The following is a 141,031-nucleotide window of genomic DNA, read 5'->3' on the forward strand; positions in this document are numbered from 1 at the left end:
CTCAGGACCCCTCGGGGTTCCCTAATGGGCTCCGGCCTCTGTGAACAGCCCCCTTTGCCGCGCTCCTCAAATGTGCCTGATTTCTGTGAGCCAGCAGGCTGGGGCCGGGACCCGTACACTCCCCTGGAATTTCTCTACCTGGAGCTGGTGGAAAAGCCTGGTTTTCCTGTGACTCAGAGCTGTTTGTGTGTTTGCCTGGGGAGCAGGCAGCCAGGTCACTTCTCCCAAAGAAAGAAGCCACTTAAGAGACACAGAGGGTCCCAACCATCCCAGGCTTGCTCCACCCCTGCCATCCCCATTTTGTGAACCAACCCGCCCCACCTCTTTTTCCGACTTAAACTAATTTGAATTGGATTTTTGTCATCCCCTGGGTTATACAGTGGACAGACGTGGAGCACCATTCTAGTGCTGCGTTGGAAGTCTGATATGAGAGGGCGGGACAAAGGACAGAGCAGAATGCTGAGCCCCACCACAGTCCAGGAGGGCTTCCTGGAGGAGAAGGTGTTGAGTTGAGTCCTGAAGGATGAGTAGACCTTGGCCAGAAGAGGAGCAGGGTTGGCGCGGGGGGGGGCACACCCAGTCCTTGTCTGCTGGGAGGACAGTCCAAGTGTCAGAGAGGTGACAGAGATGACAGAGGCTAGACCTTAGGGCCTTGAAGTCCAGCCAAGGAGTGTCAGTGCTATCTGGGATCTTCCCAGTGTCTCAAACATCTCAAAACCTTCATGCAGAGTTGGGGGCTTGAAGCCACAGGACAAAGGAAGCACCATCTCCTAGGGCAAAATCTGTGAGTATTATTTTTATGCTAAAATGAACCTGGAGCAGAAAGCAAAATTCCATCCCTTTCCAATATGAAACATAAGACGCCAAAGCTATTCCCACCTGAGGTGGGTTAGGGTGGTTTGGGGGCAAAGCTTGAGCATCACTTCCTGGGATGGTGGGTCATTGAAGGGGTTGCTACCAGGGAGGGGTCCATCCAGGTCTGGCTGTGGTGTGAGGACTCAGCAAGACAGGGAGCAGCCAAACTGCCCACTGCTGGAGTCATCCACCCATCCGTCCATCCATCCACCCGCCCACCCATCCACCCATCCATCTGTCCATCCAACCACCCATCCACCCACCCATCCATCCATCCACACATCCATCCATCCATCCATCCATCCATCCATCCATCCCTCCATCCCTCCATCCATCCATCCCTCCATCCCTCCATCCATCCATCCATCCATCCATCCATTCACCCGTCCATCCATCCATCCCTTCATTCGCTCACTCCACTTGTCACTAAGGCGAGTGCTGGGGACAGAGCTGTGAACCAGGCAGACAGAGTCCCTTCTCCCATATCAACCTGTGGTTTTCTGATGATGTACCCTCCCCATTAGCCCAGCAAAGTCCAGCAACTCATCTCTATGGCCCCGCTGCCTGGTACACAGTGCTTGTTGACTGAGTCAGCAGTTGCCCGAATCCAGGCTGTCAGGTTGTGTTGCCATGTGTTTTGGATCAGCGGGGAGGCCAGTGCTGGCTCCACGAAGTCCCTCCGGCTCTGCCCACACGGCGGCTCCCACTCCGGAGGGGCTCCTGCCAAGAGCGATTTCCTTTCAGGCCTGAGGCCTGTCCAGACAGCCAGGGTGTGCGATGTAGCCTGGGCAGAGTTTCCACCCCCAGGTAGGACGTTGGGAGCGAGGATGCAGGTCCTGCGGGCCTTGACTTCCAGGATACCTGGGAGGTTGTGGAGTTAAGAGGTAGGCCCTAGAGTAAGAAACACTGGGTCCAAATCCCGGCCCTGCAGCTTAGCGGTAGAGCGACGGCCCCCTCTTACCACTATGAACTTCCGTCTCCTCCTCTACCGGTTGGGAGGATGAACCCGGCTTGGCAACGGGAGGCACAGAGCCAGGTGTCAGCGCGGCCCTCGTTAAGAGAGACCCGTGGCCCAGAGGCACTGGGTCTGCACCATGGAGAGCAGGTACCGGTACCCCCACCTTGCCTGCTCATCAGACAATTGGAGTCTCTGGGGTGCCCGGGCTGCCATCTTGCACAAAGCGGGCTCTCAGGTGCAGCCCACATCCTGAGAAAACCTGGGAAAGATGGCAGTTCTGGGGTTCTTGGGGAGTGGGCAAGGGAGTCAGGATACAGATCCACAAGTTGGGGCTACAAGTGTGCAGTGTTCAGGAAACACTGCCAGCAGGTGTCACAGTCGCCCACGAGGTATTTATGGAGTGCTCGCTGGATGCTAGGCACGGTGCATGCAGTTGGGTAAACGGAGCACAGGGCGAGGCGGAGAAACTGCCTGCTGGGGGGAGAAACAGGCCGGGCAGCCTGGCTGGGAGCCCGGGGAGACCACCCCCCCGCCCTGGGGGCGGGGAGCAGCACGGGCCCTCACCCCGCAGGGGGGCTTCCACTGGGAGCCGCCAACCAGGGCAAAGGCCCACAGGACACCGGTCAGCCCCCTTCCCGGCTCTGGGCCTCGGTCTCATCATCCATAGGCCAAGGGCCTGGAGCTGCCAGAACCCACGAGAATGGTCTCTGTCTTGGGCTCTGGCAGCCCTGATGGGATCAATTCCTGAGGCCGCTCCAGGGTCCTGAGGACCTGCTTCCACTTATGACCTGGAAGCCCTTGGAAAGCGCAAGGGCTCCTCGGAGTGTGGCTGCAGAGGCTGGTTTACCAGCAAGGCTCTCCGTCTAGCAGCCCAGCCATCCAGCAGCCCAGCTGCAGCGGGGAGCTGTCACCTCTGCACGCACCTTGCCCAAGCCCGCAGGCCTCAGCTCCACTGCCCCAGCGGCCCCAGAGCCTGGAGGCCCCTAATGGGAGGCTGCTCTTCTCTCTTGGGCCTTGGCTGTGGTCCCTGTGTCCTTCTCAGCTGCTCCAGGCGACAGAGGGGAACTTCAACATGCACAAGCTGCAGGGTCACTGGAGAACCTTCTTGAAAATGGCCCCGCAGGACGCAGAGAAGCACAGGTTGACAGTCCAGCACGTGGCCTCAGCTTCAGGCATCCGCTGCAGAGGAGCCTCCCAGATGTGGCTTCCAGACACAGCTCAGACCACCCCTGGTACGTGCCAGCTGCCTGGGTGGTCTGGTATCAGAATGAAATCCGGAGGCCAGAAGGAGCCCAGGTTCAAATTGCCATCAATTTCCTGAACGTTCTTTCTGGAGCTCCAGATGAGCCCACTGGCTGAGTGGCCGGTGCGGGGTGGGGGCAGACCCTTCACCGAAAACCAGATGTCAGCATCTGTCCTGAACCAGCCCAGGCAGCTGGAGACACCCCGCAGCCCCTTTTCCTCCTCTTCTCCCTGTCCTAACTCTGCCAGCTGGGTCAGCCTCCACCCCACCGCACAGCAGACAGAGACCCTGTTCAGAGGAAGCGACTTCTTAGCTGGCACCTAAAAATACTGACTTGGGTTCTTTTCTTTAAATAGAAAGGAAATTCACCTCACCCCACCCCAGTCTTCCTCCTTCTGGGTTGTGAGTGGGCATGCAGGGGACCTCACCCAGACTCAGCTTCCCGGACACTGAGCCTGGCAGCTCTCTCGCGGGATGGAACGAAGACAGGGTGGGGTGACAGGGAGGGGCTCGCCCACTCCTGAGGGCAGATTCCTGGGGCAGGGAGGGAGGGCCTGGTTGGCATTTGATGGACCCAATATCCCAGAGCACCGTCAGTCCAGAGAGATATTAGGTGTCTCGGTGGCACCTTGAAGTCAGGGACAAAGGCAACCAGACCACTCATAAAATGCGAAGGGAGCTCCGATGCCCCGGGGCCACCTGGCTTACAGACCTCGCCTTCCCCAGATCCTCCTCGGGTCTATGCCAGCCATGGGCGGTGGCAGGCAGGAGCCCTCCCTCTGGGGCAGACATAGGGTCTCTGAGCTCTGGGTGCATGTGACCGCCCCACTCCCATGTCTCAGTGGCATGGTCCTTGGGCACAGGGGGTGGCAGCGAGACCAGAGCTCCTGCAGCTTGGACATCTGTTCTGAAGCAGAGCCGCAGTGGAACACTCAAGAGAGGCCCCGGTGCCCGGATTGGACCATGATGCAAAGGGAGAGCCGAGTTCGATGGTCTGGGGGCCACACAGACACAGGGACTGGTCTGGGGGCCACACAGGAAGCTGGCCTGAGGGTTACCTTGACGGAGGAGACTGGGCATCCCTTTTGTCCTGTTTGAAGCTCCTTGGAGGGATTCGATTTAATCAAAATCAAAAGAACGCGTGCAAGTAGTTTTTGAAATTTCAGAATGCTGCAAGTAAAACAAAAACCCCCAGCAGTTTCCTGTCCCACCCCTCCCCACACCAGTGGCCAGCCACGCCCTAGAGGCGGCTCCTTGCAATTCTTTTTTGGCTGTTTCTTCTGATACTTACTGCCGTATTTCTCAATAGCTTGCTATACTACTGTTTCATATGTTTTTTCACTTATGACATTATCCAAATATCTAAAATCTAAGACAAGACAGAATAATAGATAAGGTGCTGACTCCTGAGACAAATTACCTGGGTTCAAATTCAGGTTCTGCCACTCACTGGCGGAACTACCCTGACCAAGTGATCTATGTCTTCATGCCTCAGTTTCCTCATCTCTGATGTGGGAGACTATTCCCTGCCCCGGGGCTCATGTGAGGAGTAAATGGATTAACACGTGTACTTTGGGCCTGGCACAAAATAATCTTTTTTTCAACAATCGTTCAATAAGCCGTTGGCTATTCTCATCATTATTATCACTATGCTTGTTATTTTTCATCTACGAGAGATGGGAATCCACACTCTTCTCTTCTCCTTCCACTTGCATGATATAATTATATCATCATTTTGATTCAATAAATATTTGTTGTATCTGTTATAATCGAAACTGAAAACCCCTCTAACTCCAACCCAGCCTAAAGCCAGACTGGGACTTGAACTCATGTTTGTTTGTTTGTTTCTTTTTAGGGCTGCACCTGCAGCTTATGGAAGTTCCCAGGCTAGGGGTTGAATCAGAGCTGCAGCTGCCGCCCACAGCAACTCCAGATCTGAGCTGCATCTGCAACCTACAGTTCACAGCAACGCCGGATCCTTAACCCACTGAGTGAGGCCAGGGAAGCAACCCGCATCTTCATGGATACTAATTGGGTTCTTAAGCTGCTGAGCCACAATGGGAGCTCCTGAACCTGTGTTTTTTGTTTTTGTTTTTGTTTTTGTTTTTTAATTAGAATCTGGTGTCTGGACTTACCGAGGCTCAGGTTTTGTGTCTCATCGCAGAAGGAATTCAGCGAAAGACTAAGTGATGGGCAATAAATAGATTTATTAGGATAGGACGCTTGAGAGAGATGCGGGCAGGCGGGCGGGTGAGGAGGCGCTGCCCCAGGATCAGGTGGGCTGCAGTTTTATCAGCTAGGAAAGTGGGGAGGGGGAGAGGCCCCCTTCTTCCTCGTTCTTCAAGGAGACGTCAGGCTCACATCACTAGCTCCCCCTTCGTTATTGGGTAAGAGAGTATTTGACCCTATGAGGCCAAACTAGGTCTGTCCTGTGCTCATTCAGATCAGCAGAAGGGCGGTGACATCTGCTAAATATGTTGACTCATCTCAGCTTTAATCAGGGTCCCCCAGTGTGGAAGGTCCTCTTTCCCTTAAATTCCTGTCCTGGGTCCCAAGGATCATTATCTTGTTAAACCTGAATATGGGCCTCATTTTATCTTTTGCTTAATGACCTGAGGCTTATATCATGTTTTTATTGGTAAGCAAGCCTGCTTTTTTTTTTTTCTTTTTTCTTTTTTCTTTTCTTTTTGCCTTTTCTAGGGCCGCTCCTGTGGCATATGGAGGTTCCCTGGGCCAGGGTTGAATTGGAGCTGCAGCTGCAGCCTACACCACAGCCACAGCAACAATGGACCTGAGTTGTATCTACAACCTATGCCACAATTTATGGCGTGGATCCTTAATCCCTTGAGCCAGGCCAGGGATCGAACCTGAATCCTCACAGAGACAACGTTAGGTCCTTAACCCATTGAGCCACAACGGGAACTCTACGTGTCAGCCATTTTTTTTTTTTTTTTTTTTTTTTTTTTGTCTTTTTAGGGCTGCACCTGTGGCATATGGACCAGTAACAGTTCTCTCCAGGATTTGGAGAAAAGAATTAGGAGATTTAAGGACGAGGCCAGGGACTGAACCTGCATCTTCATGGTTACTAGTCAGGTTCATTACCACTGAGCCACAGTGGGAACTCTGTGGATTAGCCTTTTTTTTTTTTTTTTATCTTTTTAGGTCTGCATCTGTGGCATATGGAAGTTCCCAGGCTAGGGGTCAAATTGGGGCTGCAGCTGCTGGCCTACGCCACAGCCGCAGCAACGCCAGATCGGAGCCTCGTCGGTGACCTACACCGCAGCTCACAGCAGCACCAGATCCTTAATCCACTGAGCAAGGCCAGGGATCAAACCTGCGTCCTCATGGTTACTAGTCAGTTTCATTACCACTGAGCCACAGTGGGAACTCTGTGGGTCAGCCATGTTTAATCAGAAGTCCCCTTCTTTGGTCTGCTCTGATAAGAATAACAATTACATCAGGAACAATAGGAGTTCCCACTATGGCACATGGGATCGATGGGGTCTCTGCAGTTGCAGGGACGTGGGTTCAATCCCCGGCTTAGTTCAGTGGGGTAAGGATCCAGTGTTGCTATAGCTGTGGGATATGTCACAGCCCTGGCTCAGATTTGATCCCTGGCCCAGAAACTTCCACGGGGTGGCCAAGAAAGAAAAAATAAAAATAAATACATCAGGGAGTTCCCACTGTGGCTCAGAGCTAATGAGCCTGATTAGTATCCACGAGGATACAGGTTTGATCCTTGGCCTCACTCAGGGGGTTAAAGATCCAGTGTTGCTATGGGCTGTGATGTAGGTCGAAGACACAGTTCAGATCCTGAGTGGCTGTGGCTGTGGCGGAGGCCGGCAGCTGTCACTCCGAATCAGCCCCAAGCCTGGGAACATCCATATGCCATAGGTGCACTGTAAAAAGGGAAAAGAGAAAAAAAAAGAAAAGAATGGAGTCCTATAAGGGCCTGGGGGCTGAGCTTGGGGCTCCCTCTGGGGGGAGGAAGGGGCTCCCCAACGTGACTTCTGTGTTGGCTTTGGGGGGGTAGTACCAAGGGAGACTTTACAAACTTTCTGCTCCGTTTGGGGGGGTTAATCATGAGCTAGTTTTGGGGACTTAGGTGAGCCTCCTGGCTGGTCCCTCAGTGTCCCCACCAGTCATGGTGCTCAAGGACTTCCCTCTCGGCCCACTGTTGAACTTGGAGTTTTCTGCAAGTGCAAGGCTGCCCAGCCGATGTTCCAGGTGGAGCAGGGAAGCACCGTCCTGCCTGCCTCTGGGAGGGGGTCTGGGAGGTTACATGGAAACAGGCCGTCTGTCACCACGGCTAGAACAGGGGCAGAGCAGGGCTCTGCTGGCTGTGTGCTGGGAGGCATAAACAGGTCCAGTGTCATGAGGGTGGGGAGAGACCCCTGGAGTGGTGGGGAAAGAGAGAGGCCACTCCCGGGGGCTCCCTCTGTGGCCAGCTTTAGTGGCTCCTAGCATCCTTGGCATTCTTAATTTTTTTCTTTTTTGGCCACACCGAGGCATATAGAGTTCTAGACCAGGGATCACGTCCGAGCTGTAGCTGTGACCTACACTGTAGCTGTGGCAACACTGGATCCTTAACCCGGTGTGCCAGGCCAGGTATGGAACCTACCTCCCGGTGTTCCAGAGATGCTGCCGATCCCATTGCGCCCCAGCGGGAACTCCATCCTTGGTATTCTTTCTTTTTTTTTTTTGGTCTTTTTTTTTTGCCTTTTCTAGGGCCGCTCCCACGGCATATGGAGGTTCCCAGGCTAGGGGTCTAAGCAGAGCTGTAGCTGCCGGCCTACGCCACAGCCACAGCAACTCGGGATCCGAGCTGCGTCTGCAACCTACACCACAGTTCATGGCAACGCCGGATCCTTAACCGACTGAGCAAGGCCAGGGATCGAACCCACAACCTTATGGTTCCTAGTCGGATTCGTTAACCACTGCGCCATAACAGGAACTCGGGTCCCTGGCATTCTTTGAATGTGTCTCTCTGTTCTCTGCCTGTGTCACCACGTGATGTTCTCCTCTGTGTCCAAGAGGAGTTAGAGACACCTGCCATTGGATTAGGACCCACCCCTACCCAGGATGACCTCACCTTGATGACACCTGTAAGGACCTATTTCCAGGTTAAGGTCACGAGCACAGGTTCTGGGTGGGCCAACATTTGGAGGACACACTGGCACAGGGTGAGGGTAGAGGCGGTGACGGGGTGGGCAGGGCTGGGAGTGAGTGAGGGGCACGTGACCCGCGGAGGGCCGCCCGGTGCCCCCCTCTCCACCTGACTGCAGGGCCACTCCTTAGAGGTGGTGCCCACACGCATCCTCATCAGCTGGCCTCTGACTCGCCCAGGTCTCCTGTTTGGCTGTGGTCCTGTCTTTGACCCCTTCCAGAGGCTCAGAAGCACTTCTTTCTGCCACGTGCTGCTCCTGGTGCCCCGAGGCCATCAGCGTCAACGTGACCTGGGCCCACACAGAGCTGGGACTTCTGAGTCACTCTGGGTTCACATCTTGGCTCTGCCACTTAGTGGCTGAGTAACGCTGGGTGATGAACTTCCCACTTGATGTCTCAGCTTCCCCATCGTGCAACGTAGCCAGCCCTGGTGCCCACCTCCGAGGAGGCTTGCGTGAGTGATGCATGTAACACTTGGAGCACCCTGCCTGGCACATACAGTAAGCGTTCTATATGTGTGAACTTTTTAAAAAATACCTCTGTTGGAGATCCCATTGTGGCTCAGAGGTTATGAGCCCGACTAGTACCCATGAGGATGAGGGTTCCATTCCTGGCCTCGCTCAGTGGGTGAAGGATCCTGCGTTGCCGTGAGCTGTGGTGTAGGCCAGCAGGTGCAGCTCCGATTTGATCCCTGGTGTGGGCACTTCCACATGCTGCAGGTGTGGCCCTGAAAAAAGCAAAAAACAAACAAACAAATACATATATATGTGTGTGTGTGATAGGTGTGTACATACACACACACACCCCCCCCATCAACAATCATCCTATAACTCTTTCTTCTTCTAACATGATCTCTCCTAGAGAGAAATACTCAAGACATCCCCAGAGAGGAAGAAGCCCACCCAGAACCAGCATCACCACTTCCCAGCCAGGACTTCCCGTCGTGGCACAGTGGAAACAAATCCGACTAGGAACCATGAGGTTACGGGTTCGATCCCTGGTCTTGCTCAGTGGGTTAAGGATCCGGCGTTACCATGAGCTGTGGTGTAGGTCGAATTTGCAGCTCGGATCCTGTGTTGCTGTGGCTGTGGCGTAGGCAGGCAGCAACAGCTCCAATTAGACCCCTAGCCTGGGAACTTCCATATGACGCAGGTGCAGCCCTAAAAAGACAAAAGACAACAACAACAAAAAAACCCAAAATAATTCCCAGCCAGAAAGTGCCAGGTTTTGTACAGAGGGTGGAGGGACTGATACTCTAAGGTCTCGGAGGCATTTTTCCAAGAGTGAGACAGAATGAGGACAGATTCATCTCACTCTCCAAATAGCTCCCCTGTGGGATCAGAGCTAACCTTAGAAGCTCCCCGCACAACATGGGGCGTACAGCTCACTCCCAAGAAATACATACCTAATGAATGCGGCAGCTGGAGTTCCCACTGTGGTGCTGTGGTTTAAGGATCCGACTGCAGGAGTTCCTGTCGTGGCGCAGTGGTTAACAAATCCCACTAGGAACTATGAGGTTGTGGGTTCGATCCCTGGCCTTGCTCAGTCGGTTAAGGATCTGGCGTTGCCGTGAACTGTGGTATAGGTCGTAGACGTGGCTTGGATCCCATGTTGCTGTGGCTCTGGTGTAGGCCGGCGGCTACAGCTCCGATTAGACCCCTAGCCTGGGAATGTCCATATGCCGTGGGAGCGGCCCAAAAAAAGGCAAAAAGACGAAAAAAAAAAAAAATTAATCTGACTGCAGTGGCTCGGGTTCGCTGCTGAGGTGTGAGTTTGATCCCTGGCCTGGTGCAGTGGGTTAAAGGATCCAGGATTGCTGCAGCTGTGGCTTGGATTCAGTCCCTGACCTGGAAACTTCCATATGCTGTGGGTGCAGCCAAAAAAGGAACATGGCAGTTGATCCCCTGGCTGGTGTACCCTGAGATGAGGACAAAGTGTAGAGGCCAGCCCTAGGAATTTGGGCTGATTTTCCAGGTGTCTCCAAAACACCTGTAAGGACAGGAAGAATATGTGAGTCTCTGACTTTTGGAGGTCTCTGATTTCTCATTTGGGGCAGAAGGGTGAGCTTTCTAGACTCTTTATAGTCTTTATTTATTTATTTATTTATTTATTTATTTATTTATTTTTATTTTGTCCTTTTAGGGCCGCACCTGTGGCATATGGAGGTTCCCAGGCTAGGGGGTCTAACCAGAGCTGTTGCTGCCGGCCTATGCCACAGTCACAGCAATGCCAGATCCGAGCCATGTCTGCGACCTATACCACAGCTTACAGCAACACCAGATCCTTAACCCACTGAGCGAGGCCAGGGATCGAACCCACAACCTCATGGTTCCTAGTTGAATTTGTTTCTGCTGCACCACTATGGGAATTCCCTATAGAGAGTCTTAATGTTGAACTGAGTCCACATGAATCCATGTTTCTTTCTGAAGAAAAAATAGACCACAGAGCAGACTTCTATCCAATGATTCTTTATCCTCCACCTGTTACTACCTGAGATGATCTCATTTACTATTTATTATCTGTCTCTTCCACTTAAATGGAAATTCTCGAAGGCCAGGAGCCTGGTCCCTCTTGTTTACTCTCTCTCTCCAGCATGCAGAACAGTGCTGTTCAATATTTATTCTTTCTTGATATTTAGTAAAGAAAATATAAATACTTGGAGGGGTGCTTCGCTTGTGCAGGAGTTTTACTATAATATTGAAGATGTTCCATGGGGAGGAAATACACTGAAGGACTGTTGAAAATGTCTGGTTAAGAGTCAAGACAGGCATCGAGATCACTTTTATTTCACCGAAGGTGCTTTTGACACTTAAAATTATTTTCATAAGTCCAAGGTCATCGCTTTATTAATTTCTTCTCAAGATTATAGGAGCTCTCATCAAGCCTGGTTGCCCCTCAATGTCTCATTTATTTCTTATTTTTTGTCTTTTAGGGCTGCACCCGTGGCATATGGAGGTTCCCAGCATAGGGGTCCAATGAGAGCTACAGCTCCCAGCCTACACCACAGCCACAGCAACACCAGATCTGAGCCGCATCTGCAACCTACACCACAGCTCACAGCAATGCCGGATCCTTAACCCACTGGGAAAGGCCAGGGATTGAACCTGCATCCCTATGGATGCTAGTCAGATTCGTTTCCACGGAGCCAGGACGGGAACTCCCAACAGCCCCTTTAAAGCCACTGAAACTTTGTGTCATCCCTTTATTCTGATGATTAACAATGTCTGATAGAGCTACTCTGCAATATCATATTATGCCAGCAGGTGTCGCTGTCTAATAATTCTGTGATACAGAGTGAAAACCACAGACATTTAAGGCCGGAGTCTAAGAATCTGCCTACTCACTTAGGACGGCTTAAAGATAAAAGTTCTGTAAGGTAAGGCCTACTCTACTTTAGTTTCAGTTCATGAACTAAATATATCTTGTGTTAGAGATGCAGAATGGGCCTAAATTTTATTAACATGCTTCAGTGTTTTAGGTTCTGGTGGATCTTTCCAGAACTTGTGTTATGGATCCCATGGTTTTCCAGGAAACCTCTTTTTGTTTGTATGTATGTATGTGTTTATTTATTTATTGTCTCCCTCTCACTTTTTAAAAGGGCCGCACCCATGGCATATGGAAGTTCCCAGACTAGGGGTCAAATCAGAGCTGCAGCTGCTGGCCACAGCCACAACCACAGCAACACCTGGTCTGAGTCGCGTCTGCCACCTACACCACAGCTCACAGAAACATTGGACCCTTAACCCACTGAGTGAAGCCAGGGATCAAACCTGCTTCTTCATGGATACTAGTTGGGTTCCTTACTGCTGAACCACAGTGGGAACTCCGGAACTCTTTTATTATTGTCCATAGTGACATCTAAAATGCGTCAAATGGGAGTTCCCTGTCGTGGCTCAGTGGTTAACGAACAGGAACCATGAAGTTTTGGGTTCGATCCCTGGCCTCGCTCAGTGGGTTAAGGATCCGGTGTTGCCGTGAGCTGTGGTGTAGGTCACAGATGCGGCTCGGATCCTGTGTTGCCGTGGCTATGGTATAGGCTGGCGGCTATAGCTCCAATTAGACCCCTAGCCTAGGAACCTCCATATGCCGCAGGTGAGGCCCTAGAAGAGACCAAAAAAAAAAGCTAAAATGTATCTATTATCTTGATATTCTCCAAACCCTTCTGGATTTCATTTTAACACAATACTTTGCCCATGTGGTGCTCAATCAATATTAGCTGAGTGATTGCTGCCCTTCCCTCCCCCACCAAATCCTGGGAAAGAGGTAGAGCTATTCTCTGGATGAGGAACCTGAGTCCCAGAAAGAGTAGGCAACTTGCTCAAGGTCACAGGGCCAGTGAATGGCAGAGGCGGGGTTTGCAGTAGGCTTGTCTACTTCACAGCTCTTTCCCATTCACTCCGAGCAGCAAAAGGGACTCAGAGACAGTGGGAACCCCTAGGAGAAGGGAGCTTGTCAGGGCAGCAGGATTCTGCTCTAAAGGCTCAAAAAGTGTCCAAGACATCTCTGGACAGACTTTTCATCATCAGAAAAAAAGCAGCTGATAGTGAATTTGCGAATCATTTCTCCCCATCAGGTTCCCGAGACAGATTAAAGAAGTGGACAAACGGTACTTAATGCAAGTGATGCAGTGTGAATGTGGGCGGAGGTGACACCACCAGGGGCCCAGAGCCATCTCCGTCCCCACTCACCCGCTGTGGGACACAGACACCCAGTTTAAGACTTGAGTCAGTCTTCACATTCCCGGCTGATGTTTTTCGGCTGATGTCACAAGTTTATGTATCTTCTGAAACAAACAACAGTATCGGTGCTGATAAGATAAGGGTCCACCCCTTTCAGACAATCTGGTCTCTGCAATGGCTCAACACTGCTCCAGGTCACTGCTGGAGGACTAGCTCCCCGCATCCTTTCGCCTACCTGCTCACGTCCCCGAGGAGAGGAAGGCTCACTCCCAGGGATTCCTCTGGGAAATTTAGGTCAGCAGCATCTAATTACCCAACTGGATGAGAGCTGCCATGTCACCATTAATGCTGAGGGAGGGGCAGGGTGCTCAGAACTTCTCACTGGGAACGGTCTGTTTCAGGCCCCTCACTTTCAAGTTGGGGTCTCTGGTCCCAAACAAATGGACTCTGCCAGTTGAATTATGCTTGGTCGGCCCCATGTGCCCCCAAAGGTCCTCCAGGCTAAGGGCAGAGGCCGGGAGGCGCTCTCCTTAGGAAAGCTGATAGCATCAAAGTCCCAAGCCCCAACCTCCAGCATTCCACCACTTCTGGTGAAGGGCCCACACTTCCTGCGTAACACACCAGCTCTGGTTATTCTTTGGAGGGAAAGCGATGAAGCACAGAGGCCAGAGAGTCAGCTGTGCTTTCCAGGAATTAGGCTACTCACCCCTCCTGCCATCTTGGATATTTTCAGTTTCTCCCAAGCCCCCTTTCCCTCTGAGACAACTAGCAGTTCTCAAACTGCCAAGGAGCTAAAGGGAGTCTAGTGCTCTTTTTAAATGCAAAGCCCCCTCCCCCGCCCCAGCGCCGGGGGGAGGTGCTGGTGTTAGCGCAAGATCCTGTGCCCCAGGCACACTGAGGCCAAAAGCAGCGAAATGTCAGAGTTTGAGGCAGAGAAAGGTTTGTTGCAGAGCCGTGAAAGGAGATAGGGACTCGTGCCCCAAACTCCCCAATTAACAAAACCGTAAAACATTTTGTGTGTGTGTGGCTTTTCTAGGGCCACACCTGCAGCATATGGAGGTTCCCTGGCTAGGGGTCTAATCAGAACTGTAGCCGCCAGCCTACGCCAGGCAGAAATGTCGTATCCGAGCTGTGTCTGCGACCTACACCAGAGCTCACAGCAACGCCGGATCCTTAACCCACTGTGTGAGGCCAGGGATTGAACCGGCCACCTCATGGTTCCTAGTCAGATTCGTTAACCACTGCGCCACGACGGGAACTCCCCGTAAAGCATTTTTAAAAGCCAAGAGAGGGAGGAGTTCCCATCGTGGCGCAGTGGTTAATGAATCCAACTAGAAACCTTGAGGTTTCGGGTTCGATCCCTGGCCTCGCTCAGTGGGTTAAGGAGCCGGCGTTGCCGTGAGCTGTGGTGTAGGCCGGTGGCTACAGCTCTGATTAGACCTCTATCCTGGGAACCTCCATGTGTGGCCCTAGAATAGACAAAACAAGGACAACCACAACAAAGCCAAGCCAGGGAGAGGCAGGTGGCAGGGGGTAAGTGATGGGCTCATGCAGGGACCTCTGATTGGCTGATGGTAAGGTAACAGGGCGGAGTCACAGAGAGGAATGTGATCAACCCTCAGGCTCCAGGAGGCTTGGGGACCTTTGTGCTCACAATCACCTCCTCCCTCTGCTGAGGGCGATTTTCACCTCTCAAGAACTCTGCATCAGATACTGTTATCTAGGTACTTCAGAGAGGAGCCAAAGCAGAGTCTCTGGGGGAAGGAGCTGTCCCAGGAAGGCCCGGCAGGGGCTCAGCAGCGGCCCCCCTGCCGGGCTGGGGTTCAATATCCTAGACAACTCAAACCGGGGGAGTTCACCTGAGTCCAGAACGCAGACCCATCTTGCCCGTGAGCCTCAGTAATTTTTAAATCCAAAACAAAAGTGATTTTCAGCCCAGTGAGGTAAGAAGACCAAAACAAACGTTGGGATTTCAGAGTCTAGCTGGGCTCCACGCTCTGCTACAGCGGGACCTTTGGCCAGTAACTGCTGCCTCACCTTTACAACTGCCCTTAGAGAGTGATGGTAAGGATGAAATAACTTCTCCACTAATGTTTTCATTTGTTTGTTTTTGTTTTTTGTCTTTTTATGGCCACCCATGCTGCCTATGGAAGTTCCCAGGTTAGGGATCAGATGGGAGCCGTAGACGCTGGCCTAAGCCACAGCCACAGCAATGCGGGATCTGAGCTGCACCCCCTACCTATGGCACAGCTTGCAGCACCGCTGGATCCTTAACCCAATGAGAGAGGCCAGGGATCGAACCTGCATCCTCATGGATGCTAGCTGGGTTCTTAACCTGCTGAACCACAGTGGGAACTCCCTCCAATAATGTTAATTCCCCATTCCCTGCAGTGGACAGGACACACAAGGGGTGGAAGAATGTAAAGAGGTTTTTATCTTTAAAACGTTTTTTCTTTAAAATCGTCCCAGTTCTAGGGTGCAAGTGACTGTTCTGTTGGGGGCGGGGGAGGAAAAGCCCTTTGATGAGCTAGAGCCACAGGACACTTATCTGGAGACGTCTTGGTGGAGGGGGGTGGGGGATGGATACCTTCCCCTTAATCGCTCATTCATTCATTCATTCTCTCATTCAACAAACATTCCTGGAGCAGACCGCCTCCAGCTTCGTGCCCAGAGCCGAGGACGAGCTGCGGGTGTAGAGGTGCCAGGATCCCAAGGGTCTGGGCGTCCCAAGCCCAGTGTCCCTGTGGGTACCAAGACGGAAATGCATGGTGGGGGCAGGGGGTGGCTCGGACAGGGCGGGGAGTCCTTGGATTCTCTGCCGGCCCACGAACTCCTCTCCTGTGTCCTAAAATTACGGAACTCCAAACTGCTGGGAATTTCAGATGAGGCAAGCAAGGCCTTGCTCCAGAGGTTACCGAAACAACCCCGACCCTCCCAAGAGAATTGAAAAATTATTATTAGTAAGCCCCCCGCCTCCACTCGGGGCGGCACGGCCGCGGCCCTCCTGGTGTTGCAACTCGGGCTCTTGCCCAGCGGGGGCTGCCCAGCGTTTCCCAAAGACGTCTGCGGAGGGACCACAGCTCCGGCGCTGCCTGGCGCGGCCGCTCAGCTTCGGCCCCGAGCGCGCGGATGGCCTGGGGGTAGGGAGGCTGCCCGGGCGGAGGAGGGGCGGGAGCGGGGGCGGTGGAGCCATCGCCGGGCACGTGACCCGCAGTCCGCCCGGCGCCCCGCTGCCGCCCCTGCCAAGCACAGAGCCCGGAGCTGCCGCTGGAGCCCGAGCAGGGGGCGGGGCGGCCCGGAGCAGGGGGCGGGGCGGGGGCGGGGCGGCCCCGCCCCGGCGCTTTTTTTTTTTTTTTTTCCACTTTAAAGGCTTCGGTTGCTTTTTCTTTTTTGCACAGAAGTCGCGCTCGGGCAGCCTGCGCGCGCTCGCAGCAGGAACCAGGTTCCAAGCGCTGGCGCCCGGGCCGCGGGAAGGAGGCGACTTCCCTCCCGGCGGCGGGAGCCTCCTCGGCCCCGGAGAGCTGGCGGCGGCGGCGGCCTCCTCGGAGCGGTAGGCAGGCCCGGGCACGGGGACTGGGTGGGTCGGGGTTCGGCCGAATGCGCGCGGGATCTGCAAGCGGACTTGGGGATCGAGCGGGCACTGGAGACAGGGTAGGGTCCCGGCTGGGGACCAGGTGGGGTGCGCGGGGAGCCCTTCTTTCGCCGTGGGTGCCGGGAGGGGGGTCGAGGCGCCGCCCAGCACCGCTCCCGCCGCTGCAGGCACGGACAGGTCGCACGGCCCCCAGTCCCACCTGCGGGGGCGAGACGGGGCGCGAGTCCCGGCGGCCCCGGCGACCGTCGCCCCCGGGGTTGAGTTTCGGAGGTTGCAGACTCAGAAAGGGGGCCCGGGACGCGCGGCGGCCCCCTCCGACCTCTGGGTGCGGGGACGCCCTGGGGCCTCCGGTCCCGCGACCATCCTTGCGGCCGAGGCGGGGGCGCCGACTGGCCCTTCCGCACGGGGGCAGCGCGACCCCGCGCCACGAAGTTACTTTCGTTTTTCCCGCCCGCCCGGACCCGGGTCTGCAGCGCGGCCCGAAGGGCCCCCTCGGGGCTCCCCAGCTCTGCCCGCGGCGCCTCCCCCGGGAAGCCCGCCGGGCAACACCCCGGGCGGCGCCGCCCTCCCCGCCGCCCCGGAGCCGCCGCGGCTTCTCCCGGCAACCCAGGGGGAGCCGAGTGCGCTGTCAGGAAATAAGATTAAAACAGAAAAAGCAGAGCAGCCTGGGTCTGTCGGCGGTAACTGTCCTGTTCAAGTTCAAGGCAAAAGCTCCTGGGAACGTTAAGGGTGGTCCGGGGGCCTTGGTCTGTAGGGAGAGACTGCAGTTGGTGTGGGTTGAGTGTGGGGTGTGCTGGTGCCTGTACGTGAGGGGGCTGTGTGTGTCTGCGAGTCCATCTCTGTGTGTGTGCGTGAATACGTGTGACAGTGTATGTGAATATGTCTGAGGGCTTCCGTGTGTCTGTGCAATTGTCTGTGTGTCTCTGAGTGCACGTGTGTGTCTTTGTGTGAGTTAGTGTGCATTTCTGAATGCATCTGTGTGTGAGTCTCCGTGAGAGGAGAGAGAGAGTGAGTGTGTGTGTGTGTGTGTGTGTGTACGGTCCATGGTAACCTGGCACGGGGGCCGCTGGCTCCTGAGATCTGCTTAACTTGGCTCCTGAGCTGCTTAACTGGACTTGCCTCCCTTGGTTCTGAAAAGAGGGCTGCGCTGGCCCCCGAGACAGGGGACCAGGGAAGCTCTGCTGGTACCAGCTGAGGAGGGCGCAGGCTCCTCCCTCCCTCTCTTTTTCTCTGAAAATGAACTGTTCGGTTTGGGGGTGAGTTGGCAGGGGCTGCTTCCTGAGTGAGTAATATTTAATTAAATGCTCCAGCCAGTAGCATCAGAAACTGGTCATGAGTTGAGTTTTAACAGGTGTTGCTGGTCAGAATGCCATCTCTGGTGACTAAAGCTTGGTGTCCTTGGAAGAATTCTCTCTCCCCCCCCCCCCCCGCCCCGTGGAACAGTTGCGGGGAGAGGCGGACCCCCTAACCCTGGTTTGGGAGTGAGGAGGGCAGGCAAGGAAGGGGGCGGGGCTGGCGGGGCTGCCCCTCCCTTCTCTGCTGCACCCCTTCCTGACACCTCCCCCCCCAAATGCTGTGGTGGAAAGTGCTAGATGAAGCGTTAGGGGCGGAGGCAGGCTTCTCCCTCACTGAGGAATCACAGAACCAGGGATGCCCTATCTTACTTACATGCAGGGTATCCATCTGGGCCAAGTTTTGCTTTCCCAGCAGAGGCCCAGAGAGCGTGGCGGGCTTACCCAGACTGTACAGCCAGGGGCTGTGGACCGTCTCCAGGGCCCTAGCTGTTGCCATTGGTTACTGTCGCCAGTGCTGAGGTCATGGGCCAGGCACTTCGCACCTCCCCAGCTGTATAGTGATGGGCTGGCTTAGATCATTTTAAACACTCTTCTAGTTCTCTGACGGCCTTGTCTTCTGCAGGAAGCACTTTACCCAGTAGATGGAGAGAGAGACAGAGACGTGGAGGTGGGGATTAGCCTCAGGCAGTAACTTTGCACCCTTCCTTTCCCCAGTCTGCCCCCCTCCCCCCCCCCCCCCCCCCCCCCGCAGCAGAGAAAATAAAAGCAGTGGCACGTTGACCACCGTGGCTCTGACCAGCAGGGCAGGCCTGGCTTCAGGGGACTGGGGGCTCTGGGGAGAGTCAGTGGGTTCTGGGGGTTCTAGGCCTCTTGAGGAGAAGTGGTCCTGCCTGGGGCCCCCGGTGATGTCACTTTGGAGCTGGGCAAGGCTCCACTCCTTGGGCTGCCCCAGCAAGGCTGAAATCATCCTGGAGCCGGCTCCCTGGGGCCGCCTGATAAAACTCGAACACCACGCCCCGCCCCATGGGAGGGGGGGAAACTGGCTTCCTATGGGGTGGGGTGGGCATCCAGCTGGTAGAGGCCAGTGCTGCCCACTGCTCGCTGAGGACCGTGGGCCCTGTGCTGCCCTGTGCTGTGCCTGGTCCCTTTTCAAACCACCCCCCTCCCTGCCAGCCCAGGTATTTTCACGTTTAGCGAAATCTCTGATTCTTACGGTGTTTTCGCGTTTAGCCTGGGAATTTTGCAATGATTCTTCCCAGAAAATAGGTTGTGGCCGGTGTTCGTTATCCATGTTTCTTTTAGTTCCTGAAAAGTTTGAGAATGAGCACGTTAATGAGCCAGAAGCCCAGGGACAGGTGTAGGTGGGCCTTGTCACCTAGGGCTGCATCGTCTTGACTGTCCCCCACAAGCCCGACTGGTGAAATCCAGACGCAAAAGAACCTTTATTTTGGACTCTCAGCCTAGTGCTCGCCCCCTTCCTGGTTGTCTGTTGGCATCCCTCCCAATCCGAGAGTCCGATGCCTGCTTTAGCAGGTGCCAGGCCCTGGCCTGCTAAGTGCGTTATGCACATGCCCTTGTTTTAACGATGGCAATAACAACAGCAGTAATAGTAACAACAGAGGGAAACAGCGTTCATCGCTTGCACTGGTACCCAGCTCTGACCTGAGTCCTTGACACCTTAACCTTTGTCCTCTTCCTAAGACCCCAGGGCAGCTGGTGGGTTCTCCCGTGTCTGCCTTCTCTTGAGGCTGCCATGGCCACATGACTTGGCCAGGGTTAGAGTTTTGCTCCTGTTTGATGGAGCAGAACTCTAATTCTGATGTTATACCCAAGCCCTTAACCAGCATCACCTCCCACCTCCGTTGCCTTAGTCATTTCTTCAGGAAGCATGTGTTAATTTTTTTTCCTTTTGTATGGCCACACTCGCGGAACATGGAAGTTCTCGGGCCAGGGATTGAATCCAAGCCGCATCTGCCACCTACACCGAAGCTACAGCAATGCCGAATCCTTTAACCCACTGCACCAGGCTAGGGATCACATCCGCACCTCCACAGGGACCTGAGCCACTGTAGTCTCATTCTTTTTTTTTCTTTCTTTCTTTCCTTCTTTTTTTTTTTTTTTGGCCACCCTTTGGCATATGGAGTTCCAGGGACCTATGGTGCGCCAAAGCTGGGTCCTTAACCCTCTGTGTTGGGCTGGGGGTCGAATCCGCTTCTCAGGGCTTTCAGAGACACCAGTGACTCTACTGCTCCACAGCAGGAATGCCTGCATGTGTTCAAATGTTTAGCAAAAAGTGATTATGGAAAATTTTCAAACATGCACCAGAGTTGAAAGACACATCACGTTTCCTCACCAGCTTCAAGTGTCGGCATGCACACACGTGCACGGATATGCGTGCACACGTGCCCACGCCCACACACAGACACACAGGCACACACTCATCCCGGATTATTTTGAAGCAAATGTCAGATGTGGTATCAGGTCACCTGTAAATACCTCTTAGGAAGTATTTGGAGGAAGCTTTAAGTCTCCAAGATATGGACGAGGAGGACAAGTCGGGCTGAGGGTTCTCTTCCGGAGCTGAAGTTGAAGGTCCTTCCTGGTTGTCACTGGGGGAGAATGGTTCATGGGGCGGGGTGCAGATCTGTCTTGTTGTCACCCCTGGCCCCCCAAAGCCTTTGGGAAGCTGCCTGCTGTTTGGTTTTAAAAGTTCTGTTCATCACCCAGCATTACAAATAAATGAGCCTGCTGGTCAGGAAACAGACCGTGCAGAAGAGAAGCCACCAAGGCACAACCCGGCGGTGCCCCCATCCAGGCCGGGCCAGTGCGAGGCAGGCGTGGGCTTCAAGGCAGGACCAAGCGGCAGGGCTGTAGAAATGACTCGTCCACAAGCGCTGCCCCCGCCCTAAACCCAAGCTTAACCATCTTGAATTCCCCCTGTGGTTGATTGGGGGGGGCATGTGGGAGCATCCGCCACCCTCTGGGGGGCCTCTGGGGAAATGAAGGAGGCGGTGGGTGATGTGGGCCCGAGGCTGAGCTCGTGTGGGACGTAAACAGCACACTGAGTAGGAATCCAGGGCCTGCCTGGTGGCAAGGTCTCCACTGCTGCCCCAGCTGCAAACAGCCCTCGCCGGACAGGCTGCTTGCGGCCAGACACGCTGCTTGTGGCCACACACGGCTGCCAGCTCTGATTGTTAAAAATGTTTCCTTGTGTGACATCGCATCTGTTTCCTGCCAGGCAGGATGGAGGTGGCCGCATTTTCAAGGTGGCATCAGCAGGTTTGGTAACTAGTTGGATGTGGCATGTGGAGCAGGGGGAGGAATTGCAGGTGCCTGTTTTGGGGTCAGAGTGGATGGTCACCCTGTAGGGAGGGCTGGGAGCTAAGGACGTAGATGTGCCTTGAACTTGTCCCAGGTGGAAATGGTTCTATTTGGTGCGTCCAGGTGGCAGTTAGGCCTGGGGCTCAAAAGAGAGGCCTGCCTGGGCTGGCGATGGAAGCTTTGGAACATTCTCTCAAAGGACATTGATACCATCAGCCAGAAAGTGTTTGGCATGAGATGAGGTGTGGCCAAAGCGTTTTCATTTTCATTTCATTCCTCAAAATGCTCCTTCCTGGCAGTTTCACCTTGAACCAGGGAAGAGATCCTTGCGCCACTGCCCTCGGCCTCGTGTCCTGGGAGTGTCCACCTCTGACAAGGACGGTGTGTGCTGGGTCTCCGGGGGGGGGGGGCGCCAGGGGGACCAGGAGCCATCTGGGAAGGCTTCTCTTCTTCTTTCTCTCTTTTCTTAATGGTGGTTAAAAAAAAAAAAAAGAAGAAAAACCCACATGAGATGGAAATGACATCCTGACCATTTTCGAGTGTCCAGTTCAGTGGCATCAAGTTCATCCAGGGTGCGGGGCAGCCACCGCTACCTCCATCGCCAGGACTCTTCTCATTGCGCAAAACTAAACCTCGTCCCCATTAAACACGGACTCGCCGTTCTTCCGTCTCTCGCAGCCCCTGGTGGTAACCATATCCCACTTTCTGTCCCTGTGAATTTGACTCCATACGTGACAGACGTAGGACAGGACAGGCCTCCTGTGACTGGCTTACTTCGCTTCGCAGGAGGTTCCTCCCTGCTGCAGCCCGTGTCAGAATTCCCTTCCGTTTGGAGGCTGAACGCCGTGGTAGGGGTGGGTTGCATCTTGCTGCCCCCGTCATCCGTGCCTGGACACATGGTCTCCAGTTTTTCTTTCTTCGTGCTCCCTGAGGGTTACAGGCTCCAGAGAGGGGCTCCTCGCGGGCCTTTGGGGTGCTTCTGGGGATGTGGGGGAAGGGGGCTCTGATGGTAGACATTGGGGCTCCTGCCCCATCCTGGGATGACTGGTCCAGCCTCACAGCCTGTGCCCCCTCCCGCTGGTCAAAGGTAAGGTGAGGCCACTTGTGGGGACTTGCAGGGGCCGGGGAGCCAGGGTCGCAGGGGGGAGGAGCCCCGGGGCTCAGGCTTCACTTGGCCGCGAGCCCCCAGAGCTGCCATCATGGCTGGAGAAGCGGCCACTCCAGCTGCCGTCCAGCCTCTTGTTCTCGGGGCAACACACACCTGGTTTCCACTCCGTCACTTCCCCGGCATTTCTGGGTCTTTCCAACAGGTCCTGGGGGTCTCCGTCCTAAGTGCCCACACTCTCGAGCACTTTTGAGGGTTCACATCCACTCACCATCTCTGCTGCCTTGGTCCCCTTGCCCGTCTTTGCTGCTTAGAGCTCTCGCTCCACCGCGCTGTCCCCACGGCTGTGCCGCCTCCTGTTTCCGCTGCCGCCTCCTGGCCCTTCTTCCTGCCTTGTCTCCCCACGGATCCCACCCACCCTCACCCAATCCCTCTGCTCACCTCTCGGGCCACCCACCTCCTCAAGCAGGGCCCCCTTGCCCCCTCGAAGCTTCAATCCCACATCTGTATGCTGCTGACCCCCAGCTCTGTCTGGGGCACAGGTGCTGTCGCCTGGAGTGTTACGTGCTGACCAGGCCAGCTCGTTTCTGACAGGATGTCCTGCAAGCCCTTCTCACTTAGCCTGGAGAACCCAACTCCCCCGGTCCCCCATCTTCCTGACCCCCTCGCTCCCGTGGTGCTCCCACTGGCCCCACCTCCCACCCAGTAACCCGTCAAGGCCCTGTGGGCAGCTAGATGTGGGACGGTGGGACTGGGCCACATGAATCCTGGTTGTCACTGTGTCTCCAGGTAGCACACACTGTGGGTTCCCACTGGACAAATGGGTGTAGGCGAGGCCAGAAGCCCAATGGTTCTGAGCAAAGCTTGGAGGGACACAGACCTGGGCTCAGAGACCTGTCTGTCTTGCGGGACATTGGGGTTGTTCCCATGCGGGGTGGACACTGGGGCTGCTCCTAGGGGGAGAGGGAGGCGAAGCTCAGGGGATGTATCTGGTGGGTGTGTTCTGACTGGGACTCCTCAAGGTCATGGCTCTGAGGGCCTTGGGGCCATGAGTCCTCCCTATCGACCTCACCTTCTTGGCCCTGGGTCCCCGCAGTGGCATGGCTGGGTCCCTGGGCCTCCCTCGTGATGGGTGCTGCTACCTGACACTTTGCTTATTATGTCTTCCCATAAGTTGCCAGGCTTTGACCACGCAGGGCATTCTGGGCACAGCAGGGTTGGTCTGTGTGGCGGGAGAGAACCCGTTTTCCTGGAGGACACCTCTTAGGCTCCAGTCCAGGTGGGAGAGGCACAGGGGGGATGGAGTGTGGGGGATGCTGGGGTAGGTGCCTGGGCTGGATGGGCTTGAGGGGCACTTGAACACCAGGCTGGACCATTTGGCCGTGATGGAGTCACCATTGTAGGAAGAAGAGCCACACACACAAGATCAAGTGGAGAAGAGGCAGCGTCATTCAGGCACAGCGCTAGGCTAGACAGCATCCACCTAACAGGCTGGCTTGTCCGCAGGCACTTCCCAGGACTGTGTGTCTCTGGTGGCTCAGTCTTCCTCATGTCAGTGAGGTCTCTGGGGGCAGGTAGGGGCTGCCTCATTTCTCAGAAGAGGAATCTGAAAGCAGTTCAGGGCCACCCAGGAGCCGGGAGCCGAGCCCTGCAGCCTGGCTCCTGGGTCTACACTCCTAATCAGCAGGCTCTGGCACCAGAGGAGGAAAGCGGCAGAGACGAGTGAGCTGAGAAACAAGCCAGAGCCTCAGAGGGCATCAGATGAGACTCAGAAGTGGCCCCAGGTTTGAGAGGAAACGGTGGCAGAAATGGGACAGCAGAGAGTCATAACACCGGTCTCAGTGTGTTGATGTCCTCTGTGACACTGGCTCATTATGGTTTTTGACAAAAATTGAGGTGAATTCCACATAACATAAAGTTAACCTTGTTGGTTTTTGAGCTGCACCTACAGCACATGGAGGTTCCCGGGCTAGGGGTCAAATGGGAGCTGCAGCTGCCAGCCTACACCACAGCCACAGCAACTCAGGATCCAAGCCATATCTGCGACCTACACCATAGGTCACGGCAACGCCGGATCCTTAACCCACTGAGCAAGGCCTGCATCCTCATGGATACTAGTCGGATCCATTACTGCTGAGCCACAACAGGAACTCCAACATTAACCGTTTCAAAGGGAGGGATGCAGTGGCGTTTAGTAGATCACGCTGTTGCACAACCACCTCCGTCTAGTTCACAACATTTTCTCCATCCAAAAAGAAACCTCGAACCCTCTGAGCAGTCGTGCCCCACAGCCCCTCCTCCAGTCCCTGCCAAACACCTGTCTATGTGCTGTCTCTAAAAATTTGCCAATTCTGGACATTGTGTCTGGCTCCTGGCTAATTATAGTAATAGGGCACAGCAAGCAGGTTGAAGAATTTCCTAGAAGGAAGCTGGATTCCCCCTCCTGGCCCACTTGGGGGCCACTTGAAAGTGCAAAGAAGAGCTTATCTGAAACATTCACCTGGTGGAGCTCCCTGGTGGCTTAGTGGGTTAAGGACCTCATGTTGTCACTGCTGTGGCTCAGGTTGTTGCTGTGGCGGAGATTCGATTTCTGCCCTGGGAACTTCTGCATGCCGCAGACATTCACCTGGAACTGCAGACACCTGCCTTTCCCTCCATAGCCTTCGCCACCAATGACCCAGCTACTGTCCTCTTGCAGCCAGTGAACTTTTTCATAGTTCTTAATTTTTCCAGTGGTTTTTTTTTTTTTTTGGCTGCCCTGAGCTGCAGTTGCAACCTACACCACAGCCTCAGCAGTGCTGGATCCTTTAACCTACTCTGTCAGGCTGGGGGTGGAACTTGGGTCCTGGTACTGCAGAGATGCCACAGTACTACAGTGGGAGCTCTGCCAGCGATATTTCAAAAGTGAACACCTGACGAAATCAACCCTCTTCTTTTTTTTTTTTTTTTTTTTTGGTCTTTTTAGGGCCGTACCCGAGGCATATGGAGGTTCCCGGGCTAGGGGTTGAATTGGAGCTGTAGCTGCCAGCCTACACCACAGCCACAGCAACACCAGGTCCGAGCTGCATCTGCGACCTACATCACAGCTCACGGCAACACCAGATCCTTATCCCACTGAGCAAGGCCAGGGGTTGAACCTGTGTCCTCATGGATATGAGTCAGATTTGCTACCACCGAGCCATAGCGGGAACTTCTCCACCCCCTTCTTGAAACCCCCTGACAGCAGCCATTGCTCTTAGGGTGAATTCCCAAACCCTGGTCTCAATCTCACTTTGTGCAGGTGTCCCCTCATCTCCAGCAGTGATGTCACATGTGTCTTTGGCACCAACCGGGAGCCTGAGGATCAGTACCTCATGGGGCTGCTTCTCCCCCAGCCGCCCGGGGTGGGAGCTGTTTCTAGGACTCATCTTGGACAGCGTGGCAGTTGGGTGCCACTTTCAAATCCTGTTGGCTCGTCTGGAAGCAGAGCATCGGCTTTAGCCAGTCACTTTCTCTTCCCCATTCCTCCCAGTTTTCTGAGACCTGACTGTCTCTGTGTCATCTGAGGTGTGACCAAGAGCTTCCTGCCCGGCTCTGGTTAGCTCTGCCCTAACCAGAGCCATTGGGCCATTTGCTCTGTATCCACCCTTGACTGGGTCATGGGCATTCCAGCAGTGGGTCCTGGCACACAAGCCCCCAGAGCCACGGTATCATGACTGTGGGTTGGGGGGACAGTTTGTGTACAGGCATGGGGGGCGGGAAGTCGGGGCAGGGGTACCTGAGCTGTCACCGCCAAGGGCACACTGGCCGCGTCGTCTCAGGGAGCCCTCTGATAGCATCTTGCTGCCTTTTCCTTCCATTGTTGGGCCAGCATCTAGTTGAGGCTATCTTGACTTCTGTCTGCTATGGCCTTAAATAGCCTTATCCTATAGCCGATGCCTCCTGTGTGCCGGCGCTATGCTTGCTGCTCTGGATGGATTTCTCATCCTTCAAACAGCCCAGGAGTCACGTGTTCCCTCCCTATTTACGGATGAAAAAAGTCAGCATCAGAGATGTTGTCTGTGCTGCCGGAGGTGACATGGCTCCGTGGACCATGGAAGGTTGGCCTGATCCGTGGCTGGGTTCTTTCTGCTGTGATGACTGAACACACTACGGCATTTATCGGGCGCTCGCTCTTTGCCAGAAATAAGGCTGGCCTGTGGGGAGCAGCCCTCAGCCCGCGAGGATCTGGGGTTGAGCAGGTGGAGACGACAGGTGTGCTCAGGAACCATTAGCTAGCGGCCAGGTGTGCTCCGTGGGCACAGAGGGCCTCCTGCGACTGTCTAGGAGGGTTTGTTCTAGGCTGGGGGGGTTCGTGGTGGGGGACAGGGAGGGAGGGAGAGCCGGAGGTTGGGGGGAAGGCCATCACAAAGAGGATGACAGGAAGGTTGCTGTGTGGCCGGGAGGCCTTGAATGCCGGGCTCAGGGGTTTGTCATGGGGCACGGGGTGACCTTGCAGCCCTCCCCAACCCCGTTCGCCCCAAACGTTGCTCCTAGGATGCAGCATAAACTAGACACTTGGTCTCCGTTTGCCGGTGCCTCTGTGCTTTCAGCATTCTTAGAAGCTCCTGGTCCTTTGCCTGGATGCGCTGGGCGCTCCCTGGGCAGATCAGTAACTGTCTGTTGGGCAGTATGGCTGCAGGTCTGACCAAGGCTGGGGGTCCTGGTAGGTGGATGCTGCACTGCAGTCCTGCACCTTCCCTCGGGCGTGGGGGCTGCTGGGGAGGCCCCGGGAGCCCCCTACACTGGCCGTGGGATGGCCACACAGGAAACGGGTTGCGTTGGTGGCTCTGCCTGTTGCGTTGATCCCAGGGAGCCTCATGCAACCCTGAGATTAAACATGGGATTCAGAAGGTGGTGGCGTTTTGTGGAGGGCCAGGGGCTGAGTGCTGGGGCACTTCTGTGGGTTTCCAGGGGAGGAGACGGGGGAGGGAGGAGGATGGTCTGCCAGCGGTTTTGCTTGTCTGAGCGGCTCTGTTTGGAGATTTGAAAAAGCTCTAATGAGAACCGTCACCCTGCCTTTGCGAAGCTCGACAGGCTTATCCTAAGGGGTAGCACTGATATGAAATATGTTCTAATTTCATATAAATTATATATAAATGTCAAGGTCCCTTTCAAAGATCTTCCTCATCTTTGGAGAAGTGTCAAGTTCAAAAGATAAGGCTTTCCCCCTTTCCTTCCAGTTCCAGCCTAAAAGGTCAAGGTGAGCTGCTTTGTATATTTCACGGGTTTTTGTCTCCTTGCTCCCCTCCCCCACCCCGTGTCCTGCAGGGTCCCAGAAAGCCCATCTTTCTTACCCTTGTGTCACCTTCAGGGGTGTCTAGACAGCTCGGGGTAAAGGGTTTTTTTTTTTTTTAATTCGCTCATCACTCAGCCAGGGTTTCCTGAATGCCCGCTCTGTCTCAGCCGCCACGGTGCCTGCACCGAGAGGTGCCCAGACAGCGCCAACCCAGGGGGCCATGTCTGAACTGAATCCTGAGCCATGCCTGGGGTTTCTCCCCCCGCTCCCCCCCCCACCGCTGCCCCACCCCAGGGTGTCTCACCCCACTGAGGTTTTGCTTTGCAGTGTTTACATGTATCATTTTTAATGGAAAAATTTGAACACATGGCAAGAGTGGAGGTTGGTGTCGGGAGCCGCGTGTCTGCATCATGCTGGCAGCGGCCACCAACTCCATCACTCGACTGCTCGCAGCGGACAATCTCTTCTCTGAACGGATTGGGCTTACAGATAGCAACGAAGTTCCAAAAAGCATCTGACAGGGCTCTTGTGCTTTGGGGGTTTACAACTGGGCTCTTGTTTGTGAGGCGGCTCTGCCAAGGGGCCGCTGGGCATCCTGGGACTACCTGCGGGGAAGGCTGGGTGCAGCTCCGTCTCATGAGTGTGTGGGCACCACAACCCTGGCCCCGGTTTATCGCAGAGCCTTAGCGGTGCCCACACGGGGTGGGAAGACAGGCCATGTAAACTGTTTTCTTCTCCTTTTTCTTGAGGGGGGTGGGGTTTTGTTCAAAGGCTTAGCTTTGGAGGAGAATCTCTTAAACTGCTGAAAATAAACTTGGGGGCCTCTCTTCTAGAAACAGATTGGGAGTGGTCTTCTCCTGCCCTGTCCCATCCTGCCCGCTCCCCAGCACCCTTCAGTAAACCTGTAGGAATAGATAAAGGTTACTACCAGGTGAGCTGCAGCACCCGAGACTGTTCTGTCTGAGTTGCTGGGTATTGGGTGGAAATTGTGGGGTGTTGGTTTGTCTGCTTTTTATGGCCGCACCCACAGCATATGGAAGTTCCCAGGCCAGGGGCTCAATCCTATGCCGCAGCCGTGGCATTGCCAGATCCTTTAACCCACTGCACCAGGCCGGGGGTGGAACCCATACCTCCACAGTGACCCGAGCTGCTGCGGTCCAATTCTTAACCCACTGCACCACAGCGGGAACTCCTGCAAGATGCGGTTTTATCCGACATGTTATGGGTTTGAGAGTGTGATTTCTGTTTTCTTCCTGGGAAGGTGGGTTTCAAGCACCCATGGGGAATTTTCCTTCTCTTTGGATTGAACCATGCTTCAATCCCAGCCAGATAAAACCCTGTGTTTAGACAAAGTAGAAAAGGGGGGGGGGGGGCTGGATATCCCGCCTGCTGTCACAGGGGGCCCCGTGGTGACCACGTTGTCTGGTGTAACCGTTTCCCCTGAATTTTTTGTAAGACAAAGCAGGTGGTACCCAACCTTTGCTGGATATTCTAGCAGCGGGAGGCTGGCTTTTCGAAGCTTGGTGTGTATACAGCAGGAGCTAATGCAAGATTCGTTTCTCTGCTGATGGGAACCGGGATAGGAGGACTATAGTTTTGCCAAGTCCCGTAGCGACATGCTAGTCGTGACGTCGGTAGGTATGATCTCGGAGGTCATGAGCTGACTTTTGAGGATCAGTTGATCTCACATCTTATCTCATGGAAGCAGTGCATTTGGGGAAAGAAAGCACCTATTGAAGGCTGCCCAGGTAGAGTTTGGGGCTGTGTGCAGGACGCAGAGGTGAGGTGACCAGCGACAGTGAGTGCCGTTGTTCAGACCAGGCTGCAGCTGTGTGTTTCCCCAGAGGACCTGCACACCTGGACTATGTTTTTCTCCTTCTCTGGTTTAGACCCGTCTGCTTACTGTTTAGCGAGCACCCACTATGTGCCAGGCCCCATCTTGGCACTTTCCATGCATTAACTTACACTGCTCCCAAGAACCCTGTTGAATGGGGGTTATTATGCCCATTTTACAGTTGGGAAAACTGAAACACACACACACACACACACACACAAATCAAATCATTTGCCTGGGATCACACACAGCCAAAGAAGTCAAGCTGGAGGCAGCCCCGGTCTGCGACTGTGTGCTGAATCACTGCCCCATGTGGCCTCTGAGCCTGAGGAGGCCCGAGATCTGGAAGGGTCAGGGTGTGGAAGTTCGGGGGTTTTGTTTGTTTTTCCTTTTTAGGGCCACATCCGTGGCACCTGGAAGTTCCCAGTCTAGGGGTCCAATCGGAGCTGCAGCTGCCAGCCTACACCACAGCCACAGCCACAGCCGCAGCAGCAGCAGCAGCGCAGGATATCTGAGCTTCATCGTCGACCTCTGCCACAGCTTGGAGCAATGCCAGATCCTTAACCCATGGAGCAAGGCCGGGGATTGAACCCGCAACCTCATGAATGTCACATTCTTAATCCGCTGAGCCACGTCGGGAACTCTAAGGGAGTGGAGGTTTTGCATTGTGGGTATTCCTTGGGTGCTACGGGGGGTGCGGGGTCAGGGAGAAAGCTTTCTGGAGGAGAGGTGCCTTAACCAGGCAAAGGAGAGGGCCCAGGAGGGGTGCCCCAGCTGGAGGAGGCGTGAGGGCCAAGACGAAGAGGGGAGAACAGGTTCATGTGATGTGGGGCTTGAGGCAGGTCCAGCCTGGCCCTGCTGTGTTGTGGCGGCCGGCCCTTAGCCGTGGAGGTTGAATGGGCGAAGCGTCATTGGCAAGGCAAAGCCATTGGAAATCCTGAGTCTTGATTTTTTTTTCCCCTTCAGGAGGGTCCAAGGCAACTTGAAAATGTCCTCAAACACTGGACAGTTTCAACATCTCTGTTGAGCTGGAAGTAGGCTCAGCCGTGTCTGCCGAATCCTGTCCCCCCTGCCCCCTTAAATAAACAAGACAGCCAGCCAGCTTGGAAAGCTGGGGGCTCCCCGTTCTGTAAGCAGCCGTCCTGGAACCTTCCTGAAGGCCCTGCTTGTCAGCGTCTTGACCCATTGCCCACCTTCTGCATGTCCAGAGGGATGAGGGCCAAAGAATGAGGCCCTCTTTGGGTTCCGAAGCCATAGGAGAGGGAGGGACCTTCAGGCAGCGAAGGGCAGGGCCCCGGACCTTTGCTTCTGCTCTTTGTCCAGGAAATCATGTAAAACATTTCAGAAAACTACAGCCTCCTCCCTGGGTTGCTCTCTGCCAGAGCGGGGCATACATCGTACATGGCTGTGTTTCTCTCCGAGAAAAATAAGCACCAGACTTTAATTACCTTCCCGAGGGACACTTCCTGTGGATATTTCAAGGGACGAGTGGTTGCGGTCATGCTCCTAAGTAAAATGAGGGTTTTAAACTGGGTTGCAAACTCAGATGCCCCCAGGGACCAAGAAGGAGGCACCGATGAAGCAGCCAGTGGAAGGCTCTAGGGCGAGGGGAGGACTGTGGCAAAAAGCCTGCCTTTGTCCTGTAGAAAAGGGTGGCCTCTCTTACCCAGAGATGTGGGGTCCGGGACACTATTGTGTCCGCTTCTTTTTCCCCTAAAAGAAGCCAGGAATCCGGATTTATGGTTGGTTGGTTTGTTTTTGTTTTTGATTTTTCGTTTTTGTTTTTTTGGCGCTCGAACGGGGGTGTGAACGGATCTTTTTTTTTTTTTAAGGAAGCAAATAACAGGGGGTGTTTGTTCTTCAAGAAACGACAGCAAATAGACTGTGCCTTCTCAGTACAGATGAGAAAGGAGAGGCCAAGGGGCCCAGCAGAGGCTCACCGCTTGGGGCTTAGGACGCTGGCCCTAGACCTGTACCTGCAGGCACCTGGCCTGGCCCACTTCCCACCTGGTGGTGCCACATCCAGCCGAGCTGGGAACCAACTCTGCACATCCCACTGCACTAAGAGGGCCAGAGGTCTGGGGGACAGAGCCCCGAGGCAGTCGCATTGGCTGTCCCTCGCTCCCCTACCAAAGCCACCTTCTTCAGAGTCAGCGTGTATGGCCTCCTGTAGGCGCCAGGCACAAAGAGCTCCCCCTGGGCTGTCTCTGGTGATCTGACAATGCACCTGGCAGGTGCCAGTCTCCTCATTTTACAGATGAGACAACTGAGACCTGGAGGTTCAGTTACCTGGAGGGAGTGGGATTTGAACACCAGCCTGATCCCTGTTGGGCTCGTAGCTATCCCCCATGTACGGGAGCAAAAGTGCATTTCACCCTGGACCTGGTGCCAGGGGGCTCGCCCGCAGATGGCCATGCGTTCTCCTGCTGACCCTCCCCGACCCAGGGCATCACCTGCACTTTGGCGAACCTGGCATGGGGGCCGGTGCCGCCCGCTCCCTCCTGGACGGGAACCTCGAGTGCACAGGCAGCTCCACCCACGGAGGGACTGCGCCTCTGCTCACAAGGTTGCTGACTAATTCTCTTTGCAAACGGTTCAGTTTCACATGCTTGAGTTTCCAGTAACTATGTGGGTGGATTTGTTTCATTTAAGGGGAAAACAAAACAAAACAAAACATGGAGGGGGTTTTCTTTCCCAAGAAGAGGACTCGCCAATTATGGGTTTTACTGCATGTGGCTCTGGGCATCTTGGTGCCTTTCTGCAGCCAGCGGGGCCTCTTGGCAGGCGGGCTCCGAGGTGGAAATCGCTTAGTCATTTCCCAGCGAGGACCAGGTGCGGGAGCTCAGGGAGGTACAGTGGCCACATGGGTCCTGCAGAGGGAACAAGGACCCCCTCCCCATCCCCCTGCTCATCCCTGCTCATCCCTGCTTGTGGGGGGAGGGGGACCTGGGCAAGCGGGGCAGGTGCCAGGTGAGATAGCCAGCCTCACCTGCCCTGGGGCTCGCCATACCTCCCAAGGAACTGGGAAGGAAGGGGACACTGCCCAGCTGGCCAGGGCACCTGTCTCAGGTGGGTTAGAGATGCCGGTGTGCCCAGGCATGGCAGATGCTGCTGGAGAAGGGGTATGAGGAAGCCCCTAGGGGCAAGGGAGTGGGAGTGGGGTTGTGTGTGTGTGTGTGTGCGTGCGCGCCTGCACAGCCCCACCGGATAGTGTCTGTGTGCCGGCTGGTGTCGGTACTGGCCAAGAAGAGCAGACTTGGCATTGCACTGCTCCCAGATCCTCTGCATGCCAGGCACGATCCCTTGAGTTGCCAGACAGTGAGGGAGGCAAGCCCTTGTGGCAAAGGGGCTGATGGATGGAGGGGGCACCGAGGGGCTCAGGGAAGTCGTTACGTACCCACCAATGTGGGAGTATTTGGGGATCTCAGAGCCCACGTGTCCCAGGTGCTCTGCTGGGTGGCGGCTCTGGTCCCCGGTTTCTTCTCTGGAGGAGGCCGGCCCAGGAGCTGTGTCTGGTCTGGGTGTGGGGGCTGGAGTAGTTATGAACCTGGCTTGGGAGTCAGATGGAGGTGGCCAGAGGCCTGTTCTGGTACTTCCTGCCTCTGTGACAGGAGCCTTGGTATCCCATCCATGACATGAGGGTGTAAGACGGCACCCCCCGGGGGCGGGGGGAATGAATTGATGTGGCTGAGCTGCCAGATGCTGTCCTTCCCATAGCTGGGCTCCAGGCCCGAGGGGGACCTTCCTGCTCTGAGGAGGGAGTGTGCTCTGAACTTTACATCCCTAATCCTGGCTTGGGAGAGCTTGCTCCGCGTGCCTTCTGGAAGGGAGGAAGGGCAAATATACCACCTTGCACACAATCTCATGTCAGGCAGAGGGTAATAACAGCAATGAGAGGCAAGTGGAGTTTGGGAGGGTTTTGATGAAGTTCAGGAGGGCTTCCTGGAGGAGGTGACGCTGAAGCTGGACCTTAGGATGTGTAAGAACTTGGAGAGGGAGGAGGGAGGGAAGAGATAGATCTTTCACTCGGAGAAAGGGGTGGACTTAGATGGGGCCCAGTGTGCAGTAAACACTTCATGAATATACCGTTGTCACAATCAACGTGACCCCATGCTTTTCAGTTTAGGTATCTGGGAACCTATTTTTATAGATGTGGAAACTGAGGCTCAAAGAGGAATTTGTCCGGGATCCAGGTTGCACGTTAAAGTCAAAACTCATTGCCTTCCCAAGTTGAGCACAGGGTAGAGACTTCCAGGCCACCAGGAGGGAAGAGACGGTTTCAAAGCCGTGCAGCTGATTTCCTGTGGTGAGTGGACCAATTTGTTTGAGCCCCCGCAGTTCCGCGGGCTTCTCGGGTGGGTGCTTTTTATTTTCTGTTGACCTTCCGTTCATCCCACACACTCACTCAGGGCCTCCGGGTACCAGGCTCTGTCCTGCCTGGGTCACACAGACAGGAAACGGGGACACAGGCAAAAGCCGGAGGGGAGTCCCGGCTGTTTCGGGCTTTTGGCCCCGGGCTCTGCTGGAACTTCCCTGCACCCCGGGCCTGCCCTGGAGCCCCCGGGCGGGTGTGAGGGTCTGACTGAACGTCCCCCGGAAGCCAGGGGGAGGAGTGGACCTCGTGCCCCTGACACCAGGTGGGGGCCCCAGGAAGCCGCTGTCCCTGCTGCCCCTTCCTGGGCACGTCCTTCTGGAAAAAGCCGCTGTGTAGGGAGGCTGATGCTCCCTGTGGGCTGTGAGGGAGGGGCCGGGGGGTCAGGGCTGATGCTGGGAGGGGCGAAGATCCGTGTGATGCCCTGGGTCCTTGGCCAGGGAGGTGGCTCCCCATTGTGCGTTCCTGCTGTCCATTGTCTCTGGCCTCTGCCTTCTCTTTGCATGTCCTCCCTGCAGTATGGGCCCTGCCTGAGGCTCCTACAGGAGGCAGGACACCAGGCCCTCTGGCCACGGCCTTCTTTGTCCCTAGGGCCACCCCCACCTTCACTCTCAGGCTTCCGGCATCCTGGGAAGACCGTGAGTTTTGATTCTCACTTGCAACCTGGATCCTGGATCTCACCTGCACTCTCTCTGAGCCTCCGTTTCCACATCTATAAGATGGGCGCAAGGGAGTTCCCATCGTGGCTCAGCGGTTAGCAAACCCAACTAGCATCCATGAGGACTTAGGTCCGATCCCTGGCCTTGCTCAGTGGGTTAAGGATCCAGTGTTGCTGTGAGCTGTGGTGTAGGTCGTAGACATGGCTCAGACTCTGCGTTGCTGTGGCTCTGGCATAGGCTGGTGGCTGTAGCTCCACTTGGGCCCCTAGCCTGGGAATTTCCATATGCCGCGAGTGCGGCCCTAAAAAGACAAAAAATAAAATAAAACCAAGTGGGTGTGAGGATCAGAGCAGGGACCAAATGAAGGAGTCATGAAGTGTGGCTGGTGCCTCTGGGGAGTTGTTTCCTCCTTGTCCTTGGTCATGTCGCAGTCCTGGCGGCTCCCCCGGGTCCGTGCCTCTCCTGGGCTCTGGACACAGCGGGGACCTCTGAGGACTCTGTCTGTGGTGGGAACAGTCTTGTGAGCTGGTGCAGGGGAAAACTCTAAGGAGGGCCCCCGACCCCAGGAACCCAGCCTCGGGGGGGTGTTCCTGGGGAGCAGGTGGGGCCCAGGAGCTGAGGGCTCAGTGCAGTGAGGGCACCAAGTAGCAGCACCGTGAGGGGTGCGGGGCCCTGTGTGGAGACAGACAGAGGCCAAGCCCGGGAGCCACCAGGGCCACTGGGTGTTGCTGACCTTGCCCGTGGGACATAGCCCACCCCCTCGGGTCAGGGCTTCACCCCCAGTGGCTGCTCCTCATCCAGCACCTTGAAATGCAGGACAGGAGAGGAGGCCAGCTGGAGGGACAGTGCTGGGGGCCCACCCGCTCCTTGGGACCCCAAGCTGATGCTGTCCCCTCCAAAGTTGAGTTGAGGGGGAGATGGGCACTCTCTTGGGTTGGGGGCTTGGCGACATCCTGAGGCTGATGGTGAGTAGGGAGCAGACCCAGTGTCTGCCCAGATCAGAGAGGGGGTTGCAGGGGCTGGGAAGGGGCAGAGCAAAATTGGATTGCAGTGGCAGGAGGGTAACGGATTTTTATGTGGCTTTGAAGTACAGTAGCCTCCCCGGTTCCGACCCCAGCCCCAGATGTGTCCAGTGTGGCTTGGGTGGGTGGGTGGGGATGGGCTTCAAAGCACTGCCCAGCGTGGTAGGTGGAGGCAGGACAGCCCAGTTGGAGTGAGCTTCCCTGTCTGCACCCGCAGTCCAAGCACCCAGCCCCAGGCCTCCTGGAAGGACCCTGGCTGGGCCTGGCCCTGGACCGGCCACCTGCCCGCCTGGTCCTGGGGTCAGAGATAGGACTCTCCTCAGGAGGGTGGGAGGGAATCCATACTTCAAGCCCCTTGGGCCAAATGACTTCTGTCGTGGTGGCCAGACTCACCTGCCCAGGACAGGGCCGGGGTTGCCTGCCAAGGACTCCAGCTGTCCAGGTTGGTGTCTGCTTCTCACTGTTTCTGGGCACCCTCCCCCCAAACTTTGGTCTCTCTTTATCTCCCTTTAAAATTTTCATAGCAGAAAGCTTCTTCTATAAATGTTTACCGAGCACCCACTATGTCTGGGCCATTGTTCTAGGCAGGGGGTTACAGCAGGAACAAGATGGATGGGAAGGTGATCATTAACCATTCTTGTCACTCTCGGGCCACCCGCTGGGTGCTGGGTGCCTTTCTATCTTTAGGGTTAGGCCGCAATACTTCCTCCCTCCCTCCCTTCCCCAGCCAGGTGGATTCACCCCGCCTCACAGAGGACCCTGGAGATTCGGAGCCAGGGCTGGTCCTGTGCTCCGTACCTGGCCTGCCTGCTTGTAGAGAATCCAGGAGGCGCCACAGGGATGTGAAAGGGATGTGGGGGAGTCGCTGAAACATCCTCCAGGGCAAGATCTCGTTTGTCACGGCTGAGTCCTGTGTCTGCCTGCCTAGCACACTGGCTGGGACCTGGTGGTGGGGGGCGCTTGTGGGAACTTGTCACAGGAGTGAATGAAGGACTACGCCAGCCAGCCTCTTTATTGACCATGGAAACATTAGCAGCTTTGATCTAATCAGCTCCTAGGCTGGGGTTGTCTCTCTGTCTCCACGAGGGCCAGAACTCCATGTACTTAGTTCAGCATCCCCGGGTGCCCGAGATGGTCCCTGGAATACAGTGGGGCTGAATCCGCCGAGTCTTCTGCAGCCATCACTTGATCACCCCTGCATGGCTGTCCCCTACTCATGCTGATCCTGACCTTGCGTGTTTTTTTTTTTTTTAATGTATTTTATTGCAGTGTAGTTGATTTACAATGTTAATTTCTGCTGTATAACAAAGTAACTCAGTTATGCACATATAGACATTCTTTTTCCTATTCCATTCCATCATGTTTATCACAGGATATGGAATATAATTCCCTGTGCTGTACCATAGGGTCTCGTTCTTTATCCCTTCCGTGTATAATAGTTGGCATCTGCTCATCCCAAACTCCCTGTCCATCCCCCCCCACCCCCGCCCCCTTGGCAAGCACAAGTCTGTTCTCTGTGTCTGCGAGTCTGTTTTGTAGATAAGCTCGTTTGTGTCACATCAGCCTTCCTTTTGAAGGTTCCCTGGAGGGTGGGCCCCGTGTCTCTGGTTTCCTCGTGGGGACTTTTCGCTTACGTCACTGGTGTTTTTGAAGCCACGCCTCCCATGGCGGTTGGTTTTCGTGGAACGGAATTACAGGAAGTTCTGTTCCTGAAATGTGGGGATGACGGGGAGGGGTCCCCCGCCCCCCGAGCTCCAGTGGAAGACCCTCCCCCGCTCTCAAATTAGGTATCTTGCAGAGTTCCCAGGTGGCACAGCAGGTTAGGGACCCAGCGTTCCACTGCCATGGCGTGGGTTCGATCCCTGGCTCCAGGACATTTGCATGCCACCAGTGTAGCCGAAAAAAAAAAAAATGAGGCTTTTCTCTGCTCTGTTCACAGCTCAATTCCTGAGTCTCTGACCCACTCCCCAGGCCAGGGCAGTGGGACTGACTGGCTGAAAAAGGCAGCAGGATAGTTACAGGTACTGGAGATAGTCCTATTTTCCTTTGAAAACACACACACGCACACACACACACACACACACACAGCTGAAAAAAAGCTCTTAAACCTCCTCAGTTTAGTCTGCAGAGGCATCACAGGCGGTGGGCCTTAAACATTTGCATTCCTTGGGCTTAGCTGATCTTTTGCAGTGTCGGGTTTCTGGGTTAGTGGTACATGGAGGGGGAAGCCAGACCGTCTTTACAAAGAAAGCACGTGTGTGCAGAGGAATTCCAAATATCCGGGGTGGCACGGAGGGGCCTCCCAGTACCAGGGCCTTTTCTTGGGGGGAGAGCAGGCCCTGGACTTGCTCTAAACTCGCCCCGACCTGTGGGTCATCATCTTGGTACCCGCCAGGAGGCGATACAGCAGCCAGGTTCTCAGACCTTTCGTGAACCCTCACTATTGGGCCAGGAATGGGTAACACAGACACGCCAGAAGCTCGTGCTCCACCGCCAGAGACAGACGCGGGCTGCTCGTTAATGCTGGTATTTCATCATGTCTGCGACCCATCGAGAGGAAGCTTCCTCATTTTGTAAGAAGCTGCTGATGGTCGCTGGAGCGAGCTGTGGACGCCGGAGCCAGCCTGATGTCAGCGATGCTGAGGTGTGAGTCAGGCCGAGTCATGAGAGACAGGATGGGGGCACTGCCGCGTTCATGGGAGAGGTTTGTTCAGCAGCAGCGGGTACCTCCAGGGGCAGGTGATGGGCAGAGCAGGAGGTAGCAGCAGCAAGGTCAGTGCCAATGTGCACTGCCAACCAGGTGACCACGGTGTGTGGCCCCGTTCTGGGGTCTCACCAGTCATTTATTTGTTGTGGCCTCTCACCCTCTTTGGGAGCAGCCGCAATGAGTCTGTTGTACAGGTAACCTGAGAATAGCATGGGGCCCTCTCTGAGCTCCCATCCTATGAGGGTATCAATGGCTTTTTTTTTTTTTCCTGTCTTTTTAGGGGCGCACCCTTGGCATGTGGAAATTCCCAGGCTAGGGGTCCAATCAGAGCTACAGCTACTGGCCTACACCACAGCCACAGCAACGCCAAATCCGAGCCGTGTCTGTGACCTACACCACAGCTCACGGCAACGCCAGATCCTTAACCCACTGAGCAAGGCCAGGGATGGAACCCGAAACCTCATGGGTCCTAGTCTGATTCGTTTCTGCTGTGCCACGACGGACACTCCTGAATGGCTCCTTATTAATGACCCAGACCCCTGGGACTTAGTCCCTGGAGCCTGACTCCTCCTCCTCCTCTGTCTTGAACCCGTCTCCGGAGCTTTTCCTCGCGAGCACTCAGTGTAGACCAGGCACTGGGATGTGTGTGCCCTGGTGTCCAACCCTCACATCGTCCCTCGAACCCTCATGCTGTTGCTGTGAGACAGACAGGGTTTATTGTCCTCGTTTTGCAGTTGGGGAAGCTGAGGCCCCAAAAATCTCAGGTCATAGCCGGGGAAGGGTCAAAAGGGGGGTTCGAACCCAGGTCCCGTCTCTCACATTCACAGGTTGTCGACAGATTCTCATGCGTGACTCCTCCCCAGTTTGTATGTGACTTGAGCTGTTGGCAGGTGGGATTTCAAAGTCCTGGCTTGATGGTTGATGGACAAGGGTGTCTGCAAATAAGACCCAGGGTGATGCGTGTTCCTTAAAGCCTTGCGAGAATGGGCATAATTGCTGGGGACAGATGTGCTTTTGGGGTCCTGGACCAAATTCTGGGGTCCTGGTCTGACCACCTCTGGTTCCCCTGAGGGTGAAAATTGGCAGAATATTCCAGAGGGTCCGGAAGAGCCAGTGTGGGTGGGAGTGTATGTCCGGTCCTGGCCACTCGGATGGTCAATAGGCAGCCGAGGTGCAGTGGGGGGGGGCGTGATGGAGGGAGCACCGTGTTGGACCATCAGACACCTCCAGCCCCCCCAGCCCCCTTTCCTTTGTTGTCTGGCCACGTCAGACGTCTGGGTTTGCAGAGAGGTTCCTGAATGGGCCTTGGAAATAGGTCCCTCCCTTCCCGTGCCGCCGGCACTGACCCACGTGTGACCTTCCCCGTGGTGACAGTGTCTGGCCGTCACTCTTTGATGCTGTCTGTGGAGGGGCAGCGACTGTGTGGGGGCAGGTGGCCAGTTCCCCCCGCCCCTGCCTTCGAGGACTTTTGGCCTCTGCTGCAGCTTCTTTGGGATGCGCGCCTCCAGCGCCCTCCCCCCTTGGCCACCTCCGAAGGGGGAAATCCACACTGCCGACCCTCCGTCTGAGCATCCGACCTTTTCCGCTCCCGTGAAGTGCCCTGGCTGGGCTGGCGGCTTTGACTGTCTAGATGGAACAGACTAATTCCTGCTGGGCTGGAGCCGGGGGTGGGGTGCTGGCGGCTCCGCTTGGCCCCTCTCCGGCCCCCAGCCCCTCTGCCTGGCTCGGGCGCAGATGTTCCTTCCGCAGAATCCCTGGGGTTTTTCCGTCCCCACTCCACCCCCACCCCCTGGCTGGCTTGGGGAGCCGTCCCTCAGGGCCTGTTGGCAGAGATCGTGGCGGATCTCAGAAGAGGCTTGCGTGGGACCCGGGCGCGAGGCTGACCCTGAAGGTCCACGCGTCAGGGTTGCCCGGTACCCGGAGTCAGTGCTGGGCAGCCTCGCCCTTCACCTGGGCCTGGAACCCTGTCTGCGGGCTTGCGTTGGGCTTCATGTGTAGGCTTCGTGGATTCCAGAGGAGCCCAAAGCAGAGACAGGAGGACACAGACCCCCTCTCCCTCCGAGGAGGTGGGTTCTTCCTCACCCCTGGTTGCCCCTGGATCTTTGGGCACCGAGAGCCCAAGCTGGGCAGGCCCTGGGGAAGTGGCCTTTGCAGATCTTCAAGGCCTGCCGGGCCTCAGCGAGACAGTACTACGTCCACACCATCGGCATCTTGCTGCTGGGCTCCCGAGGCGATGAGCAGTATCTTTCTGCTGCGATGCTTGCAGACCACGGGGACCGAGTGTGGGACTGCAGGTCCGTGGGACCGTGAGCCTCTTCCCTCCCTCCTCGTGGATCCTTCTTCCCTGTGGCCAGTGGGAGATGTGGGGGGACTTCTCCTGCAGGAAGGAGAACCAGGACACGGACCCCAAAGAGGGGGTCCCGTGCAGGCTCAGTGTGTACCAGCTCTCCTGGCCGTCTAGATCCCAACTCCAAGCAGCCTTATTGCTCCATTCAGTGGCAATGCCTAAGTTTTTTCTCATTGCTTTCTTTCCTAGAGTTTTTTTTAGGCCTATCCTTTTTGCGTGTGCCAAAGGAGGGGAGCGAATCCCTGTGGATAATCAAGTGTTCATGCTTTTCTTAGCTAGTTGGTGCGGAGTTCTCCTGTGATGCAGCGGGTTAAGGATCCAGCATTGTCCTTGCAATCGCTGCAGTAGCACAGGTTCAATCCCTGGCCTGGGAATTTCCTTGGGCCGCAGGTGCGGCCAAAAAAAAAAATGAGAAAAGAAAGATCTTTCCTTAGCTAGTTGGTGCATTGGGTGCGACTGGATTGGACTCCAGGAGGAGAGCGCTTTGCCGGGGACCCAGGGCAGGCACAGGGTCTGCACAGAGTGGGGTTTTCAGCAGTGCCTGGCATCAGTGAATTTTGGCCAAATTGGCTTTGCCACATCTGTGGTCCTCCTCCTCTGCTACCATCCCTTGCTTGGCACATAGTAGGTCCTTGGTGAGGTTTTAGTGGAGGCCGTGGGTCACACTCAGTGCCTGTGCATGACCCTGGCTGTCTTCTGGGGTGTGTCTTGGTGCCCAGCCTTGGAAGGGTCAGCTTTGAGGGGCTTAGGTCCTGGGCGCCGTGTCCCCAGTGAGGAGGCCAGCTCGGGTGGGGACGGGCAAAGTCAAGACAAAGGCCCAGTTGTGCCCTCGGAGAAAACCCAAACCTGGGTTTCCCTGAGGCTGCAACTGCCAGTGCCCGGCCCGCCTTGTTCCCATAAAGGGAACTTTGTGTGTGGCTCCCGGTGGAGGAGGAGGCGGCCAGCATCCCCCGGCGCCCAGACGCTCCCTGGGAACGGGCGTGACTGCCTCAGAGCCACAACTGGCCGTGATGATAACTCCTGTGACCCTTAACCTCTTAGAGCTGACATCAGGCCAGACAATGTGTTTGGGACAAGTCTGTTCTCCTCGTTTCGGGGCCAGCATGGTTGGGGCCAGACCAGACGCATTCTTTCTTGGAAAACCGAGTGGGGAGGGGCAGTGGCGAGGATGGGGCTGTGATGGGTGGCACCTCATAAGCCGGTCTGTGCCAGCGGGCGGGGGGGGGCACGGGAGCCCCATCTGGAAGCCAGCCCCCCACCGGCTGCCGCCGCCTGAATGGAGGGCTTGTGTGGACGCTCGAAGCGGCAGCCCTGGGCTCAGCATGAAGTAGGCGGGCAGTGAAGGCGCTTCTGCTTCCGCCACTGATGCAGGGTTTTCCAGGAAAGAGCAGCCATCACAGGAAGAGGGAAGAGGCCAAGGCTGCCCGTCTCTGGGTACCAGCCAGCCTGGCATGCTAGGGATTGTTGGGCTGTGTAGGGGTGAGCTCTTGCCACGTTTGGGGACTGAGTTCTCAAGGAATGAGGGGCCTGCAGAGAGGTCATTTGGGGGAGGCTTCCAGAGCAGGTCGGGAATAGACATGTGGACGCCTGACCACACCCCTATAGGAAGGTGATGTAGGAGGCGAGGCCCTAGACCCTGCGTCTACGGAGCATAGGGGTGTGAGCAGGTGGCTTCTCAGAATAGAACGAGCCACTCATTCAGCACATGATCCCTGAGCACCCACTATGTGTCACGCACCCGTGGCATATGGAGGTTCCCAGGCTAGGGGTCGAATTGGAGCAGTAGCTGCTGGCCTACGTCATAGCCACAGCCACGCCAAATCCGAGCCGCATCTGTGACCTACACCACAGCTCACGGCAATGCCAGATCCTTAACCCACTGAGCAAGGCCAGGGATCAAACCCACAACCTCGTGGTTCCTAGTCGGGTTCATTAACCACTGAGTCATGGCAGGAACTCCACCGAGGCCTGTGTTCTTATAGGGGGACAGGCCCTAAGCAGACAGCCAAGTGGATCTCATTGGGAAGTTTGGGGGCAGAAGTGCAGGGGGAGAGGACGGTGGCCACTTAAAGTGGGGTGGCCAGGGACTTCCCATTGTGGCTCAGGGGGTTAAGAACCTGACTAGTATCCATGAGGACCAGGGTGTGATCCCTGGCCCCACTCAGTGGGTTAAGGATCCAGCATTGCCAGGAACTGCCGCGTAGGTTGCAGGTAAGACCTGGATCTGGAGTTGCTGTGGCTGTGTGTAGGCCAGCAGCTGCAGCTCTGACTTGACCCCTCGCCTGGAAACTTCCATATGTTGCAGCTGTGGCCATTAAAAAGCAAAAACAAACAAACAAAACTAAAGTAGAATGGCTGGGAAAGGCCTGTGATGAGGCAGCCTGTGAGTAGAGGCCTGATGGAAGTGAGGGAATAGCCGTCTGGGTACCCGGGTCCAGGGTCCCAGGCAGAGGGCTTGGGAAGTGTAAAGGCCCTGAGGTAGGAGCTTAGCATGTGCCGGGACCAGCCAGAGGGCCAGTGATGCAGGACAGCGTTGGGGGGTGGGTGATAGGAACGAGGAGCTGCCAGAGGCCGGGCTATGAGACACCTGCTTTTCCCTGCGGGGAGTCAGGGCAGAGGAAGCTCTTGCTGAGGCCTGGGAGGGAGCAGCAAGGCAGTGGGGGTGGCCAGGTTCTGGAGAGATAGAAGGTCCAGGGTTTGCTCCGGGACAGGCTTAGATGTCTGCCCCATCACCCACGCATGATGTGGCCGCAGCTAAGGTCCGCCACCGAGAGGCAGGGCCGCTTCCTCCGCCTTCAGACATCCATCCTGCTGTGCCCTGTGCTAGAGCAGTGGTCCCCGCCGGCAAGGAGAGGGAGACAGGTGAGAAGATCAGCAGTCACTGCATCTCTCACCCTGGACTGAGCTGATCGAGGGCCAGGCCAGGCTGCTCGGCACGTATTTAAGGACCAGTGAACCGAAAGAACATCTAAGAACAGCAGCACATGGGCGTCTAAATGACACTTAGGGGGCACCTGAGTCTGTTTTCAAAGTCCACATGGGAAAAAGCCTGATAGGAAACCCTGGAGGTTTGAGGGGCTGGGGGAGAAACAGCGTGAGCAAAAAAAGTAGTCTTTAAAAAGCTTGGCTTGTTGGTTAAAACTTTCCAGGTGCAAGAGATTGAAAAAACCCAGTCCACACAGCCTTAAACAAAAAGCAACTGGTTTGCTGAACTGTAAGCAGCTAAAAAGTCTAGGGGATTTCAGGCACAGCTAGATCCAGAAGCTCAAACCCTGGCGACAGCAATTACCTCTCTCTCTCTATTGAAGCACCTGTTTGCTTTCTTTTTGGCCTCATTCTCAGAAGATGATTTAAGCAAAAGTTTCCAGGTTGGCTCTGACTGGCTTGCATACTCAACTGTCACAGGAGTGGGAGATGTCCTCGTGTCGCAGACCGAGGCCATGTACCCACCCCTGGAGCCCAGGGCCAGGAGTGGGGACAGGGAGTCCAGGACAGAAGCCACTGCTTCACCAGAACAAAAGAGGTGCAGTAGGTCAGCAGCCACGGCAGCTTTTTAGGGAGGGTGTGTGTCTTTTCATTTGTTGGGTATCCTGGGGAAGGGGGCCGGGCTGAGGCCGGAAAGGAGTCAGAGCCAGGTCATGAAGCGCTTTCACACGTGAGAGTTTGACTGTTGCCCTTGAGGTGGTCCTGTGCCTGGTACCCAGGGGCCCTTGCCTGGTGACCTGTATGGCTCAAGGATGGCCACCAGATGGTTTTCATCAGAGAAGCAGCACAATTAGATAGGCATTTGCGAAGACCTGCAGCAGAGCCCGGGTGGGGTTGGAGGGGGGCTGGGGGGTGCTGGGGGAGGGGTCTGGGGGTGGCCAGGACCTCAGGCAGGCCCAGTACTGAGCCTGGCCCCCCGGGTGGGCTCCCGCCCACTCCCACTTCCTCCTGCAGCAGCCTGTCATGCTCGCCCCCACGCCCCCCTCCAGAGGAGGCTGTCTGGACAAATTTGGGCGGCAGAGTTGAATCCTATCATTAGCTTGGCCCCCAGCATCCTCTCAGCCCTCGTCTTATCCGGAGAGCTGTTTTGTTCACTTCCCTCTTTTAGCTGCCGGCTAATGTTTGTGGCGGGTGAGCAGGGTGTGTTTCTAAAAGCAGCCGGCTGCCCGGTGAGGCCGCCTGTTCACTTGGGTGGCCCTGTTTCCTGGGCTGGCACAGAACTCCCTGCGGTGGAATTTTTTTTTCTGCATAAAACTCGAGGGAAGATCTTATCCGGGTCCCCTCATCCGCCCTGACTCCTCTCGGGAGCAGAGAAGATGCTACAAGAAGCAAAGGGCATGCTACAAGGGGCCTGGGGTCCATGTGATCCGGGCACCCTGCCACCGCCCCCTGCGCCCCCAGGGTTCCTCCGTCCCCAGGACGGTGACCGGGCCAGCAGCTGACCTGGGAGCAGCCTGGTGGGCCAATCTCTGTGGGGCTGAATTGGCTCTGCCTCACCTTTGGCTGGTTGGGCCTTTGGTGCTCATTTCTTGGGGACTGAAGCCTCCCCCAAGGAGCCACCCACAGTGCCCACAGAAAGAGGGTGGGGTCCGAATGGTCGCCCACAGAGCCCCCTGAGCAGTGGCTAAGAAGGTGAGGTGGCGCCTCGCTCCCTGGGGTCACTGCCTGCCTGCAGCCTAGTGTTTTCCTGGTGGGTGGGCTGGCCTGGGAGGACTGGAGCGCCAGGGGAGGGCCCAAGCCAGGGACTGGGGGCGAGTCTAAGAGCCCCAAAGCTGCCCTTCCCACAGGCCCTCCTGAAGCTGCAGTGCTCACCTTCCAGAAAGGACCCCCTGGGCCAGGTCACTGTTGCCCCCCAGCCCCACCATCAGCCATCCTCCCACCCACTCGCCTGGCTGAGTGGTAACCCCCGGCCTCCCGGCTGTTTGGAAGGGGTTTTCCTTGTTACTGCAGTTTAGTCTGTGTTGGTTTAATTTGAAAGACTTGTTGCGTCTGAGTCAAAACAGAAAAATCCCCCTGGATGCGCCGTGGGGTTCGCTGGCTCTGGAGCAGCGGGTGCCTTCTCGGGGGGTGGCGGGTAACCCTTCCCTTCCTGCCCCAGCCAGGTGGGTGAAGCCCTGGGTCCTGGGTCCTGAGGTCCCCCACTCATCTCCTGGGGCAGGCGCTCAGGGCTGGGCATCAGGCTGAGTCCTTGTCCTTTGACAAGTCCAAGTCCACGCCCCTTGTCCTGCCCATGGTCAGGAAGGTCACAGCCCCCTTTGTCCGTGTGCTGAGCACTGGGGATGACACGGGGAGCCAGCCTCTCATCTCCAGAGGGTCTGCTGGGCTGTGGGTAGAAATGTGTAGCTCTATTTTTCCTTTTATCTCCTGTTTAATTTTCATTTTCGGGTGTGTGCCATCTATCCATGCAGGAGCATGGGAGGCTAATTGCATGAACAATGTGTGCCTTTCAGGGGGGATCCATGCTGAAGGGTTTGCAGATCAGGTGCATAACCCAAAAACGCTGGTACCTTTGGCTATAAATGAGCTCTGATGAAGGGAGAGGGCATCACTGGGGTCCAGGGAAGGCTGTGGTGGGGGACGTGCAGGTGCAGGAGACGGGGTGGGGGGGGCATGGGAGTGGGATGGGCAGACAGCAGGATCCTGTATTGTGTGTCTTCTGGGTGTGCGTGGACACGGGGCCTGAGCCTGAGAAAACAGGCTTTTGGAGGAGTTTGGGAGAGAGGCTTGGCCCCTGGAGTCCCCACAGTAGACACCATTTGCTAAGGTCTAGATCAAGGGTTAAGGGTTATCGAACCCTAAGGGCCGGATTGTCAGTATTGAGGCCAGTTGCAACAACTTGACTCTGTGGGTGATCGGGAAGGCCAGAGGCAACGAATAAACCAAAGGGAGTGGCCGTGTGCCAATAAAACTTTATTTACAGAAATGAGCTGTGGGCCATATTGGCCCATGGAGTCATCGCTTGCCAAACCCTGGTCTAGATGAAGAGAACAGACACAGTGGGGGCTCAGAACAAGCCACGATTACCTACCCAAAAGCAAGTCCCTGACCTCACCCCACTAGACATACCCTTGGGGGGCTTGGGGGCGTGGTGTGGCCCCGCCGAGAGTTTGCAGAGCAGTAAGCTGGCCCTCGCATCCCCCTGTAGAACACACAACTCTGAAGCACACTTTCACACCCCCTTTGGAGCCAAAGAAGTGTGGCTGTGGGAGGAGGCAGGGCCCTGCTCATCAGAGAATCAAGAAGCAGAAGAGTCAAGAGAGATTCAGAGGCCCTCCAAATAGGTGTCCCCATGGTGGGGACACATGTGGGAAGCATGTGCCCTTCTCTTCAAGAGTGGGAACCGCTGGAGTTGAAACCTGCCAAGCCCCCCCTGCTGCAGGACTTCTCAGAACCTTTAAGATGCTGATGGGCTCTGTGACTGTCTGGGATACGGTCTCTTCCCAAACGCACACAATTTTTCAGTTGCTTAAGGATTTGTCCAACCACTTTGGGGAAGAGCTGATCTCCTTTGACCCTTCCTTTGGTAGACATAGAAACCTAATGCCCAGAGGGGCCGAATGTTTTGCTCAGGGTGACACAGAAGGCTGATGACAGTGTGGGGATGGGCACTGATTTCCTATTCAGCCACCTCCCCCTGGACGTGGCCTCGCCCTGACCCAGAGGCACAGTCAGGGCCACATGAGGACGGTGTTGTCCCAGGCAGCCGCCACATCCTTTCCTCCGAGGTCCACCCTCTTAGGGTTTCCCCCCCATGCACTGTTGACCTTATGGGCAGGATCCTTTTTTAGCAGCATCCCAGGCCTCCACCCACTAGATGCCACCCCTATTCGTGACCACCAAAAATGTCCCCAGACCAGGCCAAATGTCCCCTGGGGTTAAAATCACCCAGGTCAAGAACCACTGTTCTATCTTAAGCCAACAGGTGTGGCGCCTGCCTGTGCTGGAACTGCTGGTAAAGGGTAGAAAGACTTGCCCGAGCTCTGAGGGTAGGAGAGGCCTCTAGGGGGCGCCGCGCAGTGGAGGAGGCATCCTGGGCCGGTTGCTGGAAAAGTCCTGAAGGTGTGGGTGCAGGGGGATGCGCAGGTGGGTCGGTTCTGCTTTAGACTCGGGTAGCCCCAGTCGAGGGGTTCCCAGGGTGGGGGAGGGGGCGCAGCTGGAAAGGGAGGCAAAGATGAGACCTCTGCATGGAGGGAGGGGGTGCCGCATGGTCAGGAGGGGAGCGACCCTGTGGGAGGGGAGAGTTCCGGAAGGGCGATGGGGATGCTGGAGGGCACGAGTGAGGGCGATGCAGAAGGCAGTGGAGTGGAGATTATTTCTGGAGGTGCGCCTGACAGCCAACCGGAAGTCGGGCTGGAGTCCAGGAGACCTCCCAGATCTCGGCCTTGGACCCAGAGCCCAGAGGTCAGTGGGCGTGGCTGTGGGCGTGGCTGAGGGCGCCGTCGGTGGGAGGGGTGTGTAGTGTCACTTGCGGGAATTTTATTCTTGAACCTTTGATGCTCTGAAGCTTTTAGAGTTTTTTCCCAGGCCTGATGCCTTGAGGTCAAGGAGGGAAATTGCCCTGGATGCCGGGGCAGCTGGTTCAGAGCGGCCGTGGCGCGGGCGGCCGTGCGTCTGTGCAGAGAACAGAGAAACCTGATGGTCTGCTTTGTGTGTCTCCATGTGGGGTACACAGGCCGTCCCTTCTCACCGAAGTTTTTAAACACTTTCTAGGTGTCTGCATCAGGACGCGGGGCCCATGGGGGGGGGGGCGGCTGTTTCAAAGTCTAACATGAACTCCTGGGAAGGAAAGAACTCCTGGGAAGGAAAGGGACTGGGCCTGTGGTTGGGTAGGTGTTTAGGGTGGTGGAGGATGTGCAGAGGGCTTCCGAGCACGGTGACACCTTTCAGGAGGGTGGAGGCGTAGAGTGGTACCCACGCGTGTGGGAACCAAATTGGGCAACCCGAGCAGCGGTAGGGGCAAGTGAAGGGTCCGAGAAAGCCCTTCCGTGGCAGAGCGGGCTGAGGTCAGTGTGGAAAGAGCCTTTGGCGCCCGTCTCAGAAGTTTTGACTTGATCCTGTGAGCAGGAGGAAGCCACTAAAGATGACAAGAGCGAGAAGGTCAAGATGAAAATCCCGCGCCTTTAAAGAATGCATCGTGGCTCAGTGGTTAACAAACCTGACTAGTATCTGTGAGGACATGGGTTCGATCCCTGGCCTCGCTCTGTGGGTTCAGGATCCTGCGTTGCCCTGAGCTGTAGTGTAGGTTGCAGACGTGGCTCGGATCCCGCTACGGCCCCCTATGTCCCCCTGTGGCATAGACTAGTGGCTACAGGTCCGATTAGACCCCTAGCCTGAGAGCCTCCATATGCCATGGGTGTGGCCAAAAAAGACAAAAGACAAAAAAATAAAAGAAATAAATAAATGAATAAATAAAATAAATAAAAATAAAAAATAAAGAATGCCTGCGCACCTCCAGGGACTCTTTTCACAAGCGGCTCTCAGGAGACCCAGCTCACTCTCGATCGGCGTGGTCAATAGTTGGCGAATGTGTTTTGGGGGGCATTAGGTCCTGTTTTCCCGCCACCCGTCTTCTCTTACCCCCAAACTGATGTCACCTAGAGCATGTCTTTCTGCTCTTTTATAAAGAATGGCGGGAATAAAATTTACCATTTGTCTTTGTGATCTTGGGCTGTCAGAACAGAATAGGATGGACAAAGTGGCTTAAGCAGCAGACACTTCTTCTTCCCGAGCTGGAGGCTGGGAAGTCCAAGATCAAGTTGCTGGTAGAGCCAGCGTCTGGTGCGGGGCCTCGTCCGGGTGGGCAGACAGCTGTTTTAGGCTGTGCTCCGGGGCAGGGAGACCATCCCTCTGGTGTTTCCCCTTCCAAGTGTGCTAATTATATTCATAGGGGCTCCACCCTCTTAACCTAATTACCTCTCAGAGACCCACCTCCTAACACCATCACCTTGGGGCTCATGGTTTCACCATATGAGTTTTGGGGGGGCTGCAAACATTCAGTCCATAACGGCATCATAACCTTTTTTTTTTCCTCCCCTTTATAGGGCTCCACCTGTGGCACGTGAAAGTTCCTAGGCTAGAGGTTAAATCCGAGCTGGAGCCTCCAGCCTACGCCAGAGCCACCGCAATGCAGGATCTGAGCCGTGTCTGTGACCTACACCACAGCTCACCCCACTGAGCGAGGCCAGGGATCAAACCCGCAGCCTCATGGTTCCTAGTCGGATTTGTTTCTGATGTGCCACAACAGGAACTCCGCATCGTAACCATTTTTAAGTGTACATATGTCAGTAGAAAGTACATTCACAATATTGTGCAACCAAGAGCCATCTAGCTCTTTAAGTCTCTTTTTTTTGGCCATGGCCACAGCAGGTGGAGTTCCTGGGCCAGGGACTGAACCTACGCCCCAGCAGCAACCTGAGCCGCTGCAGTGACAATACCAAATCCTTAACCTGCTGCGTCACAAAGGAACTCCTGCCCCCTGACACTTTTTCATCTTGCACAATTGAAACGCTGTCCCCATTAAACAACAATTCCTGCTTTCTCCCTCCCCCAGCCTTCGGCAGCCACCCTTGTACTTTCTGTCTCTATGAATTTGAGCTACTCGTGGTACCTCATATAGGTGAAATTACACAGTATTTATCTTTTTGTCACCGGCTTATTTTACTTAGCATAATGGTCTCAAGTTTCATCCATGTTGCAACATGCGACAAGATTTCCATCTCTTTTTTTTTGTCTTTTCTAGGACCGCTTCCCTCAGCATATGGAGGTTCCCAGACTAGGGGTCCAATCGGAGCTGTAGCTGCCAGCCTACGGCAGAGCCGCAGCAACTCGGGATCTGAGCCACGTCTGCAACCTACACCACAGCTCCCGGCAACGCCGGATCCTTAACCCACTGAGTGAGGCCAGGGGTTGAACCCGCAACTTCATGGTTCCTAGTCGGATTCATTAACCACCACACCATGACGCAAACTCCAAGATTTCCAAGCTTTTTAAGGTCAAACATTCCACTCTAGGGATCTACACATTTTGCTCATCCAGTCATCAAGTGATGGATGTTGGTGGTGTTTTCACTTTTTGGCTCTTCTGAACAATGATGCTGTGAACACAGGTGTGCAAATATCTGTTCAAAACCCTGTTTTCAATTCTTGGGGGGGTCTATGCTCAGAAGTGAAATATGGATGTTTTCTATTTTAGTTTTTGGAGGACGTGCCATACTGGTTTCCATAGTGCCTGAACCATTTGACATTCCCACCAACAGTACACAAGGGTTCCAAGTTCTCCACATCCTTGCCAACATCAGTTATTTTCTAGTTCTTTTTGGGTTTGACCTAAAGGGAAAGACAGCGTGCGTGGTTCCATGCCTTCTTGCCTGCTCAGGCATGTATGTGGATGTATCTTTGGGGACATTGCTATTTGATTCGGGTGGGCTTGCCTTTCTTATTTTGCCCTGCTTGTACCACGGAATGCGTATGAAAATGGCCCCAGGCTCCAGTGCAGGTCTACCTACTTTTCTTCTTCTTCTTCTTCTTCTTTTTTTTTTTCGGGCTGCAACCATGGCACATGGAAGTTCCCAGGCTGGGAGTTGAATCGGAGCTGCAGCTGCTGGCCTGCACCAGAGCCACAGCAACACCTTATCTGAGCCACCTCTGCCATATATGCCACAGCTCACGGCAACCCCAGATCTTTAGCCCACTGAGCAAGGCCAGGGATTGAACCCGTGTCCTCAGGGACACTGTGTCAGGCACCCTCTGTGCCACAACAGGAACTCCTACCTTGCTTTTTTAGTTGCTGTGTGATGAATGGTTTATGGTCCAGATGCACCAGAGTTGTCCACCCAGTCGGTCATCCATGATGGGAACACTTGCTTTGGAGTGGCAGAAAAGGGCAGCAATGCTGCAGAAACATCTGTGCAGATATCCTCCGTCCGGGGCTTTTATTCTTGTGGCCTGAGCCCCAGGAGTGGAAGTCAGTCAGTCATTTCCAAAAAGCTGCAAGATTCAGAGTCCACCAGCCACGTGGGTGCATACTTCCTCCCCTCCCCGCCAGCAGCAGGCACCACCTCGCTATTGACTCTGTGGAAATCAGGGGGCACAAAGTGACAGATAGCCCAGCAGTGCTTAATTTTATGTTTCCCTGTTTACTGGGCAGGTTGAGTGTCTCTTCATACATATTTGCTGTTTGCATTTCCTTTTGTTCCCTGGGTTGCCTCTTAGTTCTCTGGCCCTTTGTTGTGCAATAAGAGGGAGAGACAAAGGTGACAGAACTGTTGACGGCTGTTCATTTTAGGTGCTGAAAATATGTGGCTCCTCTGAACATTTTGGAATTACAGACTTTCAACATGGAAATAAAAAGATGCCTCTCTGGGGAGATGCGGCTGGGTCGGAGAGGTGCTCTGGGCAGGGGGACCAATTTGAAGCACTTGCGGTAACTCTAAGGGGGTGACGATGACATGGCTGGTGAGAGTAGGGACAGGTTTGGGTCATTTGGGGGGGGGTTTACCATCTGGTGATAGTGCGGGAAGCCAAGAGGAGGAGGAACCCAGGGAGATGAGGGGTGATGGATCGGGAGGATGAGACTAGAACTTGGCAGAGATGCAGAGGCTGGGTGGGGACTGTGCTTGTTTTGGGGTGGGGGGGCGCTGTGTGGGAGTGAGGGCCAGGGTTCCCATAAGACTGATGCTGTTGGGAGATGTGTCAAATTCAAGAGGAGATCCTCTCTGGAGCCATGAGAGCAGCGGAGCCCGAAGCAGGAGGGGCAGGAGGAAAAACTGTTGAAGGGGCATCTCTGTTTAAGGGACAGGAGGAAACACTGATGAAGAATCTGGGTGGGAGCCTTGCACAACAGGGAATACACTGTCCCGGAAGCCAGGCTTTCAAGGTCAAGGACCTGGTCAGGGTTTTCGAATGTAGCTTCAAAGTAGAAGAGATGCTTTCATAGGCCGTTCAATATATTGATGAGGTCATCAGCGTGGACAGGCATTTTCCCCAAAGTGGCTGGGGCCCGAAGTCAGCTTGGGTTCCGCAGCTTGAGTGCATGCAGGGTGACAGAGGCCACAGGAAGTGTGGGTGGCTGCAGGAGAGGCCTGGGCACCGGCTCTGTGGCATTCCGGCTTGGTTTCTTTCTTTCTTTTCTTTTTTTTTTTTAATGTTTTAAAAAATTATAGTTGATTTACGACGTTCTGTCCATTTCCGCTATACAGCAGAGTGACCCAGTCACACATACATACACACGCTTCTTCTCACATTCTCTTCCATCGTGTTCTACCACAAGTGATTGGATGCTGGCGTGGTTTCAACCATCTTCACCCGCAAGTGTGGGTTGAGCTGCCCTGGGGGGTCGTGCTAGGTAGCCCCCCGCCCCCCAACCCTCCCAGGCGTCCAAGATGGGCTTCACAACCTTAGGGTCCAAGCGGAATCCACCAGAAGCTGCCTTCCTTGTGAAAGCCTCAAGAACCTTGGTCTGCCCTGTTCAGTGTCTCTTCCCAGAGCAGCCCCGAGGGACCGGGGGAGACGTGAGTCATTTCCTGGACAGCAACCTGTCCCAGCTTCTTAGCCATTTCGGGCTTGGCCTAAATATGTCTTCCTTTTCAAGTCCACTTCTATTTCCTGCCAGTTCTGTCCCCTTGTCGGGTTGGTGAAGCACCTACGGTGAGAAACAGACGGTGAGCGTGCCCTCAAGCATTCACGTCCTTTTTCTTCTCAGGAAGAGAGCTTGGCAGAGATGTCTAAGGAACCCATTGGCCAAGCACATGGGGAATTCTGTCTCTGCTGCTTTTCCTCTCCAGCATCACTCCTGGGAAAACAGCTCCTTGTGTGGACAGCCTTGGTGTGAAGATGCAGATGGGGTGGGACCAGGGATGGGGGCCCAAATGCCTCAACTCTGTTCAGCATTGCTTCCAGTAAGTAGCTCAGGATAGAGCTTCCTTCGCTTCCATCACTTTGTAGGCCCCTGGGCTTTCTTCCTTATTTTCATATAAAATAAAGCATTTTTTAAATTGTGGTAGAATAGATATAAAATTTACCACTTTAAGCATTTTTTTTTTTTTTTTTTTTGTCTTTTAGGGCCAAACCCACGGCATATGGAGATTCGCAGGCTAGGGGTCGAATCAGAGCTGTAGCCGCCAGCCTACACGACAGCTCACGGCAACGCCGGATCCTTAACCCACTGATCGAGGCCAGGGATCGAACCCGTGTCCTCATGGATGCTAATGGGGTTGGTTAGCCGATGAGCCACTATGGGAACTCCCACTTTAAGCGTTTTTCAGAGTACCGTTCAGTGGTATTAAGTACATGGTTGGGCAGCCATCACCACTATCCATCTCTAGCACTTTTTCATCTTCCTCAACTGAAACTCTGTCCTCATGAAACACTAATGCCCCATTCCCTTTCCCCAACCCGGGACGCCCACCCTTCCTGTCCATGAACTTGACACCTTTTGGTACCTCTGGTATGAGTGGAATCATACAGCATTTGTCTTTTCGTGATTGGCTTATTTCACTCAGCATCCTGTCCTCGAGGTGCATCCACGTTGCAGTGTGTGTGTCAGAAATTTCCTTCCTTTTTAAGACTGAATGACATTGCAGGGTGTGTCCACTCCGTATCACTAATCCATCCATCACTTGGTGGACCCTTGGGCTGCGTGTATCTTTTGCTTTTGTGGATAATGCTGATGTGAACACAGGCATCCAAAGATCAGTTCAGGACCCTGTTTTCCGTTCTTTTGGGTCCTGACCCAGAAGCGAAATTGCGGTCCGATGAGAACAGTCACCCTCTGTTTAAATGTCTGGAGGACTTGCCATACAAAATGAAGCATTCTGATTGGGTGATCCTTAGGGAATCTTTGCACTTTAAAAGAAGATCGTGGTTCTCTGGTCCTGTGGTCGGTGGCTAGATGATGATCTTCAGAATTAAGATTTGAGCACCCAGGAGTTCCCGTGGTGGCGCAGTGGTTAACGAATCCGACTAGGAACCATGAGGATGCGGGTTCGGTCCCTGCCCTTGCTCAGTGGGTTAACGATCCGGCGTTGCCGTGAGCTGTGGTGTAGGTTGCAGACGCGGCTCGGATCTCACGTTGCTGTGGCTCTGGCGTAGGCCGGTGGCTACAGCTCCGATTCAACCCCTAGCCTGGGAACCTCCATATGCCTCGGGAGCGGCCCAAGAAATAGCAACAACAACAAAAAAGACAAAAGAAAAAAAAAAAAAAAAAAAAAAAGATTTGAGCACCCAGACGTCATGTATGGGTAGTAATTCCTGTTGTCTCCTGACCCATGAATACATGAGAAAGGCAGGGTGCCCCACCCATAGCGAGGGCCATCTAAGCATGTGGTGTTGTTTGAGTACCTACTATGTTCTGGGAACTGTTGGCCTCTTCAAGAATATTAGCATCTTTGCAGAGTAGATATTTATTATCTCATTTTTACAGGCGAAACATTAGTGATGCTTTCTCACGATGCTGGTTTGAAGTCATCTTTCTTGGCTTGTTTTTGTTTTCTTTCCCTTGTGTTGTTAACACCCATCAAATTTTCTGTTTACCCAAAGGAAGTGTTTTCATTCTTTCTTCCTAGTTCTTTTTTTTTTTTTTTTTTTTTGTCTTTTTGCCTTTTCTAGGGCCGCTTCCCACGGCATATGGAGGTTCCCAGGCTAGGGGTCCAATTGGAGCTGCAGCTGCCAGCCTATACCAGAGCCACAGTAACACGGGATCCGAGCCACATCTGCGACCTATACCACAGCTCATGGCAACACCAGATCCTTAACCCACTGAGCAAGGCCAAGGATCGAACCTGCAACCTCATGGTTCCTAGTCGGATTCGTTAACCACTGAGCCATCACAGGAACTCTGTTTCTTCCTAGTTCTTGACCTACCTCCTCCCAAAGTATTCATGGAACTGCTGCCCCTCACGGCGCTTTTCATTAAACGGTGCCACTCCCTGGAAAGAGGGGACATCTCTCTGTTTCGAGTGCTTTCTGGTTCCATCTGGAAACCTGGGGATGAGGGGGTGGGGGATGGAGGTGGCACTGGATAACCATTCGGAGCAGGCTCTCTTCTTACATGAGACCAGCGCGGCTTCAGTAGGATGGGGGAGGAAACTGACCCGTGTGCCCTGCGGGCTGGGGTGGGGGAATTCAGGAGAGTGAGGTGGGTCCTGTTCGTCAAGGGGTTTGGACCCACTGCCACATGCTTCATCCAAGGTCAGCAAACTGTCCCCCAAAAAGGTGCCCACTTTCCCAGTAAGGGAGGAGGGTGAGGGTTGAAACTGGTGCCTGGCAGACATGGAGGGCGCAGATGTAGACCATGGGTTCCTGCCTGTGCCCCCACCTGGGCGAGACCTGAGATGGGGCTGGAGGTCAGCTCTCCCCCTTCCCCGTTTTCATGGGGGCCTCCCCATGGTTTCTGCCCTTGGGTCAAGGTCAAAGCCAAGGCCCCGGGCACAGAGCCTCCCCTCTTCCTGGGAGGAGGTCCGTCACTGGCTGGGGGGTGGTGGGGGCGGGGGTCCTAGGTCAGCGACAGACAGTAGGTGGGGGTCAGTGCCCAGGCTGTACTGCAGCTCCCTCGGGGACAGCCCTTGAGGAGTGGCTGTGGCCCGGATGGCCCACCACCCCTGGCTGGAGCCCAGTAAGCAGGCACTTTGCTCTTTGCTGGTGGGTTTCTGTTGTTTCAGGACGAGTTGCTTGGGGACAAGAGAGCTGGTCGTGGCTGGAAGGGGAAGAGGTGCATGCAGGCTGGGGTCCCCACCTGCCAGGCTGGGCTCACCTTTCCTTCTAGAACGTGACTGGATGGCCGCTGTAACCATCCAGGGATGGTGCCCTGACCATTTGCCCGCTTCCTCTGTGACCCCAGCCTTGCTTTTCTGGGCGTGCCCAAGGGGGGTGCAGGGAGGGTCCCCGGGCCTGGGGAGGATGCTGCGGCAGGAGGAAGGGAAGGGGTTACCAGCCAGCCTCCCACTGGGCCTGCAGCCTCCCTTCTGGAGGGCTTTTAAAAACTGGCCGATTACCTTGTAATTGTTCCCAGCAGTGAGGAGCGAGTCCAGTGTTTGTTTTGCCTTCTGTGCTTTCCCGGCCAGCGGTAACCAAGGGCCGCTTCCCCTTGGTGACGGGGGAGCTCACTCGGGCCAGGGCCGATCCAGCCCCGGTGAGGGAGGCCTGGGGACCCGCAGGGCCCGGCCACTGGCACGGAGGGCACCCCTGCTCCCGGGGCTCCAGGGGGCCGCCTGCACTGTGCGTCTATCTCCTCTGGCCCGAGGACCAGGGCTTCTCTCCCGGGGCACTCACTCCCTGGGCACTGGCCCCAAACGCTCCGGCAGATCCATCCTCTGGTAGGTATCTGGAGGACGGTGAGGCCACGGGCTGGCGGGCCATGTGGGGGTGGGCCAAGGGCAGGGTTGTGGACCTCGGCTGGGATGGGGGCCACGGCTGACCTTCAGTCTAGATTCTGGCACGACTCGGCGTCCTCCGCTAGTTCTGGGAGAGACTTTTTGGGGAAGCGGAGATGTGCTGTGAAATAACCCAGGCAGTCCTCTTGGTCCCAGGCCGGCCGAGAGGGCCAGGACCCGTCTTGGATGGACGGGACTCTGGTCAGGGTGGGGGTGGGGCTGGAGGGAGGGGTCGTCCGAAGTGAGAGGAACGTTATAGCAGGAGTGGCCACAAGAAAGCTCGATGGCTGGGCTGGCTTGGCTAGTGGGTGAATCGGGGGTATTTGGAGAACAGAGAGCTGAGTGGGGCTTGTAAGGAGCTGGAAGGTGGGGGCGTAGAGGAGAGAGGCAGGAGGGGGCCTGGAAGGGATGTTGCCACTACCTCTGTCTTCCCAGACCCAGATGGACCCAGGGCTTCTAGAACATCTGGGTCAGGGAATCCGCAGCCTGGTTTATGCTCCCCCATTCTTCTGGGTCTGGAAGAAGGATGGGGCTCTGACTTCTCTTAAACTTGTTGGCTCCTAGATTTGGTTTGTTAGGAGTCAGACAGGCTTCCTGGTGAGGGATGGATGGTCCTCCGTGTTCTTTCTGAGATGTTTCCTTCTGGCCTCCGCCTCGGGAGGACCCACCCTGCCCGGCACACAGATCACCTGTGATAGGGCCACTCAGAGGCTGTCAGCTGGGATCAGGCCTGAGACTTGGCATTTCCAATGGGCTCCCAGGTGATGCCCAGGCTGTGGGCCCCTGGGCTCCCAGGGGGTGACTAGGCGCAGTTGCCCGGGGGGTAAACCTGCCCAGGGAAGGAGTCATCCTGCTCCGTGTGCAGAATCTCAGGCGCATCTGGTTTTCCGTTTGGGGGCCTGGAGAGGGGGTACCGTTGGTCTGGATTGGGGCTCTCTGGGCGGGGGGTGCTGGGGCAGGGGGCAGGGGGCCGTCCTGTGTGCCTCTGTGCCCCTTTCACTCAGATCCCTTGCACCAGCCCAGCTGCCATGCTCTCTAACCTCAGCGATTCACTCAAGTGCCTTTCAGGGGACAGCATTGTGTTTCAAAACCGTGGGTCCTTGTGGCTGTTTTGTTGGTAGGTCTCCATGCCTCAGCAGGAAAGAGGTGCTTTTGATATGGGAATGGAAACTTGGGACGGCCTTAGAAATACTCCGTGTGTTTGGAAATACTCCGTGTGTTCCACGAGAGGGGACTTGTGGTCTTCCTCCCATGAGGGGACCCCCTGCTGCCTGGCCCTGGAGGAGCCCCGGGCTGGCTGCCCCCTGGAGGGGGGGTGTGTGGGGGAGGGCTCCCCACACTTGGGTCTGTGGTCCATGCCCCTCCATGGCTGTGACAAGGCTGGCCTGCCTTGACACTGCGGAATGGGGGACATGTCCTCTGCTCCCCGTTTCGCCTGTGAAGGGGACATGCTGCTGCTGGGGTTTTATAAAGTCCAGCTTGCAGAGGAGACATACCTTTCTGAGCATGATCTGTCTGAAATCACTGTGCGGCGCCGCCGGGGTGAGCGCTGAGATAGGCTTGCATGTCTGCAGCGTGAGGCTGACAATTTTGCTGGACACGCAGGTGCCTTCCATCTGGCTTCTTCCTCCCTCCACCCTGGTTGCCCTCGAGGACTAGCCCACTCAATGGATGTTGGACCATTTTCCCTTTTGGCCACTTTCCCTTTCTTCCTTTTTGCGTCCTCAGAGGCGATGAGTGGACCAGACACACCCCAGATCCAAGCTGCTTCCCCAAGAACCTTTTCCAGATGTGTCTGTCCCAGCTGCCTGGCCCCAGCAAGCACAGAGGCAAGGCAGACCCACTGCCGATGCCACCACGCCCTTCCCAGAGCAGGTGGGGGAGAAGGGGGAGGCCTTGGGTTCAGCAGTTAAAAACCCAACTGGTATCCATGAGGATGTGGATTCGGTCCCTGGCCTCACTCAGTGGATTAAAGGATCTGGCATTTCTGTGGCTGTGGGCATAGGTTGGCAGCTGTAGCCCCGATTCAACCTCCGTGTGCCTCAGGTGCAGCCCGAAAAAGAAAAGAATAATAGTAATGATAAAATAGGTTGCATCCTTGCATTGACTCCCAAGCTGGTCTCCAGCTGCCCACAGCCCCTTCTCAACCTAGCACCCAAGAAGGTTCTATAGGGAGAGAAGTCAGACTGCATCCTCTGCCTGCACAAAGCCCTCTGCTGGTTACTTTCTGGTCAAAGTAAAGACAAAACCCAAAGTCCTTCCTGGTGGCCCATGAGGCCTGGCGTGCCTGCCCTCTGCTCACCTCCTACTGTCTCCTTCCATAGCCTCTTCCTCCCTCTTCTCCAGCCACACCACCTCTCTGGTGTTCCCTCAACCTGCCAAGCATGCCTCCACCCCAGGACCTTGGCACACCCTGTTCCTTTTGCCTTTGAATAGTCACATGCTTTTCTCTCCCTTCTTCCAGGTCTCTGTCCACGTATCATTACATCCCTTACCACCTTCTCCCATTGCTCGCTCTGTCCCTGCTACTTGGCTTCATTGTCCTTTGACATTTCTTACCTGGCCCTGTGTTAGATAGTCGCTCGGTCAACACCTGTCTATTGCACACCCGCTTTGTTCCAGGCACTGTTTGAGGCACGGGGGCCACCACGGTGAACACAGCAGATCAAAATCTCTGCCCCGCAGCTTGCATTGATTGTTCAATTATCTGTCCATCCCTACTAGCCTGGTGTCTGCCTACATTGTAGGTATATGTATAATGTAGATAGTAGTAGACGCCTAATAAATATTTTTGGAACGAACTTCAAGCACCTTATTCGGATCTGGCTGTGTTCCAGTGGGTTAAAGGAGCCAGCATTGCCGCGAGCTACTGTGTAGGTTGCGGATGTGGCTTGGAGCTGGCATTTCCCTGGCTGTGGCGTAGACTGGCAGCTGCAGCTCCGATTCCTCTCCTGGCCTGGGAACCTCTGTATGCCATGGTTGCGGCCCTAAACATGCAGGTGCAGCTGATGTTCAGGTGCTCATCAGCCGAATGTTGAGAGAACCCCCCCCTCAGGCTAGATCACCTCTGTAGGTGTCTATCTTGGGGGTTTTGTTGGTTCTTACCAGTTTCCACCTGGAAGATGCTTGCTGGCAGTGTAGACGAACACTACCCCGCTTTCCCAAACACCAACCATGTGTCACCCACAGGTGTGAGTCATTCACTTTGTTGAGGTTCTCAGGGACCAAGGAACAAAGAAAGGCTCTTGGGAAGCCCTTGCTGCCCCATCGGGGGCTGAGCAGGTGCTGGGGGGGAGAGGTGAGTAAGCCGCGAAGGCATTATTAACACCTACTGGGTACACATAGGCCTTGACCTTGGCCCTTTTGGGCAGCTCTCCGTGTTACCGTCCAGGGATCTTGGCCTCTTTAATCAATAGAAATTGAGAAGAGGCCAGATAGGCAATTCAGGCAAGGCTTTCCTGGGGCTCCCGCTGCGACAGATTTCCCTTACTCGCTCGCTCCCCAGGGTGGGGGTCAAGCTGGTTCCTTATATGGAGCGTAGGGGTGGGTTCAGGGTCAGGCCAGAGGGATGGCTTGGGTGGTCTGCCCACCCCTTTGGTGCTGTTGCGTGCAGTGGGCATGTGTAGTACCCTGCTTTTGCTCCATGCACCACTCTGGTGTTGCTCTCAGCTGTTGAGAAGTGTCTGTTGGTTGGTTTAGTTTTTTTCTGTATCTTGTCCACAATTTGCCCCACCTGTCATGCACAGTTTTTTAAATAACTTTTAGTTTGGTTTTGGTTTGTCGTATGTCATCGCTCGAGGAGGTGTTTGTCCAGCTGCAAGCACGGCAACTAAGGGTCCCAGATCCCAGGTCCCAGCCTGTCCCATCCGTGTTTTCCATGAGCCAGTGGCCAGAGAGGATCTGTGGGTGGTGGTAGCACCTGGCATGAGCAGCTGGGGTCTCTGGGTCTCTGGGTCTCTGGGCGATGAGCCTCACGAGCATGCTGTGACTCAACCCGTTAGAACAGGTTTTCGTGTGGCAACAGGTCCCGTCCAACTGTGCATTAGCCTGGGGCCTGCCCGGCCCGGGCCACAGCCCCACGGTGTGGTGTCACGGCTGGCAGGCAGGCACGTGGGCGGGCATAGACGTCACAGAGGGAGTGAGCAGGAGTGGCTGGGCTGGTTTCGATACCGCAAAGTACAGCCTTTGCTAATTTGGAGCGGTCCAGCGTGTTGACCTGCTCTGTGAAAAAGCAAGGACCAGGGAATTCCAGCTGTCTCTCCCTTTTCACCCTGCCTTAGTTTCCAGAGTGAGGAGTGTGCCCGACGAGGGAGGCGCCCTGGCCTCTGTTCTGTGCATCCTCACCCTCAGACCAGCAGTGCTTGTGCATGTGTCGGTCAGTCCCTCCTTGCACCACATTTCAGGTGCAGCTTGGAGCTGCAGGCATGCCTTCCAGATTCCTCCATAGAACCCTCATCTACAGGTGTGTCTCAAGGCAGCGGGGTTGCCAAACCACAGCTCTGCATTTTTTTTTTTTTTTTTAATCGGAGGAAGGACTTGGGGTGGGGTGGGGAGCAGAGAACTCAGCTCTAGATGGCTCCTCGCTCCCCAAGGGATGCCATTAGCCATGTCCCCACGTGTAACCCTGGCTGACAGGCCTGGTTCTGCCCGCCAGGTCTCTGCAAGCTCCGGGCTTCTTTCTGCCCTGCAGCCTCTCTCCTGCCGTGCGGCTTTTGGAGAAGCACATGTTTTTCATCCATTTATATTTTTTCATTTGTTGTGAAATTCACCTAACAGTGAAGAGGACACTTCAGGGAGTTCCCATCGTGGCCCAGTGGCCACGAACCCAACTAGTATCCAGAAGGATGCTGGTTTGATCCTCTGACAAAAAGCCAACCACACAAAAAGGACAGTTCAGTGGCCTATAGGGCGCTGGTGATGAGCAGCCACCACGGCCATTGGGTTCCAGAACATTCTCACCAGCCACAAAAGAGGCCCTGACCTATTAGCCATCACTCTCCATCCCTTCCCCCACTCCCCTGGCCCCCGGCTACCACCAGTCTCTATGGACTTACCTATTCCGGCTGTTTCATAAAAATGGGAACAGACACCATGAAACCATTTATATCTGCCTTCTTTCACCAGCGTAGAGTATTTGAGCTCCATCCACATTGTGGCAGATGTCGCTTCGTTCTTCCCGTTTAGGGCTGAGTGAGACTCCATTGTCCGTGTATTCCACAATTCATTCATCCATTCATCCCCTGATGGCCTTTTGGATTCATCCATTTATGTTTTTGCAACAACAGTACTAGCCAGGAAATCTGAAAGAAAGGGAAATGCATAAGCGTCTCACTCTAAATAGAGAAACATCATTTTGCTGGCTTCCTTTTCATCTTTTTTCCCACATGTGCTTGGAGAATTTTTTCTAGGTTTTACTCTTAGGGCAGATACGGTGTGGCCTTTCTTTCACCTGACATAGAAACATTTCTCCGAGCCTCTTGCACAGTGGTCCTTTCCGCTAGCATCTTGGACAGTGTGCCCATCTCTGTCCCCTCTGGGCCTCCTGGCCTTGTCCTCCACGGGACCAGCCGATGCCAATGGGACTCTGGTGCCTGGACCTTCCGGCTTGCCTGCAAGTTCAGGATTAGTTTGTTGCCACCTGTGGGCCCGCCGAGGCCCTCCCTTGTCAGGTTGTTGGCTCAGGGGTTCAGGACTTTCCAGGTGGACAGGGTTGGAGGAGGAAGGCCAGCGACATCAAAGGGGACGTCCCTTCAGGCCGTTGTGGCTTTAAAGGATCCTTAGGTCCTTTTTTCATCAACTGGCCTGCGAGGCCCAGGGATTTGTCTGTCCCTTGGCATCCTGTTGAGTTCCATGAAATCCCACCCAAGGCACAGTGATTAGGTTGCCCTAGGAGACGCACTGCCTGATTCCTTTCAGAATCCCATCCAAGTTCATTGGCTGCGGTCCATTCAAGGTCCAGTTGACAGACCTGCTGTCCAGCTAGTTGTGCAGAAATTCCCGAATGCCTTCAGACACCGCAGTCAGTTCCAAGCTCAGGAAGCCTGGTGGTAGGCTGCTTTGACATTGGATAGTCTTCTACTAAAAGTGGACGGTGGGGTGGGGTTCTCAGGGCCAAGGTTTTGAGGGTGATGAGAGGAGCAGTAGCCTCTCCCCAGAGTCCCTCATGCAAGAGGTCGGGGTGGGGTGGGGTGAGGGAGAGGTGCCGGCCATGCATTTGCATCTCTAACAGGTGGTCTCTCTGGTCCGGGGACCCCACTTTGAGAACCACTCCTGTGACTCTTTACAAGAGAGCATTCCTGCAGCCTCTCCCACTGAAGGAATTGTGTGACGTCTACCCCTGCTCTTGACCTAAAGGCTTTCCGTTATTTCATGGGGCTTTTGAGGTTGTCCATCCACGGGCAGCTTTGCTGGCGCTGTGGTCTCACGGGACTGGGCTCCTCGGGCCACTCCTGCCGTGGCCGAGGGCTCTCCTGCCCTTGGCGTTCAAGATCCCATCCTTTTACTTTGTTTTTTAACTTTGAAAACGTTTTGGGGTTCCTGCTGTTGCACAATGGGATCCGTGGCACCTTGGGAGCCTTGGGATGAAGGTTCAATCCCTGGCCTGGCAACTGTGTCTCAGATCTGATCCCTGGCCTGGAAGCTCCATAAGCCGTGGGGTGGCCAAAAAAAAAGAAAAGAAAAAGAAAAAAATTTTTAAAATTATAGTTGATTCACAGTGTTGTGCCAATATCCCGCTGTACAGCAACAAGATTCCATCCTTTTAAATGTCCTCTGATGTGAAAGGGAGATGGGAGGGGCATGTATTAGGCTCCTACTGTGTACACCCGATGCTATGTCGAGTGCTTTAGCGACACAGTTCCACGTGGAAATCGTGAACTTCCTGGCCTCCCTCCTGCTTAGTCTTCCTGGAGGGACAGGGGGTGACCCAAGGGACCCCTCTCAGAGGAGGCTTTCCCAGTTGGCACATTCTGCTGGAAGAGGCCAGAATGTCTTTGCCCCCTGGCCCTAAAGCTTGGGTGTGGTCAGATTTTATTCCCTGATGGAGGCAGGTGGTGAATGAAGTTGCTCTGGGCCGCCTCCCAGGCCTTGCAGCTCTGGAGTGAGCTGAGCAAGTGTCCTGCAGGCACTGGGGCCTCCAGAGAGGACCCTGATTTTCCTGTGGAGCCTTTCCTGGGCATCCACCTCGGGGAAGGTGAACCCCACTTTTCTCAGGGCCAGAGTGAGCTCATGGAGGCCACCAGTCCACACTGGGGGTTGGAGGCTTCCACCGTCAGCCAAGTGGGAGGAGGAGGGACCAGTGTCCCTGAGCCTTTCCCCTCGGCTGACCATGGGCTTTCCCCACGAGGTGACCGTGGCACTGTCCCCCACCCTGCCTTCCGACCCCTTTTCTATGCTCCCCCCCCCCGCCCCCAGCTCCCCTGTGGACCCAGGCAGGCGTTGTTTGATGGACCACCCAGCCTGAGCACCATGCGGCAGAGCTGGGGGTAGGGGTGGAGCCGGTTCCACAGTCTAGACCTTATTTCTGCTGCCACTGCCGCTCCAATACACATCTGCTGCTGGCTCGAAAAAAACCTCAGAAGGTCACCATGTGTCATTGTGTGTCACTCGGGTCCCTCCAAAGAGCCGGGCTTCTCATCTGAACGAAGCCCAGGCCACTGCTTCGTTGACAACCTTGCCTCGGGTGCATCCGTGACTTTTTTCTTTCTTTCTTTTTTTTTTTGATTTTTAGTCTCTGAATGAATGTTAATGCTATTTCCCAGGGGCAGGGCTCAACTGACTCGAGCCCTTTCTGAAAGTGCCATGAGTAATATGGGTCCTTCTGTAGGTGTTTACGGCAGGTGCATTTTTTGGTCTTTTGAGGTCAGAGGCTACAGCTCTGGACCGTGTGGGATTTTTCTCTCTGGTATCACTTGTCAGAACTTTCCAGAAAGATCCAAGCCTTTTTGTGGGTTCCAGGGGAGACACTGATGTTTTGATCCCTGCTTGAGCTTCCCTGGGTTTCCCCAGGCACCCCCTCCCCAGTGTGCAGGCGAGATGGGGTTAGGGGTTGCAACCACGTGGGTCCTGTGCTGCGGTTGGTGGCACCTTTGCCAGGGCTCCATGGCCAGGCTTGCACAGAGCACACACGCCCTGAGCCCTCCCACCACCGAAGCGTGTTCCCCAGCCCTGGCTGGCAAAGCAAGCAACCCTAATTAGTGGGCAGAGCCGGGCAGCCACTCAGCCCGGCTGCAGGAGTTGCATTCTGATCTAATAACAGATCACGAAGGCCTGCTTCTCTTGCAAAATCCTGGGCTGCAACCACCGACGTGTGAGGCGGGGAGGCGGAGGGAGGGTGCTTATTTGATCTTCAGGTGAAAGGAGGCTTTATAAATAGGTCAGCTTGTTCTACATCCTGAATTTTATTCTTCCCCGTCTTGGGTTGAAACAATGGGTTTACTGTTCTGGGGTCAGTTGGACTCGCCGAGGGGGAACAGAGCTGAAAGGGGGTGAGCGTGCATCTGCCCTTCCACAGGGGCCTCCTGTGTGTCCCCTGCCCCCAACCCCTGTTCCATCCATTTGTCACCGATCACCTTGGACGTGTCTCCAACAGAGGGTACTGCTTATTCAATAAAACTTATTTTTTTTAACAAAAAATGATGATTTTTGGTAGTTCCAGTTTCAGATCAATTGATCTGCAAGTGCTTTTCTGGAAGGCGGAATTGCAGAGTCTTGGCTTTAATTGAAGGGACACCACAGAGATCCAGGCGGTTGCTGAGCCCGCGGTCGGGTCTGAGCCAAGGTTGGCGTGCTTGCCTGTCTCCAGCCTCTGCCCCCAAGATCCTCCTTCCCCGCCTTCTCACCTGGCCTTGTCAGAGCACAGAACCGCGTACAGCCACCAGCGCTGCGTTTGCCATCTGAAGATGGAGCGGTTCTTTTTTGGTCCGGAGTCTGGAGACAAATAGCCATCCCATGTTTGCTGGACAAATGAAATTGTGTGATGAAGAAACGGAGTAATTGGAAGTCGTAGGAGAACGCTTTGCAGAAATAAATGTCCCCTCTGGGATGGCCCCAGATCTATAGCTGGGAGTTCTTGTCTTTTATTTTATTTTTTGGCCACATCTCTGGCATGTGGGAGGGAGCTCCCGTGCTAGGGATCAAACCTGCACCACAACAGTGATAACACGGGGTCTTAACCTGCTGGGCCACCAGGGAACTCCTCTTCTCCTTTCTTTTAAACCCTCTACTGTCAACTGTGGATCTTTCATGGGCGTCTTGGTGGGTAAATTAGGCATTTGTCCTGTGTTTTCTTTATAAGAAGTAACAGGTGGAAAGCCTTAGGAAGTTGCTTTGTGGTCAACTTGTTCCTGTGCGTGTAGTATCTTAAATCAGTATTTTTCAGGCTTGTATTCTTTTTGTGTGTGCTTACAAATCATTTTCAGGACAAAAGAAATAGATGCCTTAAAAAGGGGGTTTTTCATTTTTTTTTTTTTCAATTCAAAAAGTGCTTAGAGGACTTAAAGCCCCACCCTCCGGGATTGACCATTGTGAAAGGTTTAGTGTGTCTTCTGGACCTTTCTCTATGCCAACAGGCAGATATATGCTCACAGAGAGCGTCTTTTAAAATTCTGTTCTTATGGAACCAGCATCCTGCCCAGCCTGTGCTTCTCCAATTTGCTTTTCAAAATGTAATAGCATCACTTCCATTTCACGTTAGGTCAGCATCTCTGAGAGGCCTCCTCCTTCTCCCCGAGGCAGCTGGAGGGCTTGGTGCATTAGGCATCTTTGCCCACGTGCCCCTGTGCGGGGCTGTAGGGTTTCAGAGACAAGAGCCCTGGCAGAGGGATCGCTGCGTGTCTTACATCTGAATGGGAACTGCCACATGGCACCTGCACCCCAAGAAGCGTCCCATTTGGGGTCTGGGACACACACCCACACCTGTACACATAGGGCCCTTTCCCCACATCCTCTCCAGTTTCCCTTAACCCTTGCTGACCCTGTGCATCTCGCAAGGCTCGCTGGTCCCCTGTCACTGATAGAACCCTGCCAGCATCACTCTTCTCTGTGACTTGACCTATGTGGGTATATCCAATAGGCATTCTCCACCACGTGCCCAGGAAACTCAGATGGGAGTATGCCCGTTCCCTTCCCCTTCAGAGAGAATGGAGGTCTTAGATCATCAAAGCCTGGGGTGGCTTTCACTCGGCCCAGGTCTCAGGCCCCTAATTGGTGTGCTCTGGGGATGCTTTGGACTCTCCTGCACCCTCTGCACTTCCTCCCCCGCACATCTACCCATTCTGCATCTGGTTGCAGCCACATTTAAACGTAGACGAGGAGTTCCCGTTGTGGCTCAGCAGTAACAAACCCAACTAGCATCCATGAGGACGCGGGTGCAATCTCTGGCCACACTTAGTGGGTTGAGGATCCAGCATTGCCACACTTGCCTGTAGGTTGCAGGCAAGGCCCAGATCTAGCGTTGCTGTGGCTGTGGTGTCGGCTGGCAGCTGCAGCTCCAATTCCACCCCTAGCCCGGGAACTTCCATAGGCCATAGGTGCAGCCCTAAAAAGCAAAATAAAATAAAATAAAATAAAATAAAGTGAATGAAAGATGGAGGCCAGCTGGAGAGCTTTAAGTGTCCTTGCATGGCAAAGAGGTGGCCATGTGTGGACGACAGGAAGTCTTGGCCTGAATAAGGGTGGGGTCAGGCAGGCAACAGGTGCGTTATGAGGGGCCCTAGGGTCACCCCAGTGATTGACCACCTTGGAGAGGATTCCAGTGGTAGGGTGGCCCAGACATAGCACAAGGGCTGGCTCATGTCCCCTGGCTGTGCCCTGGGGTGCCCTTGTGTGGGAGTGGCCCTAAGACGCTGCAGGCACCTTTGCCTGCCCTCCCTGTCCCCGTCCCCTCTCTCCAGCCCCCTCCTCCCAGGGACTCCCTCTGCTCAAGGTCACATGGTCCAGAGGCCAGAAGGGGTCCCTCCTCTTGAATGGTTCCCCACGTGGGGGCCCAGGAGAATAGGAGCTCAGCACGAGCCCCTTGTAAGTGAACCCGCTTGGCAAGCCACTGTGAGGTCACACGGTCTTTTCTGACCCCTCATTCTGAGGCTGGACTGACCTTGTGCCACGAGGTTCCTCCCCACCTCCATCTCAAGCTTTCCTACTGCAGTGATCCGTGTGCGGGACCCTTGGTCTGTTCTTGTAAATAAAGTTTTATTGGTACTCAGCCTCGATCACTTACTTATGTGCTGACTGTGGCTGCTTTCGTGCTCCGAGGCAGAGTTGAGTCGATGCACAGACAGAGGTATCGAACCCACAAAGCCTAGAATGTTTATTACCTAACCCTTTACACAAGAGGTTTGCCAGTCCCGGTCCAGCCGCAGTAGGAGTTAGATGTGTGCACAGACTCAGACCTACTGACCTTAAGTGCCCTTCTGCTCCCCTCCTCTCTCCCCACCCCATCACCCCTTCCCCGCTCTGACTTGTCCTCATCCTCCTTGTTGTGGTCCTTATCCAACCCCCTTCTCCCCCCCCGCCCCTGCCCATGGCATGTGGAAGTTCCTGGGCCAGGGATCAAACCTGCACCACAGCAGTGACACCAGGTCCCTAACCACTTGGCCACCAGGGAACTCCCCTTCCCACCTATTTCTCTCCAAATATTCTAAATGACTGTGTTGAGAGGACTTTTCCCCACCCCTTCCTTTCCCACACGGCCCCCTGCCCCCACCCCAGCTTCCTCCTCATTCTTCCCACCTGTTCCCATGAGTGGGGGTGGGTGACACAAGGGGTCCCTGAAAAGATGCCTGTGAGGGGGTGAGGGAGCCCCTGTTCCACAGCAGAAAGTGGGGTGGTGAGAAGAGGGACCTGACCGCCAAGGTACGGGGATCTGGGGCCCAGCGTTCCCACACGGGCATCTGCTGGAGGCCAGCCTCTGGGGTCCCGCAGATGGCATCTCATCCCATGGGGTCTTCCCAGCTAAGAGCGAGGCAGCTCCAGGTCAGCTGGATACCCAGGCATCCGGCCCCAAGGCAGATCCCGCCCCTCTCCGTGCCCTGCTAGTCCCCGTGCCCAGTGGCCCCAGGCTCCCAGATTTCCTGCAGCTGGTCCCTGCCCTTGTCCCCCAGCAGGCACTCTGACGTCTGCCACGGTGGGAGAGCGACGTGCCCGCTGCAGCCCCACACTGGGTTCTTTTGTGTCCTCCTTGTCCCAGGCACCGTAGTGCTCCTTGGAACAAGGGGCCCGTGTGACGCTTCTCCAGCGGCCAGGCACCGATGGCCTCGGGCCCAGCAGCTCTGCATACTCGCTTAGTCATGTTTATTTAGCCAGGAGGCTGCCGGCTCCCTTGTCTGGTCAGTCCTAGGAGCCCGTCCCCCAAACCAGGCAGCCAAGAATCCCTTCTGCAGGCTGGCGGGGGATGGTGGCAGGGTGATGGCAGGAAGAAGCTTCTCTCTTAAGTGAGGCTTGGAAAACCGAAATAGCTTGTGACTTTCCCCTCTCCAAGGCGGATGCTGGGGACAGGAGTGGTTGGCGAGGCCAGTGCCCTGTCAGTCCCATATGGCAGCCCCCTTCTCCCTGTGACCCGATGAAGAGGCCAGACAGAGGCACTGAGACCTGCCCTCCGACCCATGGCTCCACTCTCCCTTAAAGGAGCCAAGGGCTGGTGAGGCCAGGGCAGGACTGAGGTCCTGGAGGCAGATGCCCTCCCCAGATGGGCTCCTGGGACCCAAGGAGCCAAACATTAGCTGCTAGTTGAAATGTGCGGCTGGGAGGGCGTGGCCATCTAACCACTGGTCCAGCACTACCTGGGGGATGGGGGGGTGGCGGCGAGAGCTTTCGTGCCCACCTGACTCGGGCCAGCCTCGGGGACTCCTGAGGCAAGAGCTTCATGCCCACGCCGAGCTTCCCTTCCCTGGTGTGAACCGGTGCTCCGTCTTCCGAGCGGCTGTGCTGGAGAAGAGGAGGGGCTGGAGTTGACCTCGCATTCAGCTTCTGCTGCCTCTTAAGGATCCACCTTCCCCGCAAACAGCAGGCGGGGTGGTGGGGGCGGAGGGGGGCTTCCCCTCGCTTTGACCAGGGCAGGTGCCCACCGCGCCACACCGACCTCGGAACCAGGCCAGCTTGGCTTTCTGCCCTGGGAAGCTGTGATGAGATATTTCATGAGTGGCAGGCTGGGCGTCTGACACAGTTGAGTATAACACCTACCCCCGAGGCCACCTGTCTTCATAGACTGCAGGGCAGACACTCGCCTCCTGTCTGCCAACCTGGCTGTGGGGGTAGGAGGGAATTTCACCTGTGTCTCTGCCCTCCGCCCCCGTCAGGTGTGATGGGAGCCTGGAAGCAGGCTGCTGGTGCCCGCGGAAAGGGAACCTCGCCCTCCGGGTTAACGGCCCCTTCTGCCGCACCTGCTCACCCGCCTCCTGTTTCTCTTTCCATCCCCTAGGCAGTCCCCAACGCTCCACGCCATGCAGGGGCCGCCTGGCGAGCTCCCTTAGGAGTGCTGTCCGGCCTGATTGGAACCGTGGAGAAGAGGCCCCGCGATTGATGAGTTTGCCCTGGACATTGGTGAACAGGTGAAACGGGAGGCCAACATGGGACAGAAGGTCACTGGAGGAATCAAGACCGTGGACATGAGGGACCCCACATACCGGCCCTTGAAGCAGGAGCTCCAGGGTCTGGACTACTGCAAGCCCACCCGCCTGGACCTGCTGCTGGACATGCCGCCCGTGTCCTACGACGTCCAGCTGCTCCACTCCTGGAACAACAACGACCGCTCGCTCAACGTCTTCGTGAAGGAGGACGACAAGCTCATCTTTCACCGGCATCCGGTGGCCCAGAGCACGGACGCCATCCGGGGCAAAGTCGGGTACACGCGTGGGCTGCACGTGTGGCAGATCACGTGGGCCATGAGGCAGCGGGGCACCCACGCCGTGGTGGGGGTGGCGACGGCAGATGCCCCCCTGCACTCTGTTGGGTACACGACACTCGTGGGGAACAACCACGAGTCCTGGGGCTGGGACTTGGGGCGCAATCGGCTCTACCATGACGGCAAAAACCAGCCGAGCAAAACGTACCCGGCCTTTCTGGAGCCGGACGAGACCTTCATTGTCCCTGACTCCTTCCTGGTGGCCCTGGATATGGACGACGGGACCCTGAGCTTCATTGTGGATGGACAGTACATGGGAGTCGCTTTTCGGGGACTCAAGGGCAAAAAACTGTATCCTGTAGTGAGTGCCGTCTGGGGCCACTGCGAGATCCGCATGCGCTACTTGAATGGACTTGACCGTAAGTGTCCTCTGTGCTGTCTGAGGTGGCAGGGTCCCTGCACGCCCCGTGTCCCCCTGGTCCTGGCTGGGCCCAGCTGAAGCTTGACAGTTGTCGAAATTTAAATGTCTTAAGTAGACAGCCCAGTGTGTAGATCCTCAGAGGCCGGTCTTGCCTGCCTCTGGTTAAGTGAGGACTTCTAGCCAGAGTCTGTCAGATTACCTGGCAGCACTTTGTGGATGAATGGATGGGTGGATGGATAGATGGATGATGGATGGATGAGTGGATGGATGGATGAATGGGTGGATGGATGGATGGATGGACGGGTGGATGGATGGGTGGGTGGGTGGATGGGTGGGTGGATGGATGATGAATGGATGAGTGGATGGATGGATGGGTGGGTGGATGGACGGGTAGATGGATGGGTGGGTGGGTGGATGGATGAATGGGTGGATGAGTGGATGGATGGATGGGTGGGTGGATGGATAATGAATGGATGGATAAATAAATAAGCGAATGGATGGATGGATGTGAGTGGATGGATGCGTAAATAGGGAGTGAAAGGGTGGATGGATGGATAGATGGTTGGATTGCTGTGAGCAGATGATGGATATGAGTGGATGGAATAGTGGGTGGGTGGGTGGATGAATAAATGACTGGGTAGGTGGACGGTCCTTGGTAGATATGGCTTGTTTCTGGCTGACCTGCCTCCAGATTTGATCTGCAGTCGACCACCTTCTAGCACGAAAGCCAGCATGTTATTGAGCTGAGCTTTGCGGCCTTAGGGCTGCTAGGGCCCATCATGTAAGGGAAAGCCCATAGTCTCTCGTTCATTAGGTAGGTTTGGGGTCTGTCTTTCCTGATGCCAGAGGCTTCTGAATGGGCTCCTTTGGGACACAGTGCCCTGAGAGGGCCTCTTTGAGTCATGATGTCAGGAGGCCTTTGGAGAGATGAACCGGGATTAGAAAGAGGCTGCGTCAGCAGCAGTGTCCACCTGTCCCCTTGGAAAAGGGAGTGGCCTTTCTCAGACCACATGTGAAAATAGCCTACATGCGGCAGCACTGCCCTGGTCTGGGAAGTGGATTGCGCTGTGGCTCTGTGGGAGCCCAGGGTTTTGGGAGACCCCAGGGTTCCAGAACTGTCTGTCCTGGGCTTGACCGCACCTTCCATGGGTCCCTTCTACCATCTCACCTTGGGAGTTCCTGTTGTGGCTCAGTAGGCTAAGAACCTGAGCAGTATCCATGAGGATGCAGGTTCCATCTCTGGCCTCACTCAGTGGGTTAAGGATCCAGCAGTACTGCAAGCTGCAGTGTAGGTCGCAGATGCCGCTCAGATCTGGCGTGCCTGTGGCTGTGGTGTAGGCCAGCAGCGGCAGCTCCAATTCGACCCATGGCCTGGGAACCTCCGTGTGCCATGGGTGCGGCCTTAAAAAGAAAAAAAAACAATCTCACCTTGGACGGGGGCTGGGCTGGAAAGCTTTGTCCACTCATGCACTGATGGGCTTTAAGGGGTGGGTTTGGCCTGCGGCCTCAAGATCTAACCCTCCTGCAGGCTGGGTGAGGCCCCTCGGGGGGTCAGGAGCACAGGCGTGTCCTCTGGTCTGACAGCCCCCAAATGGTCAGGTTCTCCCACTCCTCCTCTTCCCCACTTCAGTCTTGGGAAGATACCAGAAAAAAGATGCAGGGCCTTAGAGCAAACTCTTAACAGAGTTTCTCCTTAGAAGCCTCCCCTGCCCCCGTCCCCTCGCTGCCCCTCCTGGGCTTTGGTCATCACAGGGAACCCACGGCCAGGCGGGGCGTCTGCCTCACCTGTGCAGCCCAGCATCCTAGGCGGTGGGGCTCCTGGCAGGGGCAGCCAGGTGTGCATCCAGCAGGTAACACATCTGAGGACATAACCTCAGACCTGGTCCAGGGAACCAGGAGGGCGAGTTCTGTGAGTTCCTCTCCCCAGACGACAGGGTAGAAAGTCCACAGCCACGTCTGCCCCACGCAGGGATGGGAACCTGGGACCTGGGGTCTCAGGGGACCCTGGCCCTGCAGCCCTGCCTCTGGCGGGACCAGGGCCGCTCGTGCTTGGGGAGACCAGCCATCTCAGAGGCCTGGTGATGAGGCAGCAGGCCTGACAAGTCACTCATCCATCTGCGCAGAGCGGGCGTTAAACTCTCTGCCAGGAAACAGGTCCAAGGGGCTGGAGCCTGCTCCCCGTGGCGAGTCAGGGCACGCACGAGCCGAACCGTTCCCCTGCCCCGCAGGACGAGGCCTGGCGGCGGTTCTGCCAAAACAGGTGGGCTTGAGAGGCAGGTGCCCTGTCAGCTCTGCATCCGGTGGGAGGTCGGGTGCTTTCCTGATCTTTCTTGTGTGGGAAACTTCAAAGGGGTTGGGCACGAGCTCTGAGAAGCGCACCCCTGAGCTGGACCCTGGGGGGCACCGGAAGTGCCCAGTGCCTTGAGCCCCCGATGCTCTTGGTCTGATGAGCACCTTCCTTCCCCACCGTCAGGCCAGGCAGCGCCAGGGCCCCCTTGGCTCCTTGACTTCGCAACTCCCGGCCAGACATGAATGGGCCCCTCTCTGCGCTGCTGGCTGATGGGCAGATGCAGCTGGGAAGCCCTGGGAGGTGGTACAGCCTCTCTAGCCGCTGCAGGATGTTACATCTCGTGTCCTAGAAAGATCCCTCTGGCTGCTGAGTAGAAATGGATGGTGGGGGAGTTCCCTGGCGGCCTAGCGGTTAAGCATCCCGTGTTGGCCCTGCTGTGGCTTGGGTCGCTGTCAAGGAACAGGTTCAATCCCTGGCCCAGGGGCTGCTGCGTGCTGCAGGCATGGCCCCGCCCAAAAATGGACAGTGGGGCAAGAGCGGTCACCAGGAAGCCACTGAGGAGCCATGATGGCCATCCAGAGAGAGGGTGACAGGGGCTGGGGCCGTGGTGGGTGCCTCGGGGATGGGGAGGTGAAATCTGAGATGCTTACTCGACACAGCCTGGTGGCTCTGCCAGTCTAGGGACAGGGTCTAGGAAGGTGGTCAGCGGAGGAGTCACCCTTGTGGGGATGGAGCTGAAAGTTGGGACCCCTGGGTAAGGTCACCAAGGGAAGGAAGGGGGAAAGGGCTGAGGCCGAGCCCCAGGGGGTGTCATTGATTAGCTCTGGGAAGGCGGGGGGAGAGGTGGGGTGGCCGTGGGGCTGGAGGGGAGAGCAGTGTCCTGGACACCAGTGAGGAAAGGACTTCAAGAAGGACAAAGGGATGCCAGGTCCCGTACATGCCCATCAGCTTTGGCAGTGAGGCGATCCCTGGGGACCCTGATAAAGGCCGTCCGTGAGGTGGGCTCAAAAGCCTGAGCAAGTGGCTGGTGTCCAGAGGAGGGTGGTGTGGTCGTTTCCTGGGGCCGCAGGAACAAATGACCACCCACCAGGCGGCCCAGAGCAACAGAAATGTGTCTGTCCCAGATCAGGAGTTCAGGTGTCTGAAACCAAGGTGTGGGCAGGGCTGGTCCCTCCTGGGGGCTCTGAGCAGAGTCTGTCCCATGAGAGTCCATCACATGCCAGCTCTCCTTGGCTTGAGATGCATCGCTCAATCTCTGCCTCTGTCATCACGTGGCCTCCTGGATCTGTCTTTTTTTTTTTTTCTTTCTTTTTTTCTGGCCATGCCATATGTTAGTTCTGGGAACAGAAATTGAATCTGAACCATAGCTACGATCCTTTAACCTGTTGCACTGGGCCTGGGATTGAACCCACACCTCCTCAGTGACCCGAGCCACTGTAATTGGATTCTTAACTCCTGTGCCATGGCAGGAACTCCGAGTCTATCCTCTTCTTTTAAAATAATTTTTTTTTTTTTTTTGGTCTTTTTGCCATTTCTTGGGCTGCTCCCGCGGCATATGGAGGTTCCCAGGCTAGGGGTCTAATCGGAGCTGAGGCCACTGGCCTATGCCGGAACCACAGCAATGCGGGATCCAAGCAACATCTGCAACCTACACCACAGGTCACGGCAATTCCAGATCCTTAACCCACTGAGCAAGGCCAGGGACCGAACCCACAACCTCATCGTTCTTAGTTGGATTTGTTAACCACTGCGCCACGACGGGAACTCCTTAAAATAAACTTTTATTTAATTTATTTATTTGTTTATTTATGTATTTATTTTGCTTTTTTAGGGCTGCACCTGTGGCACATGGAGGTTCCCAGGCCTGGGGTCCAATCAGAGTTGTAGCCGCCGACCTACACCACAGCCACAGCAATGCCAGATCCGAGCCACGTCTGCAACCTACACTACAGCTCACGGCAACACCAGATCCTTAACCCACTGCGCAAGGCCAGGGATCGAACCCTCAACCTCATGGTTCCTAGTCAGATTCGTTTCTGCCACACCACGACAGGAACTCCTATCCTCTTAAAAGGACACCAGCCACTGGCATCAGGGTTCAGTCTATTCCAGTGTGACCTCATCTTTAATTATGGCTGCCAAGACCCTGTTTCAAATAGGGCCACATGTGGAGGAGGTTCCAGCTGGTCCTGAATTGGGGGGAGGGGGGATGCTTTTCCCCACAATACCTCCCCCTCCCTGTGCTACCACCTGTGGGGGAGAGAAGGCAGTGACAGACGGAGCCCAGCGCTCAGAGGGCGGAGCATCTGTTGGATGAGGTCAAAGGGCGCCCGAGGCCTCTGCCCAGGGGGATTTGCTTCACTTTCCAGGGCTGCTGAGGCAGGAGGAATGTTGGGGTCCACCCAGGCAGCAGGGTGTGACAGGCAGAAGCTCAGGCCGGATACATCTTCCTGGTGTCAGGCCTGGGCTGAGCTTTGCTCCTGCCGTCTCGGAGGTGGTTTGGACCCGTTGCTGCTGCCTGGGGGTGTCTGGGAAGTCTGCTCCCTGCTTCCCCACCCAGCTCCACCCCACGGGGGGCCGCCAGGTCCTGACCTCAGCAGGGAGCAGCTGTGTGCGGAGCCAGTCAGCCAGAGTCCCCAGAGGTCTGGGCGCCCTCCCCGGTGCTGCGGTGGGCGTTGCATCCTCCCAGCTTGCTTCCCCCTGCCACCAGGTCGACCTCCCCTGCAGAGGTCCTGCCCCAGGGCTGGGCCCCTGGGCTGAGCTGGCTGGGACCCCGAGCAGAGGTGGTGTGTCCCTGTGGGAACTCCCCCACTGTCCAGCCAGCTCAGGTCACAGGCCTCTTGTTCTCACTCCTCCTGGAGGCTTGAGACGAGGCTGAGACCACAAGCAGAGGAGCTGCCGTGCCATCTTGCTCTTTTCTGGGCTGCAGGGGCAGAGCTGGCCATCTTAGTGGGGAGACAGGGCCCAGCGTGGGCCCCAGGCCTGCCGGCCACGCGCTCCCTGGAGATACAGGAGGGCAAGGTCCATTCGCAAGCAGCAGACTGGCTGTCGCCCTGGGGACCGTCCCTGACCAGTCCCTGACCGCTGGGTCCTCCCTGCCCCCACTGCTGTTAACGGCGCCTCCCCCTAAGGAAGCACTTCCCTGCGGTTCAGCATATTTTCCAAGTCTCCCGTTTTGGCTCCCAGATAAATTTGGTGTGGTGTGTCGTGAGTGCAGGTTCAGAGAAGGGTCAGCTCTTTTCCTGCTTTTTGACTTGGTGACCTCCTGGGGTCCTCCCGGCCACCCAGGCCGCCCTCACCAGACCCTGGCTCCTTCCTGCATCTCATTCCAGCCGGGCTCTGGGGGAGCACCTTGTCTGGGACACCAGTCACAGGGGGCTCCTTCTAGGGGAGAGAGGTCTTGGGGGGGGGCGCAGGGGGTGTTCTAGACTCCCCCCACCCCGCCAAAGTCTGCTTGTAAGAGGACAGCAGGCTCTCAATGGTGGGGGGCAGGGGTGGGCAGAGAACCCGCTGCTCCTGTAGTTACCTGAGCAGGGGTCGGGCATCCTTCCCAGCTGGCGAGGTCAAAGGGTCAGTGGGTTTTTGCTTATTTTTTATAAAAACTGCTTAATGTAAAGGGGAAAATACGCACATGGCCCAGGATCCTCCCCCCCGTGACTTTCTAGAATCCGTTTCCTGGAACCGTCTCACTGCAAGCGGCTTGCAAGAGTGAGCGCGAGGCCAGTCCCAGGAGCCGTGGAGGCGACGAGCGGGAACATTGCTGAACCAGGCACTTCCTGACTTGAGACATTCAACCTTGACCTCACAGACCCGAAGTTTATTCACGTAGCCCTTGAGCAGTGCCTGGCTCTGGGGCCCCAGCGCGTCTCTTGGAAAATTGGGAGATGGCCCCAGCCGTGCGTGTTCAGATAGGACCTCAGGTGCCCACTTTTCCTGGAGATGCGGATGGGGGGTGCATGGCCTCGTCCAGCTCCTCAACCTTCTGCTCCCAAAAATAGCACTGGCTTCACTTCCTGATGCCTGAGCTGCACTCGGCGCCACCCCCTCTCATTCATATAAACCATGTAAATGAGCAGGCGCCTCGGCTTCCTGGAGGTGGCATGGTGACCAGAGGCCTCATGTGGGCTCCAGCTGTGTGGATGGTGCTGGGTGCAGATCCTGCAGCCCACATTGAAAAGTCGTGAGGTCAGGCGAAGCCTCCTGGGTCCTGTTCGCAACCAACCAGAATCTGTGGGACCGACGTTTTCCCTGGCATGGTGCCCGCATCCAATTCTGCGGCCTCTGCTTAGTCTCTGCAATCAGACCGTGACCCCAGACATCATGGTTTTGCTTTTCTGACTAGGAACCATGAGGCTGAGGGTTTGATCCCTGGCCTCGCTCAGTGGGTTAAGGATGCATTGTTACTATGAACTGTGGTGTAGGTGACAGATGCAGCTCGGATCCCGCGTTGCTGTGGCTGTGGTGTGGGACAGCAGTGGCAGGTCTGATGTGACCCGTAGCCTGGGAACTTCCATATGCCACAGGTGCAGGCCTAAAAAGCAAAAAGAAAGAAAGAGAGAAAGAGAGAAAGAAAGAAAGAAAGAAAGAAAAGAAAGAAAGAAAGAAAGAGAGAGAGAGAGAGAGAGAAAGAAAGAGAGAAAGAGAGAAAGAGAGAAAGAGAGAAAGAAAGAAAGAAAGAAAGAAAGAAAGAAAGAAAGAAAGAAAGAAAGAAAAAGAAAGAAAGAAAGAAAAGAAACTTCTCCTCCCGAGAGTGTTGGTGCATTGACCTGAAACTGAGGTCAACCAAACCTTGTAGCCAAGAGCTAGTGATGGGAACTCCCCTCAGCCCTTCCTCCACAGCCAGGCAGGGCTCTCCATCACAGTCAAAGGCTCTTAATGCTTTTTCAAGTGCCTTCAGCCACTAGGGGAAAACCGGCTGCTTCTAGTGGAGGCTGAGCCTGGTCCTTGCAGGAGGCGGATGGAGGAGAGCTTCTGAGTAGGGGAGAGGAACTGAGGTCCCCACCTTGATCGCTCAGACGACCACTCAGTCCTCCACGGCAGGTCTGGCTGAGAGCCACTGTGCAGCATCGCTGGCCATCAGGAGCTCAGCCAATGGGACTTTGGGTTGCACCAGGTCCAATGTCTCATCTTAGAGCCGGGGAAACAGACCCAGGCAGAGGGGGCGATCTGCTTCAGGTCAGGCTGCTGTTCGGGGTGGAAGTGAGGGAGACCCAGGGCTCTGCGGGTGGGCAGGTGGGAGGATCCTGGCCGGACCCTCCGCTAGTCTGGGGAATCCTTGACTGGCAAGGACGGAAGGTCTTTGAGTTCACCTCCTGCCTCCAGGCAGGGCTCCCCTTAGTCATCCTTCCACCTCCAGGAAAGGCCTTGTTTCTAAGCTTTCCATGCAAAACGTTTACCACTTCAATCCCATCTCCTGTGATTGCTCCTGGGAGTTAAGAGCCGGTGTTTGTCTTCTTTTAAAGCCTGGAATTTAGTTAATGCACTATCAAGCCTAAGATGTATTCTTTTTTAAAAAATAATAGCTTTATTAAGATATAATTCACATGCCATACTATTCACCCATGAAAGTCGGCAATTCAGTGCCCTCTAGTTTAAGCATGGCTGTGCCACCATGGCTGTAGTCCATCCAAGATCATGCTCATCACCCCTCTGTCCCTCAGTCACTGCCCATTTCCTCCAATGCCTCCAGCCATAAGATTTGCTCTTCAATACCAGAATTTTTTTTTCGTTGTGACGTTATTTCTTCTCCCTGCATTGTTTTTGTTTGTTTGTTTGTTTGGCCATCCATGGCACATGGAGTTCCCAGCCCAGGGATCAGATCTGAGCCATAGCTGTTGTGGCCTATGTCACAGCTGCAGCAATGCTGGATCCTTAACCCACTGTGCTGGACTAGGAATAGAACCTGCGACCAATGACACGGCTGATCCTATTGTGCCACAGCAGGACCTGTCCTGCATATTTTTTTAAATTGAAGTACAGTTAACTTATAATGTCATGTTAATTTAAGGTGAATAGCAAAGTGATTTAGTTATATACATATCTATGTATTTTCCAGATTCTTTTCCGTGATAGGTTATTACAAGATATTGAATATAGTTCCCTGTGCTAGACAGTAGGGCTTTGTTGTTTATGTATTTTATATATAGTAGTGTTATACCTGAATTTTTAAATGGTATTTTTAATATTCTGAGACACCTTGGTGAATGCTAAAAAAACTTTGGCCTAGTTTCTATTGGTAGGATGGGATCTCAAGGGAAATGCTGGGGTTTTTCTCAGTTTTTTTGCCTGACTTTTATTTTGCTCACGAAGGAGACCATGGATGAAGCCACACACCCGTTCGTTTCAGCTCATTGCATATCCATAACACTGTAGGGGGAATCCCAAGCTGTTCAGGTGTGCTCACCTGTACGTGGCTTCTGGGATGAGAGCAAGGAGGAGCCAGCCCTGGGGAGTCGGGGTGAGCAGGGCCCGCTGTGCCCCCCAGGGCCTTGGAGGGCATGACTTCCTGGCTTCTGCAGGAGCTGAGAAGTTATCTCAGATGCAAACTGCACAGAGCCTCTCTTGCAGGAAGCCAGGCTCTGGGGACACCAGGACAGAGGTGCCTGAGGCACCTGGATGTGGTTCCCAACCTGTAACCCTGCTGTTTGGTCCCCTCTGCACCTCAGCACCCTTGGCTGTAACACGGAGACAAGAAGAGTACCCATGAGCAGCTGGGTTAACACAGAACAATTGCCCTCCCAGAAGTCTCTGTGGGGTCTTGTCCTGGGGGTACTGGGGATAGTGCTGGGGAGAGCTGGTTCCTATGTGCCCCCCCTGGGGGGGGAACCATGCACTGAAAGCATGTTTGGTGGGTTACAGCAGGGACATCTCTAGCCTGGGTTGGAATCCTAGCTCCATCTCCTACTCACGCTGTGACCCCTGGGCAAGTTCCGTGGACTCTATGCCTCAGTTTCCTCCTCTGTAAAATGGGGATGATGATGGTGGTATCTCCCTGTGATTATTAAATCACTCATAAAAAACCACCGGGAGAGTTAAATGAGTTAGTGTTTGCAGAGGACTTACCAAGGGGCCACTGAGCCCGCTGTGTTTCGTGATTAATAATGCACTTAAAATGTAAAATGAGGAGCTCTGGTTGTGGCTCAGCAGGTTAAGAACCCTACTAATATCCATGAGGATGCAGGTTCCATCCCTGGCTTTGCTCCGTGGGTTAAAGGATCCAGCATTGCTGCAAGCTGTGGTGTAGGTCGCAGGTGCAGCTCAGATCCGGCATTGCTGTGGCTGTGGTATAGGCCACCGGCTGTGGCTCCAATTCAACCCCAAGCTTGGGAACCTCCATATGCTGTGGGTGTGGCCCTAAAAAGACCAAAAAGAACCACCACCACTACAAAAAGTTAACTTTAGTTATCTGTGTGTTAAAGTAGCATTAACGATGCTATTGCTGTTGTGGATACATGGTTTGTTCCAGAACCACCCAGCGCTGTACTAATTCTGTCTCCCCTTGGTTTCCTCAGCCGAGCCCCTGCCGCTGATGGATCTCTGCCGCCGCTCAGTGCGCCGGGCCCTGGGGAAGGAGCGCCTGGGTGAGATCCACACGCTACCGCTGCCCGCCTCTCTCAAGGCCTACCTCCTGTACCAGTGATGCTCCACCCGGGACCGCCAGCACGACAGCCCCCTGGTGCCAACTTATTGAGCCACCACCACACCCCCTGCCTTGGCCCAGCGTCTGCTCTTCCTCTTCATCCTCCCCGGCTGCCCCACTGGACCCAGACAGCTCTGGACTCGGGCCCCTCTGTCCAAGTCCGGACACGGGCAGGAGTTCCCCGCGTGCCGTCTCACTGTCCCTCCTTGGAAAAGACACAGAGAACAAACTCCGACGCCAAGCTCCCATCTGCTCTCGGGGTGGCCTGGGCTGTTCCCCCACCTGCTGGGTCCCTCGGTGGCGGGGCTGGCGGGAGGTGTCCTGGTGCCCAGAGCGGATCCCCAGGGTGCTAGAGGTGCTTAGATGAGGGCCGGTGCCTGCCTTGCGGGGCCCAGCCACGGTGGACGAAGCTCAGGACGTCAGCACCTCACTGCAGCCACCGAGGCAGAAACCGAAATGGGACCTTCCGCAGGCACGTGAGCACGCAGCATCAGTTCCTGGCTGCGGGTGCCCCCGTATCCTGTATTTATTCTTTTACCAATAACAAAAAAGCCATTTATTTATTCCATTTAGAAAGGACACCTGGTGTGGGTCACCCTCTCTCTGGAGTGATCTGTCGCTTCTCTTCCACCTGCCCCTCCCCAGGACGGGTGTGCCGTACCTGTCCTTTTCGCTGGCTCATGACTGTGGTGTGTTCCCACGTGGACACAAGGGTGTCTGTTTTCATCCCTTGACCTACAGTTTCCAGGGGGCTCTGCTCCGAAGTCCCAGGGGGCCCCCTCAGGGAGCATCAGCCTCATGTGCAATATGAGCATCTGGGGGGCCCGTCTACACCGGAGGCGGCAGCTCCCCGGGTCTCTCCAGGCGGCCGCTTACCGCTCGGGCTTACGCATCTCTGCACGTGCCTTTCTCCCTGCACGTCGTCCGTGGGCGTCTGGGTGGGGGTGGGCTTTTGCTTTCCTACCTGAGATTTGCCACGTGCTTTCTCAGAAGCCCTGGCTTCCCGGGGGACAAACCACGACAGGAGCATGGGTGGGTCCCCATCCCCTGAGAGGCCAGGGGCCGGGCAGGCTGAGGGAGACCGGAGCGAGGTCACGTGTCCTAAAAGCCAGTGTGCGTCTCTGCTTGGGGCCCCATCCGGGCTCTGGGCCCTAGTAGCGCGGCCCCAGGTCTTGATGGTGCCCCAGAGCCACAGGGGCAGGGTGGGGTGGGGTGGGCAGCCAGCAGGAGAGGGACACCCCCTCCGTTGCACAAGCCCCCCACGTAGCAGACCCCAGCACCTGCCACCACAGCCACCATTTCTTCTGTCTCCAAGTCAGCTCCCCGAGAACCTGCCTTCTGTTCATTTCTGTACAGGTACAATAGATGACTTTATTTGTTTAAAATGTTTAATATATATGCATATATATTTGTCTGTAAGAATTATGTTTTAAACAGCTGCTGTTGGGTATCTTTTTTAAAAAAAAAAATCGTCTTCCAGTGGAGTATATTTTTTAAAGCACAAAATTGGTGCCAAGACTGGATGAGGAGTGTAAATTACCCCCTTATTATATTTGGAGGGTTTTTTTTTAATTTTTTCCCCAGGGAGTGGGGGGAAGCTAACCTGTAAAACTTGGAAAGATTTTCCTCACTCCTCTTTCAGGGTGGGTCAGGTTCTGATGAATGTTGCACATGAAAGGGTCTCATTTAGACGGATCCCAGCCTTAGCGCCTTGACCCAGCCGTCTTCCGCAGACGCTGGACAGATCACTGGGCTCCTGGTCATTTCGCTGCACCTCAGCCCCCCAGCTCCCCGAACCTCTGCCCCACCCTTCTTTCCCCGCAGCCCAGAACCTTGTGGCCTGTACAGTTTTGAAATTCCTAATCTATTTTATGATGGTTGATAATAGTCAGTAACCGAATAAAGGAAAGTTGATTAAAATACAAAAAACATTTTGAAGTCTCTCTTTGTGCCTTAGGGGGAGGACAGGGGGCCTGAGGGACCCCTCCTAGGTCCGTGGTTTGTAAAAGATAGTGGGGCAACCCCCCACCCCACCCCTTAGCAGAGGGCAGGATGCCAGCTGGAGCCCCAGATAGAGGAGGAGAATGGGGGAGGGTGCCCCTAGAAACAGCCCCATCCCTTCACAAGTTCATGAGTCTGCAGCTCAGAGTAAGGAACTTGCTGACCCAGGAGAAGGGATTCTTTGGGAGTTGGTATGGTGGCTCAGCAGGTTGAGAACCTGACTAGTATCCATGAGGATGTGGCTTCCATCCCTGGCCTCACTCAGTGGGTTGAGGATCTGACATGGCAGTGCCCGGGCTGTGGCTGATTTGACCCTTAGCCTGGAAATTCCATATGCCACAGGTGAGGGTGTTAAAAAAAAAAAAAAATTAAAAGAAAAGATTCTCTGGCTTGTTGAGTTGACTGTGGGCTTTTAGGAGCCCAGGGGTGGGCTCAGAGCCCAAGCTCTGGGCGCCCAGCAGAAAGGGCTGGTCCTTGGTCCATCTTTGTGTCCCCGGAGCCAAGTGCCCAGTGATGCTGAGGGAACCCATCCTGCCAGCTGCTGTGGGCAGAGTCCCCCCACTCCCCACCCCAGCAGAGAAGGCAGGAAATTCCGGCTTAGAAGATTGGTGAGTGATAAAGTGAAGAGTCAAGTTTACCAGATAGAATCACATGTCATGATTAGTTTCCAAAGAATTAACAAGAAGTGCATTCAGCTCCCTGGGGACACTTTTAATTCTAAAGGCATGTCAGGATCTGGTCGTGCCGGGAAAAGTCCTGGTCTGAGGGCCCAGGAGCCCTGGAACCAAGGTCCCACATCCCTTCTCTGGGAGTTTCCTGGCCAGCCTTCCTCAGACCACCTGCGTCAGCACCACCAGGAAGGTGTTTATTACACTGCTCATCTCAGGAGCTCTCTTGTGGCGCAGCGGGTTAAGGATCCAGTGCTGTCACTGCTGTGGCTCAGGTTCGATCCCTGGCCTTGGAATTTCTGCATGTTGTGGGTGCAGCCAAAAAAAAAAAAAAGGAAAAGTCCATCTCAGGGCCCCGCCTGAGATGGACCGTATCAACTTTCTGGGGCCAGGCCCAGGAATGTGCTATTTTCTCAAACTCCCCAAGTGTCCTTGTCTAAGAGAGTTTGGAGACCACTGCTGGCGACTGTGCTAGCTCTTTGGAAAAGTTGCAGGGCAAAGGGAAATTGCAGGGGTGTTCTCGGTTGGCCCAGCAACGGGAACATGGCTTCCCAAGTCAGGCCTGGATTCAGATGTTGCTCCGACCTTCGAGAGCTGTGATCTCGGATGAGCCTCGGCAAGACGGCAGTCACGGCAGGGTCTGTCTAGTAGGACGGAAGCAAAGAGTGCAATCCGGCCTTGAGGCAGCACTGGGCAGATGAGCAAGTGTGCAAAGAAATGTTTAATAGCTCCTGCACTTCTGTTCTGGAACATGGCAGTTCCTGGATTGAAATCGGTGTCTGAGAACGGGCCAGACCTTCTGAAACCAACTTCCTGACAAATGTTCATTCTTCCCGGGGAAGGTCTCCAAAGGTCAAGGGGGGGTTACTGAGAGAAGGAACCCCTAGACGTCTTCCCCAGATGCAGTTGGAGGAAGGGGATGGGCTGAATTACTCTGAGGTTGGAGTTCACGTCTGGGTTGCAGTTGGAACTCCAGCTCGCTTGGAGGGGAGGGGCAGGGGGAGAAGAAGGGTCAGGCCGAGGGGGAGGACGGGCGGGGGCACTAGAAGCCCCTGGAAAATGGGGGCCTTTGTGCTGCTGGAGACGTCTGGGGGGGCCGGGTTTGTGTTGAAGGGAGTTGTCTTAATAAAACCATCTTTCAGACAGGCCCATGTGGTTGTAATTAATACCCTGCCTTCCTTCGAGCAGGTAGCCGGCTCTGGGGCTCGGCCGTCGTTGGGAAGAGCCCTCCCCCTCAGCCGTCCATCCGCTCCGCACGGCTTCCCGCTCCTCTTCGGCGGCGAGATGAGGAATGTGGATTTACTGAACCATAAAGTATGCCGGGGGAGCTGGGGAGGGGGCCGAAGACAGAGCAATTAGTTCATGCTCCAGTCCAGACACCCAAACATGGTTGGAGGCCAGCTGCAAGGAATATTTGAAATAAATGAGCTGCCCGGGGCCAGGAGTTTGCTGTGTTTTCTGTGCGGGACCATGGCAACCAGGGAGGAGGAAATCATGAGCTAGGGATTGGGCTCTAGAGTCAACAAATGATGTCCTGACCCAGCAAGCCTGGAGGAGCCGCTGAGGGCTCTCCGAGGGCTTCTCGGGGCTCAGGTGCTGGCAGGCAGCCCCCCCCCCCACCAGCATCCTACTGGGGTACTCGGGGGAAGTCCTGCCCCAGCTCAGCCCTCTGGGTCCTCATGGGGCTCTGACTTTTCCTTCTCTCTTTTCTTTCTCTCTTTTCTTTCTTTCTTTCTTTCTTTCTTTCTTTCTTTCTTTCTTTCTTTCTCTTTCTCTCTTTCTCTCTTTCTTTCTTTTTCTTTCTTCCTTCCTTCCCTTTGTTCTTTCTTTTCCTTCTTTCTACATTTTCCCCTTTCTTTCTCTTTCTTTCTTTTTTCTTACTTCTTCTCTTTCTTCCTTTTCTCCTTTCTTCTTTCTTTTCCTTCCTTCATCCCTTCCTTCCTTCCTTCCTACAGGAAAAGAGAAAGCCAACACTTGTCTGAAACCTTTCTTCCTGGGCTGGAGAACAGCTGCTGGTCTGATAAGGATATTCCTGGGCAGAGGAAATGTTTCCACTGGGAAAGCCCAGGTCAAGGGCAGCCGGCCGGATGGAAGGTGGCACTGACCTTGCGCCAGGTCTGTTGTCCCACCCAGCCCAGCTACAACCTCTTCTGGGTCTACTTTGTAGGCAGAAGGGGCAAAGGCCTCCCTTTCTTGCCTCTTCCGAGGGTGGACCTCACAGCTGTCCCTAAGAGTGTGTCTTACGGGAGGAGCAGGACCTAGTCTGGGGGCCTCAACTAAGTTCAGGAGCCTCCTGCATCTGAACCACCAGGTGACCTTGGAGAAAAAGCAAAATCTCAGAAACTTGGATGCCGTAGGTGGAGCATCTTGAAACACCTGTAGCTGATTTTGACACCTTGCCCCCTGGACCCTGGAATTACGTGCAGAGCTGTCCCAAGCAGACCCTGTCCCTACCCCCTCACTTCCCTGTGGCCTTCAGAGACCTGCCAGGGGCTGTGACCCAGAGGACCTCGGCAAGCACTGGTGCAGAAGGTCCCGTGGGAATCAGCTCTACCCAGTCTGTTTCAGAGCACGAGCAAAAGCCCCAGAGAGCCGGGGCTGCAACGCTAGCCTCTTGCCCAGGCAGGAAGAGCTTGTCTTCGAGAACTGTGAGCTAGGAGAGTCAAGGGGAAGCACAAGAGTGGAGATGGAGAGCCCTCAGCCCTGGCTTGTCCCCTGAGCCTTACTTTCCCTGGGGAAATTAGTCCCTGGAAAAGCTGAACCAGGAGCTGAGAGATGCCACTGCTCACGGCGATTTCCCAGGATCTCAGCGCCCACCCAAGACCAGGTGCTCCCGCCCCGTCCCCATCTGTTCCACTCCCCTTCCCACCTGCACCCCCAGGCCCCACCTTTTGAAAAAATTTCAACCAACTACCGTCCTGTTGATTTCTGTCAGGCAAAGCTGCCACTGCACTTTCCGGCCACAGGTAGAATAAACTACAGCCAAAGAGCAAAAACCTTCTTGGGTCATGTGCTGGGGCTGCGTGGCGGGGGAAGGGCCTGAACTCCGGAGCCAGGATGGCCAAGATCCATGCCCAGCTGCCCTCCTTACTGCCCCGAGGGGAACAAGAAACCCCAGGAGCCTGGCTGTCCCCACCTGTGAAGTGGGAACAATACTTCCCGCCCGGGGGTGCCACTGAGACGCTATACACGTAGGGCTGGGCACATCAGGGTACCCCGTACAAAGCATTTCTACCTCGCCTTTTCCAAAGGGTTCTTTTTAAAGATTGAAGTGAAATATACATAACATCAAATTCACCATGGGTTTGTTTTGGGGTTTTTTGGCTGTGTTTGTGGCATGCGGAGGTTCCCAGGCCAGGGGGTCGAACCTGTGCCACAGCAACAACCTGAGCCACAGCAGTGACAATGCCAGAGCTTTAACCCATTTCACCACCAGAGAACTCCTCAGAGTCACCATTTGAAAGTCTGCCTAGGAGTTCCCATTGTAGTTCAGTGAGTTAAGAACCCCAATGATATCCATGAGGACACGGGTCCCATCCCTGGTCCTGCTCAGTGGATTAAGGATCCAGCATTGCCATAAGCTGCGATGTAGGTCACAGATGCACCTTGGATCCAGCGTTGCTGTGGCTGTGGCATAGGCTGGCAGCTGCTGCTCCGATGCCACCCCTAGCCTGGGAACTTCCATATGCCGCAGGTGTGGCCCTAAAAAATAAACTAGAACAAAGTGTTTCTATAAAGAACTTAAGGCTGCCTGGTAAGTGGTCAGTAGGAGCACCTGGTGTGATTATTCGTGCACGACCTGAGACGCCCAGAGCTGCTGTCTATAGTCCAAAGTCTCCCAAAGCCTCCAGGCCTGGGCCTGAGAACTTCTGTCCCAGTGGGTGGAAATGAGGTCACTTTTCGAAAATCAGTGTCATGTTCAGGGCAGCAGAGTACCCAGCAGTTAAGAGCTGTGTGGCCTGGCTCTGTCCCTCTGACCCCCAGTCTCCTCATGGTATTGGTTTCCGGTGGCTGCTGCTACGAGTTACCATACACCAAGTGGCTTAAGACAACACACATTTGGTCTCTTACGGTTCTGGAAGCCAGTAGTCTAAGATCAAGGTGTGGACAGAGCTGCTCCCTCTGAAGGCTCTGGGGAGAGTCCTTCCTGGCCCCTTCCGGCTTCTGGTGGCCCCAGGTGTCCTCTGGCCTGTGGGCACATCCCTTCCACCTCTGTCCCCATTGTCACACGGCCATCTCCCCTCTGTGTCTCCGTGTCTGTCTCATAAGGACAATTGCCATCGGATCTAGAGCCCACCTGGATCATCCAGAATGACACCGTCCCCAGATCTTAACTCCATGGCATCTAAGACCCTTTTTCCAAATAAGGTCACATTCACAGCTTCCGGGGTTAGGACCACAATTCAACCCTCTACACACATCTCTTTTTCTTTTTTCTTTGTCTTTTTAGGGCCGCTCCCGCGGCATATGGAGGTTCCCAGGCTAGTGGTCCAATTGGAGCTGTAGCCACCGGCCTACGCCACAGCCACAGCAACGAAGGATCCGAGCTGCGTCCGCGACCTACACCACAGCTCACGGCAATGCCAGATCCTTAACCCACCGAGCGAAGCCTTGTCCTCATGGATGCTGGTTGGGTTCGTGAATCGCTGAGCCACGATGGGAACTCAACTACGCACATCTTGAGAAGAGAGTTCATAATAACTCACACTCCTAAGAGGACCGTGAGGATTTATAAAAGGATAAAGGTGGAAGACACAGCCCAGAGCCAGACCTATGATGCGATGCCAGACCAGACCTATGATAAAAGCAAGAACTCCCAGAGGTACCAGCCCTGGTACCATCTCCCTCCTGCCCCCGCCCCTTATGACCAGAATCACCAGAGCAGATCTGCCCTGGACGTGCTGGATGTCTTTGATGAGGTGGGTGCCTGGCTGTGCGTGGAAGGCACGGGGCCAGGTGCGGGCCAGGATGCGGCGAGAACTTGAGACTTGTCCCTGAACACATCACATGGTCCCCTTCTCTTGGGCGTCCCTCTAACCAGCTATAGTGAGTAGGTCCCAGGGCCCAGAAAGGGGCGGACCTTGCTCAGGTATCCTCAGAAACTGAGGCCAAGCCAAGGGCAGGAGACCCCAAGAGCCAAGTTCAGGCGGGGTCTCACGTCCCACCTCACCCTTCTGTCCCCGGGGCAGAGAAAACAGCTCACATCCCTGGCAGCCTCTCCAGGCAGCCCCAGCTCGAACTGATCCTACAAGGACATGGAATGCGAACCCCGGGCTATTTAAAGAGCACGGGAGACGGGAGGCCGCTGGGACCCAGCCAGGCTGGGTGCCTTGGGTCAGCCCTGGGCTCCTCTTTGCACATGGCTTGATTTACAGGAGGGCCGCGAGCAACTCCAACTTCAGACAGAGAACTATTTGAAGCAGCTGCCAGATGTTGTGTCTGCATTGGGTTTTTACAACTTGCTTACTGGTGAGCAGCCTGCCTCCCGCTGGAGTTCATCTTGCCCCAGCGGGTTCAGGGCCCTGGCACTGGCCCGGCGGCCTTTGTTCTGCGGCCTCACTGCTCCCCCCTGTGCAGCCCCAGCCCACTCTGCCTTGAATGGAGCCACGGGGGAGCCTGTTTTCCAAAGCATCCACCCTGCCTGGGGTGGCGGCGTGGCTCTGACTTCAGGGCATCGCGTAAGGCTTCCGAGCTTTTGCAGACTGTCTTCACTGCAGGACCCACTGGAATAGGAAGGGCTAAAACCATCCTGGAGGAGTTCCCACTGTGGTGCAGTGGGTTAGGAATCTGACCGCAGTGGCTGGGGTTGCTGCGGAGGGTCGGGTTCGATCCCTGGCCTGGCTCTGTGAGTCAAGGCTCTAGTGTTGCCACAGGGGTACATCACAGCTGTGCCCCAGATTCAATCCCTGGCCCGGGAACTTGCCTATCTGCAGGTTTGGCCATTTAAAAAAAAGGGGGGGAGCAGTTTCTAGGGGCAACCTGAGATGCTTTCTCCCGGGCTTTAGTCCTAATTTCACCCCCAATAAAACTTAATCCTCAATTTTGAAAAAAAAAGGGGGGTGTCCATTGGGAGTGTCCGTTGTGGCTCAGTGGGTTAAGAACCCGACTGGTATCCATGAGGATGCAGGTTTGAGCCCTGGCCTTTCTCTGTGGGTTAAGGATCCAGCGTTGCCACAAGCTGCAGTGTAGGTCACAGCAGGAGCTTGGAGCTGGCATTGCTGTGGCTGTGGTGTAGACTGGCAGCGGCAGCTCCAATTTGACCCCTAGCCTGGGAACTTCCATATGCCACAGGTGCAGCCCTAAAAAGAAAAAAAAAAGAAAAAAGAAACCCAAACCCAGCCTTGAGACCCCACAGACAGCTTGGCAATGAGCACCCCTCGGAGCTGACCCTACGTTGCCAGGACTGTCCCCCAGGAGGTGAGGACACAGACCTCACCCTTTCTTTCCTGCTCTTCCATCCTGGTCACACTTTGGCCACTTGAGGCCAGTCTCTTCAAATGGAGCCCCCGAGGACCAGGGTTGAGACTCAGTTCATTAGGGAGGGGGTGGGGGTTCTGAAAGCTTCCCAAACCTCTGGAAATCCCAGGGAACCAGAGAGGTTCCGGGGAGGCCCCCGGAAGACCAACCTTTGGATGGAGGCCACTGTCAGGCCAGAGGCCAACCCCATCCAGAGGGCCAGGGTGGGCCAACATGAGACATGGGGGTTCACAGGACCCGGGGTTGGGGGTGTTTCTCAGTCCCTCTCCCCACCAAGGAGGCCTGGGCCGAGAGGCACATGACTCGAGTTCACTTCCTAAGGCCACGGGGGATGACTTTTCAGACGTTTGCTCTGGAGCAGAGCAGGCAACCAGGGAAACGTGCGGGACGAGGGGTGGGCAGTGAGGAGCCGATGGGGGAGGGGGGGGTTGTGCAATTAATCCTGTTGCATGTGAAACACACTCGTGTCCATCCAGGAATCCCGAAGGCCACCAAAGTGGACAGAGCGTTCAGTCCCCTCCTGCAAAGCGCCAGAAATGTTTTGTCCACTGGGCAGGAAAACATCCGGTTAGCACGCCCGCGGCGGGCTCTCCCTCTGTTGAAGCGCCTCCTCTGGGGCTGGGCCGGGGGGAGCACCCCTGGGGGGGGGCTCCGGGGGGGGAGCAGTTCTTCTGGCCCTGGAGACTTGCCTCCCTGGCGTACAAGGGGACCCCCCCTCCCAGCCTGCCTTTTCCCGCAGCCCTCAGGGATTCCACCCCTCCACCACCCATTCCCAGCGCTGGTCCCTTTTCACTTCCGAGGCCTCCAGGGAACCGGAGAGAGACAGAGACAGAGACGGAGATGACAAGACAGGTGCCCTCTCCCAAGGGCCCGTCCTGTCCAGAAAAGGTGGCGGAATTTAGGATGAACCCAGGCCCGCCCACCGCAGGGTGGGCAGGGTGAAGCCCATCGAAGTGCAAGGAGATCCAGACAAGGGGACGGAAGGGCCAGAGTTTGGGGTTCGGATGCAGAATATCAGTCGCCAACCCCGTGACTCTGGATACCACCTCTGGGAGCCTCAGATTCCTCTTCTGCAAAATCGGAATGATGAGGCCTTCCAGCCAAGCTCGTGGTGTTGCGAAGATCAAACGAAGCCTGGGTAGGAGGCAGGGCCTCACGCAAAGCCAAGCATGGCCAAGGTCTAGTTGTCATAATATCTGCATGTGGGAAAGATTAGCATCTTATCTATGCCGGCCACGCCCAGAAAGCTCCCCTCCCTCTGGTCCTGTGGCTTCTCCTCTTGTGTCCTGCAGCCAGCCCTGGAACCTGGGGACCCCTGTGAGTCCCCTGCCCCTGGCTTCCTGGAAGGATGGACTGGGGATGAGCTGAAGCAGCAGGCTTCCTAGACTCACCTCCAGACGACCGGCCCTTGAGGTCATCCTGGTCACCTAGGAGGATGACAAGCAGCCTTTTCCTGCAGAAGCCCCATGGGAGTGAGAAGAGCTGCCCCCAGCATTCTGTAGGTTAAGGATCTGGTGTTGTCATTGCTGTGGCTCTGGTCAGTCACTGCTTTGGGGCATGTTCATCCCTGGCCCAGGAACTTTCACACACCAAGGGCATGGCCAAAAACAAAAACAAAAAAAAAAAAAAAAGAAGAAGAAGAAGAAGAAGTGCCCCAGCCGCTGCTGTCATGTTAGGCAAACATATCTTGATGCCTTGTCTGTGCCAGACATGCGAATGCCAGGAATTCAGGCCCAGGCTTCTGAGCAAGAAGGTCCGTGGGAGGACACAGACCAACAGTCACGGAAAATGGGGCTCTGCATTCAAGTAATGCAGAGTGAGGAGTGATGGACTCCACCAGGTGACCAGACCAGGGATGCTCTAGCAGGGTTTTGAAGGATGAATAGGAGTTTTCCAGGGGAGAGGGAAGTGCGTGAGTCCATTTGTGTAGCTTCCTTTGTAAAATGGGGATGGTGAGAGGACCTGCCTCATTGAGTGGCTCTTTGTAAGGGACAGGGAATTGTGTCTGGCCTAGTGAGTGCCATTTAAGAGTTGGGTGGAAACAATACTGCTACTGCTAATAATAATAGTGCCGTCTAAGCTCATGGCTTCTCCTGCTTCCCACGGATGTCCCCTTAAACCCAGAGCTTTAGGAATCCAGGACCATTGAGTCTGCTTATGCATAGAAGTCCTTCCATCTCCGTCAGCTCCTGGTTCAGGCTCAGACCCTGAATTCCCTGGGTGTTCCATGAGAACCCCATGAGAGCCTACTTTCCTGAGACGAGCCGGGGTCTCTCTGCGTGGCTCCTTGAGCCCCACTCTCTGATGTCTGTTCTCTGGGAGCATCGTGTGGCTGCGTGGAACCCACTCAGTGCAGCGTAGCATCCTGGGAAGGGGGTGTCCTGTATCTCCAGTCGTCTTCTGTTTGCAGTGGCCATTCACTTAGGTACCAGGGGTCTCCGTGCATCCTGGGAAGGGGGTGTCCTGTGTCTCCAGTCGTCTTCTGTTTGCAGTGGCCATTCACTTAGGTACCAGGGGTCTCCGTGCTTCAACTCAGCAATGCTGCTGCTATGCTGGGCAGAACAGTATCCAGCAGCTCCGGGTAAACCCAGGCTGCCTTCCTTCACCTGAGAAGACTCCTTGGACAGGAGGCCAGCATGAAGACCTGGGCTCCAGCTGCAGCTCTGCTACTCACTGGTGGTTCTAGGCAAACAACCCACCTCTCTGAGCCTCCATGACCACCTCTAAAGCAGGTGTGATGGTAAAATCTACATCTAAACAAAACCATAATCCTAAGAACTTACTGGGTGCTAACAGAAGCTCTTTGCACACATTACCGGGTGCAAGTTCATCAGCAGCCCTCTTTCGCAGGGGCTGCCATGACCTTGGATACTCAGAGAGGCTCATTGACTTGCCCAAGGTCACGCAGCTGAATGGTGAAGCCAAAACTCAAAACCAGGACTCGCTGACACCAAACACTGGACTCTTGGCCCCAGGCTAAGTCACCTCCCTCGGCAGTGCCAAGCTTTCTGTCGCCCTGCTGTCATGCTCCCATTCACTCAGCAGGTGTCCACCAGGCTCCGTGCAGGATGCTATTTGAGGACCTGAGTGTGGGCCCTGGGGACAGAGTGGACTCTAGCTGCCACAGGAATAGGAGGTCGGGTGTTGTGTCTGTCTGGCTCCCTACCTGATCTCGGCACATAGTAAGTGTTCAGAAGGTACACACAAGGTGAATGAGAGAAGCGCGTGGAAGGGCAGGTGCTCAGCTCTTGACATTCTGGAGGGCCAGCAGGAGAAACCTTCAGGCTTTCTGAAGGTGAAGGAGAGGCTGCCAAGGCTCCTTGGACCGCAGAGGCCCCAGTCCCAGGCACAAGGTAAAGGGGCCATGGTAGGATGGGGGACTTGACATTGAAAGGCCAGGGCAGCCTTCAGGGCCGTGCAGAAGAAGGCACTTGAACCTTCAGCTGGCGCCGGCCAGGGGTCCGGCAGGGAGGACAGCATCAGATACCACAAGAGGCCATGTCATTTTCTCCCAACACAAAGGACCCCTGGGCCTGATATGCCTGAAGGGTTTATCTGGCGTGGGCTGCCACACCCTGGCCTTGACATAGGAGAAGCCAGGACCCAGGCATTCACGCAGCATCTGTGCTACCTAAGCCCCGGACGATCCATCCCCTGCAAACCTGCAGGGAGCTGCTAGCATCCTCCATTCTTCAGAGGCAGAAACGGAGGCTCAGAGGGGAGCTGGGATTGTCTTCTGGGGCCAGAGGGGGGCCTGGCCTTGCAGTAACCCTGTGGGAACCCTCACCTGCCTAGACGGGGCCCCTCCAGCTCTGCCATGCAGTGTCCATACAGCAGCCTCAACAGCAGCTGCCTTGCCCCTTGGGAAGTTCAGGGTCAAGGCCGCTCTGGGTCAAGGACTTCTCTTCCTTTGCTTTTTCTAGAACTGACATTTCTGCATTTGGAGTTTAGAAACTGATCCCTCAGCCACTCAGATCCAAGCAATCTGTGCTCCCCACCCCCCACCGATCCCGTCACGTCGTTCATGCCATCAGCAAACATCCGGCTCCGGGCAGGCCCCGAAGGTAGAGAGCGGATAAGTGACAATGACAGAGCGGCTATCGGGAAGCCCTCACAGCGTGCCAGTGCTCTTATCCACAAGGTCCTCTCCCTGAGGTCAAGGGTCTGAGCTCATCCCCATTCTACAGATGAGGACACTGAGGCACAGGGCAGCTGGACTAACAGGTTCAGGCCCCAGACTCGACCTCATGCACATGTGCTGAGTTCCCAGCCCCCACTCCCCAGAACCTCAGGGAGTGAGGGGACCCGGAGTTTTACAGCCCACCCAGGCATCTGCCAGCACCCTTGCCTGCCGCAAGGACTGCCAGGGCTTGGAGGTGGGGATGTCTGAGATGGGTGCCCAGTAGGATCTAGAGAAACACCATCCAGAGCAGAGTGAGCAGCCCATGGAGAGGCTCTGAGGAGGGGAAGGGGGGGCCCAGGGAGGTGGGACATCAGGATTGGGCTGAAGGGTGCAGGTAGGCAGGCTTTGGGCAGGGACTGGGAGAGATGAGGCTGGCTGGCAGCGAGAAGGTGGGGCTGGGGTGCCTGCCTCTCTCTCATGGATATGGGGTAGCCCTTTAATTAAGGGAGTGGTAAGGTCAGAGCCTCGGGGGCTTCCAGCATTTCACTCCAGACGTGAGTCTATGCTTTCATGTCTCTTTCCCATCATGCTTCTAGAAGCATCTTTTTTTTCTTTTTTTTTTTAGAGGAAGTTCCCAGGCCAGGGATCAAACTTGTGCCACAGTGGTGACAATGCCAGATCCTTAACCCACTAAGCTGCTAGGGAACTCCTGGAAGCATCTTGAAGACCAGACCTGAGGTGCTGTTTAGTTTGCTGGAAATGCTCAGTAGGAATGAATGGAGAAACGAAGAATGAACACAGGAGGCGGTAAATGCCCGCCCTGGACACGCCTCTCCTTGATCCTGGACCCAGACCCTGGCTGTGGCTTGAAGCCCAGATCACTGGGGTAACAAGCAATGGCCTCTGTTCTGAGGGCAGGAGCCCTAGGAGAGGGCAGATGGGTGCACAGCAGCCCTGGGAAAACCAGCTGCTCCAGAGGCCTGTCCTAGCCCAGGTGGCAGCTCCTCCGTCCCCTCCTGCCCCTGAAGGAGAGACTTTGCAGCCTCCACCCCCACCTCATGAGCTACGCCAAGGGGCCCCAGCAGAGCGGCTGGCTTTCCCGGGGCCCCATCACTCCTTGTTTTCTCTGAAAACATCCCCAGGTCCAAAACAAACAAGGACAACTGCCCTAGCCAGGTACCTTGGTCTTCCCGGCCCAGTGCTGTTCCCAGCTTATTTTTATGAGCTGTTTAATCTGCACACTGTCTTCTGTTCTCAATAAATGGGGCTGCACATTCCAGGATGGCCTCGAATGATAACACCAGCTGTCTAGACAGAGGCCAGCCCACTGACACTATCATAAATAAAAATAGCTTCGTCTTCCAGCCTCTCGCCGGGAGCCTGGGGAGGGGTGAGCAGACTCCAGGCGGGCTGGCTGCGACACACCACCCTCCGCCCCCCGCCCCATCTCTCTGGCTGCCTCTGCCTCCAGACCCCAGCCCTATACCTGGGAGCCCAAGGAGCCCACACTGCCTGTGGGAGGGAGGAAGGGGACCAGCACCCCTGGAGGGGTCTGCTGGGGCCCCAGTAAGGCACCTGCCCCCTTCTGGGCTCTTCACCTTCCATGGGGCCTGTGGCAGCTGCTGGGGCAGCAGACAGCCAGGGGGCTGATGCGGGCTTTAACTTCCAATTCCAAGGTCAGAGGTTCACCCACCTGTCCCTGGGCCCAGGTCTGGGCTGGGAGAGCATGTCCAGAACCGCCTGGGGTTAAACTAAGAGAAAGGGCACTCCTGCCTCGCAGTACAGACCTCAAAACCAGCCAGGGTCCAGAGCTCTGCGCAGCCCAGGAAGTCAAGGCTCATGGTCAGCCTGTTGGGCTGCTCACCCACTCCTTTTGTCATCTGTTTGCCCCAAGTGCCATTTGACCCCTCCTTCATTGGTTCACCTATCTGGCCTCTGCTTGATCCTGAAACCCTGAGTCAGGACTGCCCTCAGGGTCCCTGAGAGCAGCAGGCAGGAAAAAGGACCTTGGAGCATCCCCCAAGTTCAGCAGGGGATGGCCCAACTGCTTACATGGCTGGAGCGTGCAGGTACCTCTCTGAGGGTATCCAGGCCAGTGTGGGGGTCAACAAAGAAGCTCCCCTGGCTCCCCACAGGCATGGGCCTGGATTCTCACACTTGCCCACACAGTCTCATGTAGGTCAGTTTATGTCTACCCTGACAACTGCCCTCACAGCTCAGGCACACTTGTGCAGTACACAACCTGAACACCTGTCCCAGGCAGTCCTGTGCCACCATGCCCCCTCTTCCCCCAGGCCCAGCCAGATTGAGTCTTTACAATAGAAAATCTAGCTCCTCTGCAGTCAGTGGAGTCTCCCCTTTGGCCTCTTGTATGGTCTAGGGCAGCTCTGGGGGTCAGGGGCAAGCAGAAGAAAGACAACACAGAACCAAGAGGCAGGTGCTTTGCGATGGGCCCTGGCCTCCAGGAGTTCTGGGTTGGATTGGCCAAGGGCATGTGTGTAAGTGTCCGGCACACAGTACTCTCCCTGTGGATGGAGTGGAGCTCCTGCTTTCATCCCCAGGGGAACTGGGGACTAGACCCTGCCCCTCAGCTTCCTAATCTGGTGCTCCAGCCCATCCTGGAGGCGAGGGTGTCCCCCGGTGGTGGGATCCAGACCCATGCTCACTTGATTCTCCAAACCCTGCCTCTTCGTCCACACCAGGCAGGGCCCCTGGGAGCTGAGACGGAGGGCAATGGGGGCCACAGGTAGGATGGGCGGGGTCAGTGCCATGGGGTTCATGCCCCTGGGCTGTCCCTTGGCTCTGCAGACCAACAGCCCGGGAGATACAGGGGCATTTTCTGTGGGGTCTCTCTGCCCTATCTGACCTAAACCTGTCTCTGAGCCTATCTCTTGGCCAGAATGCTCAGTGAGGAATCCCCCAAACCACGGCAAGCAGCTCCGCGATGCAAAGGGACCATCCCGCTCAGCCCTCTGGCCACAGGCAAGGCCTCCACCTCAGACCCAGGGGACCCTGCAGGCCCCCAGGAAAGAGACTACACACTCCCAGGTACTCCTCTCCCCTCACACCGACAGCAAGCACAAAATGAGAATTTCTGTCCCAGACACTGGGTAGTACTGACCACGACAATAAGGGGAGAGCGAGTAAGATGCTTCCTGTTGCCCCAACATGCACCTGCCCGGCACAGACAGACGCCGATCTCAGGGCCGGTGTGTCCTCATTTTCCTGGGAGGCCACTCCCCCGTCCCCACCCCCAGGGTGTCCTTCTTCCCTGGCTGCAAGGAAGGGGTCCGAGGAGATTCTGGGGAGAGACAAGGAAGCAGGGACCGGCCTCTTGTCCCTGCTCTGGGTAATTCTCACGCCTGCAACCCGTTGGATACAAGCAGGAGGGAGAGAGTGAAGGAAGAGAACAGAGAATTCGCCTGCACGGGCCTCCGCTTCATAAAAGTCAAAGTGCTTGAGAATCTGTGAATCAGGGGCCAGGAAGGAGCGGTTAGACCGAGCACAGCTGGGACACCGGTGACTGAAACCGTTCGCTGAACCAGCCACAAAAGCTGAGTCCCGGGAGTTCCTGTTATGGGTCAGTGGTAAGTAACCCCACACCCACGAGCATCCACGAGGCCTCGGGTTCAGTCCCCAGCCTTGCTCAGTGGGTTAAGAATCCAGCATTGCTGTGGCTGTGGTGTAGGCTGGCAGCTACAGCTCTGATTGGACCCCTAGCCTGGGAACCTCCATATGCCGTGGGTGTGGCCCTAAAAAGACCTTTAAAAAAAAAAAAAAAAGAAGAAGAAGCCCTAGTCTCAGGGACCAGGCCAATGCAAGCACTGAAACCTTCCACCTCACTTAGTGCTTGCAGCATTCCCATGAGCTCAGCTGTCTTCACTGACAGAGGAAGAAACAGAGCCCCTGGGGCCGGGGGAGGAGGGGGAGGAAGGGGGCCCAAACGAGAGGCGCAGCTGGGACAGGGTGGGGCCTGGGCGCAGACAGAGGTGGCTCTGATTCCAGGCCCCCGGGCCCCTCCGCCTCCCTGTGTCCCCTGCCGCCTGGCACCGGGTTGGCACAAGACATGTTTATTCAATGCCTGACCCAGAGAAAGCAGAGCCCTCCCTGCCCTGCTCCCAAGGCCCATAGCGGGCACATCAGCCACTCACAAGCACTTACCGAAGGTGCTGGGGTGGCAAGGACAGCAGAGGCCCAGCAGCCCAGCCTCTATGAGCCTCCCGCCTGGCTGGATGCCAGGGGAACCGACGAGGCCCAGAGGGGGCCCAAAACACAGGTGCCACCTGCAGAGCGCCCGCACATCAAGGGCCTGGAGATGGACTCAGAGGCCCAGATCTTAGGCAGGGACAGGGCGCTTGTCAAAAATCTGTAGAGGCCCTGGGCAACCTTCTCTCACCCAAAGTCCTTCCGACAGAAGAAGTAGGCCTCCTTTTTTGTCTTTTTAGGGCCGTACCTATGGCATATGGAGGTTCCCAGGCTAGGGGTCGAATCAGAGCTACAGCTGCCAGCCTACAGCCACGGCCACAGGAACGCGGGATCTGAGCTGCTTCTGTGACCCACACCACAGCTCACAGCAACACTGGATCCTTAACCCACTGAGCGAGGCCAGGGATCGAACCTGCATCCTCTTGGTTGCTAGTCAAATTCGTTTATGGCTGAGCCACAATGGGAACTCCAAGGATCTTGAGATGAACGGAGTATTTGTTTTCTGTTTTTTGTTTTTGGCTGCTCCCACAGCAGGTAGAAGTTCCAGAGCCAGGGATCAAACCCAAGCCACAGCAGTGACCATACTGGATCCTTAACCAGCTGAGCCACCAGGGAACTCCATGGAGTCTTCATTTGCATTTATTTTATTAGTAGTAATGTACGGGAGCCTTTCATGTATTTGACTGGCCGTTTTAAGTTTGCAGCTGACCAATACATGGGCCAGGCAGGTGGAGGGGTGTCAAGAGAGCACCTAATTGTAAACCAGGTGTCCTGGCCTCTAACCTTGCCATTGGCATGACCTATAAAGAAGCCCCTTATCTTCCTGGGTCTTTATTTCTTCCTTATTAAATCAGGGGGTGGTGGTAGTGCCTCTTCAATCTTTAAATTTAAAATGTTTTTGCTGGAGTTCCCATCATGGCTCAGTGGAAACGAATCTGACTAGGAACCATGAGGTTGCAGGTTCGATCCCTGGCCTTGTTCAGTGGGTTAAGGATCTGGCGTTGCCTTGAGCCGTGGTGTAGGTTGCAGACATGGCTCGGATCTGGCGTTGCTGTGGCTCTGGCATACGCCGGCATCTACAGCTCTGATTCGACCCCTAGCCTGGGAACCTCCATATGCCGAGAGTGCGGCCCTAAGAAGGACAAAAAAGACCAAGAAAGAAAAAGTGCTTTCGCTTTTTAGGGCCGCACCTGCAGCATTTGAAAGTTCCCAGGCCAGGGATTGAATAGGAGCCACAGCTGCCAGCCTACCGCTCAGCCACGACAACTCGGGATCCCAATTGAGTCTGCGACCTACACTGGGGCTCATGGCAATGCCGGATCCTTAACCCACTGAGCAATGCCAGGGCTGGAACCAGCATCCTCATGGATATTAGTCCGATTAATTTCACTGCATCACAAGGAAAACTCCAGTGTTTATGTATGTATAACTGAGTGACTTTGCTGTGTAGCAGAAATTGAAGCAACCCAGTACATCGACTACACTGTAACACATTTTTTTTAAAAAAAGAGTCCTCCACCTTCAGGAGCATGTGTGGAGAACTGAGGCGGGGACCCCCTGGGGGGTGGCGAGTTCTGTTTCCTTCCAGGCAGTGCAGGGCTGAGAGGAAACATCCAAGCTGGGAGCACTCAGGAAGCTCCTGAGTCAAACCGATGAGGAACTAGCCGGAGCACCATACTTTATAATCAGCCCCAACCAGCCCAGTAAGGATGGAGGTGGGGGTAGGGGGACTTCCCTCACTGCAGCGTGACTCCAGCCCTTTCTAGCCCTTTCTTTCCCCCCAGAGAACATGGACCTCAACACAAATGGCAGGGGGTGACATCATTATATAAGACTGAGTTTCTGAGTGCCCGTCGTGGCACAGCGGAAAGGAATCCAACTAGGATCCCTGGCCTCGCTCAGTGGGTTAAGGATCTGGCATGGCCGTGAGCTGTGGTGGAGGTCATAGACGTGGCTCAGATCCTGTGTGGCAGTGGTGTAGGCCGGCGGCTACAGCTCCGATTTGACCCCTAGCCTGGGAACTTCCATAGGCCACAGGTGGGCCCTAAAAAAAAAGCAAAAAAAAAAGTCTCCGAGTTGCAACTGACAGAATCCCACCTCCAACTGGGTTAAGCCAAACCGGGGCTCTAACATGTCAGCAAGTTCAAGCTGAGTTGCTCTGGGCTTGGCCAGGAGGTCAGGTGGTACCTGGGCCCCCTCTCAGTGGGCTGCATCTCCAGGTGGGCTTCAGCCCGCAGTGGCTGGTGGCTGCCAGCCCTCTGGCTCTCGTTTACCCTCAGCCACATGGAATGAGGGATTCTCTCTTCCCCACAGTTTCTGCCAAAGTCCCAGGATGGAGCCTTGTTGACTCAGGCTAACTGCCCTGGGGCCGGCCAGAAGAGAGGCAATATTTTCATTTTCCAATCACCCAGGGACTGGGGGCTGGAGTCCGTGGGACCCATCCTGGGGACGGAGGGGGAGCAAGGAGGGGAGGTTCCCAGAGGACAGGCAGGGAGCTGCCACCAGGGGACAGGATAGAAGGCCAGAGGGCAGGTCAGACCTCGGATGGCTCCCGTGTCAGGTTCCTATGCTGCTGTAACCGTCTGCCCCAAAAGGACCCACAAAGGCACAAATTTATTACCTTTCAGTCTGGAGGCCAGAAGTGTTAAAATCAAGGTGTCAGCAAGGCTGACTTCTGCAAGCTCGAGGGAAGAATCTGTTTCCTTGCCTTTTCCAGCTTCTAGAAGCACCTGCATTCCTTGGCTTGTGGCCGCTTCCTGCATCTCCAATCCCTCTCTCTCATTCCCTGCCCCCCTTAGGCTGCCACACAATCCCACTGACTGGATGACTTAAACAAGAGACCGTGAGGGAGCTCCCACCGTGGCTCAGTGGTCACGAACCCGACTAGTATCTATGAGGAGGCAGGGTCGATCCCTGGTCTCGCTCAGTGGGTTAAGGATCCAGTGTTGCCATGAGCTGAGGCCTGGGAACCTCCACATGCTGCTTTAATCACCTCTGTCAAGTCCCTTTTGCTTTTTAAGGTTTGGCCTTAAAAACCAAAATGAAAGAAAAATCGATGTCTAACCGTTCTAAAGTCTGGGAAGTCCAAGATCAAGGTGCTGGCCAGTGCAAACCCTTTTCCTGGCTTGAGGATGGCCAGCTTCTCACCTTATACTCACATGGCCTTTCCTCAGCCTGTGCACCTGGTGGGGAGGGAGCAAGAAGGAGGAGGAGAGAGGGGGAGGTGGGAGCCAGGGTGCGGGGGAGAGGGGAGAAAGTGCAACCTCTCCAGGGTCTCGTTTTATAAAGGCGCTCATCCTGGGGTTCCCTGGGGCTCAGCAGGTTAAGGATCCGGGATTATCACTGCAGGGACTCGGGTCGTTGTCTTGGCTGAGTCTAATCCCTGGCCCGGAACTTCTGCATACTCAGGGGCAGAAGAAAAGCATCTCAAAATAAATAAAGGAGTCGCCAGTGTGGCTCAGCAGGTAAGAACCCAAAGGCGTCTCAGAGAAGACGCGGGTTCGAGCCCTCACCTCATTCAGTGGGTTAAGGATCCAGTGTTGCCACAAGCTGTGGAGTAGTTTGCAGACATAGCTTGGGCCCAGTATTGCTGTGCCTGTGGCATTGTGGCCACAAAAAGAAAAAAGAAGGAAGGAAGAAGGAAGACACCTGTCCTACCTGATCAGGGCCCCACCCTCATAACCTCATTAGATGCTCCATCTCCAAATATGGCCACACTGAAGGTAGGGGGGTGGTTAGGGCCTCAACACGTGGATTTGGCGGGGCGGGGCGGGGGGGAAATACAGTCAGCCCATAACTGTCTCTCTCTCACTGATGCTCCTGCCTCTCCCCTGTAAGGACCCCTGTGATAACATTGGGCCCCCATGAATAATACAGGCTAATCTCCCCATCTCAAGGTCCTTAACTTAATTACGTCTGTAAAGTCCCTTTTGCTGCTCAAGGTCACACAGCAGAGGGTCTGGGATTAGGAACTGGACCTCTCTGGGCTGCCTTTATACTTTTTTTTTTTTTGCTTTTTAGGGCCACACCTGCAGCGTATGGAGTTTCCCAGGCTCGGGGTCGAATCGGAGTTACAGCTGCCGACCTACACCACAGCCACAGTAACGCAGGATCCAAGCTGTGTCTATGACCTACACTACAGCTCACAGCAACACCAGATCCTTAACCCACTGAGCGAGGCCAGGGATCGAACCTGTAAACTCATGGTTCCTAGTCGCATTCATTTCCGCTGCGCCACGACGGGAACTCCTGGGCCACCCTTATGCTACCACCTCCCCTGCGAGGATTGGCCTCGTAGCTGTCCTAATGTTCAAACCCTAACTCTTTCTAGTGACAAAGTCTTCAGTTCTGCCTTGGAGAACCAGCCGGCTGTTAGATCCTACAGGTGAGAATGCTGCCCCCAACCTTTGACCTATGCCAAGGGGACCCAGCACTCAGTCCGTGGCAAACAGAGAAGCTTCTCCAAAACACCCTGGGGACAGAGAAGCAGAGACCCAATCCTGGTGAAAGCCAAGCAACAACACCGCCTGGAGTGTCACTCTCCCCGCTCCCCAGGAGTCACAGGAAGGTAAAGCCAGGGGAAGGAGCCGCTGAAAGGAGGGTGGGAACCAGCTGCTTCCTACACTTTCTCAGACCCACCTACGTGGACTCGGGGCAGCAGTCCAGACCCAATAAAGAGCTTTCAGATGAAAAAAAGGAAAAAGATGGATTTCCTGTCGTGGCGCAGCGGAAATGAATCTGACTAGGAACCATGAGGTCACGGGTTCAATCCCAGGCCTCGCTCAGTGAGTTAAGGATCCAGCGTTGCTGTGAGCTGTGGTGTAGGTGGCAGACGCGGCTCAGATCCTGCATTGCTGTGGCTGTGGTGTAGGCCGGCAGCTGCAGCTCCACTTCAACCCCTAGCCTGGGAACCTCCATATGCCGCAGGTGCGGCCCTAAAAAAGCAAAAATACAATACAATACAATAAAGAAAAAAAGGAAATGGTTTACAAGAGAAGAAGGGGATGGATTCTGAAATGGGCACCCTTTCCCGAGCTGGCACCTGCAGGATGAGCATTCAGCAGGATCCCGGCAGCCTCCCCTCGGAATGTAAGGGCCCCAGAAATGGTGTTTGTGGACAAATGGGCCCTGCTGAAGTGTCCTGGTCTCAGCGAACCCCAGCAGAAGCAAGGAGAGGAGAGGGCTCCCCAAGAGAACCGCCGTCTGCTGCCCTCAGGGCCTCTCTGCAAAAGCCAGTGCCCCCCGCCCATCGCCCCCGGTCATGTCAAGCTGGCCTCCAGGAGACTGCAGCCTCCACAGATTAGTCACCAGGCTAAGGCAGGACCCTGTCCATTCTTTCCTGGGGGGAACAGTTCCTGCAGGCCTGGGAGGCTAGAGCTCTCCTGGACCCAGCAGGCTTGTCCCCTGGGATGGAAGATTCCAGAGCCCAGAGTCCTCTGTTCAGCGACTAGCAACCAGCAGCTGGAAAGATTTCAAAGGACGCTTCAGCAAAGCTGGTGAGGCCAAGCAGCGGTGTGGGGTGGACGGGGCCGGGCACCGTAGCAGCCGCTCAGCTGGCACGGGGCCCCTGGCCAAGGTCAGGCGGCCACACCCTTGGACCAGCCAGGTTTTTCCTGAGTGGAAGCAGAGTTCAAATCCCATGTGCTCTGCAGGACCCAAGCGCCAGGCAGGCCATCCGGGTCCCGAGGAAAGGTGGGGGATTCTGGCCGGCAGCCGGGGAGGGGCTGGAAGAGGATGCAGGGAAGCTTCCAGACACTTCTCCACCCTCCTGAGTCACACGGGAACGTTGGAGACCAGGAGGCAGGTGGCCGGAGTGGAGGAGGTGGGGGGAGGGCCAGCCCCTGTGAGCATCACAGCGGGGGCAGGAGGAGAGGGGCCTGCGGCCAGCAGGGGAAGCTGGGAAGAGGCTGGGGGGGGGGGGGGTCCAGCTGCAGCTTCGGCCTATTCACTTCCTCCCTCCACCCCTCCGTCCTTTCCAGGGACGTGGCCCACCAAAGACCTCATTCTCTGGACGCTCTGGAGGGGCCCCACCCATAGGGACGGGGGACTGGCCTCCCCATTCCCAGCAGATCCCAAGGCAGCCCACGGCCAGGCTGACACCCCCCACTCCCAGCCCCGGGGCTGCCCCTCCTTCCTACCCCCACGTCCAGCCCCAAGCCAGGCAGGCAGCTGGTGGGCCACAAATGCCAATTTCCTCTCCTCGGTCATCAGTCTTTCTAGTACCCGTGTTGCACTTACAAATGAGTAACTAAGTCCTCAGTAAGAGCTGGGTGGCTGTGCCCCTGGAAGAGGTGACCGGTCAGGGTCCCTGCCCCAGGAGGATTCGGGTGAAGGCCCCTCCTGGGCCTGTAACCTGAGCCACCCTCAAACCCCCACGCCCTGGGAGGCTGTCAGTCAGATCCAATTCGCAGGCTGCCTCTGGGCACTGTCCTTGTTTGCGATTTGGTGCTTCGAGCAAGCAGAGCCCTGTTTTGCCAGCTGCTGGGCTGGCAGCGCAACCCATCCTGCAGCTGGAGGCCCGAGCTCGGGGAGCCCAGAGGAGCTCTTTGAAGTCTCTGTCTCGGCTGACAGCCCTTCCCTCGGGCCTCTCACCAGGGATGCCCCCGGCTCTGATGTGGACAAACAGCCCCAGAGCTCCCAAGAGCACAGCCATCTTTCCAGAAAACATGCAGCCAGGCTGGGCCCTGCTGGCAACCACTGCAGGCAATCCTTGGGGCTCAGACCACGGGGGACCGTGACTTTCTGCAAAATGAGGTGGCTTTGGGGTGCAGAGGGGAACCAGAAGATCTCAGGGCGTCTGGTCCAGCCCCATCCCCACCACCCCATGCACAGGCAGGCTGAGAACCTGGGGGGAGGTTCAGTGCCAGCTGCTCCCTTGTGCCCGGGGACTAGAGGTCGGACAGCTGGGATTAGTCAGAGATTCCGAGTTGGGTCCTCAGCCAGCCCAACCATGGGGATCTTTTCCAAGTGAAAACCTCGGCCCAGGCTTGGAGAGAAGTTGGCTTAGGAGCTGGAGTCAGCCCGGTCCACCTGGCTGGAGACCTCGAAGGCCCCGGCCACACCAGCCTCCCAGGGGGTCTGTAGGCAGCAGGCTTGGCTATTTCTGGCCCCTGGAGGAGAGGGGTGGGCGCCCTCCTGCTGGAGCCAGGGGACCCGAGAGGGGGTTTGGGGACCAGCAGCCGAGCATCCAGTTCAGTGCCCCCCCCACACCCTCAGCAAATGTCCCTGAACCCTTCTCTTTGCCAAGATTGGCACTGAACGGGGGAGAGAGACAAAACTCAGTCCCTACATTAGAGGAATTCCAGGTAGACAGGGAAAAATGGCATCACAGCGTATCTGCATAGATGCTGCCGACACCCAGAGAAGCAGCCTGGGATCCATCTGCGAAAAGTACCCCCTGAGCTGGGCCTTGTATGAGGGCAGACTGGGTCAGCAGGAAGGGATGAGGATGCTGGAGGCCTCTGTGGGGGCTGGGTGGGGGCACTCATTTGTTCAGCCATGCTTTCCCAGTGCCCACAGGGTGCCAGGCCCTGGGAGGCGTGAGCCAGGGCACAGCCCCGCACCCTGGAGCCGGAGCCTCTGCCGCCCAGGAGGCTGGAGGCTGCAGCTGCACCTGCCCGGCCTGTGGCCAGGGGAAGTGACTCGCCTCCCAGGCTCCTGCAGGCTGCATCCCCAGGGGAGCCCACAGGAAAGGGTTTGCAAGTTTTATGGCCACTGAAGTCAGCTCGGGCTTGGGCCGGGTGCGGGCCAAGCCGGCCGGTTCTAATTAGGGGACCGGGCCGCTTGAAGCAGGCCAAGGGGCTGGGGGGCGACGCCAGGTTTGCAGAATGGCCAGCACTGTTTTGTATCAGTGTCTCCCAGCAACGGGGCCCACTCGGATGGGGGGGGGCACCCTGGGAGCTGGTGAGATCCGAGGCCAGCCTGCTGCACAGCCTGTGAGTGGCCAGGCCTGGACACCCCAGGCTGGAGCTGGGCCTCGCTGCTCTTGCCACGCCCTTGCAGAGCTGATCTCGGGGAGCACAGGTCCCCACCAGGCTGAGGGAAAGCTGCTCTCCTCTGCCCAGGGCAGCACATCTAGAACCCAGAGTGATGAGGGCCTGGTTCTGGGATTCACTTGATTGCCTGGGTTTGCCCTGAGCAAGCGTTCGAATCCCACGCCTGGCACACACTTAATAGGGCAGGAGTTCTCTGGTGGCCTAGAGGGTTAAGGGTCCTGCATGGTTACTTCTGTGGCCCAGGTTCAATCCCTGGCCCAGGAACGCCTACATGCCACAGACATGCCCAGAACAAAAGGAAAATGAAGGACAAATAAGTGGAACCCTCTATCTCGACAATGCCCAGCACACAGTAGGTGCTCAAAAATGAGGACTGAACCACCAAAGCCAGGGTATGGAACTTTTAACTGGAACACAGTAGGTGCTCAATATCGCTGTGCTGCACAGAGGAAGGAAAGAGGCTGTGCTCAGCATGGTGCAGTCAGCAAGAAGCAGGGGCCCTGCAGCGTTGGCCCCGCACCCACAGTGCCCGAGCCAGGGCAGGACGGGCCCCAGCGGGGTTCCTGCCCCGCGGCTGGGGGTGGGGGTGAGGGAGGGCCGCCGGCAGGCAGCTGGTCAGACAGTGTGAGTCTGGCCTCTGAGTGCTATTCCCGGCAGTTCCTCTGATTCACAGCTGTCCCAGGAACAGTCATGGCTGTGTCAATAAATATTGGTGACTCTGAATGACCTCTCTGTCTCGCAGGGTGGTTTGGGCCTTCCTGCCCCTCCAAAGACCCAGGCCGGGCCATTGTTGTTCCAGCCGGCATGGAACTCTCCTTGCTAGCCAGAGGGCCTCGGCGAACGGACGACCCCACTGAGCCGATAATCCAGGAAGCATGTGCTGCTTCCGAGCTTTGCGTTTTCTTGTACCCAGAACTCCCCAGGCCTCCTGGGAATCCATGACCCTGGGTCCAGAGGGATGGGTGACATCGGGAGGCTCCCAGACTCAGAAAGAGCCAGAAAGACCTTCAACCTTTTTTTTTTTGGCTGTGCTCACTGCATTTGAAAGTTCCCAGGTCAGGGATCGAACCCATACCACAGCAGCGACCCAAGCTACTGCAGTGATAACACCGGATTCGTTACCTGCTGCGCCACAGGGTAACTCTTAAAATTGCTGACCTTTGCCCCTGCCTTCCCCCACCCTAAACCCCCTGCCTGAGTGTCCCTTGTCTCCCTGCAACTCTAAAAGGACAGTATCACGTCTCCAACAGACACCAAATGCCAGCCTGAGACAAGATACCCTTGCTGTTTTCTTTTTTTTTTTTTTTCCTTTGGTCTTTTTGTCTTTTCTAGGGCCGCACCTGCAGCATAGGGAGGTTCCCAGGCTAGGGGTCTAATCAGAACTGTAGCCACTAGTCTGTGCCAGAGCCACAGCAACTCAGGATCCGAGCCGCGTCTGCAACCTACACCACAGCTCACGGCAACACCGGATCCTTAACCCATTGAGCAAAGCCAGGGATCAAACCCGCAACCTCATGGTTCCTAGTTAACCACTAAGCCACGACAGGAACTCCTCCATGTTTTCTTTTTTTAATTTTAAAAATTAAAGTATAGTTGATTTACGATGTTGTATCAATTTCTGCTGTACAGCAAAGTGACCCAGTCGTACATATATATATGTATGTATATATATATACATTCTTTTTCTCGTATTATCTTTCTCATTCTTTTTCTCATATTATGTTTCTCATATTTTCTTTTTTCATATTATTTCATATTAAAATTTCTCATATTATCTTCCATCAGGTTCTATCCCAAGAGACTGGATAGAGTTCCCTGTGCTGTACAGCAGGACCTCATTGCTTGCCTATTTTAGATGTCATAGTTTGCATCTACTAACCCCAGACTTCCCATCCATCCCACGCCCTCCCCTCCCCTTGGCAACCACAAGTCTGTTCTCTACATCTGTGAGTCTCTTTCTGTTCTGTAGCTAGGTTCATTTGTACCACTGTTTTTTGATTTTTGGTTTTTGTTATTGTTTTTTGGCCCTTTTAGGGCCCGTGGCATATGGAAGTTCCCAGGCTAGGAGTCAAATTGGAGCTACACCTACACCACAGCCACAGCAACATGGGATCTGAGCCGAGTCTGCGACCTACACAACAGCTCATGGCCATGCTAGATCCTCAACCCACTGAGTGAGGCCAGGGATTGAACCCTCGTCTTCATGGATACTAGGCTGGTTAGTTACCACTGAGTCAAAGCGGGAACTCCGTTTGTGCCGCATTTTATTTTATTTTTATTTATTTATTTATTGTCTTTTTGTCTTTTTAGGGCCATACCCAGGGCATATGGAAGTTCTCAGGCTAGAAGTCGAATAGGAGCGACAGCTGCCAGCCTACACCACAGCCACAGCAATGTGGGATCCAAACCACATCTGCGACCTACATCACAGCTCACGGCAATGCCAGATCCTTAACCCACTGAGCAAAGCCAGGGACCGAACCCGCATCCTCATGGATGCTAGTTGGGTTCGTTAACCACTGAGCCAGACGGGAACTCCCCTTCCCTGTGCCACATTTTAGGTTCCACATATAAGTGATACCATATGGAACTTGTCTTTCTCTTTCTGACTTACTTCACTTAGTATGAGAGTCTCTAGTTGCATCCATGTTTCTGTGAATGGCATTGTTTTGTCCTTTTTTATGGCTGAGTAGTATCCTGTTGCGTATATGTAGCACATCTTCTTATTCCGTTCATCTGCTGATGGATATTTCGGTTGCTTCTATGCCTTGGCTATGGTGAACAGTGCTGCTGTGAACATATGGGAGTGTGTACCTTTTTGAATTATAGTTTTGTCCGAATAGATGCCCAGGAGTGGCGTTGCTGGATCACGTGGTGGTTCTACATTTAGTTTTCTGAGAAACCTCCATTCAGTTCTCCATAGTGGTTGCACCAATTTACATTCCCACCAACAGCGTAGAAGGGTTCCCTTTTCTCCACACTCTCTCCAGCATTTGCTATTTGTAGATTTATTAATAATGGCCATTCTGACTGGTGTGAGGTGGTATTTCACTGTCATTTCGATTAGCCTTTCTCTAATAATTAGTGATGCTGAGCATTTTTTCACATGCCTATGGACCCTCCATGTGTCTTCTTTGGAGAAATGTCTATTTGGGTCTTTGGCCCAATTTTTTGATGGATTGTTTATTTTTTTATTGTTGAGTTGTAGGAGTCATTTGTATATTTTGGACATTAAGTCCTTGTTGGTTGTGTCACTTGCACCTATTGTCTCCCATTCCATAGGATATCTTTTTGGGTTGTTTTTGTTTTTATGGTTTCTTTGCTGTGCAAAATCTGGTTGTTTTCAAGGGTCACGCTTTCCATGGGTCAGACTGAGTGAGAGTTTGTGTGCACAGTATTTCCTCAATAGCATCCCCTATACAGGTACAATTTTGTCAGGAAAGGAAAGGTTCGTTGTGAGCAACCAGAATTCCCTTTCCTTGATTCAACTACAAAAAATACTGATTGTGTGCTTTCCATATGCCAGGAAACCTGGGGAATGGGGTGTACAACCAGACCCAAGACAGGCTGGGCTCTGCCCTCGGAGAGTTGGCAGGCAGGAGGCAAAGCAGATGGTTAAAGAAGCCACTCTGGGGAGTTCCCACTGCAGTGCAGCGGGTTAAGGTTCTGGCCTTGTCTCTGTGCAGCTCAGGTGGCTGCTAGGGTTCTGGTTCTACCCCTAGCCCAGCACAGTGGGTTAAGGACCAGCTTTGTTGAAGCTGTGGCATAAGGCACAGCTGGGATCGGATTCCATCCCTGGCCTGAAAACTTCCATATGCCATGGGTGCAGCCAAAAAAAAAAAAAAAAAAAAAGGAAATCACACCATGGAGAAGATGGAGAAGGATTAGGGCTTTGGTGGGCAAGTTCAGGCACTGCCAGAAGGATTATGAAGACAAAAGGACATTTGACCATCCACCATGTGTCATTCTTGGTTGGATCCTGGATTAAAGCAAAATAAAGGCAGACACTACTTTTAGGGACTATTGGAGAATTAAATTATGGATTGCATATGATATAATATTCCTGCATCAAGGTTAAATTCCTGGGTATGAAGATGGGGTTGGGGGAGTTCCCGCTGTGGCTCAGTGGTTAAGGAACCCAATTAGTACCCATGAGGACGTGAGTCCAATCCCTGGCCTTGCTTAGTGCATTAAGGATCTGGCATTGCTGCGGCTGTAGCTATAGCTCCAGTTCTACCCCTGGCCTGGAAACCTCCGTATGTCATCGGTGCGACCCTAAATAGACAAAAGACAAAAAAAGAAAAAGAAAGTGAGATTGGGGCTATGCAGGAGGCAGTCCTTGATCTCAGAAGGTACCTGTTTCAACTTTCAGGAGTGAATGTCATTGTGTCTGGGATGGACCTGAATACCTAGGTGTGCATCCGGGAGGCAGGCTGAACAGGAAATGGCTGAGCCACGCAGGAGAAGGTACCCATGTGACTTGTTTGCGCAGCACGAGGACAAAGCCTGCAGAGGCCAGACTCAGGGAGGACTGCACGGAGAGCAGGCTGGAGGCCAGGACATCTTAGGAGGTGGCAATGATTCTCAGCAGACAGTGATGGCAGGATATGGCAAGATGGCAGGACGTGGATGGTGGCGGTTGGTGGGGAGAGAATCAGGAGATAGCCAGAAAGTAGAAAGGACAGGGCTTGGCGCTGGCTTGTACGTGGGGAGAGAGGGCACGGAAAGGTTGGGAGACCTCCTGGCTTTTGGCATGAGATCCAGGACAATGGAAGTGCCACTGTCAGAGGCACAGACCTGGGCGAAGCAGATTCGGAGAAGGAGAAGGACACAGCCAAGTCCAGGGCTTGTGGGGCATCTCAATTAGAGTCCCAGGAATTTGAAAGCGCCCCTGCCCAAATAACAATGAAGACAGAACTCTGACCTCAGCCCAGGGCTGTGAGATGCTGTGTCCTTCAGCAACACCAGCCAGCCCAGGCTGGACACCGCCACGCTGGGGCCTGTGAGGACACATGGGGACGTCTAGAGCAGAAACTGCCTGGCAGCCCGTCCCGCAAGTGTTTTCCCAGCTTCCATCCGCCAGGAGGGCTGGGCTGGGCTCGCGACATCCTTCATCCCCACAGGGCCCTCAGTGGGAGCTGGGACGCTGAGATACACCCAGAGGCCACCCGCCTCCGGTCGTGGGTCTGATTTCCCAGAACTCAGGGGAAAGGAGGCCACGCTGTTAGCCTGGAGAACCTACGTTCCCATGTGCCTTGTTTGCGCAGCACGAGGACAAAGCCGTGTGACATGGTCAGGTGGTAGTGGGCTGGGCCAACCCCGGCCCTTCCCAGCTACCTGGAGGCAAAGGCCTTTCCCCATTATTTAGTCACTCAGCATGCAATTACTGAGCGCCTACTGTGTTCTGAGCATCACGCTAGATGCTGGCAACGTCACAGTAAGCAAAACAAAAAGCCAAGCTATGGTACTAATCATTTCTTATTGTGATAAATAACTAACATAATATAGATCATGATGGGCCAATATGGCCACAACTATTTCTCAAGCACTCAGTGTGTGCCAGGCACTATGCCCAGCGCCCTCCGTCCCCTGTAAGCTTCACAGCCACCTATGTGTCACAACCATTAGTACCCTGATGTGACAGACGGGACAACACAGACTCAGAGAAGCTAGCGGCCAGCCTGCCCTTTGGCAGGTGGTGTTTACGTTTGAGATCCAATCCTGGTTTGGGTCCAAGTCAGTCCTCCAAGGTCCAGCCTGACATCCACTCCTCTGCCTCCTCCGGCTCCTAGGCTCCTCCCACATCTGGCTCTTCCCCCCTCTCTCTTTGGCTCCCCCATCCAGAGCCCTGGCCAGAGAAGAGGACCCAGGGCCAGTCTGGGTGGTTGTGGGTGGCGTACAACTGCCCAATGTTGTAAGAGACACACTCAAACTAAAGTGTTATTTGGTGTTTATCTGAAATTCTAATTTAACTGGGAGTCTTTTTTTTTTTTTTTTTTTTATCTTTTTAAGGCGATACCTGAGGTATATGGAGGTTCCCAGGCTAGGGACTGAATCAGAGCTGTAGCTGCCAGCCAACACCACAGCCACAGCAATTCGGGATCTGAGCCACAACTTCAACCTACACCACAGCTCACGGCAATGCCGGATCCTTAACCCACCGAGTGAGGCCAGGGATCGAACCGACATCCTCATGGCTACTAGTCAGATTCGTTTCTGCTGAGCCACGACAGGAACTCCGGAGTCTTATTTTCCACTTGCTAAATCTTGGGGTAGGATGCGCAGAACAGTGAGGGGGTTCCCAGCAGGAGGGGGCCTGGGAAGGAGTTTTGGATGAAACATCCCAGGAAAAGCCAGCTTTGAGCCATTTATTTATTTATGTATTTATTTGTTTATGTCTAATGGAAGTATATTTGATTTATAATGTTGTGTTAGTTTCAAGTACACAGCAAAGCGATTTGGTTATACAAATATATGTGTATATCTCAATTTTTAAAAAAAAAAATCTTTTCCGTTACAGTTTTCTTTTTAGGGCTACATCTGCAACATATGGAAGTTCCCAGGCTAGGGGTAAAATAGAGCCGAAGTTGCTGGCCTACACCTAGCCACAGCAACACCAGATCTGAGCCACATCCGAGAACTATGCCACAGCTTGTGGCAATGTCGGATCCTTAATCCACTGAACGAGGCCAGGGATCAAACCTGCATCCTCACAGAGACAACATCAGATCCTTAACCCACTGAGCCGCAATGGGAACGCTTCCATTGTAGTTTATTATGAGATACTGGATATAGTTCCCTGCACTATACAGTAAATCCTTGGTGCTTATCTATTTCATACACAGTAAGGTGCACCTGTTAACCCCATATTCCCAATTTATCCCTCCCTCCACCTTCAGGTCTTTCATATAACATCTGAGAAGCTTGATCAGTGACCCTGCTGACCTGGCTGGTTCCCCGGTGCCAGTCCTGCCACTGCAGAAGGTGTGTGATCTTAGCCAAGGACCCTTGCGCCGATCATCCTCCCGGATGTACTGGTCCTGCCACCGGGGATGTGCTTTGAACTCTTGCCTGGTCAGGTGGGGGTCCTTGCAGGCTTGGAAGCTCCGGCCTGGTTTACCCTCCCAAAGTGAGGCTTACACAGATTATGAGACATTTGCCAAGCTTTCCTTGCTGCCGCCTGGAAGTTCAGGTGTGAACTTCCTGTGTCCCGATGGCTTTCATTCAATCAGCGCTTGCTTATGAGCTAGACTAGTAAAACAGTGACATATGAGCCAGGCTTAGAGCCCAGCTTACAGCTTGCTGTTTCCAGTGGTCACTGCACATGCTGTCACCACCCCACCCCCTACCAATTCCAACCACGTTCTAGGGCCGCCAGGGCCTGTCCCTTCTGCCTAGAACATTCTCTCCCCAAGAGAAAGAAAGATAAATGAGCTGGATGAGTAGCACCCAGCCCAGTGTCGGTGCAGACAGGATGGTTTTTGAGTGGCATTTAAATAAACAAACGAATGACTCAGAGCCAATGGCCCAGTGCCCAAAATTTTGCCAGCAAGGCTCAACTCACTCTGAGTGTGCCCCCTCAAGGTCATCCCCTACCCCATCCCCAAAAGACCACCTAGGCCCACATCCTTCCCTTCCAACCTGCTCAGTCCTGGCTTACCTGGGGTTTCTGGGCCCTCTCCCTGGATGGGTGGGCACTGGACCTGCCCAAACCAGGAGGCTCCCATAGTGGGTTCTGAGATGCCTCACCTGTGCCCAGGATGCAGGCTGTGTGTGCCAGGTGGCCCCAAGGATGCCCAGCCAAGGTGTCTTGATGGGCAGGGAGCGTGGCCCCTCCAGGCCACTGTTACAAGAACCAGTCCCCACCTCGGCTCAGACACACACGTCACCTTCCCACGGGGCTCCAGCTGCAGGGCTGTCGGCTGAGCTAACTCTGTGGATGGAGCACGGTCTCTGCGTTAAGAATTTTAGCATCCGGAGTTCCCGTCGTGGCACAGTGGTTAATGAATCCGACTAGGAACCATGAGGTTGCGGGTTCAGTCCCTGCCCTTGCTCAGTGGGTTAACGATCCAGCGTTGCCATGAGCTGTGGTGTAGGTTGCAGACGCGGCTCGGATCCCGAGTTGCTGTGGCTCTGGTGTAGGCCGGTGTCTACAGCTCCGATTAGACCCCTAGTCTGGGAACCTCCACATGCTGCGGGAGCAGCCCAAGAAATAGCAAAAAGACAAAAAAAAAAAAAAAAAAAAAAAAGAATTTTAGCATCCACACTCGCATCTCAGTCTGTGCAAGTAAATGCTGAACAAGCAGCTCTCTGAGGAGACGTGCCCATAAATTTATGTACAGAAGTATTGTATCAATTTTACTACAAATAAAATGCTTGAGTACTATCTGAAAAAGAAATTGCTCATGTCATTGAAGATGGAGAGCCGTTCCGACAGGAAGGTTAATATTTCCATTTATAGTAATGAGTGAGGAAGAGTGAAACTGTGAAGATGTGCATTGGAACTTCGCTCTTTTTTTCTCTTTCTGTTTTCTCTTTTGGCTGCCCCCAGGGCATATGGAGAGCACGGGCCACAGATCAGACCTGAACCGCAGTTGTGACCTACGCCACAGCTCGATGCCAGATCCTCGAACCTACTGTGCTAGGCCAGGAATCAAACCTGCATCCTGGCACTGCAGAGACACAGCTGATCCCATTGTGCCACAGAGGGAACTCCACACCTTGGCTTCATTGCAGAACCAGATAATAGCGTCTAAACACAGGAAGAATATGCTCTTAATTTTTATGCTATTCATAGTGTAATCACCAAGGTGACTCACTTTCAAGTTTAACCTGCATTATTACCATTTTCTCCATCATTTTCTTTTCTTCCTTTCTTTTGTCTTTTTTTAGGGCTGCACCTACGGTATATGGAGGTTCCCAGGCTAGGGGTCGAACTGGAGCTGCAGCTGCCGGCCTACACCACAGCCATAGCAACACCGGATCCTTAACCCACTGAGCGAGGCCAGGGATCAAACCCGCATCCTCATGGATGGTAGTCGGGTTGGTTAACCACTGAGCCACGAAAGGAACTCCCCCCCCCTTTTTTTTACTGTGCCCAAGGCACACAGAAGTTCCGAGGCCAGGGATTGAATCTGTGCCACAGCAGTGTCCCAAGCCACAGCAGTGACAATGCTGGATCTTTAATCTGCTGAGCCACCAGATAACACCCTCTCCATCACTTTCTTTTTTTTTTAAGCCACACCCGTGGCATGTAGAAGTTCTGAAACCAGGGATGGAACCCGAGCCACAGCATTGACCACGCCAAATCCTTAACCACTAGGCCACTAAGGAATTCCTCCATCATTTTCTTAAACAATAGAAAATCAACAGGAGTTCCCATCGTGGCTCAGTGGTTAACGAATCCGACTAGGAACCATGAGGTTGCGGGTTTGATCCCTGGCCTTGCTCAGTGGGTTAAGCATCTGGCGTTGTCGTGAGCTATGGTGTAGGTTGCAGACGTAGCTTGGATCCGGCGTTGCTGTGGCTGTGGTGTAGGCTTGCGGCTACATCTCCGATTAGACCCCTAGCCTGGGAACCTCCAAGTGCTGCAGGAGCAGCCCTAGAAAAGGCAAAAAGACCAAAAAAAAAAAAATTATATATATATATATATATATATACATACACATAGAGAATCAACAAAACAATAAAACAAGCCCTGACTTACAGTGTTCACCAACTTCCCTGGTGTAAATCTTCCTCCACAGCTGATTCCAAGCTACTCAGTTGCCGTGGAGTTGAGATGAGAGATGTAACAGCTGTGGACATACAATGTTTCCACTATACAGATGGGACAGATAGACACAAATAACCTTAAAAGCATAGACAACAGTGATATATGGTAAAATAAGGAGAAAATGATGGGTTTGCATATTAGCTTTGTTTGTTTTTATTTTCGTTTTTGTCTTTTTGCCATTTCTTGGGCTGCTCCCGCCGTATATGGAGGTTCCCAGGCTAGGGGTCGAATCAGAGCCATAGCCGCTGGCCTACGCCAGAGCCACAGCAACGCGGGATCCAAGCCGCATCTGCAACCCACACCACAGCTCAGCAGCAACGCTGGATCCATAACCCACTGAGCAAGGCCAGGGATCGAACCCGCAACCTCATGGTTCCTAGTCGAATTCGTTAACCACTGTGCCACAACGGGAACTCCTAGCTTTGTTTTTTAAAATATAATTTATTGAACTCTAAGTTTGTAACACTGAATTGATGACGGCCGTATTTAACAAATGGCTCATGAAATTCCCGGAAGCTGACCATTCAGCGGATGAGCTGATGCCTGTTGCTCCGATGCTCCAGTGAATGCACATCTCCTACCCACAACGCTATAGGGTAAGATTTCCTATCCTTGTTTCACGAATCAAGAAGTCAAGGGAGTTCCCTGGTGGCCTAGCAGATAAGGACTCGGCATTGTCACTGCCGTGGCTCTGACTACTGTTGTGGCTTGTATTCAGTCCCTGGTCTGGGAACTTCTGTACGCTGCAGGCACAGCCAAAAGAAAAAAAAAAAAAGGAAGCCCAGGCTCCGAGGCCACAGCACAAGGGGTTTGTGCCCAGAATAGTCTGAGGCCAAGGTGGCTTTAGACATGAACCTGTCACTGAACTGGGCTGAGGTGAACAGGGGTCGAATCACAGGTGTGTTTGGGAGTTTGCTGTTGTGTCAGGAATTAGCAAACACACCTCTCTCAGTCTGGTGTGGCCTCCAGATGTCACAGCTCCAGCAGGTGGAATCCACGACAACAAAGTTACACAAGAAAGCCGTCAAAAGATGATAACATGTGGGAGTTCCCATCAGGGCACAGCAGAGGTGAATCCAACTAGGAACCATGGGGTTGCAGGTTCGATCCCTGGCCTTGCTCAGTGGGTTAAGGAGCCGGTGTTGCCATGAGCTGTGGTATAGGTCGCAGAGTCGGCTTGATCTGGCATGGCTGTGGCTGCAGCGCAGGCTGGCAGCTATAGCTCCGATTAGACCCCTAGCCTGGGAACTTCCATATGCCACAAGCGCAGCCCTAAAAGGACAAAAGACCAAAAAAAAAAAAAAAAAAAAAAGATGGTAATGTGGTGAATGATTCTCCCTTAACCGCCACAACACCGTACAGGAGCACTTTGCCCATCCAGTTCTAAAAAGAGCTTTCCCCCCCTCCCCCCCACCCCATATTTTGAACAGCCGTACCTGCGGCATATGGAAGTTCCTGGGCCAGGGGTTGAATCGGAGCTGCAGCTCTGGCCTAAACCACAGCCACAGCAACACCAGATCTGAGCCGCATCTGCCACCTACCTCCTTAACCCATGGAACAAGATCAGAGATTGAACCCTCATCTTCACAGAGACAACGTCAGTTCCTTAACCCACTGAGCCACAACCTGGAGCTCCAAAAAAAAATTTTGTTTTTATAAAAGAAGGGGTCAAAGGGTTCCCTGGTGGCTCAGTGGGTTAAGGATCTGTCATTGTCACTGCTGTGGCTCAGGTTACGGCTGTGGCGTGTATTTGATCCCTGGCCCAGGAACTTCCGCATGTCACAGGCATGGCTCCCTCCAAAAAAAGGGAGGTTCAAATCTCATCACCCAAATGCTGAAACTCTCCAGCCAAATATAGTTCAGAAGTGTGGAGTTAGGTCTCAGGGTCCCTTAGCCTCAGGACAGGGGACGAGTGGGGCTGGAAGTGTCTTTGTTGTACTGGAGGGGAGCTGTCTGGTGTGTCAGAAGAGGTGTGGCAGTGTCCTTGGCCTCACCCACCAGATGACCGTAGCACCACCCCTTCCAGGCTGATGACAACAACCAAGAATGTCTCCAGATATTGCCCAGGGTTCCTGGGGCAGGGAGCAGAGAAGAGAAAGGAGGAATCAGCCCGTGTTGAGAGCCGTCAGGCTTGGGACTTAAAGTCTGGGCTTTTTCTATCATAGCAGCCATGGGGATTTGTATGAGAGCGAGGCCTGGGATTCTGAACTTCTTTCAGACTCGCTCACTATGTCTCTCACTAATTTAATAGCGATGCAGTCCACTGTGTGCCTGACACTGCCACGTGCTGGGATACACAGTCCAGAGGGGAGGCCATCCTACCCCCTGTCCCCTGCTGGAACAAAAGCCCCAAGGGGGCAAGAATGTTGGGGTTTTGCAGAGCACATAGGAGTATTCAATATATACCTACTGAATGGAGGAAGGGGAGACAGGAGTGTTCAGTCTGGCTGGGGGACAGACACTTAAAGGGATATGGAACCAAGGAAAACTTTGTGGACCTCTGAGCTGAATCAAAAAGCATCAGCAGGAGCCAACCAATTAAGAGTTCCCGGCAGAAGGCATAGTGTGTGGGAAGACATGAAGGTGAGAAAGAGAGCATTGCTGGCTGAGTGTATTAGGATCCTGATGCTGCTATAACAAATTACCACAAAACTAGTTGCTTAAAACCACGTACATTTGGAGTTTTGTTGTGGTGCCCAGGTTAAGGACCCCACGTTGTCACCTCAGCTGCCCAGGTTACTGCCTTGGCATTGGTTCCATCCCTGATTCCACGTGCTGTGGGTGGAGCAAACAAACAAAAACAAAAAACAAAACAAAACAAAACAAAAACTTTACAGATGGGCCAGCTGCAGATTCACGTACATCAAGATCTAGGAGGGCAAAAGTTGTCAAGCCTCCATCTTTCTCTAAGAGAAAGTCTTCTCTCGGAGCTGAGCGTGTGCATCATTTGAAACGTAAACCTTTCCAACTCCGCTTCCCCTTACTCCCAGCCTGGGAAAGAGAGCTCCGGCCTGGAAGAAAATGCCTGAGAGTGTTCTGATTGGTCAGTTTGGGGCATGTGCTTATGCCTAAGCCAATCATTGCCGTCAGAAGTGTGAGTGGGTGCCCTGATTGGCAGGCTCTGAGTCATGGACCCACCCCTGAAGAGAGGAGGGTGGGGTCTTGGAAATGCTGGGAAGGCCTCTGTCTAGGAGTCGGGTGCTGCTGGTGGGCGGAGTTCTGGGGCAGGGGGTGCTGTTGGGGGGGAGGGGTAGCCCCTGGTTGGGATGGCCTGACTGAGGCCCATCCCAGCTTTAGCTCAGCAGTAATCCTTCCCGTGGACCCGTAGCCTTTGAGAAAACCTTTCTGTCTGTGAAACCAGAAGCATCCAATCGCAGCACATAGGGTGGTGCAGGCCGCCTTCCTTTGCCCGCCCGGTCGCGCCTTATCCTGGGTGAGCAACCACCTTGTGGGTTCTGCCGGGGCTTCTGGGACACCTTGTGTCTGAGGCCCCTTTGCGATCCACAGCGATGTTAGACGTACAGTCTCAACCGAAAATCACTCCTGACACACCAGGCCTAGACCGGAGGCCGGGCCTGCAGAGCCTCACCTGCGGCCCCTCAAAGGCCTAGGATGTGAGAGACAGCATGGCTCTAAGTCTGGGCTGGAGGTGAGCAGTGGGTTGAGAGGGGTTTCCTTTGAAAACAAACCACATATCCTGCACCCTATGGGTGATTTGCAGATGCTTTTCGGTGGTTCCAGGCTGTTAGAGACGGAACCCAAATCACGCCCATCACCGAAAAATAAAAACGCGATCCTGTCTTGTGCCACCTCCCCTTGGAACCAGAAGAAGAGCATCGATTCTACAGAAATACTCTGAAGTGGCTCCGCGGGCCAGGCACTGGAGGGCAGTGGCAGAAGGCAGATCCTGGGCGCCTTGTCCCACCCTCCCAGGCCTGCCCTGCTCCCTGGTCCCAAGCCCAGCCTCCCCACCCTGTCCTCATCCTGACCCAGCAAGCAGGGCTTGGCCAGCCTGACCTGTTTTGCCTTCTAAGTGGAAACAGGCTGCTGAAAAAGAAAGTCAGCTCAGGGCAGAACCCAGTAACTCCTGATTCATGTTCGCCTGTGACCAAGACAGAAACCCAGCTGTGGTTATCAGACAGCAGCCGAGAGGCTGGGGGGCCAGAGGGAGGAGGAGGGGTACGGGGAGGAATGTTGGGGAGATTAGAGAGGTTCTGAATCACAGGATCTTATTCACGGGGTAGATGTGGCCCCCGGATGGGATGGGGTGGGGAGGGGAGCCAGAGTCCCACGCTGAGGGCAGACTGCACGGAGGAAGGCTTCGTGCCCCCCACTTCCCTGCGTGCCCCCTCCCCAGAGTGCAGGGCATGTCCTAGGAAGAGGGGAGGCAGCAACTCCCCCCTAGATTGAGGGTGTGGACATGGTCCCAGGCCTGGGAGGAAGAAGTTGGCCCGATCTGTGGGGGCGAATGAGTCAACAGCCACCTAAATCCTGCTAGCAGATTCCCAGGGCACCAGGGCGGCCTTGACCGAGCCCTGGAGCAAATGTCCCCACCTGAGTAGGGCAGGACAGGACAAGGCCCAGCAGGACCTGGCCCCACCGAACCTCCAGGGCCAAACCCGCCAATGATCGGCCAGCCTGTGGATCTGTGATGGAAACCCCCAACCGTGGCCAGCAACTGCCAAAACCACTTGAAAAGGAAAAGTCTCCCACTGGTTAGAAACTTCAGACTTTGGAAAGGTTAGGGTTCATTTGCAGAGTGCTTGCTCTCAGGTTGAGGGGAGTGGGCTCACCCCGACTTGACAATCCAAGCAGGGAGCAGCTCTGGCCCCAGGAGCCTGGACCAACATCCTAACTCTGCCCACAGCCACAGGAAACTTCCAGGGAACTGGGACCTCCAAGCCCGGAGAGAATGCCTCCAAAATTCCTTGGGATTTTTCTTTTCTAGTCAACTGAGTGTCTATTTATAGATGTGGAAATATGCGTGGAGAAAGGACTGGAAGGAAATACATGGTGTTAACAGGCTTGTTTTCTTCTTTCTGGTGGTGTTTTATAAACAATTTTTTTAAAGATGGAGTTCCCTGGTGGCACAGAGCGTTCAGGAGCCAGCATGGCCACTACTGTGACGTGCATTCAGTCCCTGGCCCAGGAACATTTGCATGCACACACAGCCAAAAAAAAAAAAAAGAAAAACAAACAAAAAAAAAACTTCTTTGGAGTTCCTGCTGTGGTGCACAGTGAGATATGCATTCAACTGTGGTGGCTCTGGTAGCTGCAGAGGTATGAGTTCAATCCCTGGCCTGGTGCTGTGGGTTCAAGGATCCGGTGTTTGCTGCAGCTGCCACTCAGATTCACTCCCTGGCCTGGGAACTTCCATATGCCCTCTGTGCAGCCATTAAAAACAAAACAAAAAAAAAAGGACTCTCAAGAGAAAAAGATATTTTTAATCATAATTAATCTTGAATCAAGTATTCATGCTTGTTATAGAAAAGTGGAAAAGTGAAAAAAAAATTTTTTTTGGCTGAGCCCAAGGTGTATGGAAGCTCCCCCGGGGCCACAGACTGAACCCATGCCACGTCCTTGACCCAAGTAGCTGCAGTGCAACGCGGGATCCTTAAGTGGCTGCGCCACAAGGAAACGCTGGGAAAGGGAAATTAGAAATCACCCACAGAGCTGTCAATCATTAACATCTCGCTGTGGTTTCTTTCACTCTTTCTCTTATGGAGACTTTTTTGTTGTTTGTCTAACCCAGCTTTTTCCACGTGACCACAAAGCCCTCATGAACATCTTTTAGAAAGTCTAATATTTACGCGCTAGATAATGCCATTCTTCAGGTAGCCCTTCTCCCGTGCTGGCGTGTGTGAGTAGTTTCCAAGTCTTCGTAACTATAAATAATACGGTTCTGAACATCTTCCTATGGAAAAGTCTCCTTTTTGGTGATCATTGTCTTCCAATTCTCACATTTCCAGGTGTGAGATTACGGCGTGAGAGCTGGCCACACCAGAAGCGACCGTGTGAACTTGAACCAAGTTCAACTCCCCCGTCTTTAATCCTAACAAATGGTGTTGAAAGAGAAAAATGGCAATGGGGCTGCTCCGGGGGACAGGGCAGGGGTGGGTTCTCTCCTGTCACCCACAGGGCCCCTCCCCACCCCATCCACCCAACACACCTGGTTTTTATGGTTCGCCATCGTGGGGGCAGCTGTAAGCCCAGCCTGGCCACACTTGACAGGCCGCTGCAGGGGCGGGGGTTGGGGGGTGATGAAAATGGAAAGACTCCCCAGAAGAGTGGGGAGCTGAGATCTTAGGAATGAGCAGCTCGGACCATGACGGGGAAACGCCTTGAGCCATGAGTGGGAAGGCTTCTTAGACGTGAGGTGTCTCAGGCCTCTTCCAAGATGGGCAGGGTTCCTGCTGATAGAGCTGAGGAAGGCGCGTCCCCAGGGCTGGGGCCTGGGGCCCTGGGGTGGCAGTTAGGGCCCATGGAGAGGAAGCCAGGAGATAGGAAGGGTGAGATGCCTGGCTGATGCTGGGGTGGGGGGTTGTTCCTCGGCGGCATATGATTAGCTGGTGCCCCTGCATCTCAGGGACAGGAGGCAGAGCCCCTCCCCCGTCTTCAGTGTCTTGAAGCATCACTACAATGTCTTCCCCTTTCAAGCATCTCAGCCCCGGGTCTCTTCCACCGGGCTCCAGGCCTCCAGACCTCATCCCCCACCCTCTCAGCCACCTCTCAGGTTCCCGCTTTTCTGTGGAGACCACGGCATCCTGTCCTGGCTCAGGAGGGCTGCCTCTTACTCTGAGGGTGACTTCCAATCCCAGCCAGACTCTTCAGGGGGCTCACGTCTGCTGGCTGGTCCTGGTACCCCAGCACAGAGGGCAGCCCTGCACTCACACTGTCGCACCAGCATGCTCACACTCACCTACGCACACTCACTCCCACCGTCACACATGCTCACACCTGCAGGCTCAGGACCCAAACCCGCTCATTCATACGTCTCATGTGCTCTCACTCTCTCTATCCTCCTGGTGCCCTTGCTGCCCCACAAGAGGGGCAGGAGAAACTCCTGGCCAAAGGGACGGGCTGACTGGTGTCCACTGCCCCCAGCAGCTGCGGCCCCTGCCTTGGCTCCTTCCCCCCTCCACGGACACAGGGTGACCTGCCCAGAGGAATGACCCAGGTCCGTGGACACAGGGTGACCTGCCCAGAGGAATGACCCAGGTCCGTGGACACAGGGTGACCTGCCCAGAGGAATGGCCCAGGTCCGTGGACACAGGGTGACATGCCCAGAGAATTGACCCAGGCCCCCATCCCGGTCCCATCAATTGATACCTTGTAGAAGGCTGGGCCGGAGCCTCGGTTTCCCTGTGGGCAGGAGGCTGGGCAATTAAATGACGTAACTTGTGCCCAGTGCTGAGTGTGTAGGGTGCTAGGCAAGCCACGAGGATCATAAATGCTTTGTAAACGGAAGAGGGTAACGCCACCATCAGAACCCTCAGGCGTCTAGCTGCCAGCCCAGCTCCTGGGCCGGGGCTGAGCACCCTGCAGCTGCTCTCTGCTCCCCACAGACACTGAAGCCCACACCCAGCGGGCCGGGCCCTGCCCAGCTTCCTGCCACCAGACACACCCAGAAAGCACTCAGCCCCAAACAGGGCAGGGCCGCCCTCGATCCTGGGACCCCTCAGCCCCTCCTGCCTAACGGCCTTGATCAATAACCATCTTACAATTGTTTTTGGCTAACTCTCCCCGGCTCTCGCTTCGCTCTCGTTATTCTGGTGCTTTCCATCCCTCCAGGCCTGCGGTGCAGGCCGCCCCCTCCCCCTCTGGCCACAGAGCCCTTTCTGCGCCACCTTCCCCCTAAGCGCACTGGCCTCCCCTGTCTTCTCTGCCCACATCCCACCCCCGACCACCCAGTCCCACCTCCCTCCCATCCCCGCTTCCCTCCCCCTCCGCTCCTGGACCCCTTCCTGTGACCTCTTCCCCCCACCGCCTTCACCTCTGTCCATCCCCGCCATCCAATCAGACCAGCCTCCCGGACCCCAGCCAAAACTGCAGCCAAAGCAGGTCCTTTCCTGGAGTAGTCGTCTCTCTGCTGACAAGGGCTGTAGGGAGGAAGGGGGGTGATTCCAAGGGGAACCTTGGGGCGTGACCAGAGAGCACTGGGCACCAGAGCCACACACATGTCCATCCTGCTGGGAGCCCCCAGTGGCTATAGAGCTCCCACTGGCCCTGCCCTCCTTCTCCCTGGGACGAGGCGGTCATCTGAGAGGTGCATACTGGGGCAGACAGGGCCACACTTAGAATGAAGCCCATGGGAGCTCCCCTTGTGGCTCGGCAGGTTAAGAACCTAACTAGTATCCATGAGGATACCGGTTCGATCCCCGGCCTCACTCAGTGGGTTAAGGATCCAGCATTGTCACGAGCTATGGTGTAGGTTGAAGACGCTGTTGGGATCTGGCATGGCTGTGGCTGTGGTGTAGGCCGGCAGCTGCAGCTCTGATTCAACCCCTAGCCTGGGAACCTCCATGTGCCTCAGGTGCAGCCCTAAAAGAAGCAAAAAAAAAAAAAAAAAAAAAGGGAATGAAGCCCATGGCCAGGACCACCCAAGCCACCCGTCCAGGCTGGTCTGGCCCGTGGCAGGTGGGTGGTCTGGCTCTGCCTCCAGCATCTCCCCAGGATCTTCCTGCGGGCTGCAGGTGGGGATAAGTGCCTCAGCTGGAAAAACTCTGTCTCGGCTCCAGGCCCGCTCACACTGGCCACAAGCCCTTGCAAGTCCTCGGCCCAGGATGATTCACCTTGTGGGAGGAGGTTTATTGTTAATTTGATGCCACCAGGTGAGAAAGACAAAGGATGTTCATGCTGCTTTGCACTCTGTATGGACATGGAAGCCAGGTTTGGGACCAGACAGACCTGAGCTTGAGGCCCAGCAATGCCTCTTCTTAGCTGTGCAACCCCAGCAATTTTCTTAACCTCTCTGAGCATCAGCTTCCTCATCTGTATTACGGCAATTGTCAGAGAGCTCACCTCTAGGATCTGGAAAATGAAATCAGCTCACGCTTATTAAGCCAGGCACAGGGTGGGCACCCGGATGGTCTCCTAGGAAAGAAGTAGCAGGAGCTGCTGCTGTTGATATTATTTCTTAACTCCACTTGCAACGAAGTTGGGGGTGTGGGAGCTGAGGTGTTGTCCCAGGCGCCCGGGTCGAGACCAAATGGTGAGAGGGGGCAGGAAGCCCAACCCAGACTTTCCCCTTCTTTGCAGCCTGGAGCCCACCCTCTCCCACACCCCAGAGACAGAGAGAGAATGAGTTCAGACGGGGTCTGTTTCAACTCCCTCTCAAAGGAACAGCAGGCCAAACTCTGCCGGGCCACCTGCTTGCATTTGTCAGTGGCTCCCTAAGGATGTTGTCGCTGGATGAAGGGCAGGGGTAAATTGGCTGGTTTCAGAGTTCCCGTTGTTGTTGGAGTTACCATCATGGCTCACGGAAACGAATCCAACTTGTATCCATGAGGACGCAGGTTCGATCCCTGGCCTCGCTCAGTGGGTTAAGGGCCCAGCGTTCCACAAGCTGTGATGTTGGTCGCAGACACAGCTCGAACCTGGCATTACCGTGGCTGTGGTGTAGGCTGGCAGCTACAGCTCCAATTCGACCCCTAGCCTGGGAACCTCCACATGCCGCAAGTGCGGCCCTAAAAAGACCAAAAAAAAAAAAAAAAAAAAAAAAATTGGCTGGTTTCCAGGGCTTGCAGGGGGAGACGACACCGAACTTCAGCTCTGCCCCTCCCACTGCCATGAAGGATGTTTCCTTCCATCCTTCCTTCACCTGCATCTTCTCCAAGACATCCCAGGCAATAAATGGGTGGGTGGAGAGGGACCACGGTACTGGTGAAAGCAGGAACTGGTTGTTGTGAGCATAGATCTGTCCTTCTCGTTTCAGCTTCTTTCCCATCTGAGCCTCTGCCTGGCAGGATCAGATAGGAAGAAAGCACTCCCACCACCACACACCCCAAATCTTTTATAAAATTATTTTTAACATCTTAATTGACATAATTTACTTGTAATAAGCTGCACCCACTTAAAGTGCACAATTGACTGAGTTTTAGCAAATGTATGTGTCTGCGAAGCCTCTGCTATAAACAGGATAAGCACCAAATCTATTAAACTGGCTTTCTATGAATAACCAGTTTATATTATTCATGGCGATTTTCTTGGCAGGTGGCCACTCTATCTAGGAAGAAAGTGGAATACTGATTTGTGTAGCCGTTGCACTCAGGAATATACCAGCTTCAGGTATGGCTGGATTCAGGAGTTCAAGTGACATCATGAGTGTCCTTTTGCTCACTCTCTCTCTAACAAATTCTCCCCCTGTGCCTGGCACAGCCCCAGACAAACATTCTGTCTATTTAGTGATGCCAAGGGAAAGAACTTGTCCTCTCTAACAGCCCTGAGAACTCTGAGAGGGTCCTTTTGGGTCATGCGCGCACCCCTGGATGGGACAGAAACAGCACCAGTGATGTGCTGTCAGGTTCAATAAGGTTATATTTATAGCTTGAAATTGGCCATGGTGGGACTACAGGCAGACCTCAGAGATATTGCAGCTTTGGTTCCAGATTGCCGCAATAAAGCAAAAATCACAATAAAGCGAGCCACATGATTTTTTTGGTTTCCCAGTGCATATAAAAGTTATGCTTACATTATACAGTAGTCTATTTTTTTTTTTTTGGTCTTTTTAGGGCCACACCCACGGCATATGGAGGTTCCCAGGCTAGGGGTCCAATCGGAGCTGTAGCCGCCAGCCTACACCACAGCCTTAGCAATGCAGGATCCTAAACCCACTGAGCAAAGCCAGGGATCATACCTGCGTCCTCATGGATGCTCGTCAGATTTGTTTCTGCTTGAGCCACACCGGGAACTCCCCTAAGCTGTGGTCTATTTAGGGTGCAATACAAGTGTTGTCTTTAAAAACAATGTACACACCTTAATTTAAAAATACTTTATTGCCGGAGTTCCCCTGTAGAGCAGCAGGTTAAGGATCCAGCATTGTCTCTGCAGCGGTTCAGGTCACTGCTGTGGCATCAGTTTGATCCCTGGCCTGGTAACTTCCACATACCATGAATGAGGCAAAAAAAAAAAAAAAAAAAAAAAAAACCCAAAAAACAAAAAACTTTATTGCCAAAAAATGCAAGCCATCACCCATCAACACCAGGTTGCCACAAACCTTCAATTTATCAAAAACACACCATCTGCGAAGCACAGTCAAGCAAAGCACAAAAAAACCAGGGGCACCTGTATTTACACCCTGGAAACGGGCAAACACTGCAAATCAGGGCTTCTCCACTCTGCCCCCCAAGAGCCGGCTGTCAAACACACACACCACAGGGGCAGCCCTACCTAAAGCGAGTTCTCCTGAGGAAAGACACCCTCTGTTACCAAAAGACAGGGGTAGAAGCTGATCAGGCAGAAATAATGTAGGAACTCCGTTTTGTCGATGCAAAGCTGCCTAGAACAGACGTCAGAAAGGAAACTTCCAGGGTTTCTTCCCCCTAGAAACCCCCAGGAGAACACGGACCAGGTCAAGGCTGAACCCACCGCAGACAGTTCCAGGGTCCAGGCTCTGTTCCCCCGCCCCACCCCACCCCCCACTGCCAGTCACATTCTACAGAAAATTCAGGAACTTCCTGAGCCCGCCGCTTTCTGCACAGCCATTCCAGCAAACTCGACCCAGGATTTTCAGCTTGTTCAGCTATTTTAAAACAACCATTTCAAAGCAGCCCAGAAATGGGGGCTGTGGCTTGATTTGAGGTTAAACAAATAAGTGCCATTTATCCACCAACACTCTAGGAATGAAAGATTTCTCAAGGCAAATTCCCAAGCTGCATGCTCCAGAAAAACTGCTGCCCCAAATTGCTGGGTTCCAGGGTAGTGAGCTCCATTTCCGAAGATGTTTGGGTTGCTTTCGGCTGTGCGCTCCGACTGATGGTGAGGTTGGCAGCCGGGCACACCACCCCTTGGCTGTGTCAGCCTCCCACTAGCGCCCACAGGACCCTGGGAGCTCTGGGGTATTTCTTGGCCCGCTGGGAAATGGCTCTCCTCCAGCCAAGGGAGCCAGGCCAGGCTGCTAGCTGCTGGAGGCAGACTGCTTCTCTTCCCATGTTTTGAGGGTAGGCAAGAATGAGAAAAAGGAAGAAGAAGGAAAAAAAAACCCAACAACCACATTTTCAAACAAATAAACCTCTGCTCTACCAGACAGGAAAGCTGAGCTTCTCAGCACGTAGGGTGCAGAGCAACTCAACAGAGAAATCTTCCTTCCTTTCCTCGCTGAGACACATCGGTCTGGACCTCTGGGCCAAGATCTCCCTACCCCACACAGGAAGTATCCTGCAGCAGAAACAACCATGCTCCCCAAATATGCCCTTTGCTACCCTGCTTTTCCCACCTGTGCCATGTGACCAGTTTGGGCCAATGAAATTGAGCAGAAGTGATGTGTGTCATTGGCCAGGATAAGTCAGTAAAAAGCCCAGGCTCCAATCTCTAGTCTCTTTCCCAGCCACTCTGACTCAAGCAGCCGTGTATTCTAGATGGTGCAGCTATAAGATGATGGCGCTTCTGCCTGCCTGGGTCCCTGAGTGAGACTGTGGAGCAGAACTGCCTGGTGACCTGGCGGTATGTACAACCCGATCAAGAACTCAACCTTTTACAGCAGAGGTTGACAGAACGTTGTAAATCAACTATAATTAAAAACTAAATTAAATAAATAAGAAATAAACCTTTGTCACAGGGAACTCTACTCAATATTCTGTGCTAATCTATAGGGGAAAAGATTGGATAGGTGTATATGCAAAGCTGAGTCTCTTTGCTGTACATTGGAAATTAACACAATATTGTAAATCAACGATACTTCAATATTTTTAGAAATAAAAAGAAAAGAGGAGTTCCCATCATGGCTCAGTGGTTAACAAACCCAACTAGGATCCATGAGGATGTAGGTTTGATCCCTGGCTTCAGTAGGTTAAGGAACCAGCATTGCCGGGAGCTGTGGTGTAGGTTGCAGATGAGGCTCGGGTCCTGTGCTGCTGTGGCTGTGGTGTAGGCTGGCAGCTGCAGCTCCAATTCAACCCCTAGCCTGGGAACATCCATATGCTGTGGGTGTGGCCCTAAAAAGACAAAAGACCAAAAAAAAAAAAAAAAAAAGAGGAAGAAAAGAAAAGAAATAAGCCTTCGTTAGGTTCAGTCACTGAGACACAGGGTGGCTTTGCTACTGCAGCATGACCTGGCTAGCCCTGACTGATCAGGCTCCCGGCACTCTCCAGGGTACTCGGCCATGGTGTTCATGGGGAGAGACCAGCACACAAGAGGTGGAAACCAATACTTCCTCCCCTTGGCCAACAGCCTTGGCAAAAACACATCTTACTTTCAGGGGCCAGCAGTTCCCTATCTCCCCAAAGACTAAAGAGCTTCTCTGAGGCTGGCGCCTGGCTCTGTACCTTCCTTTGAATTTCTCTGCAGCACTTGGTTGAACACTAGCCTAGACATGCCCATTTCTCACATTCTCTCACTGAACAGGGAATGGGACACTTTTATTGGCCAACCCCCAAAAGGCGGTGGGGGGGGTGGCTTAATGCCTTTTTTTTTTTTCTCTCTGTCTTTTTAGGGCCACACCTGCGGCATATGGACGTTCTCAGGCTAGGGGTAGAGTCAGAGCTGCAGCTAGCAGCCTACACCACAGCCACACCAATGCCAGGTCTGAACCACATCTGCGACCTACACCACAGCTCGGGGCAACACCGGATCTTTAACCCACTGAGCGAGGCCAGGGATCGAACCTGCAACTTCACGGATACTTGTTGGATTCATTTCTGCTGTGTCGCAATGGGAACTCCTTAACGCCTTTTTAAAAATGAGATTATTGATGCTCAGAGGGAGTTTAATGTCCTCCCTAGGATGCTCAGATGAATTAAGGAATCTGAAGCTAAGTCTGTGCCTCTTGCCATTATACCGGGATTTCTCAGAAGGTAGTGCCCAGACTTTGAGACGGGGCCTGGGAGTTGGCATTTTCAGAGCCCAGCTTGCTAACCATTACATCATGGAACTGCACGGGCATCTGCATTTTCGAAGCTCCTCAGGCAGTAACAAGGCTCAGTAAGTTTGAGCACCTTTGCACCACAGCGTGCTGCCTCACCCAACAAAGCCAGCACCAGAGCGGTGGGATTGGAGGGCTGGAGAAAAGGACCCTCCCCAACTGAAACAACAAAATGGGGAGCCTACCAGGTGGCTGGGTGGGTTAAGAATCCAGCGTTGTCACTGCTATGGCTCGGGTCAGTGCTGCGGCATGGGTTCAATCCCCGGCCCCGGCGCAGAGGCACAGAGAGGTGAAGTAACTTGCCCAAGGCTGCAGAGCTCGTAAGGGGGTCAGATTCCTCTGAATCTCATAGGTCAGACTTCAGAGACAATGACCCTTTTGGCTACACTTAGCCGTGGATGCCTCATCCCGAAGGGAGGGATGCAGCTGGAGGAGGGCTGGAGTAGAGCCTGTGGAAGGCTGGGGCTTGGGGCAGGGGCCTCTGTAAATGCAGACTGCGTGGCAGCCATTGCCATTAATGTCAGTACTGAGCGAAGGGGTGAAGGAGCACCCTGCCTGCTCTCCCCTCCACCACTCCACCCCCTGCCCAGAGGAAGACACGGGTGCTGCCTCCCAGAGCCTGGAGACCCTGGGATGGCCCCAGCCCCTTCTCCCAGCATTCCACCACCACCCCCCCACAACACAATGGGCACTGACCTAAGTACCAGCCCTCTTGCTCTACGGCCCCACCAGGTAGTTGTCCTGGGAATAACGTTTTGGTTGATGCATCGTCTTCAATAAACTGCAAGGGTGCAAGTAGAAAAGGGAACATGCATCTGTGGAGCAGTTACTATGGACCAGACTCTATAGCAAGTAAATCCATGCGTCTCATTGGGCCTCACGACTTCCTGAAATAGGTGTCATTGTCTCCATTTTACAGATGAGGAAATGGGCCCAGAGAGGCTGAATGGCTTGCAGTAAAGCAGCAGCACGGTGCTGCTCCAAATGCTTGTCTGTTTGAATCCAGAGCCACTTAGGAGAAGTGACGGCCATCAGGGGCTTTTAGATCCACCCCCCGCCCCCTGCAAGATGAAGTTCCCTGTTCCTCATTCATTCCTCCGCGGGCTGAGTGGTTTTGAATGGCTACTCTGTGCTGGGCACTGGCTTGGTGACTGTAGCATCCTGGCCTCCGCCACATTCTGCTCACCAGGGATACAGGTCTGCATCAGCATTATATTTGGAGAGGTGTCTGTTGTCCCCTGGATCTGCGAGGGCCATCAGCCCAGGGGCTGCTTCTCGTGGCTTGGGGGATGCAGACTTCTCCTGGGAGAATCCAGGCTCTGGGTGTTTCAGGAAATGTCTGACCTGCCAGGTTTCCGTGTGACTGATCAGTTAGAGCTGAGGAAGGGGGGCCGGGGGGAGGCTTCCCGTCAGCCCAGCTTTTGTCTCTCACATGAGCCCGAGACAGACAAACCACAACCACAGACTCGACCAGCTGTGGAAGCATCGAACAGGAAACTCAGAACATCTGGTGCTCCACTTCCTCTGAAAGCTGTGCAAGGCTGGGTGTGTGTGTGTGTGTGTGTGTCCCCGTCTGTGTGCACGTCTGTTTTCTCTCCCACTGTTGTTTGGTGGGTCGGGGATGCAGACAGAGTTGGAAACCACAGACCTTGTGGTGACAAGGGAGCCAGACACCGGATCTACAACCCTTACAGTGCCTCGAACCTCCTCAGACAGCAACCCAGGATCTGACCCAACCTCCCCGGCTACCCTCCAAATCCGGCTTCAAGTCACTACACTCTTCCAAAAAAAAAAAGGATTTTTTTCCTTTTGGATTTAGGTGGTTTTAGAGGAATTTGTTTAGGAGAAGGTGGGAAACGTCTGCTTAAATATAACTTGTCCTCAGCATACAGACCCACAACAAACCAGTGTCTGGATGAAAGTTGTTTTTAAAACATTTTGAGAAATATCTGGGCATGACCTCTGAGGCTGTGTGCTGGCCAGAGGGATGTTTTCCTACTAGTGGTGTTGTCCTCTGTGTAAGGCCTGAGAGAGACGGGGACTGAGAAGGGAAGAAAGGGAAGAAAGCAGAAAGAAAAGAACCTCCCACCTCCAAACCGTAGCACAGGGTTTAGCTATCACATCTGTCACCGTTAGGAGGTAGGATTATGATCCTTCTTACAAATCTTGAACTGGAGGTGCAAAGGGGCTTCAGAACTCACCCAAGATCACTCAGCAAGTAAGAGCTCGAGCCAAGGACCAAAATCAGCAAGTGTGACTCCTAGCTGCGTGCTGTGTCTTACATCTCACTTTATTCTTTCAAGAAACAGTAACCACCTAAACCAAGCCTAGCACACAGCTGGTGTGCAATTAACGAAATGAGCTGTTATCATCACTGTATCCCCAGCGCTGAGCACCACTAAATTCCAGAACAGTGACGCTTCATTTACCTGGAAGTCATTTACTTAGCCACGTCAACTGTTTGGATCCTGGCTAAAACTCTGAAAGAAGGAGGAAGAACCACAGTCAACAGAAGTCGCGAGTCCTTTAAAAGTTCAAATCCTTGACTCAGAACTTCCCAGGCCCTCAGTGAGAGTCCGGCTGCGCTTACTTTACAACCAGTGCTAAAAAGTTTGCTTGCTGACCTTACAGCATTGGTTGAAAAAGGAGAGGGCCTGCTACAGGAAGCTTGCTGGCTACAGCCATCTGGGACTGCACCTCGCATGTTCAGACTAGTAGGTGGCATTATGGATGGAATGCCCCAGAAGGAAGAGACAGAAGAGACAAAGTGAAGGAACGGACTGATTCTCGGATATCTGCCCATAAGCTAGTTCTGAGAAAGCCACACGGAACTGTAGCATCTCTGACCAGTCTTCTGGCCAAAATTAAAGGAACAGCAGCGAGACCTCAATTACGCTGGCTCGCAACTTGGTGTTTAAGAGCCACACAGGCGCCGACAGATGACACATGCGCAGTCTCCGAGGCCGTGCTCCTTTTCACACCTGCGGGTCTGCCGAGCCCACCTCTGAGCTAGGGCTGACGTCACGCAAGCGCCCTGGGGTGTGTGACGTCATCCAAGCGCGCCTCCCTCGGTGCCAAGCCCCGGGCGAGGCGTGGCAAAGGCGTTGCTGTGGAGACGGGGCGCCGAGCCCCGCCCCCGAGACGGGATTGGAGGAGAGCTGACCCGCTAACTTTGGTGAAGTCAGGAAAGCCGGCTGGAGTAGCTGTGGGGCGCTGTCTGTACCGGTATCCTTGGCAACCGAGATGCCTTCGTGCTATTCCGCCCAGCGATTTCCAGGAACTAATTTTAGGGGCTTTTTGACTTAAGGTGGTAAGTTTCGGATCTACCTCTGGTCCAAGTAAAATAATAATTCAAACTGCCGTAGATCCGATTCTGCGAGGGGCAGGAGGCCACAGTAGGGCTTAAATGTGTCGCTTAAGCAGCGTAGGGATGGAAAGAAGAGTCTGGACAAGGAGACTTAGTGCCATTGGTAACCCAACCTTTTTGAGCCTCAGTTTCCTCTTCACGAGATCTTTCCCAGATAAATATATTATTTCTTCCTTCCTAAGAAAACTTGTCCTTGACTCCATTTCTCCCTCCAGCTCACACCTCTCTCTCTCCTTTTCTATGCATATCGGAGTTCTTGGAAAGAGCGTCTGCAGTCGCAGTTTCCAGCCCTCCCCACTTTTTGTAGAGCCCCCTCCCTGTACACTCAGTTCCTTCCCAGTTGTCTTCTCCCGGATCTGTCAGCAACATTTGAAACCGTTCAGCACCTCTCCTGGGGAAAATACGTTTCTCACTTGCCTTGCAGGACTGCACATTCTCAGTTTTCCTCCGACTGCTTCGCAGTCTCAATTGCTGGTTCCTCTTCTAGCCCCTGACTTCTCAATGCAGCAGTGCCTCCAGGCCTGGATCCTTGGATTTCTCTATCCACCTAATTGAGTGAAACCAAGCAGGACCCTGTGGACCTCCCAGGCACAAAAAGACTTCCTGTGCCCCCATTTCTTCATTCAATCTCCATGACAGCGTATTGGCAACAATATCGGGATGACCTCATGGTGTTTCATGACTTTAAAGACCATCTTTATGCCAATGAGACCCCACCCCAACCTCAGTGCTTGAATATACAATTACTTATTTGGCATCAAAACTTGAAAGCTGGAGTTTCCTTCGTGGATCAGCGACTAGGATGAATGAATGAATCCGACTAGGATCCATGAAGACACGGGTTCAATCCCTTGCCTTGCTCAAGGATCCTGCATTGCCATGAGCTATGGTGTAGGTTGCAGACATGGATCGGATCTGGTGTTGCTGTGGCTGTGGCGTAGGCCAGTGGCTGCAGCTTCGATTCAACCCCTAGCCTGGGAACCTCCATATGCTGTGGGTGCAGCCCTAAAAAGCAGGGGAGGGGGCACTTGAATGACTAGTCGGCTGCTCAAGCTCACCCTGTTCACCAAAAGGTGCTTCGCCTATGCTCTCCCTCATCTCAGAGAATGGAACCTCCATGCCATTCCAACTCTCAGGCTGCAAACTTTATGTTCTTCATCCTGACACGAGCCAGACCCTGTAGGGCTCTCAGGTACAAATCCTTTCCGTGTCCCCCCATTTCTTGTTTGTAGAGATAGGGTTCCTTCAGCCTTTGTGACCGCCCCTGAGTTCCAAAGGGCAGGTTCAAAGATTTGCTAATCAGGGAAGGGAGGGGATGCAGAGACCAGGAAGGAAGAGTCAAGAGTGCAGCCTAGGAGCAGAGTCCTGGTTCCCCCTCAAGGGATATGCCCGACTTCTGCAGAGCTAAAGCCCCCACCCAGGTGGAGGATGGCAGCTTGAGGCCAAGCTCAAGACCCCTGGAGCCCCGCCCTGTTACCTCACTACCAGCCAATCAGAGGAAAGCCACACATCCTGCAGCCTTTACCCTAGATTTTGCCTATAAAAGCATTTCCCCAGTAGTTCCCTGGTGGCTCAGTGGGTTAAGGATCTAGTGTTGCCACTGCTGTGGCAAGAGTTCCATCCCTGGCTTGGGGAACCACCACATGTCACAGGCATGGCCCCCCAAAAAAATTTTCCCCAAACCATTAGGGAATTTGGGGTTTTAGAGCACAAGCCACCCATTCTTCTTGCTTGGTCCTGCAATAACCTTTCTCTGCTCTAAATTCTGACATTCCAAATTTGTTTTTGGTTTTTTGTTTCGTTTCGTTTTGTTTTGGCTTCAGTGTGCATCAGGCCCACAAGTTTTTGTCAGTAACAATCCCACATCCAATCTGTCAGCAATTCTACTGGCTTTCTCTTAAAAATATATCCAGGGAGTTCCCACTGTGGATCAGCGGTTAATGAACCCAGCTAGTACCTATGAGGATGCAGGTTCGATCCCTGGCCTTGCTCAGTGAATTAGGGATCGGGCGTTGCCGTGAGCTGTGGCGTAGATCACAGATTCAGCTCGAATCCCGAGTTGCTGTGGCTGTGCTGTAGGCCAGCAGCTGGAGCTCTGATTTGACCCCTAGCCTGGGAACCTCCATATGCCGCAGGTACAGCCATAAAAAGACTATATATACAAATACAGAATCCTACCTCCACTGACACACCTTAGACCCAGCCCTTCATCTCTCATGGATTATTGCAGTTATCATCATCGCGTCCAAACTGTTCTCCCAGATTCTGCCTTTACCCTGCTTTTCCTCAGTCTGTGTTCACATAACAACTGCTTGAGTCATTCTGTTAAAATCATGTCATGTGGCTTCTCTGTGCAAAACCTTCCAGAGACTCTCCTCTCACTCAAATATAAGCCAGAGTTTGCCCATGGCCAGGAATGTCCTCCACCACCCAGCTCCCGGAAGCCTCCGCGCCCCTCTCCTAACTTCATCTCCCTCACTGACTTCACCCCAGCCCACAGGCCAATTTGCCAGGCTTCCTTCTGCCCTCAGGACACTGAGCTTACTTTCATCTCTGCACAGAGTTGGTCTTCAAATATTCCCAAGACTCCCTCTCTCACCTCCATCAAGACTTGACTCATTCAGGAGTTCCTGCTGTGGCACAGCGGTAACAAACCTGATTAGTATCCAGGAGGATGCAGTTTTTATCCCTGGCTTCACTCAAAGGCTTAAGGATCCGGCATTGCTGCAAGCTCGAATCCAGTGTTGCTGTGGCATAGGCAGCAGTTGCAGCTCCAATTTAACCCCTGGCTTGGGAACTTCTTACACTGCAGGTGCAACCTTAAACAGAAAAAAAGAAAAGAAAAGAAAAGAAAAATCTGCCTCCCAATCCCACATTCCCATTGGGCTTCATGGCACTTATCACCTTCTAATATATCATATAACTTACTTCTTCTTCCTTCCACACAAAGACAGCGATTCTGTCCATTTTTTCATGGCTGTACCCCTAGACAGAAGCCGGCAAGGGATACGTGCTCAGGAAGCATCTGTTGAGTGAATGGGTGCATTTCAAGATGGGAGATTAATTAGCGGTTAAGAGCCAGAACTTCAGGGGCTTGTCTTAGAGGTCCCCTTTGCCACTTAGCTGCTTTGACATCTTTTAGGAAGCTGAACCTAGCCTCAATTTCCTTTTTTTTTTTTTTTTTTTTTTTTGGTCTTTTTAGGGCCACACCCGCGGCATATGAAGGTTCCCAGAGCTACAGCTGCCGGCCTACACCACAGCCACAGCAATGACAGATCCCAGCCACATCTTCGACCTACACCACAGCTCACGGCAACGTCGGATCCTTAACCCACTGAGCGAGGCCAGGGATCGAACCAGAGTCCTCATGGATCCTAGTCTGGGAACTGCTACTTCTTTTTTCTTCAGGCCAAGCCGAAAGTTTCCCTTAGACTTTTCCTTTGGGGAGTGGATACACAGCTGGAGGTCCTAAAAGATTTGGGAGTGAAGGGAAGTGGTCGCGTCCGTCAGGCTCTCAGTAAATGTGTTGGGAGGGGGTGGGGAGGCCTCCTTTCGTTCCTAGAATTCAGTATTAGGAAGTGAAACCCAACGTCACCTCCCTCCCACCTTCACCTTGGATGGCAAGGTGGCCCTTTGATGATTGAATGAGGCAAGGAATTGTTGCCCCTTTGTTAGAGGGAACCGAGATAAGCAAGCAGTTCATCGCAATGGCTAAAGAGCAATAACCCTGGATAGAGGGCCATCTGCCAGTGGTTGGGAATCTACAAGGAAGCCCATCCTAATTTCAAACAGAAATAACTGGTTGGGAGTTCCCGTTGTGGCAGAGTGGAAAAGAATCTGACTAGAATCCATGAGGATGTGGGTTGGATCCCTGGCCTTGCTCTGTGGGTCAGGGATCCGGCGTTGCTCTGAGCTTTGGTGTACGTTGCAGATGCGGCTCAGATCCCGGCATTGCTGTGCCTATGGGGCAGGCCAGCAGCAACACCTCCGATTTGACCCATAGCCTGGGAACTTCCGTATGACGAGGATGCGGCCCTATAAAGCCAAAAAAAAAAAAAAAAAAAAAAGAAAGAAAAGAAAAGAAAGAAAGAATTGTTTGTTTTTGCTTTTTTTTTTTTTTCAGGGCTGCGTCTGCGGCCACCAGCCTACGTCAGAGCCACAGCAACGCGGGATCCGAGCCACATCTGCAACCTACACCACAGCTCACGGCAACGCCGGATCCTTAACCCACTGAGCAAGGGCAGGGACCAAACCCGCAACCTCATGGTTCCTAGTCGGATTCGTTAACATCTGTGTCACGACGGGAACTCCAGCATCTGCTTTGTAACTATTAGGTCACAGCTACATTTTGTACGTGTCCTGATCGGCCTTAAGGAGCTACGCAGAGCCTGACCCTTCCCTTTTTTTTTTTTTTTTTTTTTTTGTCTTTTTGCCTTTTTGCCTTTTCTAGGGCCACATCTGCGGCATATGGAGGTTCCCAGGCTAGGGGTCCAATTGGAGCTGTAGCCGCCGGCCTACACCACAGCCACAGCAATGCCAGATCCAAGCAATGTCTGTGACCTACATCACAGCTCATGGCCACGCTGGTCCCTTAACCCACTGAGCGAGGCCAGGGATCAAACCCGCAACCTCATGGTTCCTAATCAGATTTGATAACCATTGCGCCACGATGGGAACTCCTGACACTTCCCTTTAGAGTGTCCCCAAATGTGTGGCACCTCCTAAGGCCTCCAAGACATCTGTTTCCAGACTCAACACTCCCTCCTGCCCACTCCCTTACCAGAGTGTTCTTTTCTTGAAAGTAAATGCTTATACATAAATCTTAACATGCCTGCCTTTGGGTACATTTCTGTAAGTGAAACTGCTGGAATAAATAGTACATTTTATATGGTTTTTTTGTTTGTTTTTTCTTTTTTAGGGCTGCACCTGCGGCATATGGAAGTTCCCAGGCTAGGGGTCAAATCGGAGCTGCAACTGCTGGCCTACGCCAGAGCCACAGCAACGCAGGATCTGAGCCGAGTCTGCAACCTACACCACAGCTCACGGCAACGCCGGATCCTTAACCCACTGAGCAAGGCCAGTGATCGAACTAGGATCATGGTTCCTAGTCGGATTCGTTAACCACTGAGCCACAACGGGAACTCCTGGATACATTTCTGTAAGCGAAACTGCTGGGACAAATAGTACATTTTATATGGGTTTTTTGTTTGTTTGGTTTTTCTTTTTTAGGGCTGCACCTGAGGCATATGGAGGTCGAATAGGAGCTACAGCTGCCGCCTACACCACAGCCACAGCAACGCGGGATCTGAGCCACATCTGTGAACTACAATGCAGCTTGCAGCAACGTTGAATCCTTAACCCGCTGAGCAAGGCCATGGATAGAACATGCATCCTCACGGATACTAGTTGGTTTCTTAACCTGCTGAGCCACAACGGGAGCTCCACATTTTATTGTTTTTGCTGTGTTTCCAGATTACCCTCCAGGAAGGGTGATGTTGTTTGCACGCCCACAGTCAGTTTACAGGAGCGCCTACTTGCCTGCCCCCCCAGCCACCAAACTGGGGAATCGTCGTCATTCTTGTCATCACTGCCAATCCGATAGGAGAGAGTGATTAATTATCTCATGGTGGCTTCAATTTGCGTTTCTTTGATTATAAGTGATGCTGGGCCTGTTTGCCAACCACATCCTATACTTTTGCAATCGCGTTTTGGAGCCGAGCGAGGGAGCTTACACGTATTCCAGTTAAATGTTATCTGGTTGGATTCTACCAATCATTCCTTCCTGTTGAGATAATTTGGATCCTGGTTCTGTGATTCCAGCGTATTGGCCTTCCCGCCCCGCCTGGTGTTATGTGCACAGTTGATAAGCAGTTATCTTTGGCTTTATCCAAGTTGTTGATAGACTGTTAAAAAGCTCAGGGCCAAGGGTAGAGCCGTTTGGCAGGACACTGCAGAATGTCCACTGCCCCTTGTGCCGTGAGGACTCCACGTGATGGTGCCCAGGACCCACGGCCGGTAGGTGGGGCCTCCCCCAGGATACAGGCTAGGCATGGACTCCAGCCCACTGGAGCTGTGTGGCCTTGAGCTGGTGGTATCACCTTAAAGGGACATGTGCCACATACTTGTCTATTGTCTCTTAGGCTCTGGTGGCCTCTTGGTCACTATTTTGTCCACAAGAATTTCATGAGAAACTTTCAAACTATTGTCAAAAGTCATCTCACGACAGCAAATGGTCACCGGATTTACTCTTCTAATAAAAGATGTTCCTTTGATTATCAATCCTGACCCTTATGATCCATACTGACCCTTTCTTTTCTTTTTTCTTTTTTTAACTTATTTCTTGGCCGAGCTTGCGGCATGCGGAGATTCCAGTGGCCAGGGATTGAACCCGCGCCACAGCAGTGAGTGGAGCCGCCACGGCGACAACACTGATGATCAGTCTTTCCAAATACCAGTCCGCTGCTCATGTGACTAACTGCTCTGGAATCTCGCCTACGGTCAACATCAAGCTCAGTGGCCCTCAGTTTATCCGATGGGTAATTTTTTTTTTCTTTTGTCTTTTTGCCATTTCTTAGGCAACTCCCGTGGCATATGGAGGTTCCCAGGCTAGGGGTCAAATTGGAGCTGTAGCCGCCGGCCACAGCCACAGCCACAGCAACGCGGGATCTGAGCCACATCTGCGACCTACACCACAGCTCACAGCAACGCCAGATCCTTAACCCACTGAGCAAGGCCAGGGATCGAACCCACAACCTCATGGTTCCTAGTCGGATTCGTTAACCACTTCATCACGAAGGGAACTCCAGTAATTTTTTAAAAATCTGGGACATTTGCTTCCTTTCTCCATGGCTCCTCAAAGCATGCTGAGAATCTGGAAGTGTTCAGTGGCCCCTGCCGAGATGTGTCAATTCTGCCACCCTGGTTCAGTTTTCTTTCAGATCTGGAAGGAGCAAGTCACTCCGATTATCACCTCTGCTCCCAGCGTGGACAGAAGCCCCAAGGAGGGTTAATCATTTGGGGGAGTTCCCACTGTGGCTCAGCAGTAACGAACCCAACCGGTATCCACAAGGACACATGTTGATCTCTTGCCTCGCCTAGTGGGCTAAGGACCCGGCGTTGCCATGAGCTTTGGTGTGGGTCACAGACGCAGCTTGGATCCTGTGTTGCTATAGCTGTTGTGCAGGCCGGAAGCTGCAGCTCTGATTCGACCCCTAGCCTGGGACGCTCCATATGCCACGGGTGTGGCCCTAAAAAAAATAAATAAGTAAATAATTTGGGCAGCATTGACAGGAAGCAGGAAGAATGGCTTAGTTTGAGGGGAAAGAGGGTCTTTGTGAGACTGACCTTCACCGACCATTCGCATCATTGGCTGAAGGAACAGCTCCGTGATTCT

At 54.5% G+C, this 141,031-nt stretch overlaps 1 protein-coding gene across 3 annotated transcripts; it reads left to right on the forward strand.

Moving 5' to 3' along the window:
* Positions 16,026 to 85,054, forward strand: SPSB1 (splA/ryanodine receptor domain and SOCS box containing 1). 3 transcript variants are annotated; one of them, XR_002344884.1, is made up of 5 exons: positions 16,026 to 16,041; positions 16,300 to 16,451; positions 70,178 to 71,019; positions 80,823 to 82,306; positions 84,808 to 85,054. XR_002344884.1 is itself a non-coding variant. In XM_021095289.1 (4 exons), exons 3-4 carry the CDS (start codon positions 70,326 to 70,328, stop codon positions 80,948 to 80,950), a joined length of 822 nt encoding a protein of 273 aa, XP_020950948.1. In that variant the 5' UTR covers positions 16,026 to 16,041; positions 16,300 to 16,451; positions 70,178 to 70,325; the 3' UTR covers positions 80,951 to 82,879. The 3 variants fall into 3 exon arrangements, 2 of the variants coding, with proteins under 2 accessions (XP_020950948.1, XP_020950949.1); XM_021095289.1 differs by lacking the exon at positions 84,808 to 85,054 and having other exon boundaries at positions 80,823 to 82,879; XM_021095290.1 differs by lacking the exons at positions 16,026 to 16,041; positions 16,300 to 16,451; positions 84,808 to 85,054 and adding an exon at positions 55,916 to 56,706 and having other exon boundaries at positions 80,823 to 82,879.

Source organism: Sus scrofa, chromosome 6 (genome assembly GCF_000003025.6).
Source record: "Sus scrofa isolate TJ Tabasco breed Duroc chromosome 6, Sscrofa11.1, whole genome shotgun sequence".
In the NCBI taxonomy this organism is placed as follows: Eukaryota; Metazoa; Chordata; class Mammalia; order Artiodactyla; family Suidae; genus Sus; species Sus scrofa.

What these genes read in the sequence shown, in the direction of transcription:
- SPSB1 (XM_021095289.1), top strand. Translation starts at nt 70,326, where the DNA reads ATGGGACAGAAGGTCACTGGAGGAATCAAGACCGTGGACATGAGGGAC. An exon ending in CTACTTGAATGGACTTGACC is followed by an intron (nt 71,020 to 80,822) that starts GTAAGTGTCCTC and finishes TGGTTTCCTCAG; the next exon opens with CCGAGCCCCTGCCGCTGATG.